Below are 144,179 nucleotides of genomic sequence, written 5' to 3' on the forward strand. Positions count from 1 at the left end.
TTAGGAACAATATTCGGGGGGCAGTGTGGTTACACCCCCTGCGATACTGAGAGCAATATTCTTTCTCCTGTACAGTAGGAACTACATCACAGGGGTCTGTACACCTTCTGCGATATTGGGATTAATGTTATCCTCTCCCCCACTGAATGTCAAAAACAACATCCCAAAAGGGTGTACACCCCCTGCGATATGGCCAGTAATATCATCGTCTCTACCTTTGGATACTAGGAACATCATCACAGAGGGTGTGTACACTGCCCTGCAATATTGGGCATAATGTTATCCTGTCTTCCCCTGGATATTAAGAACGATATCCCTGGTGGTGGGGGGTGGATTACATTAAGAACAATATCACTGGGTGGGGGTACACCCCCTGCGATATTGGGTGTACTATAATCCTCTTTTCCCTAGGATATTAACAATATCACAGGAGGGGTGTAGTGCCACGGCCCCTGCGATATTGGGAGTAATAGCCTCTTCGACCTGTGGCCTTTCTATGGAATCTCCTATGACGGCCTGATAAACAGTGTCTGACCAAAAAATTGGCTGGCCGGGGTAATGCTGCACCACGTGCGGGGTGCGAGGGTGGAAGCACGTGTGGACATCTACAAGGTGCTGAAGGAGAGTGAAGCCAGTGATGACCGGACCCTAATGGCATTCAACGAACAGGAGTCAAGCGTGGGGCCCAAGGAAGTCCAGAAAACGAGCCGGGGCCAGCCTCGGCAAGGCCAGCATAGCACTAGGGAACTCAACAGGGAAAAGCCCAGCAGAGAGATGGCCCTCAGCTCGAGTGGGAGGCACAGGCGGCTTCAGCTGACCTCATGGCCCCTCTGCTCCCTTCCCTGCACTGGAACTCAGTTCTGAAGGAAGAACCCGGAGCAGAACTACTGTTTTCTGAGGTTCTGTGCCACGCTGAACTAAGGAGTCTTCAACAGGGCTGGGAGTTTTCACCGCAAACTCTGGAGCCCTTTTGGATGTGAACATCTAAGGTAAAGGCCAGCGGCTGCTCTCCAGGAGGCGCCAGGCGGCCAAGCCACTGACGTGACCCCAACGTGCCAAGGTGGCCACCATCCCGTCTGCAGCTGAGTGAGGACCCTCTCTGCAGCAAAGGCCTGTGGAACTACCTGACCATAGAGGTGGATCAGCTTATCAGGGACTGGAGGGGCCACCATGCGGGTGTCAGCACCACGCCCATGACCGGCAGAATCCACTCCCCCCACAGCACATGTTGGTGAAGCTGCCTGCCGAGGAGGGCATGATTTCAGCTCTCTAAAGAACCTCTCATCTCACCAGGAAGGCTATGGTTCCAGGCAGCGGCCCCCAGTGGGCACAGCTCTGTCCCAGAGCTCGTAGGTACCAGGCACTCAAACCCCTTCTTGCAGGCTCCCGCAGCTGGCCCTGCAGCCTCGCTTGTCAACGCAGGCAGGAGAGGCCGGCTCCACAGAAATGGTGCTAATGCTCCCCTAGTCTAGGTGGCATAGAAACAGGACCCCAAGGACTGGATATATCATCTCACTTTCAATCAATAAAGACAGGCTCTCCCTAAGGCAGAGAAGCTAAAAATTTACCCTGTTCTGGCCAGTATGACCGACATAAAGCCAAGCTAGCAAAGGGTTGGGGGGAAAGAGTAATAATAAACCTGGCTCATTCTTAGCACAGAAGAAACAAGTTGCTAAAATAAAGGAAAGAAAGCAATGGGAGGAAACGGGGTTCTCTTACCTGGACAACAGCATTCAGGCCAGTGTCTGTGCCCAGGCTTATTTCTGTCCCCGGGACATTGTTGCTAATCGTGGCTGGCACCACACACGGGGGATGCAAAGCTCCTGGTGGTGGCCTCATGCCTTGGCCATGTCGCACGTGCTCTTGTAAGCATGAAGCAGCAGGGCCAAGCGGTTAGCGGGGGTGCTGGGTGCTCACCTGCCAGCCCCAGGGCCTGCGCTGAGGTCCAGGAAGCGACAGGAGAGGCCTGAGTCACCAGGGGAAGCCCGTTCATGCGGGTCAAGGGGCCCAGGGGAGCTCTGGAGGTCATGTGGGAGCAGGACAGGCCTCAGTGACACAGGGGGCTGCCTGGGCACAGCCCAGGTCCTCATGAAAGGGGAGGCCTGCAGGCAGCACAGCAGGGTGGGTGTGAGGCAAGCAGCAGAGCAGGTTGCAGGCAGTGGCGAGTTAGTCACGAGCCGGACAGCTCAGCTCTCGGCATCTCATTGTGGGTAAGGGAGGCCAGGGCGGTCAGGACGTTTAAAGGCAAAGCCAGTCCTGTAGCTTTCTGCAGGCAGGCAAGGATGAGTGGGATGGGGCCCACAGCTGTAAGGACCACACCAAGTGACCGCCATCATCGTGCAGAGGCGGCCTCCACGCGCAGGCAGGGAAGGAGGCAGGCAGCTGGATAACCGGGGGGCCACACTCAGCCCCGGGCCGCATCTCTGCCCTCCGGCGGGAAGCCGCACACAAAGCCACACACGCGAGCAAGAACCTGAGTTGCTGCTCTGGGGTTCCACTGGGAAATGGGCTCTGGTGTCAGAAATGGGAGCAGTTCTCAAGCTTGTGTGCACCGGGGTTTTTCAGACTCCACCTCAGGGTGTTAACCAAGGTAACAGCCGGACAGGTCCACACGCCCACTGTTCCCACCTCCAAGCGGCCCCACACAGCAAGGTGTTTTGTCATCCACTTGGTGGCAAAACCAACTATTTATGGACTTGGATGTGTCCCTCTTCCTGTGAATATCCCCACATCTGCTGCAGAAATGCTACTGTTGGGACACAGGGCGGGGCCCACATCTCCCCAGGAGAGTTGGACAGTGAGCGACCCAGGCTCTGCAGCCCTGGTGCAACCCAAAGCATCCCAAGGCCAGGAGCCCGTGTGTGGGCAGAGGGCTTTGGACAGTGAGTAGAGATCCGTGGCAGGTGAGTTCACAGCGTGGTGGGTAGGAGGGTAAGGTGGGTGGGTCAGTGCTGGGTGACCACGAGGTGAGCTGTGAGCAGGGGCCCCCAGGCCCCCATGGCACAGCCTCCACATCCACCCAGGCCCAGCATATGCCCAGCTCTTGGGCTGCTCTGTACAGGCTCTGGCCATGGCAGACTTCAATTCGAATGCCAGCCTGCTTCCCAGCCAGAAACACTCATCTGGGGATACTCACTGGCCTGGTGCCCAGGATGTGGCCCCCTCAGGACCACCACATGCGGGGCTCCTTATGCTTTTCAGACAGGTGACGTCACTCCTTTACCGTGGAATACCCTAGCTCAGGACTGACCAAGACTGGCTGGACCAAGACTGGCTGCGGGGAGCTGGCTGCTTCTCCAAGAAGCCCTTGCCGGAAGCCAGAGGGTGTGGGTGACCCGGGGCCAGGAGGGGCCTGAGGCACACAAGAGGGCAGGTGGGGGGGTCTCAGCTCCTTAACTCCACATTGAAATCTGTGGGAATGGCCACATTGCTGCAAATCCTCTCTCCCCTCTTCCCTTCCTTCAGTCTCCAAAAAAGGGCAAGGAAGCTTCAAGACAGGGGAGACCCTGCCCAGAAAAGCATAAAACTCTCAAGACCAAACACAGCCGGGCCCCTGGGTCTGTGGTGGGGCCACTATGACAAGGAATTACAAGGCTGTGGTCACCGCCACCTTCACGACACCTGACAGCAGCGTGGCACCCACCTACTGTGTTTCTGATGTGACCTGATCAAGCTTACAGGACAGAGTAATGCACCAGCCAGCGCTAAGGAATGAAAGGAGTCCAACCGAAACTCCCTGCAGCCACATCCTGAGAATGTGCAACACCTGCTCTGAGGTATTTGATTCATTCTGTTCTGCCAGGAAGACCCAACTCGCCAGCACCGCATAGATTCTGAGGGGCTATGGCGTCAGCTAAGCATCAATGCTGGCAAGAAGCAAATCATCAGTGAGGATGAGGATGAGGACGCACGTGTCCAAAGCAGATGACGACTTCACCACATCAGATCCGCCCAGGACTTCTGAAGCGCAACATGGCCACGTCCTGAGCCAGACGCCTACTATGGAGCTCGCCCTGTGCTTGGAGGAACTTTCCACAGCGTCCCTTGTCTCCAGTCCCAGGTGCTGGGAGCATCCCTTCTCCCAGTTCTAACCAGAAACCTCCCTGGACGGTGCAAACATCCCCTGGGGCACAATCACCCCATGAGAATCACCAAATTGACTGAACAACTGGAGCCATCCACAGACCCCAAACATAAATTCTGCCCAGGGCCAGGCCAGGAGTCACGGGTCACAGAGGGTGTGTGGCCAGACAGGGAAGAGACGCCCACTCCCACACGTCCTCAGCCTCTGACGGCTTCAGGACAGTGGCTGGAGTGACCTGGAGTCACCCACGTCAAGTGGCCTCATGCCCTCATTTTTTGAGTTCGCCACCAGCTCCTGTTCTACGGCCAGACGAGCCCAGTTCAGACCCAAATTCAAACCTTCTCAGGATTCAGCCTGTTTGGCCGTCAGTAAACAGGGCTCTGGAGAAAACAGTTGCCATGTCCACATCTCGGTCCCTCTCCCTTCAGGGGTCCACAGAGGGATCCTCAGCGGCTTTCTCGTCCCTGCCCCGACTCCTGAGCAGCTGCAGCATTTGCCAGGGTGACCTCGATCAGCTCAGCCGGCGTCACTCACCCATCACGAGACTAGAACCACAGCACTCCCAAGACCGCCTCATTCCTCGGAGCTCAGGATCAGAAGGGCAATGAGGACACACACACACACACTAAAGTGGCTGTGCCTGGCCAACGGGAGGCTCAACTAACTACACGCTCCAGTTCTTTCTCTCTTGTAATCAGTTAACTTAAGGTCCGACACAGTGGCTCATCCCTGTAACCCCCGTGCTTTGAGAGGCCAAGACAGGGGGATTGCTTGAGCCCAGAAGTTCGAGACCAGCCCAGGCAACACAGGGAGACCTCGTCTCTGTAGAAATACAAAAAATTAGCCACGCACGGTGGCATGCACGTATAGTCCCAGCTACTCAGGAGGCTGAGGTGGGAGGATCACCTAAGCCTGGGAGGTCGAGGCTGCAGTGAATCATGATTTCACCACTGCACTCCAGCCTGGGAAACAGAGTGAGGCCCTGTCTCCAAAAAAAAAAAAAGAAAGAAAGAAAGAAAGAAAACAAAATGATTTAACCTAGCTTTCAGAAACTCGAATGAATGAAAAACTGAATTTAAAACAATCGCATAATAAAATCACACAGTCCCTCAAAGCGGGTGGAACTGACCATTTGTGGGGTGTTTGCCTCACGTGTTTTGGTTTTCAAATTTTGACCCTACACATTTGTTACATATTTACAATCTAAAAAAAAAAAAGTTATTTATAGCAGAGGACGCTGGAATTAAAGAGAGATTTTCTTCCTGAATGAAAGTGTACATCACATACCACAAGCATCTATGCTTTGTGTGGAAACTTGAAAATAAAGTGTCACAGGGAGATCAACACCAGCTTTGTCCCACATCTTCAGATGCTCAGCTAACTGCAGTGACTGCTCTCAAATTCTCCACCCATTCCCTCTGGGCAAGCGCCAATTAGGTAACGATTAGGGAAAAAAGAAGCTTCAATCCCTCCCATTGCATACCCAACTTTCACAGACTCAAAAATCCAGCTAAAGCTGGTGAAAGAGCAGTGAAAGCCATGCTGGAATCCCCCCTCTGTGAAACAGACACTCATGTTCACGTTCCCAGCGTGAAGGTCAGCCCAGAGCCGGGCTGGACCCACAGCAGCAAAGCCGTGACGCCCGTCACCAGGATTACAGAAGCAATGTCTAGGTCAGAGATTAGTGACTGCCAAAAATAAGGTGAAAGTTGCCCCCAAAGCCAGTGAACACGGGAAAACCTGGGCAGGTTTCCTTCACAAAGAAGGTGAAGAAAGTTTAAGACACTCAGAAAAGCAAGAAATGAGTGCTAAGCATTTCTAACCATTTGAGCTGTATGTTAAAATCTTGTTATTTTAATTACCAGTGCTCAAAATAAGTTGCATGCCAAGGGTTTACAAAAAAAAAAAAAAAAAAAAAACTTTGAAAAATATTCGTGAGAACTAAGTCGCACAAGAAAAATCAAAACTTGAGAATTTCTGGAAAATTTTAGACATCAAGTTTTAAAAAAAATGAAATGCTTCCTGCGTTAGGTACGGATCTTCAGATTCCCACGTGAATCACCAAGTGTGACACACAAACATGAGGATAGGCATATATTTCTTTTAGCCCAGAATAGCGGTATGTGCCTGTGGTCCCAGGTACTCGGGAGGCTGAGGTGGGAGGATCACCTGAGCCCAGGAGGTCGAGGCTGCAGTGAGCCAAGATCACACCACTGCACTCAAGCCTGGGTGACAGAGTAAGACCTTGTCTCACAAAGAAAAAAACAAACAGAAGAGTATGTTTCAGTATTGTCTCTTGGCAAAAAAACTAAACTAGTCCCAATATTGCCTTAGATGTAATTTAACATCCCCAGTTTACAAAGGGGAAAATGAGGTCAACAGCCAAGACCAAAGAGATAACAAATGCAGTGGTGCGTTCAGGACAATGACTACAATTATAAAACATTCAGTTCAATTTCTACCCTCAGCATCAAGGTAGGGGTTCCTCATAATGGGAATTGGAGGCTCAAAGAAAATTTAGGCTCAACATTTAAAAAAAAAAAAAAAGCGGATTTTAATGCTGGTGCAATCACAGGAGACTGCGGCCCAGCCATCCTCAGCGCTGCAGGTACTCACGGGCACATCCGGGGTTTGGCCACGCTAAGTCCGGGCCGGTGGCCACACAGAAGAGGCGATAAAACTTTTTTGGGAGTGAGATAAAAAATGTTCAGTCTAAAAACCTACTTTTCCAGGGGGGAGAAAAGAAGGAGAAGCTCTCATTCAGGGTATTTGTAAAAGGCTGTTTCTAGCGCACTGGTAGATAATAATGGCCGGGGCCATCGGGTTAGCGTCAGCGGGCGCCCACCTGGCGGGGCGCACTGGGACTTACCTCAGTGATAGTGTTCAGGGCTGTGTCTGCCCTGATGCTGAAATCGGAACGCGGCACATTGCTGGACACAGTAGCGGGAACCATGATCATAGCCACAACTCCTCGTACTTCTCCTGGACGGCCGACAGTTCCAGGAGTCCCATCTAAATTGACCCAGTATCTGCACGTTGGCTGCTCAGAGGCCATGGTGTGGAACGGCCAGGACATTGCTTAGTCATACGGGGCACAAGCACCTCACTTGCCACTCCTGTGCTTCTATTTCATCAAACCCTATTTTCTCCTGAATATTGACCATAGCAAAGTCATTAGCCTTGGAGATGCATTTGAAACATCAACTTGCTTTGTTCAAGAGGTTTAAGACACACGTAAGTCTTTCTTGCCATGCTCAACACACACAGCCTGCGGTTTCTGAAGTCAGTGTTTCTGGAACAAAAGCCTTGGCCTGCCCCGTGAACATTCACGCTGAGCACACTGTGGCGAGGCTGCTTGGCAGCCAGCAGGGGGCAGGAGAGAGCCACAAGTGCCACGTGGGGTCCCTGCAAACTGCACCTCTCTCCCTCAATCAAGGGGGGTGCCTCCTGCCCATCCAGCGGCTTCCTCCAAGGCCTTCCTCTAAGGCCTCTTTAGCTGCCAGGGCACTGACTTCAGACTGCTCAGCCAATGGGGCAACAGATTCAACAGAGTTCCATGTTATTAAAGGAAAACTTCTGTTACCAGGCAACCTTAGTATCAGATTCAAGGTAAAATAACCAACAAGATTGTTTCCAAACCAACATGCTACTAGTGCCTTATCCTTCAATGCTGCTTAAACATGGGGAAGTATGAGGAAAAAAGAGCATGGCACTTACTTCTTAAAAAATAACACCTCTTCCAGGTTCATGTTACCCATATCATAAAGACTTAGAACTGTGGATTCCCTACAGAAACGTGGAGTGGGGGTGGATCCCCACCGCTGACCCAGCCTCCCCCCAGGTCAGTCACCCCCCTCACCACGGGGTTCACACCTCTCCAGACCCTGTCACCTCAGCAAGGAAAGGTGGCATCTCTGAGCTCTCTTCACAGGTAGCACCCGAACGGGAGCTAGAGAGACACACAGACACACCCATAACTGCTTTAAAATCCTGAAATGCAATACATATTCAAGGACTTCATTATTAGTTTTTTTAAAACTGTAAGAACAGAGTGAGCCTGGTTTCAACCTCTCTGCCACAACAACACCGTGTACATCTGTCTTTTACTGTTTGTTCCTTCTCCAGCAGCTGCTGCCTGGCTGGCCGACTGCAGAAGAAGAGTCTCTGGTACTCCCGGTGGGCCCTCGGGAAAAGCGTGAGCACCACGATCAAGTCTCAGGACGCCGCACACGTTAGGGTCGCCCACAGACCGCCATTCCCAATGCCTAGAAGGCACTGAAGGGGCCTCCTGCTCTTTGTAAATGTCAACTCTCCTAAGCTATGCTGTGTAGAAAATTTTTAACTGCAGTCCACACATTCTTTCTTTCTGTCTTGTTTTTATCCTAGAGGCATATTGTTATGGAAAATTAAGTTTGCAAGGTTGAAGGGTTTTCTGAAAGTCGACTTCTAATCCTGGAAGGAAAAAAACAAAAAAAAAAATGGGCCAGATGTGGTGCTCACGCCTGTAATCCCAGCAGTTTGGGAGGCTGAGGTGGGCAGATCGCTTGAGCCCAGGAGCTCGAGACCAGCCTGGAAAACATGGCAAAACCCTGTCTCTACTAAAATTACAAAAAAAAAAAAAAAAAAAAAAAAAAAATTAGCTGGGCGTGGTGACATGTGTCTATTCCCAGCTACTCAGGAAGCTGAGGTGGGAGGATCACCTGAGCCCAGGAGGTGAAGGCTGCAGTCAGCCTAGATTTGCATCACTGCACTCCAGCTTGGGTGACACAGTGAGACCCCGTCTCAAAAAAACAAAAAGCAAAAACAACTGTATAAAAAATCATTACAGAAGGGAGCTGGCTGGGCACGGTGGCTCACGCCTGTAATCCCAGCACTTTGGGAGGTCGGGGTGGGCAGATCACCTGAAGTCAGGAGTTTAAGACCAGCCTGGCCAATATGGCAAAACTCCATCTCTAATAAAAATAGAAAAATTAGCTGGGCGTGGTGGCGGGTGCCTGTAGTCCCAGCTACTCAGGAGGCTGAGAGAGGAGAATCACTTCAATCCGGGAAGCAGAAATTGCAGTGGGCCGAGATTGTGCCATTGCACTCCAGCCTGGGCAACGAGAGCAAGAGTCCACTTCAAAAAATAAAAAATAAAAATGAAAATAAAAGGGAGCTAATGTTTTCCATTTAAGGGAAGGGAGAATAACATTCAGTATTTATACATCTCACACACACATCTGCAGTGGTAGCCTCAAGTATTCAAGATACACATTCCCACAAATATAGTTCAAAACTACCCACCAAGTTACACGCTAAGAGCACATGCATTGTAAGAATGCTACATTATATTTTTTAAAAGCATCTGTATCCAATATTTTAGCATACTGGCAGTTTTCCCTTCAGGTGCTGTATGCCTAAATTATTACATGTTTAGTCATTCATTTTAGAATTTATGGCCTCCTTTAGACAAAAGAAATATATTTAAACATAAGCTACTAAATTAATGACTTAGGGGAAAAATTACTAAATTAACTTGGAAGTTAAACTTTGCAAACTGAATTTGTTGGACCTCATGTAAGCTAGACGATCAGTTTTTTAAATTGTTGTGTGTTTCCCTCAAGGATGGAAGTCTCCTCTTGTCTCTCATCCACTGTGCACACCACTGCAGCCCGCACCTGTCCTCCACGACGCCACGGTGCGGCCTGCAATTCACCCTGTACCAGGCCTTCCACACCTTACCTGAAAGTCACTAAGTATAACCAAGAAGGCAATGAAAAGCAGATAAATGACCTCCACCCCCACATCCAGCATGCAAATGTTAAACATTCATCAAAGTAAAACCAAAAACCAAAAACCAAAAACCCATGTTAGCTCAAGATTGTAACTGGTAGAGTTATGTGCATGGCAATTTTAAAAGTCCAGTTAAGTAAAAACCTAATTGAAAGTCTCAAGAAATACGAAGTTTATACAAGAAGACATCTGCAAACATTGACAGTGAGGAGAGGACTTCACTCTGCATCCAGCCTGTCCTGGAAGCCACGGCCAAACGCCAGGTTGTATAGATCTGAAAAGCAGAAAAAAACAAGCGTTGAAATGTGTACAGTCTCAGCAATGTACAAATTCGAAGTAGGATGCTCAGAAACCTTGAATTTCCAATCAGAAAACAGGAACATGAGCAAGTTCCCCAGCAGTGCCCACCTTCTGCCTATGGCACATGTAACAGGATCGCTGGCCACCTCGGGGGGACAGAGGCTTCCTGGTCACATTCGCTCTGGCAGCCGCACAGCTGGCCCTGCCACAAACACCTGAGTAATTAGCCGGGAGAGAGTATTTACAGAATACATTATCGACTGAGCCCTCGTTCAATGCGTCAAGCTTGTTGAAGGCAGTGAACTGAGCAGAGCAAATGTCCCCAGTTGGACGGCACTCAGTCACGACAGCAGCAGCCACTGTTCACAGGGCACTGGCTTCGTGCCGGGAACAGTTCCAAGCGTCTTCTTTCTGTCCGAGGAATGTGCACTGCAACCCTGTGGGGCCGTTTGCAACGGCCACCAGAGTTCTGAGGCAGCAGAGTCCAGGCTGTCTGTGGGCCTTGCCGCTTGGCTGTCCATGTCCCCTGCAGATCAGACCTCACTGCAGGGACTGCGGGTTCCAGGGCTGCCTTGAGGCACATGCTTCCCCTTTGCCACCTCTTCCTGGCCCCTGACACCAACCCTCACCACTGCTGCCAACACTTTATTTTCTCATGGCTCCTGAGGGGCCTGTTCTTTCTGCCCTTCCCTGCTCCCTGCGTCCGGCTTGGAGGATGCCCACATCAACGCCAACACTCATGTAATCACCACCCCTTCCATGGGGCTTGACGCCTAGGAGTCTCAATATCAGAAAGTCAGATTCCTGTGCTTCTTGGAGAATTTCTTCTGATCGTGGAAGTGAAGGAGATCAAATTCTAGGTGCCTGCAATCACCTCATTTCCACAGCTAAGCAACTTCAGTAGTAGCACAAAACAAAAAAGCTTTTTTAAACTTCTTTTATACAAGCTAAATACAATTTAATTTTTACATCCACATTCTCATCAGCTCCCATCTGGTGAGCAGGCAAATAGTAATTTTCAAAGAAACAAACTGTTCCATAATTTTAACACTTAGCATTATCACTATTAAGCAAGAATTATCCCAAAAACACACGATGATCTTGTTCTCACATTCAAAACTTGATTGTTACACAGTGAAATAGCACTTAATACAAAGGAATGTTTCTTTTCAGGTTTCTGCTCTGGAAAAAAAAAAAAAAAAAAGATTTCTGGCAAAGAGATAAACAATTATGTAACTATCCAAAATGCCTCCGAGAAAAATAATGTCATCAGTTAGTTCTTTAAAGTGTTACAAATGCAGCTGAGTTTTCATAGTAATTTGTCCACAATTATCAAAAGAATCTTTAAAAATCTTAATACTGAAATAACCATTAATGGATATAAAACGCAAAGCAGAAGAGTTAATATTTGGGATAGATTTTGGCCCATATTTTTAACATATGCATAGTTATTTACCTAGCTGAAGTATATCCCTCTCCTCTTAGGCTCTTCAACAAGGCTGATTTTCAAACATAGACTGGCTTTTGGTACATGAAGGCAGCTTTAAAAGATGTCAGGATCGGGCCGGGCACAGTGGCTCAAGCCTGTAATCCCAGCATTTTAGGAGGCCAAGGTGGGCCAATCTCTTGAGGTAAGGAGTTCGAGACCAGCCTGGCCAATACAGCAAAACCCTTCCTGTATTAGTAATTTTTGTAATTAGCCAAGCGTGGTGGCACACACCTATAATCCCAGCTACTCGGGAGGCTGAGGCAGGGAGAACTGCTTGACACAGGAGGCAAAGGTTGCAGCGCGCGAAGATCGCACCACTGCACTCCAGCCTGGGTGACAAAGTGAGACTGTCTCAAACAAGCACTTAGACCTCAGAAAAAACTTGAGCATCCCCCACCCCAATCAACCCAAGGAATCACATGGCAATGGTTATCATGTGATTTCGACACAAAAAAGTTCTGTTCTCTCTAAACACAATGGTAAACACTTGCCATCAGCCCACAGAAACTCCCAGGACCCAGTAACACCGGACTAGCAAGAATAATGGGCCACGTACGCAGTGTTCAGCTGCAGAAAGTGATGGCACCAAGAATGTGTGTGCGCTCAAACCAGATTCCTCGCTTTGAGGGTGGAGGGTCTCCCCGGGAAGATCATCCAGCGGGATGGTTTCCACTTCCACCATGAGGAGGAAACGGGGGTTTCCTGAGGGCACTGACAGGACTTGGGTCTCTGCCCCTGTCCTCTGTCCTGTTACGGGATGAGGGTGGACTGAAGGCAGGTTCTCCCTACATCTTCCGGGCAGGAGAGATGGAGCTGACAGGTGGACGACGGCTTTTCCAAAATGTTCCCATGTTTATAACCTGTTATCGACCTGCTTTCCCTGGAGATCAGTGAAGCCGCATCATTGCTTCTCTTGCATTAGTGACAACCCGTTGGTACGGCCTCTGGGTCAGCCTCTGCGCGGGTCTGAGTCACTCACTTGTGCCTTGGCCTCAGCATGCTCGTCTGTCAAATGGGCGGCCCCACAGACCAGTGAATTTCAACCGGAGTTCCAAGGAGGTTGCCCAAGGACAGGCAGGGAGAAGAGGAGGAAGAAAGCTGTCCGAGGAAGTGGGGAAAGGGGAGGGCTGTCCAAGGGAAAGGGAGGGGCAGGGGGAGGAAGAGGAGCGTGGAGGGAGGAGCGTGGAGGGAGGAGCAGAAGGGCGGTTCTCTGAGGAGGAGGACCAAGTTGCTGAGGTGTCTTGGAATCAGAGGTGGCAGTGGCTTGGGCTCTAGGCCCTCTGTTACATAGTTTTAGGCTTTAACTATTTGTTATTTGTGGACTCTTTAAAAGATTTAATTTGAAGAAAACCGGAGTTGAGGATACCTTGCTTCTAAAACACAATTTCTCAGGCCTAAGACTAAGTGCTAGGCATTGCTCCTTCTGTTACCGTCATTTCCTCCTATTTAAAATCAGCCGCACACCCCCAATCTCCCTTCAGTGTAAGCATCACCTTTTCAGAGGATCTCAAACAGCAGAGTGAGCAGCCCGTGACCCCGGCCGTGTGCACGAGGAGCGAAGAGCAGACGTGCAGTGAGGGCTGCGGACAAGGGAGGCCGAGGCCCAGCACCTCCCTGCACCGCTGTGCTCTGCCAGGCCTAAAGGACACCCTTGCCTCTGGGGTGAACAAGCAGCACAAGCTATCGACACTTATTCCAAAGGAACAGGAAGAAAATTCAAACGAAGTTAACACAGTTATCCCAACACAACACTGCAACAGCCCAGAAACAGAAGGGCCAGTGAGCCTGAGATGGGTGGTTCCCACAGCGGGACTGCAATGTTGGCATTAGGGCTTTTTGGCAAAAAAAAAAAAAAAAAAAAAAAGAAAGACAAAAAAGGTAACATGGGCCACCCATTATTTCCTGCCAGTGGAAAGACACCCACAGGCCCCCAGATGCCAACAGGCCCCTGGAAATGAGCCCATGCAGTGCCTCGGGTCTTCGCACGAGCAGGCACGTGGTGTCCTCAGCACCCCCACCCGGGACACACACACACCACACTTGGCTCCCACACCTGAGGGTCCAGGGGAATGGTAGGAAGTCCCCGCAGGACAGGGCATCCTGTGAGGGCACTGCAGGGCTATGCACCTCAGAGAAGCCACCGGGCAGGTGCTCTCTCCCCAAAGGATGAGCCAGTCCTGACCACACCCAGATCGCGGTGGCCTCCAAGCCAAGCGCCAACATCTCACATCCAAAGGCATGCGCAGGTACCTGCTGTGTGTGGAGCTCAAGCCCCTCGCAGAGGTCAGGACGAAGCCAGTGTCTAGTCCCGGGGCCGTCACCAGCCAGGAGAGGCGTCCGGGGCCCTTCCCAGCAATGGCCATGGGAAGTAACAACTCAGGCCCATCAGGGGCTTCCCTCACCATGCAGGTTTTAGAAGTGGAGACAGAGGTTCAGGTCTAGTGGCACAAACATCGACAGACCCCATGCAAATGCGGGCGCAACCCCTCCATCCCACCAGCTTTCATGGCTGCTCCTTTCTGCTCCCATCACACATGTCCCCACCCAGCCAAGCCCCTTCTCCTTTTCCACACTGGATTCATCAAATCAAATGTCGCTGTCCTTGGCAAATGTACCATTAATTTATTTACAAAAGCACATTTCCAGTTAACATGACACCCCCGCTATGATAGAACAGCCTTAATTCAGACATGACGTGGAGGAACAGAGGGAGGAGGGGTCGAGGGCCGCCCTGGAATCGGCAGCTGTTTTCTGGGGAAAGCCTCCATCCCACCCGAGCCCGACATCGTGCCACACTGTCCCCATGGTGTCCGAAAGCTCCATGAAGACGGGGTCACTCTGACCCCTTCGCACCCACAACTCCAAAGAGGAGCAGGTGTTCAGGAAAAGTCTCCTGCTAGTGCTGAAGACAAGAATAATTCCTCGTGGTGCCCAGAATGTCAGGAGAAAACAAGGTACCATGTGGATGCCTTCCAGGTGAATTTTGGAATGATTCTACCGAATGCCAGTCATCCTTTTTTAGAACAAAATCCATACCAGAAAACATATGTCGCCAGCAGAGAGATGGTCCCTTTCACGGCTTACAAACACACCTACGTTACACTGAATTTATCTCAAGCCACACTCTCTGTGCTAATGTAAAAAGTGTCCCTTATTAACCAGTAGCCTTTCTCATCTGGTGCTTTTTTAACAAGCAAGAGGATCCTGTAACACTCAGGCGTTGTCTGAAACGTCAAATGGAAGCCTAAAATCCTCTTCCGTGCAGCTTCACTGCAAAGTATTTTGACGTGAGCCAAATCGTGCTCTTCCTACACCTCCACAGGAAACTCAATGCTTCATCAAGGAGAGCAGCATGATTTCTGCTAGGCACAGAAACTGGAGGGGTGGGGATAGGGTTGAGGGAACATTACATAGAAAGCACACCCCGATAATCACCTGCATGAGAGTCACACTGGCCGGCAAGCCCCGGTCGGCTCAGTCTCTGCAGTCACAGGTGTGAGGCCTGGAGGGCAGACACCTGGCACTGCTGACCACCCCAAGGTCATAGCTTCTGCCCCTTCTCTGCTGCCCATCAGTTCTAAGCTTCTGGCAACATTGCCTGCTGCCCTGCCTGACCGACTCTTCATGAAAAGCAAATGTTGCCAGGATAGCTTATGAGTACATTTACCAGGAAAGCAGCTCTGATTGACGCTGAAACCCCCTTCTCACAGCCCTGGCAGCTCCCCTACCCCCGATGTGTACATGCTTGCAGCTCTGACCTCGCTCAGTGTCCACATAGGCTCTGTCCCCTGGACTGCCCAATGCAGACTCAATGTTGAGTCAGAAATACACAAAGAGGCTGACGGTTATGAACCGCCTGCCTGTCCCCCAAAACACAGGTTGAAATCCTCACCCTCAGTGCGATGCTGTCAGGAGGTCTTTGGGAGGTGATGAGTTCCCGAGGCTGGAGCCCCGTGAATGGAGTTTGTGCCTCAGACAAGGAGCCCAGCAAATCTGTCACCCTCCCACTGTGTCAGGGCCAGAGAGAAGGTGTGTGTGAACCAGGAAGGGGCCCACACCAGAACCCACCCGTACGGCACCCTGATCCCGCCTTCCAGCCTCTAAAACTACGAGAAACAAATTTCTGTTGTTCATAAGCCACTCAGTCAATGGTGTTTCGTTGCAGCAGCCTGAGCTGCCTGAGGTGACAATGCTCACCGTCCTATAGAGAAGGCTACTCCCCTCTCCCAGAAAGAGGGGTTTAATTAAAATCCCTGTCTCTCCTCGCTGCCACCACAGATCTCATTCCCCCACACCCCGTAAGCCAGCAGATGCTACGATTAAAGGAAAAGGAGGATCGTTTTAGACCAGCCCCTCCATGTCGGTCTGAAGCATTTGACTTTGTCCACTTCCACGGTGGCCGTGTCACCAGATTCCCCATGCCAGCTCTGCATCTGCACCGGGTCCCAGGCTCTGCACAGACTTCTCCAGTTGCCCATCCAGCACACCTATTTCCCCTTCTCCTTTGCAGATTGTCCTTCAATCCGCAATCTTCTGGTTGCCTCTCTACAACCCAAGGCCTTCCAATCCAGCCATTCAAGGTGAGCTCAGCCGTGCACTGGAGTCCTTGGCTCAGGTAACCCAGACCCAAGCCATTGGCACCAACCACCTACTGGCTGTGGGGTCTGCACAGCCACCAGCTGCCCCAGCCACACCAGGGCCTGGGAGGGGAGGCAGAGGAAGCTGTGAAGCTGCCAACAGCCGTGCGGGGACAGGAGCCTCTGGGATGAGGATACCATGGAAGGAAATTCAGAGAAAGAGCCCCAGGGCTGGACGGGTCATGTCCAAAGTCTGCACTGCTGAGTTTTTGAGGTTTCTGAACTCAATCGCTGACCCCGCGTGGCGTTGGATACCGCAATAAAGCAAGACCCTCACCCCCACCCTCCCCCCACCACATACACGGGGCCTCTGTCCTGGCGGGAGGTCAGGCCTGGGCGCCCAGCTGGCACAGCCAGCCTGGGAAGGGGGCCATTTCAGACGGCACGCCTGAGCTCATTAGGGACAGACACTGTCGCCTGCTTATCTCCAACATTTTCTCTGCACGTCTAGTTACAAACGGACGACACAGTCTCGGAAGCACAGATCCCAGGCCTCCCCCTGCTCCTCTCCTTGGTGCCATTGACAGGGAGGGGGGCCCGTATGGCCGCGAGGCCGCACACCCACAGCCACACTGCCGCTGAGAGGCGGGCCTTTGACGGTTACTTCTGCCAAAGAACCCTACTCCATCTTGGAGCACACCATGGCGGGAGGGAAGCTCCACCCGGAGAAACAGCGATGCTTCTCCCCAGGGCTAATGGAGGGCACCCCCCACCCTGCATTCAGCAGCTTACTTACCTTCTGGAAAACATCTGAATTAATAGGGAACACTAAAACGAAAAGGTCACGCAAGAAAGCTTAGCAGGCCCTGTGAAGTCTCAGCAAGTCCAAAGGTTTCTGAACCAAGACTGCTGGGGTCGACGAGTTTACAGGGAAAGTTTCCACACGGGCCTTCAACAAGCAACGCTCAGCAGAGAGCGCCACGCTCTGGGCAGAACCTCTGACACCACAAAGTCACATCAGAGCCAACAGCAACTGAAATACAGTGCTCTCCTAAGATGTGTGCGTTACCTGCAGGAAGTCACTAGACACTAAGATGGGGGAAGAAAAGGATAAGATTAAAAACAAATTTAAAGTAATTTCTGCATACAAAAAAAAATTCTATATCCACTGGCTTCCTTTCTGGGAGTAGTAACTTTTACATGAGATGCACATCCCAGTTGGAAGGAGTCTGGGTTTTTTGTGGGCAGAGACAAGGGCTCTCCAGGAAATGTGAACCCTTTCTCACTGAGCCGCGTTCCCTGAGGCCATCCTGACCTGTCTGAGCACCTCCCTGCTCTGCCTCCAGCCAGCTCCTTCCAGCACTCACCCCGCTGCTCCAAGAGCCTACACTTGCCCAGGATCTACTCTTCTGCTGCTGTCAATCTTCTCCTGCCAAACTTTCACTTAGGGTAAATAAGTTGGAAACTAAAAAGTTGTAAGACCCCTTGGTTTTTTAAAAATTTGTCTTCTCAGAAAACAAAGAACACTAATTCTACTTCCATGGTTTAATATGTTGCCCCCATCTGCATGCTCATGGATATGTGCTTATATATATATTTTAATCAAAACTTATAATACTGTTGGCTACATTCAGTTTAATTACATTTGAGGTAAGAAGTCTTAAATTCAGTGAATTCAGGCACTCAAAATTTAAGCCCTCTGACATCTATTATCCAAATGGAAATATGAGAGGTAGGTATTACAAAAATCAAGAGAAGTGTTTAATATAAATCCTGGACTTTTAGATATTTCCAGAAATGTAACATATATATTAGTACACAAACTTGAACATTTTCACAAACCTTTGAACTCAAAATTCCGTTCTTAACTTTTACAGGTAAATCAATATCCATGTGTGATTTTAAGCAGCTCAAGCATCAGCTCTTAAAAACCACCAGAAATGCTGGGGGCAAATTCCACCGAGCAGCAAATAATGAACCGCACCCAACAACCCAGGTACCTCCCCCTGAGGCATCTGGAACATGAGAATTAGGAGCAGTCTTTAGTTTCTGAGGTGCCCGAAAGTGGGGACTCCCGACTCCCCAAGTCTAAGAAGGCCCCAGTGATAAGGAAAACTAGCCCAAAAAAAAAAAAAAAAAATCATCCATGCCGGCTCCCTGCCATGGGCTCCTCCCTGCCACGGGCTTACAGATCTCACTTCCTCTCCGCCCCCCAAAGCCTGACTCCTGGTCCCAGCCCTGCTGCTCACTGGGGTGAGGCTGTGGGTGTCACTGCACCTGTAAGGGGAGAAGCTGGTCAGGATACAGGATCCTGGCTATCCTGGCAGTGCTCAAGCTGATACTGTAACTTTGTAGTGAGTTACTTAATGCAAAGGTTTAACTTCTGAGTAATTCAGATATGTGTATTCTAACACGGAAATCCTGAACGTAGAACACAGGCCACACCCGCACACAGATGCTATCTGGCTAGCACTCTTTGGCTAGCATTCTTTCTTGTTTGCCTTTTCAATAGACGTTTTTAAAAGCAGTTTTCAGTTCACAGCAAAATCAGGAGGAAAGTACAGAGTCCTCACATATCTATCTCCTTCCCCAGCACAGGCAGAGTCTCCATCATTCTCCTGCCCCCACCGGAGCAGCACACTTCTGTATGACCGACAGACCCGCATCAATGCGGCACCACCACCCAGAGTCCACAGCTCCCACGAGGGCTCGGCCTGCTGCTGCTCACTCTGTGGGTTTCACAGACATGGAACGGCATGGATCCCCCATGAAAGCCCCATCCGGAGTTGCTTCCCCACCCTACACATCCCCCTATGCTCCTCCTATTCATCCCTCCCTTCCCCAACCCCTGGCAGCCGCTGGCCATTTTACTGTCTCCACAGCTTTGCCTTTTCCAGACTGTCCTGCGGTTGGACTCACACAGCAGGCAGCCTTTCCAGATTGGAGACTCACTTAGCAACATGCGTTTAAGATCCGTGTCTTTTCATGGCTTAGTGGTCCAGTTCTTTTTAGTGCTGAATAATATCCCAGTTTCTGACGTAACAGTTTATCCGTTCACTTACTGAAGCACATCTTGGTTGCTTTCTAGTTTTGGCAATTGTAAATAAAGCTATAAAGCTGCTGTCAACATCTGTGTGCACATTTCCTCGTGGAGGTAAATTTTCAGCTCCTCTGAGTGAACGTCCAGGACTGTGATTGCTCCTGTGGTCGGAGTGCTTAGTTCCATGGAAAACCGCCACACTGCCTCCCACAGCAGCTGCCCCACTTCCCCCAGCGACGAGTGACGGTCTTGACACCCACACATCCACCAGCTCACGGTCGTGTCGGAGTTCCAGTATTGACCAGGCTGGTGGGTGTGCAGTGGCGCCTCGCCCTATGACATAAGACACGGGCCATCTTTCCACGTGTAGATTTGCCATCTGTGTATCTTCTTTGTTGGGGTATCTGTCCAGGTCTTTTCTCCATTTTTAATCAGGTTGTTCATTTTCTTGTTTTGAGAGTTCCTTGCACGGTTTGGATAACAGCCTTTATCAGATGAGTCTTTTACAGATACGTTCTCCTCGTCTGTGGCCTGCCCTCTCATGCTCCTGAGACACTATTTTAAAAAACATTTTAGACAGAAGATGGACCTCCCAGCCCACCGCGGTTCTCATTTTGGCCGTGGTCACCACCCTCCCAGCCCTGGTTCCCACCTTTCCACGATCTGCTCGTCCTAAGGGGGTTTCTCCATACGAAGTTCCTAACATATCTCCAACGATGGCAACATAAAAGCAGGCAGTTTGCAGATAGCAGGGAGCTGATGGAGGCCGGAGCAGAGTGTGAAGGCCAGCGGCTTCATCCTTCGGGGACAGGCAGGCCTCTCAGATGTCCCTCTGGGTCACCTCCCAAATGAAGTACCTGCCTTGGCCATGGGCAGGAAGCAGGACCTGGCCCAGATCTCAGCATATGTGACCTGGCACGGCATTTACAGGTGAGCCTCCGTAACCGGAAACTCTACTCTGGGGAGAACACGTTTTCATTATCAAGGCTTATTAATTAAGAAACCAAAGAGCAATGCCTGGAGCGAGGATACAGGGACTCTGTGTGACCCACACGCTCGTTTCCACCTGGCGCAAAGGACCCTGGAGTGAGGTGCAGTGCCTGCTCTGAGTCACCAGCACCCTCGTCGTTTCTACATGAAGAACCCAGTGAGTCTGTCCCAGGACTTTTTAGCCTAGACTTAAAAATTCACAGCCCAGGAAACCCTAACCATTTTAGGAACCTGAGGGGTGGGCCAAGGGGATCTCACAGTTTGGTGCTGGCTTTGGAGTCAGGAAAGGGTGGTTGGGGCTTCCCGCAAGCACTCCCGGGAGGCCGTGCACTGGCCTGAGGCTGGTTCCACCTCCTGTCCTCGGTTCTCATGCCCAGCAGTGACAGGAGCGCTTCTTCCGGAGCAGTCCCTGGCTCCAGGCCCTAACATCCATGTCCAGGCCCCAACATCCATGTCCAGGCCCCTAGTGGGGCAGCTTCTACCCAGGGAGGCTTGGACTGGAGACAGCCTGGAGCTCTAGGCAATCCTGGCAACCACCTGCTTCCCGAAGTGGCTGCAGACAAACTCCTGCTTCCAAAACCTGGCATGGGCTGTGTGAGGCCTGGAACATGGGAGGCACACTTCGCAGGGTCCCTGATCAGATGCAAAAGCAAGGCTAAGAGCAGGAAAATTATTTAATTATCCTCTTGGTCATCAAATAAAGTCATAGTCACTTAGACCTCTGTGTGACTAGAAGTATACACATTATAGAAGGGTATATAAATGTAAATACATGCATGCTTATTTTCGTTTTATATATCTTACATATATATATCCATACATGCATATATACAAAACATTGATAAACCGTAGTTAAGATTTCAAATCTCAGTCACAAAGATCTCAGAAGCAAATTACTATCCTTAAATTCTAAACAAAGACGTAACATTTTAGATTCTTGTGAACAAAAGGTTCTCTATTAGCATTTTATTTTAAAAACTAAGATTTCTATTTTAAATAATCACTTTCACTGAGAGATTCTATAACTTGCTACACACCTTGATTTCCAACAATAGCTCATTAGTTTAAGAAAAACTGCTCTACGGGACTTTTGTTATTTTAAAGCATAATGATGTCGTTCTCTCTATACCCAAGAATAGAAAGATGCCCGTGCAGATGTTTCCAAAGCAATTCAGATGAGATGGTCTAGACACACAGTTTAAGACCATCACATTTTCAAGAAAAAAAAAAAAAGAATTACATTTTCAAGAAAAAAAAAAGAATCTCATTTTCAAGGGCAGAAGATCAAGACCAAATCCAGGATGTTCTGAAGGGGTCACCTTATATTTAAATTTCATGTATTTGTAACTTGGGTGGAACACGACATCCTTAAAGATAACCAAATAATGTACCACAGCCCTTATACCACAGCAGTATAGTATCTCTTTTGTTTGACATACACTTAATTTTGTCACATCTTCGTTTTATAATTTCAAAATTTCTAAAGCTCCTAAAGCCTCAAATCGAGAGAGAATTTGACTTTGGCAATTCCCAAAGTCACAAGCAGGTTGTATGTCCACAGCTATTTGGCATGTGGTTTCTGATGGAAGCTTCTATGAATGCACATGAAATCCCTCTGGACTGCAAAGACTGACTCAGCGTGTCTCAGAATGAAAATATATACGTTTGTAATGGACAACAGAACAGATCCTAATTACTAAAACAACAGGAAAGTCTACAGCACTTCTCATACAGAACGAATGCAAAGTGTTTGAGGAAAAGTCTTTCCAACTGAAAATATCAGAGCTGATTGGAACAAAGAAGATTCTGAAGATGATCCTCCCTGCTTTATGAGACTTTTAGAATTTTCCTCATCTGCAAGTGAAAATGAACCTCCTGCTTGCCCACTGAGGACAGGGAGAGAACAGGGTAGGATAACAGACCTTCAAACACTTCATAGGGGGAGAAAGGAAGACAGGCCAGTCCCGTACACCCATCGGCACACCCACACCAGCTGTGCAGATAACTGTGATAGCCGGGCATCTCAATGAGACAGCTGGGCACGGGTGATCTGCCAAAAGACAAGATGGCCAAGTTTGGGCGGAATCCCTGGAGGGTGGTCACTCCAGGGCCTCTCAGGTCTGTGCCCAGGAATCTGCATTTCCAAGTAGCCCAGATGAGCTGCTACCCAGAGGCCCTCACCAGTCATGGCTCACACAGGCATCGGAACTCCACACGCCTCCTCCTTCTGCAAGGTCTGGCGTGGATTTTCCTTAATTGCCGACACCGTGCTCCTCTACGCCTACTCTCACCATTGGTCCCGAGTTTACTGAACTTACAAACAGAACAAGAGAAGGGAACTACAAGGGAAAACATCCACCTGAAACAGGACTGACCAGGGCTTGCGTCAGCGGACACAGCAAACACAGCACATATCTGTGCACGGCTCACCACTCACAAAGTCCACAGCAGTGCGGTTTCCACTCAGAACATCCGGGTGTCTGCGGGCATGGAGAAGATGCTGCACAGCTGTTTCTATACTAAATACTTAAAGGTGTGAATTTTATTACATATAGAAAAATGTGTGTTTAGAATACAAATGTGTGCATTTATGTTAAATACATGAAAACACGTAATCCAGGTGTTTCGGTTCATACCACTGTGGAGACTTTTTGGTTTTCATACAACTGCCTAACTGGGGCCCAGAACCAACACTCACCAGCTGTGCCACTGCATCTGTTTTACTGTCAGACCAGCCCTACTCCACCAAAAAAAAAAAAAAAAAAAGCCATGGCACTTATTAAAAAATTAATTTGACAACATTATTAGAGATGACTTGTGGTCCTCTTTGAAGAGATTGCAGCACATGAAGGATTTCAAATACACGTATGTTCTCGGTCTCCTGATCTTAGGACCTGTCCACACTGGTGGCTTTAACGGTGCTTCGTGGAAACCTCCAGAAAGCATGTGTGTCATGTCTAAGAGCAAACTAGAGTTCACACCTCAGCACTGTGTGCCTCTTCTTTCCTCCATCCCACAGGCACTGCCTTCTCCCAGGGAGCTGGTGCTGTGCCTCTGTCCCGCCAGTCTCCGCCAAGTCCCTGGTGCCATTGTGGAGAACCAGCCTCCGTCTGTCCAGGTGTGTTGTGCAGAAAGCAACTCATCCAAATCTGTTTAAGAAACACACATTTGAGATGCCTATAGGCCTCAGAAGGTGGAGGCAGACAGGATAAAGGCAGCTGTCGTAGGGGCTGAAGATCAAGCCTGTCTAGCGACTGATGGACGCTGTCTGCAGTGAGCCACCGCACATTTAGCGAGGCTGTCTGGCTCCTCACCTCCACCAAGCCTCCACCCGTCATGTCTGGCCTCGATTCTCTGACGCCTGCACGGCCTTCACCTGGTTCATAACCCAGCTCACAAAGGCCCCCGTACAAAGGCCCCCGTACCGCAGCAAGGACGGTGGTGGTCGCACCTGCGGCCATTTATCCTCTCTGCATCTAGCTCCTCTCCCTGAGGCAACAGCACCTCTGGAGTCACAGCCTGGCCTCCCAACTCTCCCCCATCCAGGGCTTCTTGGTGTGTTGCTCTGCTTCACACACCTCAGCAAATACTGCTGATTAGCCAGAATCACCCAGAAATCTCTTGATTCTGGCTGCTTTTGTAATTTGTAATATTTGTACTTCTGGTGTGATTTGAGGAACAACAAATTTTAAAATTAGAGATGTGGTTTTTATTCTCTCCTTTCTACTTGCAAACTTGAAAATTCTAGCAGCAGCAAGGGTTTGCTGAAAGTAACTTCCAACGAATAGAACCTATTACAAATGTACTACAGAGTGTCAAATAACCATATAGATGTAAATAGAGATGCAGACACAGATATAAAATCCAACGGTTAAACCAGACTGAGAAATGCTTGCCAGTTTGTAGGACTTCTAAAACTTGACATAAATGTTGGCTAAGGGATATAAGATGTTTTGAGATGAGTGAGATGCTTGGCCTAGAACCACAGGCTCTCTCCTCTTTATAGCAGAAAATCCATAAGAAGGTCAAATCTGAAAGAACCAGGTACCATTGAATGGCATGATCAGCCATCCTTCCCCATCCCTGGGCCAGCTGCGGTGAGTGCAGCCAGTCCTTCACCAACATCCGTCCTCCAGACCATGGCTACACTTTACTCCCAGCTCCCTGTCATTATATAGATTAGGCAAATCATGGCCACTCTCACCCTAAGCCTCACCCCCACAACCCACTCTGCCAGCGTGGCACTCACCCAGTCCCAACCACAGCAAGGACAGCCGTGTCCTTGGGAACGCAAAGCAGGGGTCTGGAAGGAACTTGGATCCCCAAATACCTCATGGAGTAGTCACCAGCCTGGAACTTCCTCCCTGAAGGGCTTGCAAGAGAAAAAACCTCCTTTGTTCCTGAAGCTACAATCCTGCAGAGTCTCCGGTCCCAGCATCCTTACCTACCCTCGTCAGGAGCCGTTCATGCTCATCAAGACATGAGAACAAAACTGCAGTGGCACAGTCACACCCCCCCAGAACGCAGACCACCTGCTGCTCACATTCATCGTATTAACACCAAAAAGCCACCGCGGTGGATATCCTGGATGTGGAAACTCTGCGGCCTTTTGCAGGAGATGCGCTTTGTGCGTTTATCGCACGACCATCTTGGTATCAGGAGGGGCTGCGCAGATGGCAGCTGTGCACGTCACAGGGAGTCTTACGCACTGGACTCTCGGCCAGCTCCCAGCATCAGCGCCCACAGGGTCCTCTCCTCCGGGAGGCACGAGCTTGAACGCCAGAGTGTCCTGTGGATCCACACAACTGCGCTGTGTGCCCCAGGAGCTTAGAAACTACCACTGCGTCCACAGGTGACGCCGGGGGCAGAAGCCAACCTCAAGCAGTCACGGTCCTCTGTGGGGCTGGCGTCCAGGCAGGAAGGCGGCTCAGCAGCTCTCCTCTCACTGTGGAACTTCCTAGGTCTCCACATGAACAGAACCTAAGCAACAAACAACAGGAACGAGAACACGACCAGCAGCTTCTAAGATGGGCAAGCTGGGCTGATCATGAGACACCTGACGGGGACGGTGCCAGAGCCCCTGCCAGTGACCCGTGAGGACAGCGCTGCCGACATCTCCCTAAAACCAGCCCAAGTCGAGTTAGACTCGAGGCTTCCCAGGAGTGGGCAGATCCATTCAATCTCCACAGTCTGAACCTTCTAGGCCATCTCATGGCCCTCATCTCAACAGATGGGAACCAGGACACTGCACCATAGACCCTGCCCCAAGCCCCCGTTCCTTCCTCTATACCACACACCAGTACAGAGAACACTTAGGGACTGGCCATTCATGTAAAATACCACTTAACTCAAACTTCTGATTTAGAAAATCTAATTCCTACTCACAGAGCTGAAAGTGTTCTGTGCTGGGAGGCGGCAGCTGTAATTAAGCATGAGAGAAGAAGGAGGGATCAGAGTGGTGCCAAGTACTAAATATTCATCTAAATCTATTCACCACACCTACATGCTCCTCTCATCTGCTTCATTTTCTTTCCTTAAAAGACACCATAATTAGGTGTCAAAATAGACAACCTGTTTTACTGATACTTAACTATAAAGGAGGGAGCTACGTATCCAAAAGAGATATGGGAAAACAGAAAATATCCACAAGCGATCGGGTGGGAGGGCAGCTGGAGCAGCACCTGGCTCTGTTGCGTTGTGAGCCAGCTACGTGGGCTGGACAGCTCATTTAGTCACTGAAATTACATCATCTAAGATTTTTGTTTCAGTTACTTTGATAAATTCTCCCTCCTGCTATGGAGAGTAAGGGTTTAGCTTGCTTTCCTTTTATGTTTTGAGTCGGAGTCTCGCTCTGTCACCCAGGCCAGAGTGCAGTATTACAGTCATGACTCATCGTGGCCTTGACCTTCTGGCTGAAGCAATCCTCCCGCCTCAGCCTTCCAAGTAGCTGGGACCCACAAGCGAGTTTCATTTCTTTGCTAACCAATTCCTTTTCACCACCGTGCGGCGAGCCCATCAGGACCATCTGCCTGGATGTCCACCTTGCTGACCGGCTGTGTGGTCTCTAAGGAGGATGCACCCTGGTTGCCCAGGCTCTGCATGCAATGCTGAGTCTCCACGTCTGCCGTCGTCTAAGGGATTGACAGACCGGAGCATCCCCACGTGCCACCGTAAGCCAGGCTTTATTCCACAGGGTGACTCTGCTTCCCATGACGAGATGCAGCACGTGAGCACAGATCAAAGGGTGTGAGCAATAACACATTTCCCAGATACTAAGCAGAGGACCAAGGCTTTAGTTCCTTACTTATTTGCCATAGGCTTGATTCAAAACAGCTTTCTGGGATCCTGGGGACAAACGTCTCTAACTAGTGAGAATTCTGGGTTCAGTAACGGAAGACTCAACTAATGCCCACTTTGTAACTGCTGTTTCCATCAGAACTTGAGGCCGAAGAAAGGGAAAAATAAAAGGGGGACCAAGGTCCTGACACCCCAGTTTGTACAAGGCCAACCAGCCTGCTTGAGGGGTGAAAGGAGCAGTGTTTTTAAATTGCCGACTTTTAAAAACATGGCTGTAGGCTGGGCGCAGTGGCTCACGACCGTAAGCCCAGCACTTTGGGAGGCTGAGATGGGAGGATTGCTTGAGACCAGTTCAAGACTAGCCTGGGCAACACAAGACCCTATCACTTTAAAAAGTAAAAAAAGTCTTTTATTAAAATAGTAATAAAAAGGTTAATACAATAAATTACTATGTCAACATGGCACCCCCTGCTGTCAGACGAGGTGGATTCTCTGTGGCTACAATGAGGCCCAGAGAAAAATGTAATCGGCATCACAGAGAGGAAGGTCAGCCTCGAAGCCCCACGACACTAACTCCTTTGCAGTTTGTTAACCAGCCTGAAGTCTCCTCCGCCATCAGACAGAAGCCTGGTTTAGAGGAATGCTGCCCACGGGACCTGGGTGGACTTCCGACGCCAGCCAACCAGACAGCCCCAACTGGAGAGAATGGCCTCGTGAGTGTCCTTTCCCGCCAGAAACCGCAGACTCTGAGCCAGTCCTGGCTGTGATTGAGGCTGCGCATAAACGTCTGTGCCCAACAACTCACCTTTGTACATGACACGCTGAGTCCGCCTCATTTCAATTGTTACACTAGCCCCAAGGCGAACATGGATGTTACAGGTTAACTCACTGCGCATGTGCTAGACTTTCCCTGTAAGTGTTCAGACATTCCACGAACCGGATGAAGAAACCCCACTTTCCCTGTAAACGTTCAGACATTCCATGAGCCCGATGAACACACACAGCAAACAAAAACCGGAAGGTTTAACGCCGCGGCCTCCCCCCTTCCTGAAGGATGTGTGCTTACAGCTCCCCCGAGACCACATTTCCCAAAGCACAGACTTACTCTGAGAACAAAACCTCCTTTTTCCCTTCCTCTGTACATTTCATAGGTCATATTAGCAACTATTGCTCCAAATGCAAAGAAATCGGGTATCATCCGTGCTGGTCACCCAGTTCCTACCACCAAAGCTTCAGGGCCCCCCAGTCTGACGGAAGCTTCTGTCACCCTAAAGCCAACTCTGGAGATGAAGGCCGAGCTGGGGAAAGGCTGCGTCACCCACAAATCCACACCCCGGGGCCCTCTGCAGCTGTGTGTAAGGAATTCTTGGCCTGTCCTGGGGTTTGGGGAAATCAGGATGCAAGCAGATACTGTACGCTCTGCCATTGGACCATGAAGTCCGCAGGACCTCAGAGGAACACAGACAAATGGCTGCACGAGTCCCACAGGCCGCACCTCGATGGGCACCCGTGTCAAGAACACAGACACGCCAGGAGAGGCAGCCGATGAAGGCAACGCTTGCAACCCCAGCACGCGGCAGTGTCCGAGTGTGGGGGTCTCTGGCCAGGCTCCACCACAACTGCCATATTCTGTGACAAAATTTTAAAAATAGGTTTTAGCTATTTACAACTCTAACTTGTTTTACAGATAAACAGAACACAGGGTTCCAACAGGCTCCAAAATACTTTGCCTAGAACCAAGTCTAGAATGCAGATGGCTGCTGCTCCGAGTGTGATGAGTCCCCTGTAGTGCCATAAGTCCTAGATCTAGGTGACTAAGTGCTCTTCCTAAACCAGAAGGCACCCTCTGTCCCCAGACCAGTCCATCAGCCCTGGCAGAAGCTTCTAGAGTAAGAGCCTGTGGATTTGTATTGGATGGATGTAAACCAGGCAAAGTCACCGGGGCTCATCCTGGAAGCCCATCCATTTACCCTCTCATGCCCTGAAGATCCTTGCCCCCAGATCCACACCCTCAGTCACGCTGAACCACAAGAACTGGCTTCTAGGCCTTAAGCCACTCCCACTCTCCCCTGGACAGACCGTTCTCAAACCATGAGGCCCAGAGTAGCCTTAACAGGTGGTCCCAGCAGACCTGGCCGCTGCATTTTCTTACTGGCAAATGAGTCTACAGTTACCCAAGTACAGCAACCAAACGGGATGTTTTTCCACTTAAAAGGTCTCATTTTTGTCCATTTAGAATTGATACTTTGTGTATGTGTGTATGGGGATGTGTGTGGGGGATGTGTGTGGGGGGACGTGTGTGTGGGGGGACGTGTGTGTGGGGGGACGTGTGTGTGGGGGGACGTGTGTGTGGGGGGACGTGTGTGTGGGGGGACGTGTGTGTGGGGGGACGTGTGTGTGGGGGGACGTGTGTGTGGGGGGACGTGTGTGGGGGGACGTGTGTGTGGGGGGACGTGTGTGTGTGTGTGTGTGGTGGCAGGGGTTCTCGTTCTGTCACTCAGGCACAGTGCACCGTAAGTACAGTGGTGCTATCACGATTCACTGCAGCCTCAACCTCCTGAGTGGCTGGGACCACAGGTGCACACCACCACTATTTAATTTTTTGTAGTGTCAGGGTCTTGCTATGTTGCCCAGGCTGGTCTCAAACTCCTGGGCTCAAAACTGAATTTGCTCACCTCAACCTCTCAAGGTGCTGGGATTAAAGGTGTGAGCCACTATGCCCAGCCTAGGATTGATATTTCTTAAACTATTACTGAGTTTAACACATGAATTCCACTGACATAGATACCAGCACACTCTCACAGCTCAAAGGTTTTTCTGAATCTCGATTCTGTCCATTCAAGATCAACACCTAAAGAAAGGGCCAGAACTGACCCTCCCCCCTCAATGAAGCCTAAGGGCAAATGCAGCAGCATCTCAGGGTATGAGGAGACAAAGTAAGAAGGGTGGAAAATACACATTGAAATTCTGGTGTTAGAATCATAATCAACACTTTAAGAGACAATCTGCTTTCCAAAACATGTAACTGCTGGATTAACCTCAAAGTCACCAGATTCCACAGGCAGGTGCTCAGAGAGGCACAGCTTTCTAAGGCCACCCACGCCGGCAGCCTAACAGCCTCGGGGCAAATAGACAAAGGCTTGTTTCTCTCAAGGAAGAAGGTGCTCAAGTCCTTCCAAATAGTTTCTTCTTCTAAATCAGTTAGAACGCCTCCTACAACACTGTTTAGAGTGCCAGTGTGTTCAGAAGTGTGAAGTGAAAATACATCTCAGGACCCCGAAATCACTAAGCTAAAGTGAAGTCAAGGTGGGAAACGGCTTAGGGCAAACCTGCCTCCCATGCTCCTAACAGAGACTAGAGGAAAAAAAAAAAAAAAAAGCCACGTACTTCCCTCACAACCGTTGGTCCACAAGGAAATTCCTCAGGGACAGAGGGTAGAACTCAAAGTCACCATCTGCACACGGAGATAAATGTGGATCTTACTGCTTTCTCTGGAAAGGCTCACCAGAAATGCATCTGTCTCTGATCTACCTGTGACCTGGAAACCCCTCCCCGCTTCGAGTCATCCCTCCTTCCTGGACCAAACCAACGAACATCTCATATATTGATGTCTCACATGTCCCTAAAAAGTATAAGGCCAAGTTGTGCCCCACACACCTTGGGCACATGTCCAGGACCTGAGACTGTCACGGCGCATCCTCAGCCCCTCCTAAGGCTGGTGTCCCGGGTGTGTCCTCAACCCCTCCTGACGCTGTGTCTTTAACCTTGGGAAAATGAACTTTCTGAATGGGCCGAGAACTATCTCAGATGCTTCTGGTTTACAGGAAGCATTCTCTCCTGCGGGTATAATGCAATCATGTGGAATTACAAAATGCCACTTTAGTAAAGGCCGAAGGAATTAGGGTTTGATGTACTTTAAAAAAAAAAAAAAAAAAAAAAAAAAAAAAAAAAAAAGGAACGTTCTATTTATCAATGGACCATGAAGCCCACACCCCCTTCTGCAGTGATGTCAACTGGGACGAGGGGCCCCTCCTGGGGATGCAGCAAAGGCTACCCTCTGACCCCACTCCCCAGAGCCCCGGCTTCCTGCTGCTCAGGGAGCAGCAACCCCAGCTTCATGGGGCTCAGGCCGCCAAACCCAACTCCCATCCATGCTGGAGAATCACCCCAGGGACTAGCGAAATGGCAAGTGCAACTCTCACCTCATCCCCTTAAAGGAGAAAAGGCACCTTCCCACTCCTCTTCCTGCTGGTGGGAACAGGAACAGGGGCAGGAGCTGGAGGGGCAGGAGTCGGGCAGCAGGAGGGAAGCAGCCTGGGTCCCTGCTAGTCCCAGGTGGCAAATGCCAATCAGCCCTGACCTTCGCTTTGCAGAGAAGAAATCCTTCTCTTCTGGCAGGTCCCTGTTAGAAGTTTGCGCCCATTCCTTTAAAAAAAAATCTCAGATACAACATGGGTGTTTTGCTAACAATATTTCAATTGCCTGGGGGCCTTGGGTTGAGTGACGCCAAAACAGGAACCTGAACCCTGTTATTCAGGAAACCACCTTCCAGCCCCATCTACCCTCCCAGGCTGTCACCTTATGGTATTTGTCTGCTGGATGATTATTTTTAACAATAACTGCTCTTAAGAGCGAGGTGTACAGAACAGACAAGAAGTCAGCTCAGGTTGAGGGGAAGCAGGAACAGACCCCTCTCCCTGCAGGACAGTGAAGGGACCTTCAGCACCTGGGTTTGCAAGATGCTGGATCTCTGAGAGCATCGCTCACAGTTCAAGTACAGCCAGACCCTCCTCTGCCACAGCCTGTTCAGGAGAAGGCAGCACCTACCCTAGAGACCCACAGCCCTGTGTGGGGTTCAGCTGGAGCTGAACTTTCCTCCCTTGGTAAGAGCCAGAGCCAGAGCCAGAGCCAGGGCCAGGGGTGAGGAGAGGAGGGAAGCAGCAGGTGTGAGGGGCACTGTGGAACTCCACACCACGCTAACTCTCATCTGACGTGCTCCAGCCAAAGCCACGCTTCTCGGAGGGCATTTCCCTTCACATGTCCAGAAATCATCAACATCTAGTCTCCCCACAGAACAGATTCTTCCCCAGGAGGCAGGGGCTTGGCTGTAACATGTGGTAATGAGGGGCGCGCCTTCGTGCCCATTCCATAGTGTTTCCTGTTACCTATTTTACTTTAAAGCTAAAAATGATCCCCGTTTACACTCTGTAGTGACACAGACAGCAAAACACACGAGATTCAGTGTGATCCCACACCCGTCACTGCTGACCTCAAGATCTTTATTTGTTCATTTTGCTTCTAGAGTTTGTACTCTATCCCCGAGTTCCAGGCCTGTGGATTCAACCAAACATAGACCAAGAATACTTTTTTAAGGTGTCTGTACTAAGCATTCAGACTATTATTCATTAAGCAATATCGTTTAACTACTACTCACATGGCATGTCCATGGTATAGGTGTTACGAGCAACCCTGACATGACTGAAAGTCTGCGGGAGGATGTGTGTATGTCATATGTAAACACGATGCCTTTTATACCAGGGACCTGAGCGCCCACAGACCTTGGTGTCCATAGGCAGTCCTGCAGCCCACCCCCGTGGGCACTGTGGAATGGCTATAATAGAAAACAGAGATTTTAAACAGTTATGTACCAAATCTAATCTTTTGTTAAGAAATTCCTGTGTATCACGTGTATTATTTGCAAGTCCTTCCTGGCCCAGAGACTTGACATGTTCTTATCATCTTTTCTTCCACTGATCTAACGAGTCATTCCAGTAAGTTTATTGAACACGAATCAATTTTACAATTAAATTCTTATGGGAATCACACTCATACTCTAAGCTGCTTTGGTTTTTAAAGTGAAATAACCAATAGTTTTGAAAACCAGCTATATCATAGAATAACAGGATAAAGCAACCCCATGACATGCAGAAACATGGGGTTTCAAAGCTAACCAGTATAAAACACGTTACAATCCCCTAAATTGAAAACGTTTTACACCACAACAAATATTCCAGAAAAAAACAAGATGTTCAAAAAAGACTTATGTAGAAAACCACTTTCCCCCTTCATTTTTCACACGGTTTCCAGAAGCTTGTGTTTGGCAATAACCATGAACCAGAAGTAGCGTCCGCTGCAACTGCTGCTACTGCAACACAGAATATTAAAGAGAAAAAAAAAAAGGACACAGTATATTTCCTATTGATGAGAACAGGTAGAGTGTTATAAGAATGAGTGTGTTCTAAAGTCAACAATGTTCCATTTCTAGGTCTCTCGCAGACACTAGACGGCAACCACCAAAGCTTATGTACTTGGCAACGTTGGAGGAGACCAAGTTCAGAGCTGTCACAATACAGCACCATCCTCACACGATTATCTCAGGAGGGTTTGAGGGCAAGTGCCCCCATCACAGCGGGAAAGCTGCCCAGCCCAGCACTTCCTGAGATCACAGACCTTCGCCTTCCCACGTCTTCAATAGCTCCTTTACACTGGGAACCAGAGAGCAAAACCTAAAACACTTCCTCAAATCTCAAGAGTTTTGAGAGCTCTTCTCCTCGCCCCTTCTCTTACTGAAAAAGCCTCTTTTGCAAGCAATCTGTGGTGCTCACCAGAGCTGCAGCAGGAGGAGAGCTAGTGTTCGGTAGACCGAGTTTCAAGCATGGGGAGACCAGGAAGCTCTGGAGATGGATGGTGGTGATCGCGGCATGACAGTGTGAACACACTTAATGCCCCCAAACCATACACTTAAAAATGGTTCAAGTGCTATATAACTTTACCACAATCAAAAGACTGAGAAAAGTCATCTGTAATTACTGTCTCCACTATCTTGCATCCTGTAAGATGCATTTGCTTTTGGAAATCCTCAGAGCAATCATGAAAGATTAATACCCTGTCGTCTCTGAAACACAGGCAAAGTCAAGGCTTTTGATTATAGGAAAGTAGCTGGAGAGCACAGCGTCCGTTAGACACGGCATCCGTGGTAGGACAAACACATGGTAGGAAGGTGGTGGTCATGCTACACGCAGATGGGAAGGCTGTGGGGAGCCACAACACCCGATGCTTGGGAGGCACCTGGGCAGGAGCTGAGAATGTACCAAACACGTTCGATCACGCAACTTTCATGGACCCTGAGTCCAGCCACGGCCGCTGACATCCACTGTGCCCGGGGTGTCCTCTACCACAGAGATACGCACCCCGTGGAGGATAGTGCACAGATTAAATGCCAAAGCACAGAAATGCTCAGGTCCACCTTCTCAGATAGAAGCAAAAACACATTTCCCAGACCACAGCAGCATGACTCTCCACCTACATGTACCCCCGTCCCATTTATTCTCGAACCCGTCTCTTCCGGACCCCACAGCATGACTCTCCACCTGACTGTACACTGTCCCGTGCATCCCCGCACCTCTGTCTCGGCCCTCACTCACTCCCTCGTTGGATCAGGCACCAACAGTCCACTGTGTGCCTGGTGCACTGAGCCTTGTCAAGAACCTCTGGGCCGTGTAACAGGACACGCACCTGGAAACTCCCAGTGCACACGTTGGCCTCCTGCAGGACACTTGGCTCTTCTATCTGCGGGAGCCGGCACCCACCCCTGACTGAGCTCTCTGCAACCTCCACCTCCCAAGATTCAAGCAATTCTCCTGCCTCAGCCTCCTGAATAGCTGGGATTACAGGTGCACGCCACCACACCCAGCTAGCTTTTATATTTTTAGTAGAGATGAGGTTTCACCATGTTGGTCAGGCTGCTCTCCAGCTCCTGGGTCTTGTAATCTACCCGCCTCGGCCTCCCAAAGACAGGCACCTGTTTTAACAGCCACTCCTGCTCCCAGCCACAACACGACTGAAAGTTGGCAGAGGATTAACTGAGTTGTTGATTCTCTTAATCAGAAAAGACTTCCTAAATCTGAATATTTCTGCCAAACAAACATTCTCTCCTCTGCTTACAAGCTGTGAGCATGATATAGAGAAGTTTCATTTTGTTTTTCTGTGACAGAATCTTGCTGTCATCCAGGCTGGAATGCAGTGGTGTGATCTCTGCTCACTACAGCCTCCACCTCCCAGGTTCAAGGGATCCTCCCCTGCCTCAGCCTCCAGAGTAGCTGGGACTATAGGTGGGTACCACCTCACCCGGCTAATTTTTAGTTGAGACAGGGTCTTACCATGTTGGCCAAGATGGTCTCCAACTCCTGACCTCAGGTGATCCGCCTGCCCCGGCCTCCTAAAGCGCTGGGATTACAGGCATGAGCCACCACACCTGGCTGAGAAGTGTTTGACAGAGGCTGAGGGGAGGCTCCTGTCCCACCCTGGGACATCCACGTCCCACCCAGCTTCCCACCCCGACTACAACACTCAAAGCGTCACAGCAAGGGCAGCTGCATCCCCGCGGTTCTCTGCACTAACGTCACAGCTGTGTGAGCTGCCACAGCCCTGGAGCTGCCACTCAGCCTTATCATGCTGGCACAAGCACAGCAGAAACTACTGAGCTCCAAGAGGGAGGAGTGGGGGCCCAGGGGAGTGAACCAGGAGGCAGGGGTGGCGGCGCAGGGGTGGCGGCACAGGGGAGTGAACCAGGAGGGAGGAGTACAGTCCAAGGGAGTGAACCAGGAGGGAGGAGTACAGTCCAGGGGAGTGAACCAGGAGGGGGGAGTGCAGTCCAGGGGAGGAGGGAGGAGTACAGTCCAGGGGCATGAACCAGGAGGGAGGAGTGTGGTCCAGGGGAGTGAACCTGGAGGCTCTAAGGGTAGCAAGTTCACACACCTCAAATAACTCCCACATCCATCCGCGTGCAGGGAAGAGACGGAAGCCATGCAGGACCTGCAGCACTTTCTCATCGCAAATGAGAAGTGAGGATACCTACTCATGCATGAAATCAGAGCTAAAGTTCTACCGTGGTGGGGAGACGCTGTTCAACAAGTTTCATAGACCCAAATGGGAACAAAAAGAAACCAATCATACAAGATCAGTGGATGGAAAGGGATCAGAAATTTAAGCCTGTAACAAACTTTCAGAAAAAACCTCACTTGATCTGCAAGATGGCTGCGGCTCTGCCTGATCATTTCTGAAAATGTCTAACCCTCGATAAGCCATCTCAGAACCGATAAAGAGGAGTAACAAAATCAAAACGCCAAGGCACCCTCCGTATTTTAGATGACCTGCAACAGTACGGAAATGAGCAGCGGTGCCAGAACTTTCAAGTTTGTTTGAAGCAAATTCCAGCATGAGGGCAGCATCTTTCTAGCTGAACCAATGAGGTGGGCTCCTACTCACTTCATTGAGCAGGGAGATCAGCTTTCAGGTAAGGTGCTGTCAAGGGTCTGCAAACCATGATCCCCGAACCAGCCTTGGCCAGGGAACCACAAGTGGTTTTTACACTTTGAAGTTTTAACAAAAGAAAAATATGCAGAGAATTCTGTGACCCACAAAGCATAACACGTTGCCTACCTTGCCCTTTACAACAGCTTCTAAAGCTTTGTTGTCAGTTACAAAGTGTTTCTATAAAATAATGTCACTGATTCTCAAGCATGCCAAGAAAAGTCACACTTCAGAACAACCCTCAATGGAGATGCACCATCCTGTGTTTCAGTTTTCTAAAAGCCCAAATAAGGAATGTAATTCTGTGAGAAAATAAACTAGCTCAAAGTCAAACACAAAATAACAAACCAAAGCATGTTTTGGCCTCTCAAAGTGATCAGTGAAATTGGGAAGAACATTCACATAAATCATACTTCAAAAAAAAAAAAAAGGCAAAAACAAAACAAATTCCACTTCACCATTATTCCTTAAATTTATTTAACTACTGCTGCAAAATAAAGTGGAGAGACTTCTTACTGCAGGGTAATAATCGGCCATCATCACCATGAAACAGACCACTGTACAGACTCAGGCCCTCCTGCCCACAAAGGCAAGGGGAGGGAGGAGAAACGATGGTCAGAAAGAAAGGGACAGGGCAACCATGACCTAGTCAACAATTGTACCCTCCCACCTTTCTTCTGGACTTAAAATTTTGGAGGCATCTGGGTTTACCTTCCTGTGTCCATAAGTCAACAAGTTCTCGAAGCCAGAAATCTACAATACTTCTGGCGGCCAACTCCTCTCGACCTTCCCCCAAGTTTTAGGGTCCCATCAGCTCACCCCTGGATAGTATCAATGGCCTCGGAGCTCCAGTCAACCTTGCACTCTACAGACTGAAATATGCCAAGAGCCACTCGAGGCTGCCACTGCCATGACCAAAGGCTTTCAGAGACAGTCACAAGCACTGCACAAATCCATGTGGCTTCACCAGACACAAAGTGGCTCCAGCATTCCATCCAGCCTGTCACTGCCACCATAGCTGTGAGCCTATGATGTCAGAAAGGGAAGGAAGGCACCATGTAGATCATCTCATTTAAGCTTCAGTGTCACAAGGTGGATTTTGTAGTGCCCATTTTATGGATCAGGAAACAGTTTTAAAGAGGCCAAGCACAGGACCCTACTGACACAGCAGCAAGCCCTGCAGCAGCCTGGGCATGACCCCCACCCCATGCTCCCTGGGTCCTAAAGTCCACTCCTCCCCCATGGGAGCCTGATCCTGGGTCTGCCTGAATTGCTACCATTCCTAAGACACGACCCACGTGTGCCCACCTCCTCCTTTATCTGTTTCCTGCAGCCTAGAGGCATGTGCTCTTCCATCCAGCCAGACATCACACTTCAGCACCTGCACCTGACACCACTTCAGCCAAAAGCTTTTCTCAAACCTCCCCCCACACCTGCTGGTCACACAGATCTGCACCTATCACCTTTCTCACATGAATTCTCACGTATTCCTGTGTAGCACCATCCAACTGATTATAGTCTGTTGAGAGAAAGAAGTTCTGTAGGTAAGTCCACATGCTAGTTTGCTCCCAAGCACACTGTCTTGCATGAGGCAACCGATTAACAGCAAATTCATTTCAGCACATTTCCATTGAAGAAACGCAGAGCATAGAGCTCTGGTCATAATTAAAAGGGCATTTCATTTGTCATTGAAATTCCATGTACTGCAGCAACAGCAGCGCCCCCTCCTCGCCAGGCTCTGCTCAAGGGACATCATTCTTTCAGTGCACGACTCCCATCAGAGCCCCGAGAGCAAGAGCCCCACAGGCTTCCCAGCGCCTCAGGCTGCAGCTCCCACGCTGGGCCGGCAATGGCCTAATGACAGGTCGGGAGTGGTGCCCCCAACAACGACAGGATCGGAAGCTGGCCGACTGCTCTGTAGAATGGAGACATGTTAGTAATCCCTGACATTTCCACTGACAGGCTGCTCAGCTAAACTGGGAAAAATCCACAAAAGAAAGAACTCATGGGGACGAGCACTTCTCTCTCCAACCTGACGGCAAATGGTGGCTGTGCAGACGACCTTACCCTCTTCGGGATAACTGTCAACTGCATCTCAGGTCAGCAACAGCCCCACTGAGCGCCAAAAAATCAGCTCCCCCCGGCACTCACTTCCTAAGGGGCAGCCTTCCCGGGCCGCCTCTCCTGGAAGATCAGCTCTGACGCACCCACGAGGGTCAGGAACCGGTTCTGGGGCTCATTTCCCAGGCTCCTGCCCACCGCCCTCTCTTCCTTCTCCTCCATCTCCCTCTTCACTCCCATCCTCCCTCCCGCTTTCACTTCTCTTCTCTCCTTTCCTCTCCCTCCCTCATTTCCTTTCAGCCCTCACCTTCCTCACTGCACTTCCCCATCCAACTCAGCTGACGCATTCTCAGGTCAGTAGAGGGTTTTCTTTCACTCCATGTTTTTATTGCAATGATCATTCTTAATGAACAGAAACCTGTTTCAGACCATGTGGATGCCACCTCATGACCAACTGCTGCCCCATGGCTCCATGTCCACTCAGTGTCCTCACGGCGCAGGTGCCCAGCAGTATGGCCGTGACCAGGGGCAGCAACATGGGAGAGGTATCCCAGCCAAGAGGCCCTGCAAAGCCTCCCCAGCAAACCGGAGCAAGGCCCAGGGCGGTAGGGAGAGCGCCGTGTTCATGATGTAGGCAGTTCGGCTTCCGCAAACTGTCCATCGACTGCAAATTACTTTCTTTCCATAGTTACAAAAGAACCATAAGCATTCTGAAATATGTTCTTGGTTTCATGTTTGTGAAATCTAAGCAACGTAATAATAAAAATCACCGAATTCTGCCAGAGGCTCTAGGGGTGTTTTCCTCTCTGAAAGGAGCCCCTTCTGGGACTGGGGATTGAGCGACAGCCTTCAATCACGGTTATCCTGGTGGTAACAGGGAACTCCTCAGCCTGCCGGGAGCTGGGGCCCTCGATAGCCTCACAGCTCCACACGCCAGTGTTCTAAGGATCACACGCGTGCACTTGGCAAAGCTTGCTGCACACACGTCAGGTGCTAACAAGCCCCAAATGTCTCACTCATACTTGCTAACCACATCTCTTCTCTCAGCCTCCACGGCGTTTCACGCTCTGCCTTTATATAGAGATGAACCGCGCATCCTGAGCGCCACCAAAATTCACCTCCTTCTGGGCAGAGGGTTGCATCTTTCCATCACGGGGGCCTCACTCCAGCTGGTACAGAATTTGCAGAGTGGGCGAGTCTAACGTTGATACTTTCTCAATATTCCCTTCACACCCCTCCAAAAACAAGAGTACTGCCAGCTTCTTACCGAGGTTGTAATGAGAAAAATATTTTTCTCTTGTGAAGAACGTGACTCTGTATGTACACTGTTAGCACCCACACCGTGAACATTCTGCTCTCCCGTGACTGTATTCACAGGTCACAGGGACAAAACTTCTCCATAGTAGCCAAAAAAAAAAAAATTTTTTTTTTTTACCATGACTCCCACTCATCTGAAAGACACAGATGTGGTTTTTCCCCTTCATAACAAGATCCAAATGATCCACAAGCCAGGTTTAATAAACACGTTGGTCCAGGTGGGAAAATGACCCCTCAGTCTCACTCCCCTCAAAGACCAGGGCAGCCAGGAAACTGCGCTCTCCAGTCAATGACAGCTGGCAGGATTCCCTAAATAAGCAGCTGGAAAATTCCCATCTCGCAGAGGGCGCCTTTCAAGACTCAAGATGTCCCCACACTCCCTGAATGTCCTACCAAGAACAGGGCTACCCAACTGAGGACTGAGGCAGTAAACAAACATGTTTTCGGCTAGGTGCGGCGGCTCACACTTGTAATCCTAGCACTTTGGGAGGATGAGGCAGGTGGATCACAAGGTCAGGCAATCGAGACCATCCTGGCTAACACGGTGAAACACTCGTGTCTACTAAAAATACAAAAAATTAGCCAGGCATGGTGGCGGGCACCTGTAGTCCCAGCTACTCGGGAGCCTGAGGCAGGAGAATGGCGTGAAGCTGGGAGGCGGAGTTTGCAGTGAGCTGAGATCATGCCACTGCACTCCAGCCTGGGCAACAGGGCAAGACTCCGTCTCAAAACAAAGTAAAATTTAACAAGTTTTCAGCAAATAGCATCATCGACCCACAAATGAGAGGTACCGTTTTCATTTTAGGAGGGAAACACTACAAAGCATATACATTTTAGCCCATAAGTGAATTCTTTGGGTGTTCCTGGGTCTGCTGTCAAATGCAGCACATCACCTCAAAAGGCAAAGTTCTGTAAGTCACATTCAAGGTGGGGAAAAATCATTCTAAGTTTTAGCAATTCAGTAAGAACCTGATCAAGAGAAACCTACTTGTTCCAGACTCTAAGCAGCAATATATTGCTACAATGTAATGAAAACAAAGAGATGATTTAGAAAATTTCAATGCTAATAAAAGACAAAAATGTAATTGGATTTATTCTACTCTAGACAGAGAGCAGCCGAGCAGTTCACCCATAAGTTATTATTGTTGCTGTTTTTCAGACAGGATCCCAACTCTGTCAACAAGGCTTGACAGCAGGGGGGTGATCTCCACTCACTGCAAGGTCCACGTCCCAGGCTCAAGTGATTCTCTTCAGCCTCTGGAGTAGCTGGAACTACAGGTGTGCAGCCATCACATTGAGCTAATTTGTGTGTTTTCAGTAGAGATGGGATTTCACCAGGTTGCCCAGGCTGGTTTCCTGGGTCTCAAGCTCCCGGGCTCAAACAATCAGCCTGCCTTGGCCTCCCAAAGCACTGGGATTACAGGCGTGAGCCATCACGCCCCGCCTTTTTTTTTTTTTTTTTTTCTTTTCTTTTTAAGTGATTAATGTGCTTCAGAGTCTTGTAGACATTTAGAAAAAAAAAAAAGAACAAGCAAATTCTGTAAGGGAAAGAAACCATTAACACGTTTTACACATCTCAAAACTGAAATGCTAAGAATAAAATGTATTTTTATTCGCAGAAGCAGCATTCTTAAAGTTCTGTAAAAGTGATACCATGAACACCACCACATCACAGACGAGCATGGCAGGACTGCTCAGGTTCCGAACACATTCTCCTGCCAACTTTCCTCAATGGGAACACTTTATTCTGTCTTTTATTCAAATTAAGTATCTTGCAAGGGAGTTGAAGAAAACTGCATAGCAGATTTTAGAACTTCAATGTTTTCTCAATTTTCGCCACATTCTGATGCATTTTACTGACTACACGGCCAATAAGTTTAAAGCTTTTTGCATCGATAAAGACAACGCTCCTTTTAGCAATAGGCTTTTTCTTTTCATACAAAGATCTATACCTTAAGCTAGTAAACTGGGCATTTCACAAAGATCTGGCACAATTCCTAGCACAGATTTTAGCAAAATAACACCGTTATCTTTCCACAATTAAATAACCAAGCATAGGAAACTGCACAGTTAAAGTAACGGTTCCATTATTTTATATAAACCCAAGTGATAAAGTAGAGTATGCTTTGGAAAACAGTATTTCCATATGCTAACGATGAAGCAGAAGACAGTTCGTCAGCCTCATATGACATTTGACAACCGAAGTACTCTGGCCCAAGCCCAGCCCGGTTAAATGGAAATGAGGTAAACGTGTGAGTGACTGTGCTGGGGCACTCGGATAGCCACAGTCCGGGAAAGAACAGCTAACATCTTTCTTCTTCATGGGAAAACTGAAACATACTCAAGAGACCTTGATTCTTTAATACAGTCTGCCCCAGTACTAACCTTAAGCTCCCATTGATAAAGACTGCGATACCCACAAAGGTGTTATCCAGGCCCTCGAAAATCACGGACATGGTACATACACAATGTTTTCAAACACTCAATGCTGTCAGTATGTTAAATGCGCTGTGATACTGGAGGTCTTGGGCAGGACCAGAAGCGTCACAGCCTGGTTACCTGTCCTGGTGTTCAATGCTTTGTATGTGCAAAGCCTGCTGTTACAATTTACTGGGCCTAATATGATTCAGTTCATCACAGAAGAGAGCTATGACATTTACTTAATTCCACACAGGGATTCTCAGGTTCACCTTCCATGAGTGACTGCTCTGTCCACGAGACAGCGGAGGGAAGACCCAGGAAAGGCCCGGGAGATGCCTGGTGCTCACAAACTGGTATCAGTCTGCTGCTTTTGGCTTAAAGGAAAACAGACATAGAAGGAACTAAAAGGGCTCACTACACCTAATATCACAACGTTCTCAACTTTACCTTAGCCAAAAATAAAAGCGGAAAAGCGAAACTACTCACTCCAGGGCATGATTCCAGTGCTAATCTGAAACATGGAATATTTAGAAGACAAAGCTTATTGTGAGTGCAATTATAATACGCACATAAAACACTGGTTTCACAAAACCCAGTCTTTGTGATTGCTTTTATAAAAAGTAAAATTCTCATGAGGATCGCATACATTAACTGATTTTCAAATGAAGGGACTGGTAAACTTCAGGGCATATGATTTCTGCCACACACGAGGGGAGCAGTGAGAGAGGAGAGCTAGGATCAAGTGTGCTGAAGCTGTCCTAGGACTGACATTCAGTTTCTGCCAAAACAAAAACCCAGGAGTCTGTCAACTTCGATAGCAAGCTCTGCTTGAGAGCGTCAAGATGTTAAAGTTGCAAAGGGGCTTCTCCCGGCTATGGGTACGTGTGATCCTTGCAAAAACATAGCACAGCATCATCAAAAACCAGGAAAGAAGAAAAGCCTTCCAGACATGAAATCCAAGAGCAGAAGGGAGCAGAGTCCAAGCTTGCTCAGCAGAACTGTTCCTGGAGGAGAACGCACAGAGGACGTCACAGGGAGCGCAGGGCAAGCAACAGCGGCTTCCGTCTCACTGCAAGCAGAGCCTGAGCCAGAGGCGCAGTCTCCTCCAACCTGACAAGGAGGCACGAGGAGCCACAGAGAAGTCAATTCAGGGTCCTTTTCAGAAAGGGGCAACAATGAGAAAATCTGGTCTTACCCACACCCCCCCCACCCCACGGTAAGAGCTGAGCTCGTCTGTCACGTTCCCCACCCCTCATGCAGATGCTTTTCCTGCACCAGAGTGCCCGTCTCCATGCTGCTCCTGAGGCCACACCTGTTGTCATCCAGTAGTGACCAGGAATTCACCTTTGTCCGGGACAAGCAAACGCAGAGTTCACACACTCCTGTACGGGTTTGCTGGCTGAGAATCTAACCGCGCTGTCCGATTCCAGATGTGCTGGTACCAAGCAGAAGGTTCGATGTCCGGCATTTATAAACGGTATCAGTGGGTTCTCCTGGGACTCCCAGGCAGCCGCAAGAGGGAGGGAGATGTTGCCCTGTTACCCCGAGCCAAAGTCACGCTGTGAGGCAAACACCACGGGCCACATCACACTCAAGCACTGACTCTTGACAACTGCTTGGTTCGTGTGTTAAGAAGAGTTCGGGGTACAGGCGTCAGACAGGCCTGATCTCAGCCATGGGACAGCAGTGACTGCCCACAAGTCCCGTATCGAAGCCCCGACTTACCCATCTGGCCTTCCTTCAGGAACAATGCCCAACTCACAGTGCTGCCATGAACGCTAAGTCAGCACGTACATACACAACCAAATTCATTTCAATTGTGCATTCTACCCCAATTTAATACAACCAGGCGCTATCATCGAGACTGAATAACCAATATTAGAACAGAAGGTCAGGCCAGGGATGGTGGCTCAGACCTGTAATCCCAGCACTTTGGAAAGCTGAGGTGGGTGGATCGCTTGAGGTCAGGAGTTGGAGACCAGCCTGGCCAACATGGCAAAACTCCACCTCTACTAAAAATAAATTATCCGGGCATGGTGGCACACACCCTGTAACCCCAGCTACTAGGGAGGCTGAGACATAAGAATCGCTTGAACCTGGGAGGTAGAGGTTGCAGTGAACGGAGATCGTACTACTGTGCTCCACCCTTCCAGCCTGGATGACAGAGCAAGATTCTAGCAAAAACGTGAAAGGTCAAGATGAAAACTGATTGCCAAGGTCCACGTTCCATGTACTTAAAATATAAAATTCGTTAGCTGATACTTGATCAAGTTGTTGTTTACTTCATTACAATCTTGTGTATCCTAACAGAGCTCAGAATGTTTATATTTGAGTACACCTCACGTATAACAAAAAAAAAGTGCCGATATTTCGTAAGAGAGCAAGTTCCAGAAAGGCTGCATCCTGCCGTAGTTAATCCTTTGACAACGTAAAACTGAGCCATCCTGACATAGCACTGACAGATGGTATAAGAAGAATGACCTGCAATTAAGTCGCTAGATTTAGAGGACACATAAATATAGTTTATCACTAATTCACTAGCGATTAGCAAGATGGTAAAGGAAGAAAAAGTATCAGGACCGTAACTAGGAATAAAGGCAAATATAAACATGAGAAATTAGTCACGTTTAAATCAATACCCTTTCAGTGGGGCCGTAAGAGTGTGCACACCTGTTGTGTATACTTTATCATGCTAAGCTGTCACCAAGCTCTCTATGAAGGAGGTAAGAGCGTACCAAGTCGCAGAGCCTCGTATTCCTATTTAAACCCTAAACAGCCAACACCACACTCAGCACGCAGTGAGAACTCTGAAAGCTCAGGGGAACGCATGATGGGATGAAGGGCCCTAGCCCTGCCATCACCCTGCTGCTCATTAAAAATATAAAACAAAGCCTTGTCTTCAAGGTGCTCAGATCTAACTAGTACAAGCTTTTGCTTTCAACAAGTTAACTACAAATGAAAACTCTCAACAGCTGTGAGAAATGTAAGGCAACCTGATAAGAGGAACTTGGCTGAGACTAAACCCAGAGATGGTTTTTTTTTTTTTTTTTTTTTTTTTTTTTTTGAGATGGAGTCACGCTCTGTCGCCCAGGCTGGAGTGCAGTGGCGTGATCTCAGCTCACTGCAAGCTCCGCCTCCCGGGTTCACGCCATTCTCCTGCCTCAGCCTCCCGAGTAGCTGGAACTACAGGCGCCCGCCACCACACCCGGCTAGTTTTTTGTATTTTTAGTAGAGACTGGGTTTCACCGTGTTAGCCAGGATGGTCTTGATCTCCTGACCTCGTGATCCACCCACCTCAGTCTCCCAAAGTGCTGGGATTACAGGCGTGAGCCACCGCACCCAGCCCCAGAGATGGTTTTTTAACCACAGAAGAGGAAAGAACTGAAGAACCTTACAGAAAATTGGCAGCAATTTCTATTTGTCTATGGTAGAACCTGGAATTTACCTTTAGAGACAGACTGTCCCTTCTGTTCTGAAAAATCAGATTATTCTTGCAGTCCTCCATCAGGAGGAAAATTCCCAAAGGCATGGAAAACCAAGTACTAATGTTAAAAACCCAAAAAACTACCTACCATCTTAGATGTGAGATTTATTATTCCCAAATTCCAAATTTGGAAATATTTTGCACTAAGCCCTTATTTTCCCTGTTTACTTGAAAGCTCTCTATTCTTTTGTCCTAAATATCTTCTTTCTCATCCTTCCAAACAGTACCTGAAGATGAACTTACATATCATTTTCAATGTTAACAAAGAATATACTACATTTCTCATGAACTGTTTATATTCACAACTCTAGAAGGGATTTTGCTACATCGTGAGGAATAACACAAGGCAGTAAATATGCCACGAATAAAGAACAGTAGAAAATGGACACATTTCCTGATGAGTGGCGATTTCTCAGTGAGCTGCTGACAAAGTTATAATATGGAAAGCTAGACAGCTGCTATGTTCATTCTACCTCACTTCAGTGACCGAGTCATTGTTGTTTCGGTTCCCTCTCTCATCTGGGAATGAGACACACCTCACAGAGCTGTTTGTGATTTCAGGAACACACACATCAATGAAGTGATTGTTCCTTAATCGTTACCAAGGGTATAGGAACCTGCCAAATTTCAACTCGGTTGCAACAAACAACTGTTTTCATCCTACACTCTGGTGCCAGCGAGATGGTGCGTTCTTGGATCCCTGCGGGAGCCCTATTCCTGGTGCCATAGAACGCACACACATTTACACTTACATAGTATACGTATATGGTACACTGTACCACGTGTACATGCAGAGAGCGTACACACATCCCAATACGTATGGTGTACATAAGTGCACTACATGCGTACAGAGTGCACACACATCCAGATCCATGTAGTGTACCTGCATAGTGTACACATCCACATATGTATAGTGTACAAGAGTTCACTACGTGTGCAAGCATAGAGCATACACACATCCCTATCCATATAGCATGTGTACGTAGGTATGCTAACATGTATGCACATGCATAGCATGTACACACATCTATATGTAAAAAGTATACACAGATATACTATAACCTGTATGTACATGCATATGGCACACACATGCACATCCGTGTGTACACAGGTATGCTATTTGCTATATGTATACACGTCCATATAGCGTACATTCTTATCCAATGTATGTAGGTGCACTACAGCACGCATACACATGCACAGTGTACACATATGCACATGTATACACTGTACATCAGTACACTAACGTATAAAGTCTAAGGTATACACATATGCAACAGTGTACATACATATGCAGCATGTATATGTATTAGTGTGTACATATCCAGAACTTTAGTGTGCGTAGTGTACATGCATGCTTGTGTGCACATATGTATATATACATGTGTACAAATAATGTGCACATAACCACATGGTGTACGTACACAGGTATGTATATGGCATTAAACACATGCATGTATGTACACATGCAGAACAGATAAGTGTCCAAGTAGTGTGCATATAACCATAGTGCCCAGTTACACACATACACGTGTACATGCATGCCTACAGCATGTACGTGTGTAGGACATATGTAGTGTACATACCTATACACTGTCAATACATGCAGTGAAATACACTTAGTATGCATACACCACATACACACATGTACATTTATACAGTACACATATACCGAGACCCAGAACGGGTCATGAGTATTAACACTGCGGAAACGCTTCCAGTTCTACCTATGTGAATTTTTTTCCAAACTATAATAGAACTCATACAAAAAGGGTTTTAAGGAAATTAATGAATAAAACTAGTGACAGAAACAGTGGGAAGGGCACAACCACTTTCCCTCAGAGCTCTGGGCCTGACCGTGGAAGTTCAGAGGTTTCCTAATGCAGTACACGTCAGGACTGACTCACGATGAAGCGCTCCTTAAAAATTAGAAGTGTGTCCTCATGTTTTGGCCTTTGAGACAAAGCCTCTTTTATTTAATCGAGTTTTGACTGAATTTGACTCACGGTACTCTGGCAGATTCTTCATTTTCTGGTGAGACAGACGAATGTCCCAGAGTGAGGGCAATGCCAGCCCTTTCAGGGTCAGCTTTTTGAGGAGCAATGTCTGGCAGAACACAATGCAACACCATAGTAGGATCCCCCACCCAGCCACTTAGACGCTTTCTGGTACTTACTCTAGTCTACTTGTTTCCCTTTCTTGAATTCAGCTCGGGGGTGGGGGGAACAAAAAAAAATCAAAACCAAAAACAAACAGCCCATGTGTTTGTATGTCTGAGAAGTTAATACATCCACATCCAACTTTCTAAATGAGACGACAGGTATGATGGTCACAAAACAGTGGCCACTGTTGACAAAATACAAAGTCTTCTGCAAATATGAACGAGTTTCTAGGAATACAGAAGTCAAGGGAATTTACTTCACATATTAAAGCTGTCAAGGACGCTCATCAAAAATGTACTTAGAGGTTTTCTTTTCAAGTTATTTTTGAAGATTTTTAAGTTGCAATATTTAAAAGCCTCTGGGGAAAAAAAAAAAAGGATACGGGTGTCTGGAAGATTTATACTCAGTGATTTTAATTTTTTTTGATAAAGTTAAATCAGGTCAGCCTTGAAGTAATGGGTTCCACTACTCTGAGGCTGTGGATGGAATCCACCACACGACGAGACAATTGAATAAACAGCAAGGCTGCATACACAGGATGCAGGCAGTGAGCTAGCCTGACTAATCATCAGGTTCTGGGTCAGTTCTACCCAGTTCTGCCCAGGCCCCACTGGAGATGAAAACCTGCCCTTTAGAAGCCTTCAATCCCCCACCTTTCAAAATCTAATCCTCTCCAACTGCGGCCCGAGTCCAAAAATCTACTGACATCATCCACGCGTTAGGCCAGCTGTCCCCCAGCCTTTTTGGCACCAGGGATGGGTTTCGTGGAAGACAATTTTTCTGGGGGGTGGTTTTGAAATGCAACTGTCCCACCTCAGGTCAGGCATTGGATCCTCATAAGGAGAACCTCCGAGATCCCTCACATCCAGTTTACAATAGGGCCCCAACGCCTATGAAAACACACAGCTTATGATTGGACCCCAGCACCTAGGAGAACACGCAGCTTACGAGAGGGTCCCAGCATCTAGGAGGATCTAATGCTGCCGCTGATCCAAGAGGAGGCAGAGCTCAAGCGGACATGCTCACTTTGCCCACCACTCACCTCCTGCTATAACCCCGGTTCCTAACAGACCATGGACCAGTACCAGTCTGCAGTCCAGGACTAAGCCCTACTGGCCAGCACACACACCAGCCCAGGTGGAGACATCACTCGTGACCCTGCTGGGCAGGAAGGAAGCCTGAGGGCAGCTTCCTGACCAGGATGCCACACACCCAACCCAAATACAGAGGTTCTCCATAAAAACCCACTGTACACTCAACAGAAAACAGAGCCACACCTGGGCAACATAACAAGACCCCATCCCTACAACAAAGAAAAGAAAATTAGCCAGGCACGCTGGTGCGAGCCTGAGGTCCCAGCTGCTCGGGCGACTGAGGTGGGAGGATCGCCTGAGCCAGGGAGGTCCAGGCTGCAGTGAGCCGGGATTACGCCACTGCATGCCGGTCTGGGTGACAGAGCAAGAGCCTGTCTCAGAAAATACAAATAAACTAAAAACCAACAGAAACTGGGTGCATTTAGGGTGGAAGAAACCCCGCAGGAGACTAAAGAATGGCATGATAGGGTTTCTATCAGGAAGAACAGCGTGTCTCCAAACCAAGTGTTCATGCCCTTATGAGACCCTGTGCTTGGGTAGCACCAGTGAGGCCACATGGCTGGTCTCTTCCTGCTTTAAATAAAGTGGAACCAGACACTGTAATGACACAAAGGGACTATGACAAAACCTGGAAGTTCTAACTGGAGAAAACAATTACATGTGTGAGTTCCTATGACATAGTCTCATAACAATGGAAAGAAGGTATCATTTTCAAATAAGACAATTTTTGGTGTCTATTCAAGTGTTACCTCTTGGGAAAATAAGGAAGACTAATTTTCTCCACAGACAGAACACACAGACCACTTTGCCACACATCATACAAGGGGATTTATGGCAGTTGCCGCATATTTTCACATGTATCAACTTTTGGGCATCTTCTAGGTTTGCAAAAGCCAGTGACTACTTTTATTCCCCACAAAACACACAAATGCATGAGAATATCTCCTCCAATGGAGCATCTACACTAATAGGAAGAGGAATGTTGTACTCCAAGTGTATCTGCAAACACGGTTTCTTCTGAAAATCCAAGCACATGCAAAGCAAACACAGGATATCACTAAAGCGCACAGGAGAGGAGCACCTCTTAGTAGAAAGAATGTATAGGACAGCTGGTTGGGAACATTACTTTAAAAAGTTTGTATGGAATGAGTTATCCCAGGGAGCCTGTTTGGTACCTGCATTAAAAGGCAATTCATTATTCTACAGCAAACCTTTACAGAAGGTCCACAGTAAGATCCCTGGAAATGGCATTCCTCTAGCGAATTTTCAATGCGCAGATTTCATTATCGATACAGCTTTGTAAGCAGTCAGGAGAGGGGTGGCTCAGAGGCCGAAAGCACACAGGTCAGGGCCCTCCTGTGTCCGACACAGCCTCGCCTGCGCCTTGCTTTCTGCACCGCCCAGGACTGCTCTTGAGATTGTGCCGAAATGGATCTGTGCACGCCAAACAGCTCTTAGCAGGCGCTCAACAGCTGGAAGCAGTTCCACCACCTTCATCCCCCTTCTAACCAAATAGAGAACACCTGATACAGAAACAGGAGAAACAGATATTAAATGAGTTGGCAAAGCCAAAATCCACCCGATCTACCACTCCAAAACAAACGAACACCACTGCCCAGTATTGATGTGAGCCAAAAACATGGAAGTCCTGAGGGCCCACACTGACCACAGCCAGACACCACTTCTGCAAGAACCAAGCACACGCCAAGAGATCACCCGTGATGACCTAGGAGAGCAGCTTTGAGCAGAGGCAAACGTGAAGGAGAGGCACAGGGGCGAGGGTGCTGGGTGTGCCCGTCTTTGTGACCTCACTGAGATTGCTGACCTCTGGCCCTTGGTGTCCATCCTATGAAGGAGGTAGACCCCCAATCCCTGCCTCCCTTCATCACTGACTGAGGCTGCCCTGAAGTCTCCCCAGGGCTGAGACTGCTTCTAAATCCAGTTAACTGCACACCCACATATAAAACAAAAAACGAAATATCAAGTATGCAGACAGGAAAAGAAAAATATGTGAATCTTCCCCTATTCAACAGGCATTTAAAAAGTAACAGGAAAATTGTGATAGTCTTTGAACCACCACCAGCTATCACATCCTGTTGAAATGTTTTAGCTAATCAGGAACATCTTTACCAGGCACCTGTGTTTTTAGGAAATCAGCTGACAGATTCCAAATCACCTCGCAGCCTGTGACCTGACCCCCACTCATGAGCATCACCTCTCCAGCGGAACAGGCCCTGGACACCATTCAAATGGTGAGGAACAGGAACAAGGGTAGCTTTCCCTCAACACCACAAAACAAGCTCGACCCCGAGGAGCCAGGAGAACAGCAACGTTTGTTTAGACACTTTCCCACTGACCTTGTCAGAGCGAACATTCCCATCCCACGGCGCCCAGTGTTTTACTCTCACTGGCATACCAGCAGCCGTCAACCCTCACAAACTCAAAACAGAGGCCAAGCTGACAGGAGGCCTCTCTCCATTCCCTACTGAATTCGCTCAGGACACGGATGTTCCCAAACACACACGGCCCTGAGTATTCCACACCTGGAGAACATTCAAACAGACGCTGCAAAGACGTTCCCCTAAAGAGAAACTCAGTTTCTAACTTCCCTTAGGGAAAAATATGAGGCCCAGAACTTTCCAGAAAATCAAGTCTGGAAGGAAACCACTCACCTCTGGCACTTCCTAAACCTGCCTCCCCCACAGGTGCTCAGGGATGTCCCCGCGCCAGCCCCGTCCACCCAGGACGGCAGCAGGGCTCAGGCAGCCAGCACCTGGGCAGCTGGCGAAGCAACCCCAGGGTGAAAACGTCATCCCAGGCACTGCTTCTCGGAGCCCCTCAGCAAGAAAAACAGAGGCGGGACAGAATTGAGGGCTGACTCGAGGCTGGGGAGCCACAGACCCGCACAGCTCAATCATCAGACACGCTCTGCTGTGCACAGAGCCCAGGGAGAGGCCAGCACAGAGACCCTCATGCCAGCTCCACGGGCCGGCGTCCTCCAGGGCTGCAAGTTTGTGATCACAGCTTCAGAATCTGGTTCCAGAATCTTCCAGAATCAAAGACACACCAAACTGTAAAGCTGCCAGGACAGCAGGGCCCAGGAGCAGGCTCAGGGGAGGACCAGGTAGAAACCCCACACACAGCACACACGTGTGCATGCTTACTCCACACACGCCACCCCTTCACCCAATACTATACAAACACATGTATGCACTCCATACACACCCTCAAATACACTCACCAAATGTGATGCGTGTACACGCTCCACACACACCCTCAAATACGACACACATGAACATGCTCACTCCACCCACACCTGCTAAATACACTCACCACACACGCACAATCGTGACACACGTGCACACTCATTCCAGACATCACACCCCTCACCAAGTACACAGGTGCACACACCCCCCAGTCCAGAACCTGCAGACTCCACAAGCTTTGGTTTCTCCCACTGTTTCATCACATGAGATCGACACACAGGTGTCATTTACTCACATCTAACACCCAGGGAGGCCCTTAGAACTGCAGTCACAAGTCGGCTTCATTCAGGCATTCATCACCAGTCTCCTGAAGCCACCTCCTGTCCCCAAGGGGAGCGGGGGCTGAGACCGGAGACGTCACTGGGCTTACAGATCCCCAGGCTGGAAACCCAGCGAAATCAGGAGGGCTCGGCCACGGCCCTGGAGGGAGACGGGTACTGGCCCAGGTATGCGGAACATGAGTCCTCATTTCCATACAGTGCCACCTACGACAGCATCAAGTGAAAGCCAGTGGTTTGGCATTCCTGGGACAGACAGTCCTGGAATTACAAGGGAAGCTTTTTACTCCCCTTCCCTCTGAACACATGAGGTCCATGGTTCCCTCACATCTAACCCTGGGAATCGGAATCAGTGACTCCTTGTCCACCTGACCACCCAAGAGGATCCGCACACCTGCTGCAACAGCAGCACTGCACCTGGTCCGCACGGGAGCAAAGCAAATCCCACCTTTTAACTAAAACTGGATTATCCCGACACTGGCAGCCTGCAGTGTATATATCGTCAAGCCCTCACAACTGCGCCACCTGCAAGAGGAACACAAGCCCTTAGTCCCAGGTTCTCAGGACGGCCTGTGAGGTGGATGCTGGCACCTTCTCATCTCCCAGTGGAGAGGAGAGGAGAGAAGGCCAGGGTCAGGGCTGGCGTATCAGGAGGGTCAGGGTTCAAAACCCCATCTGCCTCACGAAGAAGCCCTTACTGTTCAAGTGACTTCTATCATCAGCCTTAAAAATGTACCACAGTTACCAGCAATTCTGAGTGCTGTTCCCTGGGACATCATAAGCAAACATTTTGTTAGAAAGGTTTTGCCAAATCTGCTTTCAAAATCCTATGTTATGAAATGACTAATGAAAATTTGAGCTATGAAATAAACCACATATTTAAATGAATCCCAAAATGACTATCACGAAGGAAGTTTTAACTTGATGTGAAAAATATCCTCTAAATGACATCAGCCAGAATTATCTTCTATCATTACTGATCCCATATGCTTAATGAATTATACAACATCATCTCAGATATGAACTTAAAACCATTAGCTGAATGCACGTTTTAGCACAACCGAAGTTCTGCTCTAATAAGCAGCACAGGCGCTCTACAGAGGATTTTAATTGGGACTACAATGTGCGCGATCATGGTAAGAGGTTTCATGATGGCTGTTCTCCAAGGTGCAACACAGAGAAACACCACTAACCTCGAAGACACCTGCTGATTTGTAACGAGATGACGAGAGACCATGTGGACAGAATACTCTAAATACTTGAAAAGGAGAAACAATGCAAGGAAAGAATCTTATCAGTTACTCTTGACATTCTTAGAAAAAACCGATTTCTCTTTTGGGATGATTAAAAAAGAAAATGATATTTCTGGATTTTTTTTTTTTCTTTCTGAGACAGGGTCTTGGCTGTGTCGCCAAGACTGGAGTACAGTGGAGCAATCGCAGCTCACTGTAGCCTTAAGTGATCTTCCCACCTCAGCCTCCAGAGTAGCAGGGACCACAGGCATGCACCACCACACTCAGCTAATTTTTCTGTTATACAGATTGTTATAGAGATGGGGTCTTGCTATGTTGTCCAGGCTGGTCTTGAACTCCTTGGCCTCAAGTGATCCTCCTGCCTTGGCATCCCAAAGAGCTGCCATTACAAGCATAAGTCAGCATGCCCAATCTTTTTCTTAATTCTATAACAATTGTGCCACATTCAGAGAAAGTATAACTATTATAATAAGAAACTTGGTGAAGCAATATGTTGATACAAAAACAAAATGGTAACAATTCTTCATTTTTAAATTTGAGTTTGAATATTTGTTCCATTCATTCTACGCCACGTTAAATAAAAAAATGAAATTGTTTATACAAAGCAAAAGTGATCGCTCAAATCAGGTTTTACAAAGAAGTCCAATAGATTATGATTCCAAGTGTATGTTTATTTCTAGATTTTAGAAAGTAAGTCATAGCCAGCTTCTACAGTTTTGTTGCCATAGGCTCAAGATTAAATCAAAATGTGCGAACGTGCCGCCTCAGGGTGCGGCAGGGAACCCCATGCCCACCAAGCACGCATACGCAGAAATATTTTGCCCAAATCTATTTTCCAACATATAATTACAGAGGTCCCAGATATACTTTTCTCTCTCTCCCCACAAAGTATGTGAGGTCAAGTTTATCCTAGTATTCGGTAAAAAGGCTCAAGTGAAAAAGGTAACAGCAATGCTCAGGCGACTCACGCAGGCCCCAGCAGACGCTCTAGCAGAAGGGATGCGGCACAGGCGGGGCTGTGAGTGCACCCTCGCTAACCTGGCTAACCTCATGGTGCAAAAGCACCCGAGGCTCTACAGATTCCATTCCCAGAGTTAGTGGAAAACTCCATCCTAGCATCGGGATGCTCTGTGTTCCTAGATCTACCTGCTTTAAGATATGCGTGAACTGTTCTTACTCTACACACGAGACTCACTAGGAGACACTTTCAGATTTAGCCTAAGCGTACGATGTTTTATCGGAAAATAGACATTCCAGCAAATGCATTTCTATAAGATTTTCTACCTCTTTTCACTGTGGGGGAATAAAAGGTAACTTGCCTCCAAGGGTTGGAGACAAAGCTGTTACTGCACACAAGAGCGCTGTGCACCCCGGGAACTGCTGCGCCACGAGGAATCCGTGCACCCTGGATGCAGGAGTAGCACAGGAGGCTAGCACAGGCTGATGCCGGCCCTCTCCAGAAGCAGGCCTATCATCCTTCCTCCTCCCTCAGCCCCCAGCTCCCCTCCAGGCCTCAGTGGCTGCTGACAGGGCAGAGGCCACAACTAAAGGAGGCTCTCAGCTCCAACAGGGACAGGAGGCTCCAGACGCTGGGGACTCCACTGCTGCCCTCCGTGCCCACCCCCTCTGGTCCGCCCTTCTCAGGAGTCAGGCAGGGCCACTTTGAGCCTCTTTCCTTCTGTGGCTCCTACAAAACCAGTCCAGGGAGCCCAGGCTGCCATGCACACCAGGGATGCCCGGCACAGGCCACATGTCCTCATCCAAGCTCCTGGGACAAGAAGGGTCTTGCAATATTTCACTTTCTGGTTGAGCATCCCTAGCCTGAAATCCAAAGTGCTCCGAAGAGCATTTCCTTCGAGTGTCATGAGGGAGCTCGGAATGTTTGTTTCAGAGCATTTTGGAGTAGGGACGCTCAGCCTTAATTTGAACCTCTTCAAAGAAGCCACACACTGAAGCTCCCGATGTCCACCCCACACAATCCCAGCGCACCATCTGAAGTCCTCAGCAACAACAGATTTTCTTTCTTCAAAAATAACCACAAGTCACATAAACTCACACGCAACCACAGAAGGGATTATGGACACCTGCACAGACTGGATGAAATTGAACTGTCACATTTTTACCTGGGTAATTTAAAGTCATTCCTCAAAACATACCTGTTTTACTGAGTTGCATTTTAAGGTGAACACACACAAATCATTTCAGGGAAACAAATGTCACTTTGGGCTGTGTGTGGTCTCTTGACTCCTGTGAATAACTTGGCATTCACCCTCACTTCTGGATAAGGGAGAAGATGCCAAGAAATCTGTTAAAACAAAGACATGAAAACAAGATTAAGAAGGGTTTGAAAGGTTCCTCCTGACTCCCTGGAGGGGAGAGGAGGCCACCTGGAAGGCTCACAGGGGACAGGAGCACAGCCTCCTCAGTGCTTTCTACACTCAGCAGCGTCAGAAATTCCCGTAGAAGCAGAACACGTGAGAACCGAGACTGGAACACCCCAAAGAAAGGGGATGAGGGATCAAAAAAAAAGCATTCGTTCCTTAACAAGTAACACGGGCAAGAAGCCGCTTCAAAGAACGTGTGAAAAGTCACTCACAGGCATTTCAAAAAATAAGGGTAGCATGAGATTGCTTGATCAGCTCAAACTGGCTGCCGTCCCTCAGGCCATGAAGTCCCTGAGATGAGCCTCTCAGTGAACAGAAGTCACTCGCATCTCTCTGCCAGAGAAAGTCCTACAAGCCGACATGTGACCTCACGAAACCTGGGCTTCAGCCCATCGACAACAGTGAGTCTGACATGGTACATCCCTCCAGATGGTTAAAGACCCCAGGGGCTCAGACAACCTCGAAGGACTGTGTCTGACCAGCCCCTTTCCAAGTTCTGGACGATTTTTTTTAATGTACTATAAGCAGCATGTTTCAGTAGAGACATCATTAACTGGCTCTGGGTCCTCTTAATTTTGAAATTAGAAACATGCTTGGCCAAGCACGGTGGCTCATGCCTGTGATCTCAGTATTTTGGGAGGCTGAGGAAGCTGGACTGCTTAAGTCCAGGAGTTCGAGTCCAGCCTGGGCAACATTGCAAAGCTCCATTTCTACAAAAAAAAAAAAAAAAAAGCCAGGCATGGGGACATGTGCCTGTGGGTCCCGGCTACTCAGGAGGCTGAGGAAGGAGGATTGCTTGAGCCTTGGAGGTCTAGGCTGCAGTAAGCTGTGCTCACACCACTGCTTGGGCAACAAAAGTGAGACCTTGTCTCGAAAAAACCAAAGAGAAAAAGAATTATATACATGGCTAGGCCAAAATAAGAGGCCTGGTGGGACCACATGAAGCACAGCTGCAAATTCTGGCAGGGCCTCCCCTGGCTTGATTTGTGGTGGGCGTGGGACCGCTCTGAAGGATAGGACCCCAGGCACCTTCCGAGACTAGACCTTATAGTACAACTTGCCCTTACTGGAAGGAACACTGGTCTTGGAGCCTGGGACACCCTGGGGCAGTGCCACCATCTCGAGGCCACCATGGCACAAGGAGGCCCTAGTATCATGGAGCCTGAGATGTCCATCGGAGCAGGGCCCCCGACATGAGGCCGCCATGCCAGGGGAGCCTGGACATCATGAAGCCTGGGACATCCTGGGGCAGTGCTACCAACCCGAGGCCGCTGTGACACACGGGGGCCCTGGTGCCCCTGAGAGGCTGCACAGCAGGTCCAAGCCCAGGCCAGGAGTGAAGAGGCTCCACATCCTTTCCATCCCTCCAGCTGAGGCCACAGACGTCTCAGAGCAGAAGTGCATCACCCTCAATGTCCATGGGTAAGTTTTTGGCAACAGAATCTGGAAGCATAAAAGATGGCTCTGGGTTGGTTGGTTGCTGGCTCGGACCAGGGCTCAGGCTTCTGCTTATGACCTGTACTCTTTCCACACAAAACCTGGCTCACACCAAGCAACGTCTAAGTCCTGGAAGACCTGCTACACACAAATGCAGTTACAAAGCGGAGAAACAGGGATGCCTGGAGGGGGCCGGGCCGGGCCGGGCTGTGCTCCAGTGGCACCGGGGTTTCTCAGGAAGACCCTGGGCACTACAGGGTCCAGGGCACAGGCTTCCTGGGATCCAGGACATGGAACAAGCACCCATTCCCCGGTCCTGTTGAATATGAATCGGCTAAGGGCCGATTCCCTCGGAGGACTGAGCACCACTCCACAACCCATACCAAGGTAATAACAAGCCCAGTACGAGCAGAAGGCTGGTGATGAAGACACGAGGACAAGATGAGCACGAGGCATCCTGACAGATCAGCCCTGGCACTGAACAAGGGGCGGACAGCCCCGCCTGTTCCTGACGCATCAGTCCTGACACTGAGCGAGGGATGGCAGCACGACCTGTGCCCCTGCAGATGTGAGGGGGGCGCAGACCCAGCTTGGAGGCTAATCAACCACCTCCACTTGCACTTCTGTTCCTCATGGCGGGGAGGCGAGGCACAGGCAGCATTAGCGCTCACCTTGCCCCCGGGCTGCATTTTTTTTCTGCTTATGAGTCGTGTTCGCTTTACGTGGACAGACATAGCCATAATAACGGTTCCCTGAGTATTTTGCTGCCTAAAGGGCTTTCACTTCCATCCTTAGGAAAGGCGGCCAACACCAGGTTGTCTCCCTTAAGATGCCATGTCTCATATGGGGAAAAAAAAATCAAGAGAAATCAAATAAAGGTCATAAAATATATCAGTTTCAACACTAATATTTAATAGTATGCTTTAAATTGAAGATGAGTTAAGTCACATTTCCAAACCTCTGAAAGAAAAGTTACTGGGAGGGAGTGGTTTGCAACACACAGTTACAGGGAGAGAGTGGTAGAGGGGCCCAGGCTGGACCAGGTCTCAAACGTCAGTGCAAGGAGAAAGTCTGAACAAACGCTCTCCTGCCCTGCAGCTGTCCTCTTCCAAAACACACCAGTTATCTGTCAGTTTAGAACAAGGCCTGGGGAGGCAGGAGGCGGGCCTGGGAGGATCACCTAACAAAACCAAGCTCCTCACCCGCACCACGCTCAGCTGAGCAGCACACACAAACACCACTACTTCTCCCCAGAGAGAAGACGGAAGGCAGCACACTGCCACACCAGGCGAGAAGACCGAGGGGAGCCAGAGGCACGTTTAATCTTGCTTGCATGGCGGAGGGAGGGGAATAACGCCGCTCTCACTCAAGTGTTGCACAATTCTTTCTAGCACTGAGCAGCAGAAAACAAAAATTATAGATGCTTCCTCAGAGAAATGTTTCCCAAGAACTACACATAAATTACGTTCAAGAAATAGCATTTGAATGCCTCAAAGAGCTTTTACTTTTAATAATCCCCAAGTAATTCTATAAAACCAGGAATCACAGTCTCACCCAGCTCCAGGATCACGGCCCAGGTGACGTGGGCGCACACATCCTGAAGATCCAATGTTCAACTAAAGTGGGGGGAGTGAAAATGATCCTGGGTATAATTTACACTGACACAGGAAGGTGGCTGAGCCCGAAACCCCTAAACCAGGAAGACTGGCATCCTGCAGAGGCTTCACCTCTGTCCTTTCCCAGCCTCTGGGAACCACCACTCTCCTCTCTACTGCCACAAACGCCGCTCCAAGGTACAACCAGGAAGATCATTCAAAACTGAGGAACGTGGCAGAACAGAGCTGTCAGGAGACTTGAATCACCAACAACGCTGGTTACATGACCCAAAGATGATTAAAACCCCAGGCCCTTCAAGACTGAATGTTATCTATACTTAAATGCATTTAATCACTGAAACTAGGCCGCATAAAACTTAGAAACTAGGCCTCATAAAAAAAGAACTTAAAAAAATTAACACCAGGTGGCTCTGGATAGGGTCCCACCCTGCCTCGATAGGGTCCCACCCTGATAGGGTCCCACCCTGCCAATTCCTGAAACAACCTCATGGGGTCCCACCCTGCCAATTCCGGGGGTCCCACCCTGCCTCGAAGTTCCCGGAATCAACAACTCCAGGAAAAAAAAACCTCATAAGGTCCTGCTCTAACCAATTAGAACAAGACACCTTGCTCAGGCCATAGACAGACCCAATTACCACGCGCCTAAAGCTTTGTTTGAATTTCGCGCCCTAAGTTGTGTTTGAACTTGTGTTTGCCTATATAAACAGCCTGTAACAAGCAGTCGGGGTCCCAGGGCCAACTTAGAGCTTGGGACCCTAGCGCGCTAGTAATAAATAACTCTCTGCTGTGAATCTCGTGTCGGTGATCCTTCGCGGCGACCCCTGCCCAGGAGGGAATCGACAGTTCGGTTCCAACAATCACCACATTGGGGGGTTATTCCTTTGTTTTGCTGCAAATATATCCAACGGCTGTAAAAGGAAAAGGCAATTTGTTAAAGAAGCTTCTTGGAGTGTCTCAACGGGCCTCAGAGGCAGGATAAAAGGCAGGAATTCCTGGCAGAAACGCTCAGCCCAGGGCAGGCGGAGTTCTTGAGCACCAACCAAGGCAAAACAAGGTCGAAGACCACACCACACTCTCTTCAATCACGTCCTTCATTCCACGTGTCCTTCTATTTCTCGAGACTTCTCTGGGAGAGAGAATTAAATTGTGCTGAGCCTCTGAAAGAAAATGGAAACACACACCCGCAAAGTCCCTGCAGATGCTGAGAATGGGTGCAGCCGTCACAGCCCGAATGTCCTTTCAGGACCATCTGACCTGGCTGCGATCCAAGTATCCAAAGTGCAGGAATGTATGTCGGACCCGTGAAGCCAGGATTACAGCCACTGAAGGGCAGTTTTCCATCCCACCGCAACCGGCCTTGTTAGGGGCTTCCTCGGGGACCACTGACCTCACGCCACCACCCCTCAACTACTTCAACTAACTTACATCATGCCAGAGGCCTCTCCAGGCCGACCAGCCCTGCCCAAGTCCTGCTTCACGGCAAACCCTCCAGGCAAACGTCCTTGGCCTCCTCCAGGAGGCTGTGCTCGGAAGGTGCCCTCACATTTACTTCTGTGGCTCTGAGACATTTAACTAGAGCCCAACACACCTCTTCCTGTTCACAGTATTGAGTTAACAGATTTTTATGGTGAACTTCCACTGGGAAGAACACTATTTCAGGAGCCCCAATGACCACAGTGAAAATGCTTTTTACCTCCCCTTACGTGACATCCGCAAGGCCAGGTCCAAGGAATGTTCTGGATCTCAGAGAATGGCATATCCACTCGTAGTAAGTCTTGGTTTTGTTTCACAAGCTATCAAACGCTATCAAACGCTGCCCCGAAGCAGGAAAAACCCCACAACGTGGCAGGGAGGGGCAACCAGCGTGAGTTCGAAGGCCAGACCTCGCGGGTCTGCTGACAGCGCGGCGAGGGGTAAACAATGCAGGGTCTAAGGTCAGACCACCCGGGTCCCGCTGACAGTGTGGCTTCAGGAGTTTCTTAAACCCTTTGCTCTCCAAGTTTCATGTCAGAAAAATGCGGTGATAACTGTGGCCACCTCGTGGGATGACGGGAACACACACAGTAACAGTGTCAGCAGGTGACTTGCTGGGCACGTGGTGAGGCCACACTGCTGTAGGTTGCCCCACATGAAATCCAATTCGCTTTAAAAAAAAAAAAAATACCCCAAACCTACAATCCTATAAAGGTCATTAATCCTAGCTATCCCTCAAGGCATTGAACGAACAATAATGAGCCATCCATCTCCCTGCTGCTGACCTGCCTCAGCCCCACCCTCCGGAAACTGAAATCCCACAGCAGCCACTGCCTCAGCCCCACCCTCCAGAAACCCCGCATCCACACAGGATGAGGGCAGGAAAGGAGCAGGACTGTGTCTTGGGAACTTAAACTCCGGAAGCTGAGTTAAATCAGTGTCGCTCAAATCTTGTCACCAACGATCTTGTTAAATTGGAAGATTCTGTCTGGGGATCTCGAGGGAACCTGAGGCTCTGCACTGAGTGAGGTGAGCACTCGTGCTGGAATGAGACGTCAGGGAAAGCAACCGAATCTGGGGTCGCAGTTGCCCAAGGCTTGGGTCCCACTGGAAAAGTGGCACCAGGGCCCTCGGGACAGTGGCGGAGGTCCCAGGAGGAAGTCCAGGCGCAGAGACTCGTGGACCCAAAGCTTGCTCCAGGGCCAGGAGGGGCTGCTCCGCTGACAGCCACGAGGCAGGCAGCCTTCAAGCTCCTCCAGCTGCCATCCCTGCAGGCAGGGAGGACAGTGCCCAGACCACCCCAGGGCTCCCCCAGCCTGCCAGGCTGGTACTCTTACTCCAGCCACTGACAAGAGTCCCCATGTTCCAAGCTAGGTTGAAACAGTGCCCCAGGCCTCAGGGCACATGCACCCCTGCAGGGCCACTCCTACCCAACACCTGGGGATGGTTATTCCCACACATCCCCAACTCACAGCAAAACTTAAAAATGAAAGTCGGAACATATAGCCAGGAAACCAATGCTCAAGAAGCAACTCCAGGGTGACTCTTCCTAGAGCTATTGCTACTGAACATCTTTAAAAACATTTCCAGGGTGACTTCCTAGAGCTATTGCTGCTGAAAATCTTTCAAATTCTTCATTTCAAAATTAGCTTTTATTACACTGTCTCCCTATTCTACCCAGACTCTAGAAAAGAAAACCATTACAAATTCCAATTCTATCTTATAGCAAGTTAGAAACACACACGTTTCCTCAAAGGATTCTACGTGTTTCCACGTCTTTAGTGGCTGTCTCTTTGTGAAAAAAGTAATGCTGTCTGGAAGCAAAAACCACATTAGAAATGCTTTAAATAAGATTCTTCCTCTTGTCAGGAGAGCAAAGCCACCGCCCTAAGCAGAGGTGAGGGCTCAACAGCTCCCAGGCAAAACCTTAACACACAATGGGGAAGGCAATTCATTTCAAGATAGTTACCAAGGGCCACAACGTGAGACCAGCATAGCCATGAAAACTGCAATCATTTCACAACAGAATGAAATTCATAAAGAACTGCTGAGAAGCATGTGATAAGTTACATAAATCACCGTTCCTTAAATTCTGATGGTTGACTAGAACAGAAGTAGCTTCACGGTACAGTTCAAACAGGAGAAAGGCAGGGAGGGGTGGTTTCCACACCACACAGGGCCTGCAGGAAAGGGACACTCTTCCTGTAAACGGGAGATCCTGGGAGTGATGTGATAAACCACAGGCACGGAACTGTGCAAGCCGGAGTCGTGGCCTGGGCCCCACCACGGAGCTTGTGTCCGTGAACGACGAGGCTCGAATGTCAGGCCGGGGGCAACCGAGGCAGTTATCAGGGAACAAGAAAACGAGCGCACGGTGCGAGGCAAAGGTCTGAAACTGCGCAGCAACTTCGAGTCAAGTGGGACAAACTGACTCAAAATACAGGTTCTAAAAACACCACAGCGAGCTGTTCCTGGGCTCTGGAAAGGCTAAGTGACTATTGCCCACACTGAGCATCTGCTCCCAGAGACGACCCTGGTGACAAGTAAGGCCCAGCTCCTCCGAACCCACGCCGAACCTCAGCAAGGAACTTTGCTGGTATCTTATGGCGTATCGACACGTTCCTTTAAAATCTGGTATTTCATCAACAATGCAGGCGCCAGCTTTGACTCATTTACATTTCAATTAAACAAGATAATTTACACCCTGACCATGCCAGCTAAGAGTTTCCTACAATCTTGAAACAGAGCCAGAGGCTACAGTCTGCTCCTACACAACACTACGTCTCTACAAGTTCGATGGGTTTTTACTTTCCATGTCTTCGCTTGCCTAGTGCTAGAAAGCAGATTAAAAACAGAAGAAACTCAGAAACACTATTGAATGAGACTCAAATATCTTGCAGTCATCATCCTGATGCGATGTTTATTCAAGAGAAATGTTCTCACCTGCAGAAAGCAGCACACATCAACACGCACCGGTAACTGTCACCAGCATTCCTGATCATCTTCCCTTCCACGGCCACCTGCAGACCCACGGAAAGCGGGGTGACACGGGCCGATTCTTGTAGCGAGCAGGCCAGGGTGCACTCAAAGTGCATCTCTTTCCAGAGGGCCGCCACAGAAAGTTACACATTTATTCCATGAATGGCGCTGCACCAAACATTTCTGTAAGATTCTCTAAGCAAGCTTTTCCTTCTGCCTAAAATGGCCCGACACAAACTGAAAAAGCTCTTGGAGCTGGCAAAGACTTCAGTATCTCCTTAACTATTGTCATGCGAGCCCGTGTGAAGAGACCACCAAACAGGCTTTGGGTGAGCAACACGGCTGTTTACTTCACCTGGGTGCAGGCGGGCTGAGTCCCCAAAGAGTCAGCGAAGGGAGGTAAGGGTGGGGCCGTTTTATAGGATTTGGATAAGTAAAGGAAAACTAGTCAAAGGGGGGTTTTTCTCTGGCGGGCAGCAGTGGGGGTCACAAGATGCTCAGTGGGGGAGCTTTTTGAGGCAGGGGGAGCCACGAAAAGGAATTTCACAAAATAATATCATTGCTTAAGGCAAGGACCAGCCATTTTCACTTCTTTTGTGGTGGAATGTCATCAGTTAAGTCCAGGCAGGGCATTTGCACTTCTTTTGTAATTCTTCAGTTACTTCAAGCCATCTGGGCATATACATGCAAGTCACAGGGGATGCGATGGCTTGGCTTGGGCTCAGAGGCCTGACAACGATAATCTTCACTTCTAAGGTGTGGGGTAAGATCATGTAATCCCCAACTCGGCTCCTGATGCTGCGTCTGGCATCCAGCAACAGCACGTTCCATTCCTGGATTACATTTGAGTCAAGAGTCCACAGTGAGAACGATTTCTGGTGAATGAGACACCAGGCAGGAGGGCGATTCCGATGGGCAGCTCTTCACACACAGCCCAGGAGCTGGGGGGAGGGGGAGAGGAAGAGGCCGACGCGCGTCCACCATGCTCACGCCCCCTTCGATGCCCCCCACTCCTAGAGGCCCGGACCCAAGGGAAATCTGACCTGAAAATGGGCAAACCCTCACTTTGGCAGAGGGACAGGGACTCGGGGCCACACCTTGACCTCAGAGCAACACAAGTGCAGACACAGTACCCCAGGACACCCTCCCCACCCAAATTCAAGGAAGAAAACCATCGCCCCGCCCCTTTGCAGAAACCCCGGCTGCTGGAGCAGATGCCTGCCGCCCGGTGTGTGCAGCCTCTCCCGTCCCACGTTCCGGGCTCAGCACCTATGCCTCAGCCCTGGCACTGCTCACCACACTCACAGGTGTGCCAGGAGGGGCAGGTCCTAAGGTCTCCACTGCACCAAAACCTGCAAGGCGAAGGGGCCGCTCACTCCAGCAGGAGTCCAGAAGCAGTGACTGCAACAGCGTCAGGGCGTGAGAATTCTCCCCTCGGTCTCCGAGTCTCCAGTCTGTTGCCCGCCAGAGTCTTCTGCCAACCGCGAGGCCCAAGCTGAGGGGCACTTTTGGTTCTGACCATTTCACTTGTCAAGATCAATACTGCAAACATATCCAATTCATCCTGTCACTAAAAGTGAAATAATCCGCCATCTCCATCACAGATGACGCAGTCAGGTTTCCTTTACCGGGGTGTTTTTCTTTTTTTTTTTTTTGAGAGAGTTTGTTCTGTCGCCCCAGGGTGGAGTGCAGTGGCGCGATCTCGGCTCACTGCAACCTCTGCCTCCCGGGTACAAGTAATTCTCCTGCCTCAGCCTCCCAAGTAGCTGGGATTACAGGTCCCCGTCACCGTGCCCGGCTAATTTTCGTATTTTCAGTACTGACGGGGTTTCACCATGTTGGCCAGGCTGGTCTCCAACTCCTGATCTCAGGTGAGCCACCTGCCTCATCCTCTCAAAGTGCTGGAATTACAGGCGTAAGTAACCACGCCCTGCCATTACTGGTGTAATTTCTAAGCCACTCTCTCACACCCACTCCCATTTTTTTTTTTAAACCAGCTTTATGGCTATCTCTTTTCCAAGAGAACCAGTTACCCATTTGAAGTACAAATAAGACACCATATTTAAAAACCAAAAATGCCAATTTGCACAGACGTCTCCAAATACCCAGTCGATTTGAGCCTTGAGAGTATGATCAAGCTGTTGGCTGAACACAACTTTCCTATCCATCTGTCTGCCTGTGAGTTAGACAGAAGGACCAAGCCACAAGCTAGGGACATAAAGGCAGCAACCACTAAGGCAGCCGAGACTCCAAATAAAAGCTCGAAGGACCAACATAAAGGGGATATTATTTTGAAGCTTGTCAAAGGAACAGTTGGGAAGATGTTCACATTTTTAGAATTTTCATAGTAATAGTTATAATTTACAAAGAATTTAAAATTGTGTAGTCATTATTTTGCTTTTTTCTAGATGTGCCCCTCAACAGGGTTGCTAGCTATAATTCTACATCACAGGATTCAGAACAGTACCCTTTTGGAGCAGATGCCTGTAATCGAGGAATTCCGCCTAGTCAGTTCACTTTAAGCGTGAGACGCCCTCCTCTCCTCCTTCCTTTTCAGAACTTCCAGAGGATGAAACAGGGACCTCCTCAGACGTCCCACGGTGCAGGCGGCCAAAGGGGAAGGCAGCGACAGCCTGAATGAGGCGACCGGGAAATCACATTCCACAAACAGAAATTCTCCATGTGCTTTACATGCGCTGTCTCTGAAGAACTATGTCAGTCTAACAGTCACTGGAAAACTGTATTCAAGTGTCATTTCACATTTCAAGCAAAGAAAACAGTGGTGGGGCATGAGGGAAAAACATAGCCATGTGTTCCGGGGTATTAAATAAGCTTTTCTCTGTTATAAATGTATAATTATACATTCTCAGATTTCTGTATAATTGATATGCTTCCTAATTAGCAGACATAGTAATAAAAAGTGAATTCCAAGTGTAAGATCGGAGGACACGTTCACATGACTTCAGGTTCTGCTACTGGGTTTCAACTTAAGAAACTGGTTCTGTGTACTGGTAACAAGGCATGAGAGTCTGTGTGAGAGTCTGTGTGGCTGTAATCAGGGTTCGTGTTGGCTCCGTAGCAGAGGATATTACACTGTTACACTATCTTCTACAAAAAATCCTGAAAAAATGAAGGCTGAATAGACATACACACACTCCCAAAATAATCCAGATGTCCACCGATATCAAAAAGAGATGAATTACTGTTTCCATCATGGAATATTCCACAGCAGTGAAAACCAACTATAGCCACAGGTGCCAACTAGGATAAAGAAAATCTTTTAAACACGCTTAAAGAGAACTGACTAGGCGGAATTCCTCGATTACAGGCATCTGCTCCAAAAGGGTACTGTTCTGAATCCTGTGATGTAGAATTATAGCTAGCAACCCTGTTGAGGGGTACATCTAGCAAAAAGCAGAATGATGACTACACAATTTTAAATACTTTGTAAATTATAACTATTACTATGAAAATTCTAAAAATGTGAACATCTTCCCAACTGTTCCTTTGACAAGCTTCAAAATAAATACCTGGCATTGCTCCCCACACCCACAGGTGTGCCAAAATAAATGAAAATATAGCCCAAGATAGTAGAATCGAAACCTGAAGATGTACCAGCTGTCCCTGCCTCGCTATCTATACATCGTGTAGAAATTTAAGAGCAGGTAGTGACACTGCAATGCAAGGCTCAAACCAGCTGGGTATTTGGAAACTTCTGTGCAAATTGACATTTTTGGTTTTTAAACAGGTGTTATTTGTACTTCAAACAGGTAACTGTTTAGTTTTCTTGGAAAAAATACAGCCATAAACCTGGTTTAAAAACAAAAAAATACAGGAGTGGGTATGAGAGAGAGCTGCTTAGAAATTTTACCAGTAGCATCAGGGAGCAGTGGCTCATGCCTGTAAAATCCACAGGGCCTTTGAGGGCACTGGTGTCCTCTGCTGCCTTCCTGCTGGACTGACCCCAAGACATTCACTGGGTTTCCACCCCTGTCTCATTCAACATCCCCCCAAGGGTGGTCTTCATCCTCGTCTGGGGCTCAGCTCTGCCCCAATTTCCTAAATCTCTGCCTTTAGAGCCTGATATCACCCATGCCCAGGGTAACCTTAAGTCCAAGTTTACCCCAGAGAGTCCCGATTTTATCTGTTAACCCAGCATCGCCTTAGTGATAATTTATCCCGTAAATTCCAACTGCCTTCACACCTCACCCCTGCTGTCTCACAGCAGACCCCACTCAGATGCACCTGCCCCAGACCCCACAGCCAGGTCTGTGCATGCTGCCCTGCTCCGCCCATGTGGGGACCACCTCTCTTTCTTGAGGAATCAGCTGGCGATCATCTCCTTGTGGAGGGCTGCCCTGACTTCCAACCCTCTCCGGCAAAGGCAGAAGCCGTCCTCGGTACTTCCCCCAAAACTCAGGCCAAGTATGAAGATGGCGCAGATGCTAACTGTGCCTGGGATGCCATGGGCAGGGTCCCCAGATGCTCTGCACATGGCCCGGGACACCGCCTGAACACAGTAAGTGCTGAAGAAATAAAACGGATGTGCGCTGACCTCTGATAGGGCCTCCTTCACCATCCACATCTGTCTCCCCCTCTGGACAGTAAAATCCACAAGACGGGGAGGGCTTGTCTCACTCATCTTCAAACTCCCAGGGTCACCCTGGCACGTAAAGGGGACTCAAATGTCTTCTGAAGGAAGCAGCTGGTTAGCTGCCGAGTTAAAGGGTCTCTGGAATTCAGAGCTCTGCGTAGGAGTCCAGCACACTTTAATATGAATGACTCCAACCACGGCAGAAGTGGCCGTGGAACCAGTGCTAACCAATTCAGGGTTTGTTCACTGTTTCAGTTCATTATCACAACTCACTCTAACAGCAACCACGCACGGATCCTCAGACATCTACAGAGTGGGACAATAGCGCCGAGTCACGGGAACATCCCGTTGCAGACTGGGAGACACTGGTCAGACAAGGACCCAGGGAGAGCGCAGACCTCGCGTTAAATCGGTTCCGTGTAAACAGCACTCCCTGCCAGGCTCTTTCCTATCTGTACAGCTTCTACAAATTCAACTCTCGCACCTGACACCAAGAATAGTGTATACCTCCATGTGAACGCCCCACTTACCTCCGAAAATGACCCGGCATGGCCCAGTACAAACCATTTCAACATAAGGGAACTGGAGGGCATGTGGGGCTTTCTCGAGTCCCTGCTGCCTCCTGATGGGAAGGTCCAATGCTTCACACCCCTAGTGAAGAGCGGGTCTCTTCGGCCCCCTCAGAATCAAGAAAACCCATGTTCACTTTCTCAAGACCACACACAACCGAGTCACAAAGCAGGGCGGAACCTCGACTCTCTGGGTTCAGGTCATGTCGAGTTTACGACCTGCTGCTGTGAACACTGCAGGAAATGATGAGCCTGATTCCGGCTTTGACCTCGAGCTCATCAGCATTAACTAATTTCACTTTCCAGGGGACCAACTTCAAAGGTCTGCAAAGTCAGAGAAGAGAGAGGAGATGGAACACACCCTCACCCCAGACCTGTTGCAAGCACACACTTCTCAGATGCGTCCCAAGGTGCACAGCGTGTCCAATGCCTGCTCATGTTCACCGACCTATAGGTCTTCTATGTGGCGTCAGCCTCCTGGGCACTGCGGACACGAAGTATAATGGCAAGTCCCCTCTGCAGCAAAGCTGAGGCGCAGGGACCCAACGGAATAGAACTGATCTTTTTCTGACAGTCTCAAAACAGAAGAAAATACTGTACAGCCAACTTCCCCTCACACAGGTTTATTTACCTGTGACTCACAGGCCATGACAGACAACTTCAGGTTCTTACCGATTCCTATTCTCCCCATCCAGGAAGCCTTTGTTTTTAATATTGTACGAACTTGCCATTTTGTAGGCCAAAAACAGCAAATATTGGCAGTTTGCTACGGTTCAACCGAATAAAATATGATCATGACCTTTTGTGAAACCATGAAGAAAAGGTGGATATCTCAGTATGTGTTTCCAGACTGGCTTTGTTCCTGAAGCACCAACTCTTTTCACTCAGGATTTTAGACACTGAAGAATAAACATCAATATCCCACCAAGGAAACCAAAAGAATGAAATAATTTTGCATCCACCTTGGAGCCTTTTTAGGACAAGACAGGACACAAACTTTTAAAAAGCTGCAGTTGTCCCTCTGTATACACAGGGACATGGATTCCAGAACACTCCCCGAGTTTACCCAAATCTACGTGTCCACAGGACCCGCGGCCACCCCATGGAACCGCATGTAGGAAACGTCGGCCCTCCACAAAGCCACGTTTTCTCAATAAGGGTTAGGTTGGAAAAAAAATTAACATAAGTGATCCTTCGAAGCTCAAAACCCATGTCGTTCAGGGTCAGCTGCATTTACTACTTGTGTCATATCTGAGGCCTGAAAGCCATCATTCTCGATACCTTAACATGACGGTTAACAAACTAACTGTTCATTCTGATTAGAAAGAGGAAGAAGCTTATTTTTACAAGCTGACAATGACAGTGGACGCTGCTACGGTGAATGGAGAACAGACCTAAGCAAGCACCAAGGCTGGGGTGACTGCCTGTGCTCAGACCCACTAAGGCCTGTTCCTCCATATCCCTCTGCTGAAAGGAATAACTCCTTCTCCCCCACGATGAAAGGGCTTTTTAAAAAATATTCACACGAGAAGTGCTATGAAAAGCTGAAAGGTCACAGATAACATTTTTAGAAATAAACATTGATGTAAGCATTTAACAAGCCCATTATGATTAAAAAAAACAAAAACAAAAACGGTATTAAGTTGCTGGGTGCAGCGGCTCATGGCCATAATCCCAGCACTTTGGGTGGCCGAGGTGGGTGCATCATCTGAGGTCAAGAGTTTAAGACCAGCCTGGTCATCATGGTGAAACCCCGTCTCTAATGAAAATACTAAAATTAGCCAGGCATGGTGGCAGACGCCTGTAACCCCAGCTTCTTGGGAGGCTGAGGGAGGAGAATCACTTGAACCCAGGAGGGAGAGGTTGCAATGAGCCGAGATCATACCATTGCACTTCAGCCTGGGCGTTGAGTGTGTAACTCCATCTCAAAAAGAAAAAAAAGTGTAAAGTTTTCCTTCCAATGAACCTGTCATTCAGCCACCGAGGTATCCTATAGCTACTTATTCAGCCATGAGATACACCACAGGAGACATAGTCCAACAGGACACAGTTCCTCCCTGAAGGAAGGCTGCACCCCAACAGAAGGCAGGCACACACTGCGAATGGAATTGGCGTAGGGAACACAGATGCTGCTGCAGGTGGAACTGGCTGCACAGAGCACCCGCTCAAGTGTCTGAGAAATAAGGACCCGTTGGTGGCATCACCTTCCACACCTGAGCTGGGGCGGTGGGGAGCCTGTCACCACCACCACCCGGGGCAAAGACCCCCAGAACCGCACGAGCTTACAAACTCACTGAGGCGATGAGCGAGCAATGCGCGTGGAGTGATGCGAACACGCAGACGTCAGGGCCACGCGCGGCGTTGGTTTTGTGCCTCGACCTGAGCGTGCCTTGGGTTCCCAGATGGCTGGTTCTGCATTATTTCTGTATGAGATGCATGTTTGCCTCTGGACTGAGTGGAGACCCATCCTCGCCGGTGTTGGGGGCACCACCCTATCCACCCAGGGCTCGAGTAAAACAGCAAGGCAGGGAAGACTGGGCTCACTCTACCTGTCTGGCTGATGGGCCAGTGACATCCGTCTTCTGCCACCCGTGCTCCTGGGTCTCAGCTCCTCAGACCCGGGTGGGATCTGCACCCTCTGCTCCTCAAGTCTTCAAGCCACACCCTCCCAGGACTCTAGCTTGCAGGCTGTGGGTCCTGGGACTTCTTGGACTCCATAGCCCCTGCAGCAAGCCTTCCCCTGGAGACACACGCACACGTGGCTGGCTGGCTGTCTCTCTGGAGTTCCCTGACTAAAAGCTGCCCCTAAAACAAGTGGTCTTCAGAGTTTCTTTCTAGCCCTAAGATCCCAGCGCCCCTCCTACAATTCTAAACGGAAAGATGAACGGAGACCAGTGGACAGAGGTGTGTGCCGAGGACAGCGGCGCTGGGCAGGAGGGCACTAACGCTCTCACTAAGCAAAGAATCAATGTTGCTTTCCACAAAAATGAGATCAGTAAAGATTTCTTCAAACAGAAATGAGTTTGTTTCATGATTTGCTCTTAATACATAAGAAATCATAAAAGTAGGCCTATTAACAATTACGTAAGTCTTTAGAGGCCCTTGAACTACTTCTGTCCCTTTGTGTTTTTATACAAAATAAGCCTGAGGTTAAAGAGAATAACGTCACTGGCCACAGCTGGGGCCACGCGAGGACACAGCTTATACCCATGAGGTCCCTGGGTGCCCCGAGTCCTTCCCTTGCTATTTATGGAATTATGGGAGAAACCAGGAGGGTCTGAGCATGGACCTGGCCATGCCCCCAGGGGCCAAGGAAAGCATCCATCTATCCAGTCTTCCCTCCAACCCCGCAGTTCCCTCCTACCCGGACTCTTGGGCTGACGCGGCTCATGCACTCAGCAGCGCATTCATTCAGTGTTTAGCTTTGCATCACGAGGGCCTCCTCTGGCCTCCTCTGACCACCCCTGGACCTGCAGTCTGCACTAGTCTGCAGGACACGCATGGACAAGGTTGATGGATCACGGCCTCCAACGAGGAAGGTGCCAGGCAAGGAGTCGGAGACGCCAGGGATGGGGCAGCACTCACCCGGGGAGGCGAAGGCCGGCAGCGGCCACCACTGAGGACCTCCCTTCCCACCCTGAGGGCAGCTCACCCAGGGAGGCTAAGGCCTGCTGGCACCAGCCACCACAGAGGACCTCCCTTCCCACCCTGAAGGCAGCTCACCCAGGGAGGTGAAGGCCAGCACCGGCCACCACTGAGGACCCTTCCCACCCCGAAGGCGGCTGTGATCACGTTTCCCATCGCACTAAGAGACCCCTGTATTGAGCACAAACCTTTTCAACCTTCGAATCAATAAAGAATCACAACACGGACATTCCCTCAATCCAAATGGCCAACCCACAAAACAGACACGCAATCATACACATTTCCTGTGGGAAAGTCAGTCCCTCCCTGGGGCCTCGCGCCAGGGGTGGGGGAGCATCATGGGGAGACCCCCCAGCCCCAGCCTGGCTCCTCCCCCTACAACTCCTTTTCCCTCTGCCCCCGCCCCTCCCCACCCCCTCCTAGCTTCAGAGGCTCCTTCCTCAAATTCTTTCCCCTTGATGAAGTCATTCATTCCCAAACTGCAAAGCAAAGGCACGGGGGCTCAAAAGAAAACCCACACCATGGCCCGTATTTTAGATTCTCATAAGTTTGAGAATAACCAAGCAAGAATCTTTGGCATCTGAATGTGGTCTGAAGGCATCTCAGCACAATGCCTGGCACTGGCCCGGAGTGGATCATGGGTGTCTCGGACGTCTTCGTAACTCTACACCAATTATTTTGAAACATCACTAGCAGAATAGAACCATGTCAATAGTTACTTCTCTATTAAAAGTAGCAAAAGACTCCAAGCTGCCCTCAGGGAACATCCTTCCCACGAGGAGTTTCTGCATCGAGCCTTTCAGGCACAGGCCTCGCCCCCGGGCCCAACTCCCTCATCCCTTCTCATAAAGTAGCAAAGATAGCGGGGAATAAAGCAAGTGAAGGAGTCGGTCCCACACAAAACGAGCTCCAGAAGCCACAGCCACTCTCCCAGTGTGGGAGCCAAGTCCAGACACCTGGAAACCCCAGCGTTCCCAGCGAGGAAGGCAGAACAATGCCATTTCCCCCGAGTTTAGGGAGACAGCACCCCACGTCCTCTGGCCTTAATACAAGAGACTTCACATAAATGATTAGAATGAATCCACCACACACAGAAAGTGGGCTAAAGGCTAAGACACCCATGTACATGCCCAGCAAAAACGCATTAAAGGAACACACAGATAAGCAAAGTTCTCCTGTTATCCACGAAATATTCAGAAACAAATCCAACAAGCAATCTCTTTGCAATCAAAAGAGCAATTCAGAGGTGCAGATTAAAAATCAAGATACAACTGAACCCCTAATACACCAAGAACCAAGCTCCACAGAAGTGAAATCACATCACCACCTCCCAGCTGAAGGAAGCAGCCCTGGCCACTGGCCAGCTGTTCACTCGTGGGTCAGTGAACGAAAGGCAAGGCTGTCCAGGACAACGAGGAGATGTTAACCTGAAAAGGGCAAAATTGCAGAGGCTGGAGGGACCTTCCAGGTAACCCAGACCCCTCAGTGGACAGAGGACCCCCGTGGGGCCACAGAGCCCAGAGCTCCAGTGTGTACGGGGCAAGCACTCAACTGCAACCCTGATGATGTCCGAACGCCTTCTACGTCTCTGCCCCATTAACAGGGAATCCGTGAATGCTAAGGAAATCTAATCCATTTCACAATACATTTAGATTTTTAGCAAATTAAAGATAAACAGTGAGAAACTTTGGGAATTAACCAAAATATAGTTCACTGAATGCCCAAACTCAAAGTTAGTGTCCAAGAGGTGATAAGCTGTGTGTGGTGGTTAACGCCTGTAAATTCCAGCAGTTGGAGAGGTTGAGGCAGGAGAATCACTTGAGCCTGGGGTTGAAGGTTGGGGTTGCAGTGAGCTGTCATTGCACTACTGCACCCAGCCTAGGAAACAGAGTGAGACTGTCCAAAAAAAAAAAAAAAAAAAAAAAAAAAAAAAAAAAAAAATTTAAAGGAGTTCAAACGAATTTGCCCATACCCTTTAAATTTTCACTTGGGTACATGGGGTGATCTAGTTCCTTTTTCCCTTGCAATACATGAATAATCTAACAAATAATTAAATATAATCTAACAATTAAATGGAAAAATTTTCCCATTTCATTCTTCCCTATTTCAGGGAAAAACTTAAAATTATTCCCTCTTTCAGGGAAAAAGCTAAAAATCATTTTAAACCTTCTTTCCACAAAACAGTATACTCAGTTAGCTCTATCTGTTTTATAATGTGGAATTCTGCTTCACATGTCTACAATACAGTTTTTGTTAAACAGCGTTTATGTAGACAGGCAAGAGAGAAATACTTGGTCTATGTAGAAGCAGCAGAAGACACGTTTTAACAGAAAAGGGAGAAGATACCACCGTGTGGATCATCCGGAAATTCTGTCCTCATCTTGTCCACACACACAGAAAACACCCAAGCACGTGCCTAGTGTCCAACAGGAGCACAGAAAGGACAGGGATCGCTCCAGTTGTTTCATGACCAGCCCCACTTGTCACCACCACATAACAAAATCCGCGCAGCAACTTCAGCACGTTTCCTTCACGATTCCACGGAAATCAGGCTGAAGAACTGAGATGTTTTGCCCACCTTTGAAATCCAAGTGTGGGACTCATAGAAATAAATCCATTATGGGTTCACTTAACTTTTTCAAATTTTTACTTGAGGAAACCTATAAAGTTCTTGTCAGGTACATTAAGTTTTTCAATAATTTTTAAATGCAAAGGTCGGGCAAGATTTGTAAAGAAGTACACACATATGGCCCGGGGCAGTGGCTCACACCTGTAATCCCAGCACTTTGGGAGGCCGAGGCGGGCGGATCACGAGGTCAGGAGATCGAGACCATCCTGGCTAACACAGTGAAATCCGGTCTCTACTAAAAGTACAAAAAATTAGCCAGGCATAGTGGCGGGTGCCTGTAGTCCCAGCTACCCGGGAGGGAGGCTGAGGCAGGAGAATGGTGTGAACCCGGGAGGCAGAGCTTGCAGTGAGCTGAGATCACACCACCGCACTCCAGCCTGGGTGACAGAGGGAGACTGTCTTTAAAAAAAAAAAAAAAAAAAAAAAAAAAAAAAAAAAAAGGAGGTACACACACACATGCCACGTTCTTCTCTCAAAGAGACGGGCCCTTTTATAAGATTCCAGATGTAAATGTGGTTGTCACCCTGCTTTTGAGAGGATGGGCTGTTTTAAGCATGAACAGACTTTTCCTCCATGCTCCCAGGATGCACCATGGGGGACAGCGCTGCCGCCACCTCCTCAGTCTCTGCTCAGGGTGGAGCAAGGGGAGCTCATCTATCTCCCGTGTACACCGTCAACAGGCCAGGTGCTCAGGAGGGAGCTTCCAGGACTCGCTGTAGGCATTCGTCAGCAGGGCGGGCAGTGCCTCGTGCTGGTGGGCATCCAGCAGTAAGGGGGTCTTGCACTTCACTACCTAGGCCCAGCCCCAGAGGGGAAAGAGACACCTGTATCGTAATTAATGTGTATTTATAGACACAGAGACTCCGCAGTGCATGGTGCAGAACTAGAAGGAATCGTGGAAATAAGAGGAAAGACATTTGGTTACGACTGGCAGAGCCACCTCAAGCCTCGGCACTTCCTGCCGGAGCCCTCACTAACCAGACTCCTCCAGGGTCACTGCCGCTGCCTTGCCCAGCTCATGACAGGGCAGACGGTGACAGAGCCTCAGAACAACCTCCCACTACATCCTCACCAGCCCAGGGGGATGAGCTGCTCATGAGTGTCCCAAAGCCTGAATGCAGGAACGCAGAGGTGACTGAGCAGAAAGGGGGACAGCCACAATGGCCACGGGTGTGCAGATATTGCTGGGCACCCCAGCAGCCCTTTCCACCTTAAAGAGGACAGCCACGGGTGTGCGGATGCTCCCGCATGACCCAGCAATCCTTTCCACCTTAAAGGGGAATGGTCACGGGTGTGCGGATATTTCTGGATGCCCCAGAGCCCTTTTCACCTTAAGGAGATGTTCACAGTCTCATTTCAGTCTCCAAACTATTCAGTGAGGTGGGAGGAGTATCACTGTGGACCAACACTGATGGGCATCAAGTAAGGGCAATTTTACAACCACGTCTCGACCATGAGACAATCAGGTCTTTGGTCATCTTGGTCAAAGCTTTTTCTGTAACAAAGTCGGATAATTAAGTTGAACTTTGGATTTCCAAAGCTTCTTACAAAAACCATATCTTCCTAGGTGTGGCTCCATGGTGTCACGTGCACACATCAGTAGGCAGGCTTGTCAAGACTCACTACACGGGCCGGGCGCGGTGGCTCAAGCCTGTAATCCCAGCACTTTGGGAGGCCGAGAAGGGTGGATCACGAGGTCAGGAGATCGAGACCATCCTGGCTAACACGGGTAAACCCCATGTCTACAAAAAAATACAAAAAACTAGCCGGGCAAGGTGGCAGGCGCCTGTAGTCCCAGCTACTCGGGAGGGTGAGGCAGGAGAATGGCGTGAACCCGGGAGGCGGAGCTTGCAGTGAGCTGAGATCTGGCCACTGCACTCCAGCCTGGGCGACAGAGGGAGACTCCATCTCAAAAAAAAAAAAAAAAAAAAAAGCGTCACGGCACGTTACACGTTCACCTGAGAAGGCTGCTCAATTGTTGATGGCTCTGGCGTGCTCTGAAATGAATTTGCCACTTCAGCCTACACTCTACTCCCTTGTTTGGTTCAAGAAAACCAAAAGGCAGAATTTGTTTTGGCCAATCGCCTGCTGCACCCAACTGCAGAGGTTTTAATTATAGTACTTTCATTGCATCATAGAAAGCAGAGTCATATAGATCAACTTATTACCACTCCAAAGGTTTAGTAAATCTCCAGATAATCAGGCAAACATTTTAAGAAGCTACATTAAGGTTTCCAATATTTAAAACTATATCCATGCTTCAAAAAACCACCATTCCCATTGTAGAAGGCCAAATGCATGGGAGAAAGAAAGAAATGTGCTGAGTGCATTTTTTTTTTTTTTTTTTTTTTGTAATCTTACAGAGAAACTGCCACTTTAAAAACGGCTCTAGTTCCTGGCTCCAGATATGTGCTGGGTTGCCTCACTCAATTTCAACTCCACCTGAAGCTGGGAAACGAAATCCATTCCCAGACTGCAGGGTATGAGAATTCCCACTTCTGGAAACAGCCTGAAATGCAGACTTGTAGCAGAGAATTCTTTCCTGCCCACCCTAACCGTCCTCTGCGGAAGGCAACAGTCAAAGACAAGTCCACCCCCCTAGGCGCAACCGCACCACGAAGAACCATTTCAAGGTGGGAGGTGCCCACTGCTCCAACGGCAGGCCTGCCGGCATCTCAGAGCAGCCAGAACTGCTCCCTCCTTCACAGGGAAGGGGAAACAAGGCCAGGAGGAAGCCGTGGGGGAAGCGAAGGGGTGGCTGATTGGGGATCAGAGGTTTCCTCAGAGGGGCCTCAGACTCGGGTAAGGAGAGAAGAGGAGGAACCAAGATTTGGCTAACAAGCGTTTTGTTCTGATTCATCAGTGGGAACAGGCAGTTTAGCTAATCATTTATAAGGCAGAGAAGGGGGATTTGAAGGCCTGTGTCTCGCCCTGTCCTCGGTAAATGGTCATCCGAAAGTCAGCCTAAGCCACATGGGAAGGGGCTTCTTGCAGTAAAAGTGGGGACGCAGTTGTGGGGAGGGGGAATGTCTTAACCATCAGTTTTACAGGATCACAAGGCTCAGGCAATGTTCAGTATTGTCACACACCAAGGTTTTAACAGTCTGAAGAAAACTACAGTCCTAAGGTGTCAGTTCTCAAAGCCCTTAGGTTCCTCCTGGCTAAGACTCCCAGAGAGTCTCCACTTCTTGCACTGAACCCCAACTTGCACAGGCACCTGCATCTTCCTCCTGCAGCAAATGCAGATGAGAGGCTGTGGCTCTGCTGCAGTAGTGATGCCATGGCAGCCCTGACACCACAGCAGAGCAACGGCTCTGGCCTGAATGTCCCCAAAACCTCATGCTGAAACCATCTCCAATGGGAAACTAAGAGGTGGGGAGGGTCTTTGGGAGGCCCCGCTCTCAGAACTGGGGTTGGTGTCCTTGTTGGGAGGCCTGAAGGAGCCCTCCTGCTCCTCCACAACGTGAGGCCTGATGAGACGCCTGCTGCCACGCGAGACCCGGTGAGATGCTGCCAACTGTGAGCCACAGGCCCTGGGGCACCAGATCTGCAGGTGCCTTGACCTTGGACCTCCCAGCCTCCAGAACTGTGAGCAATAAATGTGCTTACAAATCACCCAATCGACAGCAGCCGGACAGAGACACAGTCATGTTACAATATGAATCACATTCTCAGTGGGCCAGAGGCCTCCCCGTGAGCCACCACCATAAAGCAAGAACTCCCTGGAGGATGGAAAGGGGTTCCCAAGGAATTCTACCCAGCATCAGGGCATCTATCCTTTCTTGCAGGAAGATAACTGAGCCATGGCAGGAAACTACGGGGTGGGTGGGTTTGGACAGTAACATGTCACCTGTTCATCTAAGCCTCAGTCTCCCACCTGTCAACACGACAGCGGGGGTAGCACCCCTCACCTGAGCTGTTGGGGGAGGTAAGAGTGCTGGGTGATTAACAATTGTTAGCTCCGCAGAAATTAGGCAAAGAATCCACCGCTAAGTCTTATAAAACCAAACCAGCCCAGAATTCCACATCACTACTAATTTGCATGGGAAAATGCTGGATTCTCATAAGTTCTGGCATGTCATTTGTATTAATAAAGTTTGCAGAGTTTTCATATACTAAGTATATAAAACAGGAAAATAAATCATGCAATTTGGAGGCTGAGGCAGGAGAATCACTTGAGCACAGGCGGCGGAGGTTGCAGTGAGCTGAGACCGCACCACTGTACTCCAGGCTGGGTGACAGAATGAGACTCCATCTCAAAAAAAAAAAAAAAAAAAAAAAAGATTTTGCTGCTTCATACTAGTAAAGTGGGCAGATTCTACATGCCAACTCTTATTCGAAGGTCACCTAACACTGACTCAGGAACTCTCTGATGTGCTTGAAGCTTTAATCCTAACAGTGTTAAAGACCACTCCCCCAGGAGCTCTGAACAAGTACTCCAGGTATACGCTGAACAAGACCACACACTCTGACCGAAATCTAACTTCACAGACCCAAACTACAGAACCACAGAAGACACTGCTTCTCTCCACCTTTCTGTTCTGCCATCGTTTGTGTCCATTACTTTCTACAAACCATCTCATTAGAATTTAGGGCACACAAAAGGCCGATACAACACGGTTACTTTTCAAAGGTTTGGAGGTGAAGAGCAGATACAATGCATTAACTTCCTATTGCTGCTGCAACAAATTACCACAAATGCAAACCTCCTCTCAGCCCAGGAAGTCATGAGTCCCAGGGCTGAAGTCAAGGGGTCAGTAGGTTGTGTTCCTGCCTGGAGTCTCCCAGTTTATAGAGGTCACGCCATGCAGCTTGGCTCACAGTCCCACACCCCTCCGACTACTGCCCCGGCCTCAGCCCTGCACCCCCCTCTGGCCCCTGCCCCACCCTTGTCCCCATGACCCTCCGGCCCCTGCCCCAGCCCTGCCCTCAGCCCCACAGCCCTCTGGACCCTATCTCATCCTCAGGTCTCCTCCTGAGGCAGACTCTCATACTCCCTCTCATCAAGGCACATGTGAGGACACTGGACCACTCCTGGACAACCCAGGGTCCTCCCCCATCTCACTGTCCCTTACAGTCACATCTGCAAAGCCTCTTTTGCCATGTAAACTTCATTATACTAACATAATCATTTAACAAGTCCATTATGATGTAAAAATTGGCATTGTTTTCCTAATGAACAGATCAGTCACCCATATAACCTATAAAATATTTGACTATTAAATACACAGTACTGTAGGAGACAAAGAAGAGGAAGATGACTGGACCCTAGATAGAAGGATGATCATTCTGAACAGAATCAATGTAACTCGACATTTGAGTCAGAGAGGCCAAGCAGTAAGACTTTCAAAAAAGCAACCAGAAAGTATGTACCGTGCCTGTAGTTCACAGCTGAGCCTGGCCTCATGAGCACGAGCGTGCTGACACACACACCGGGCCCAAGTTTAAGATCTAATACAAGGAGCTTTCAACTGTAGTATTTAACTAGATCTTATTACAAAATAGCCTCTTGATTGCAGTTTTTAATCCAAAAAGTTCTCTGTGATTAAAGAAATTAATTTTCCCCTAAAAAGACATTTCTCTATCTATCATTCACATATAAACTAAACTGGTATAATAAAGAAAAAAGACAAATGTTTGACTTAGGGGGTTTGCCTATGACTTGGATAAGCATGATTTTCTTCCGGCCAAGCAGGGAGCAGCTGGACCAGACTGGAGGGAAGGAAAAACAAATTTCCACTCTGACCTCAGTTGGGCACCAGAGTCTTCCCTGTCAGAATGTGGATGTGGTGCTTCCCACACACCAGCCTCTGACAAAACTCAGCACAAGGGTGTGGGAAAAGGCCGTCTACTTCGGAAAAATCTGTAAGGTGCAGACACCTCAAAAGCTTCAGAAGACTGTAAAGCGCCAAGGAGACCACTGCACCCTTGGAGTTTACAGAAAATGGTCAGCAGCACACGTGCCTGAGGTCCAGGGTCACCTCCCAGCTGCTGCGACGTCGTGAGCGCAGCCCTGGCTTCCCCTCTGATGCAGAGGGCTGGTCACTCCGCCAGCAGCACTCAGAGCTCAGAACATTCTAGATGAAAGCAACGTGTTCCTTTTAAAATGGGGAACTGGGGCAGCACAACTGAAGCTCTACGACTGTCTCAACTACTGGGTTTTGGGGTAGCATTAGGAAATCATGAGAATCCAAATCTCAATTTCGAACAGACTCCAGATTCACTGCAGGTTCCAGAATTTCCTGAAACATTCTTCCAATTTATCACTCAGGATTCCCTTGCCAAAGCTAATAAAGTCTAAATTCCTTACGGAAAAGCCACCAATAAGCACCACCACAAATAAGATCAAATGACGCCCGCCCTTCGCACCAAACATACAAACTGTTACTCACACAGGACTGTGCTGGAGGCAGCTCTCAACTGACGCCGAATCCGTGAGACTTCATTATCCCCATTTTGGATGGAGTGTGAAGACTGTCAGGGAACCAGGGCCCCAGTGTAAAGCAGAGAACAGATCCTCTGACGCCTGCCTGAACATTTCCTTCCCACCTCTGTCTTGGATAGTGAACACCCTCAGAGCTATTGAGTCACCCGTATTTGCAGGTCATTTACCCAGCCACCAGGATAACATAATTATGCCATAAAAATGCCCTCTCAGGGCTTTGTCATACTTAACAAGGAAGCTCAGAAGGCTAGGAAAGCCCAAGAAAAGGGGAAGCATCCTCCAAACAGACAAAAACCAAGGAAAACTGTGCAGAGACTCTCAAGAGAGCAGAAACACAGCCCGCTGTAGCCTTTCAGGTCCTGCTGGCCACAGCCCAGCATTAGGTGGCACCATTTCCACAGATGCATCCTGCTGGGCCCATTTGAAAGGTCCTGTGAGAGACACTCACCCCCACCTTCCGGCTCCTGCAAGACCCGCTGCAGCCCCACTCCACCCCGGGGCCGACTGTGCAAGTCTCCCTGGTGAGACCCCTCAGAGCCTGCGCAGCATCTGAGACTGGGAAGCACCAAGGATCCAGAAACGCACAAACCTGTTCTCCTCAGTGCTGCTTTCTGGGTTCCAAATTGTCTTCAGAAGGAGTCCTGCACAAACCCCGGGCTGGGGAGCCAGCCACGGCCCAGCAGCACCCAGCTCATGCGCTCCACCCACCCCACAGAGGACCACGGAGGCCCCAGCACGCTCTGTCCGCAGGGGCAAGACACCAGAAACAGCCACAGTTCAGGGTTCTGCCACCCGCCCCACTGCCCTAATTACCTGCTGTGATCTGAATTCTCATTGGTTGGGAAGGTGATCTCGCAGCTCCGCTGCCGTAATTACCTACTCTGATCTGAAATCGCATTGGTTGGGAAGGGGATCTCACTGCTCAAGCTCTCCCTGCTGCCTCCTCGCAAACAAAAAATCCAAAAACCCCTCTTAAAGAACGTTTACTATAACCTCAAAACAAGACCCATTCCGAGACCAGGGAAGATACACACGCACATCTGACATCTGGTGGGCACCGAGTGACTGACGCCACGGCTTCCTTGTGGCCTGTGAAACGGGAGGCCTGTCACGGTAACTCAGGCTGGGGTCTGAATAGGGGTCTTCCAAGTAACTAGGCAACCAGGACACACACCCCAAAACCAAAGTCCCCGCATTCATGTACCTGCCAGAAATGCTGCGTGGCCATCACACCAGTTGTGAGCCAAGACCGATCTGTGTCCTGTGGCCCTCAAAACGTCCGTACATTCCTGGGCCCTGCACAGGCCTGCAGGGCACCCTGCTCGCCTCCAGTGGAGCTCTCTCCTGCCAAGGGGATGGCCCTGAAGTCCGTTGAGCTTTCCAAAGCTCTCCAAAGTCGTGCTTCCTCCCGCTTGTTCCGAAGGCCTAAAGCCCTGAAGACACCAGTGAGAACTGACCTAGCCTCTTAAGGCAGCTCAAACACCTAAACACAGGAACACTGGACCTCTCTGCCCTGGGGAGCAGTCGATAACCCACTGGACTAAGCAGAAGGCAAAGACCTCACATCCACAAGCTAGTGGCGCCCACGTTTGCATTCCAGGAGCCACCCATGTGAGTCAGTCCCTCCAAGGCTTCCAAGTCCCACTTGATTGTTTTCATCGTATCTCGATAACATCAGAGACATTATATCTCATGGTATCTATGAGATCAACTCTACTTTTATGAGCACATATACTCCCTGACTTACCATGGGATGAAACTGTTCCAATAAACCCAGTGTAAGCTGAAAATATCCTAAATAGAAAGTGCATTTGACATAATAGTTTCAACTTACAACGGGTTCATCCAGAGGCAGCCCATCTCGGGTCGAACAATTCACTGAGTGTGACTGGTTCACACCATCACAAGGTTGAAAAAAAAAAAAAAACTCACAAATGTAACCATTGTGAGCCAGGGACCATCTGTATTGTGGCTCCTGTCTTCAGAGACAATAGAAACATCTTCTTAGACAAGAATCACAATTTATAATCCTCAAAATGTTAAACTAAAATTAGTTTAACAATCTACAGGTTCAAGCAAACCCAAAGTAGGCCCACAAGGCCATTTGTGCCATTCACTAAGACACACCACTCTGTAATAACCCTCACCACAGCCCCTCAGTGTGGTTCCCAGAGGCGGCTGAGGCTTGTGGCTATGGACACTAATGAAACCAAAATCAGAGTACACAAGTGCAGTCAAGTCATATGACTTCTCCACTAGAATATGCACAAATGTTCTTCAGCAAATCTGATCTTTGCTTTACCTCCCTCCCATGACCTCAAAAGGAGTCCACCCCCCGCCCCCACACACACCCCACTTCAAAAGCATAATTGTTACTTGCATTCAATTCTGGGCATTTGGAATAGACCTAATGGGGGATTAAACCTCTCCTCCAACCCATTGCTTAGTCTTAGAGGATGAAGGATTTTGTATAACACAAGTCAGTATATAAAAGATCTTGTATAGAAACATACTTTCAAGTGGTCCTCATTATACTGATTCAAAATGCAAAGGACCCAACATACAGCGCAATGTCTATTAGAATGATTAATTTGTTCCCCTAAAAATCCTAATATCTACACAGAAAAAATAACCTATACACATTTTATCATTCTTTACCATATAGTTATACAAACAAAGGAGTATCACAAAAGCAAAAGAACACATTTGGTTTGACTCGCAGTTCTAAATTTAATATAAAATTGCTAAAACCACCAAGACAAACATGACTATGAAATATTTAACGGTCTTCACCTAAATTCAAGTCACCATTCAACCACCAATACCTCTGCTCTCCTTACAGGAACTTTCCAAAAGTAAATTCTGGAATTAACAGGACACATTTTTCTGGTGATAGAAATTAGGAAGAAATTGGTTGAAGGCTGTTCCTTGGCTGTCAAACTTTTTCTCAATATTTTGTAAAATAAAAGCATCAAACAGCTCTTTACAATAACTTACAATCTATCAAGCAATACTGGAGCAAGCTTTAAATAGCCGCTTTCTATCAGGGCTGACTAATATTAAATCAGCATCAGTCTCATGTCTTGCAGCATCCACAGTTTGTCTTCTCAAAACCACTTAAGATTTCATCATTAACTCAAACTATGTAAGTAATCTCCTTCATCTTTGACATGAAGGGGTGATTTTCCCCCAAAATAGTACCTCTTTCCTTGACATGATTTAATCTGTGGTTAGAGTATTTAACAGGATTTTTTTACTTCTTAGAAAATAAAATATACATCTTTCCAATATGAAAAACACTGATAATGCTATAGCTTAACCAGGTCAAAAGCTTTTTATTTTTTTTTTAAAGTTAAAAAAAGAACCTAACTGCATCTTTGGACCTTATGTGAGGCAGTGTCCAGGGTCACTGGGACCCCTACTTGGTCAGTGCCATCAGGTACCAGTTAAAGACAGAAACCCAAGCGTTCACTCAAAGTCCCTTCCCAGCGGTTCATCCTAGTGGAAGCCATGGGCACAAAGGAATGCGGCATTCCATGGAGGATTTTGGGGATAGGCTGCTTGAGAACATCAAAGTGGCTCACATCCCCCGAGTATAAAGCCAGTGACTGCTCCCGGCTTCAATGCAGCACCATCCACAGCAGCCAAGGTCCGAAATCACCTGAGTGCCCATCAACAGGGGATGAAGGGAATGTGGCCTGAACATACACAGGAGCAATACTCCACCACAGTGGAGAGCCCTGTCATCCGCGACAGCATGGAGCGAGCTGGAGAACATGACGTTAAGCAAACGAGCCAAAGAAACGGCGCATGTTCTCACTCATAAGCAGGAGCTGAGAGCAGATCTCATGGAGGCCAAGAGTAGGTGACCAACAGGGCCCAGCAGAGCCCACTCATAAGCAGGATGGGCAGAGGCTGGTAACAGGCACAAACACACAGCCTAACGGGAGCACAAGACCTACTATTGATAAATCAGCAGGGGGATGGCAGTGGGTCATCTACTGTGTATTTCAAAACAGCTAGGAGAGAATAACTTGAACATTACCAGCACAAGGAAAAGAAAGTATTTCAAGTGAAAGACATCCCAAGTACCCAGATTTGATCAATATAGGGATGAATCAAGATATCACATGCACTCTGAAAATATGTACATATATTATGTATCAACAAAAACCAAAACAAGTGACAGAAGCATTTGCCAAGCACATGCAGAAGAATGGGAAGCCTGACATGGTGTGGCTGTGTGTCCCCACCCAAATCTCATGCTGAACTGTAACCCTGTGTTGCAAGTGGGCCCTGATGGGAGGTGATTGACTCATGGGGGTGGTTTCTACTGGTTTAGCACAATCCTCCACGTGCTGTCCTCATGATAGTTCTCCTGAGATCTGGTTGTTTGGAGGTGCATGGCACCTTCCCCTTCACTCTCTCCCCTTCCAGCCATGTGAAGACATACCTGCCTCCCCTTCACCTTCCACCCTGATTGTCAGTTTCCCCAGATGTAGAAGCCTGTCCAGCCCACAGAACTGTATGCCGATTAAACCTTATTTTCCTTATTACCCAGCCTCAAGTAGCTCTTTATAGCAGTTGAACAGTACAGTCCTCAGGACCAGCAATGTTTTCCTTCTACCCAGCGGCCAACAAGGTCCCACACCCTAGCTGGTTTTCCGAAGCCTTTTCCAGAATGCTGGGGCTGTTTTGGGGATACTAACTTACCCCATCTCTGGTAAACCAGATGGGGCATCCTATTGCCTCTTACCACCTTTCTCAGAGAGATCCCACCTCTGAAACAGCCTCCGCCAGGGGCCTCTTTTTGCAGCAGCAAAGCTGAGTATTCCTTGCACTTCCCTTCTTCTAAATAAGTAAACATCTTAAGCTTGTTTTTCCATCTTCCCAGTTAATTGAAAAAAAAATCTCTTATGCTTTCTATTTTCCTAAGACACACACACACACAGAAGAGAAGAACCATGAGGACAGGGGCTCATTTTCCCAGATCTGAGCCTGGCCCTCAAACACTAGTCGAATTCATACTAGCACGATATCCAGAGGCAGAAATGCAAATATCCCCACGACTTCAAATACCCTAAAGATCTAACAGGCCGAATGGCCCATGTAACTATGGTTTGTTTTGGGCCACTCCACTGGTGTCCAAATCCGTGTCCAAGTGAGCTCTTTAATTTTGGGACTTTTCAGACAGCTGGGTTTTTTGTTGTTGTTGTTCTGTTTTGTTTTTATTAAAGGGATCTGTTACAGTTACAATTAAGAATATCCCAGGCCGAGTGTGGTGGCTCTTGACTGTAATCCCGGCACTTTGGGAGGCCAAGGTGAGTGAATCACCTGAGGTCAGGAGTTCAAGACCAGCCTGACCAACATGTTGAAACCCCATCTTTACTAATACAGAAATGAACCAGCCATGGTGGCAGGCACTTACAATCCCAGCTACTCAGGAGGCTGAGGCAGGAGAATGGCGTGAACCAGGAGGTGAGGCTGCAGTGAGCCAAGATCATGCCACTGCATTCCAGCCTGGGCACCACAGCAAGACTCTCACAAAAAAGTAAAAATAAACCAACACGCCCACTTAGTTCTTCACCAATGTCAGATACATCGGTTAAAAGAAAAATAGTATGAAACCATGTTTTTAAATTTCAATGTTGAATTTAACCATATCTTTTAAGAAGATATGAAGATAGAAGGTCCCCAAGGACCAGGGGAGAAAAAAGCACAGTTAAGAAAATTTTAAAACCTCAGGAGAAAAACAAGTATGGGGCAAGAACTCAAGGCAAACTTTTTCTTTGCACTTTGATTTCAAAACAACAGAGATGCCCAAAATATAAACTCTCGCGTCTGCATTTTATATTCCTCTACGTCCTTTGAAAGGCTGGAGATGGGATCCCAGGTTCCAAAGTGCCTGGCCATGGTTCACATCAGGCGGCATCTTTCACAACCGTTTACTCCCCTGACTGTGCCTAGAGATCTCTGTGGCCCAATTTACACAAAAATGTCCTAATTTACACACGTTCATCACTTTGAACAAAGTCTCAAGAAATGAGACAAATATTGACACTCCACAGACACAAGTATTCTCTTCCAAAAAGTGTCAGGTTCCCATGAGCCAGGCAGCTTGGTTACAGAAAGCACTGGCTGACTTGCTGGTTTAATGTTAAATGCATTTAAAATGTTAAGTGGTCCGGCCCCCCTCCCAGTGGGTGTGCATTGAGCTGGCTGCAGTAGTGATGCACACTGACCACGTTCTTTCCTTTGATTTTGCTTCAAGCAGAGCACCCCACACCCAGGAAGAGGCCATAGGACAGCACTGAGGTCTAGGACAGTTCTAAGGAGAGCTGCAGGCTGACTGCCTTGTCCGCAAATAGTCTCTCATTTCAGAGGAAATCACTGAAGAGAGTTCATAACACGTGAATTTTAAAAATTCATATTTCTAATTTCATCCCATTAGAACTGTTGAATAACAGATGTGCACCTGCTCCAATGAGAGGACACTCGGACAGTCCCTCACAGGTCCTCGGCCTCCACCTCCCACCTAGAAAATGTCAGCTCAAGCCAATCACAGCGCAGTGCGATTTTCCATAAATAATGTGCTCCTGCATCTGACTGAGATGTGAATGTCTGGAATGTGCCTGCCACGCCCAGGGGGAACTGCAGCAGCTGTGGGGACACAAGCCGCTAAGGAATCTGATTTGGAGGGAACTCAAGGCAACTAAAACCAGTTCCACTGTTTTTCTTGGCAAGGCTTGACCAGGCAAGCTGTTATCACTGTTGCTAATTCACGGTAATTGGGATGGGGACTTAACAGTAAGTAGTTAGAGCAAATACAGAATTTGCTACTCATTTACAATGGCACCGATTCCTGAGAATGGAAGAACTGTTGCCCAGGAATAGAGTTCAACAGGTCCTCCCCACGCCCCAGGAAACATGGCATTTCCACGCACCCCTGCTTTGGTCCCCTGGCCACCACCCTCCTGATCTCGGCCATCTGATGGCATCACTCCCCACAGCTGGAAACACCTCACCGCTTATCACCCTCCCATCTGCCCTGCCTTCCTCCAGCCCGGGATATTCAGGGATGCCCACATACAGGACCAGGAAACCAGGGTTATCCTAAACCAGTGCCTGCATTCAAAGTCCTCCACGGAGGACAATCACCAACGGTCAATACTCCCAGAATCTTCCACCTCAAAACGGGAGCACGTCTGGATTCAAGCTGACAACGCTGCATTCTCTTTGCCATGTACACACGGAGGCATGTCAGGTTCCACCTAAAGGTATCATCAGGTTCCACGCTGGTCAGGAGCCCAAGCCTAGTCACTCTGTATGATCTCACTTCACCATCCACAGAGAAGCCTGCAGTTTTCCTCTGGTGCATGTTGTGGATAGTGGATGCATTTCCCATGAAGACTCGGAGACAGGAGCCTGGCCAAAGAGGCCAGTCACCCCAGCCCCTGCAAGGCCTGGACCTGCCCCTCTGGTGTCTGCACACAGTACCACAAGTCTAGCAGTGCTGGCTCTGTGGTGGGATCCATCTGGGCCTGCAGAGGACCCGGGGCACAGGAACCGTGCAGCCTGGCTGCAGTCAGATGCCTAAGGGATCCCCACAAGGGTCTCCAGCTGAGGTGCCCTCACCACAGGCAGAGCCATGCAAGAGAACTGCCTGCTGAACTGGAAACGTCCCAAACTGCTCAGCCAACTCAAAGGCAACAGTCACCTACAGCTGCTGAGCCCCGAAACGTGGCCACTAGACCCAAAGGGCTGAATCTGGAATTTAACCTGTGAAGTTCTTTTCCAGTGTGATTAGCTATGTAATCAAATCTTTATTCTAATTAAAGGAGTCTCAGGCTATGGGCTCCCTTGTCGGGCATCACAGCTCCAGGGAGTAAGAATGGGAAGGAGAGGCCCAGAGCCTCTCTGTATTCTCCACGCTAATTCAACACGTCATCATAAGGACAGGCACTCCAGCAGGAGAGGGGTGCATGGGAAGAACTGGGTTGGCCCTGACACAAGCATGACCCCCATGGCATCACAGCTGCCTCAGCCAACAGGCAAAAGACAATGATGCCCACCTGGACAGGCCATCGGATGTGATGAGGCACCCCGAGCCCTAGTCCCACAGCAGCCAGAGACCACCCGCTGCTCATCCTGGGTGAAACAGGCAGAGCTGCCTGAGCCCTCAAAAGCAAGAATTAAGGAGGCAATTCCCGCGATTCCCACGACACACGTGACACTCCTCAGAGACAGACACAAGCTTCGCTGTGAAAGTGCAGAGGACGGTGCAGTCACTAGGCAGGCTGCTTCTTCCAACGATTGGGGAAGAAACCAGATCTGTTTCCTTGTAGGAGAATCATTTAGTACCGTGATTAGACAGAAGATAGAAGGTAGCTGATGTTATCAAGTCACCAAGCACCGCATGGCTGCTTCTCCGAGGGGAGCCTGGAAACTCGCAGCCACCTGCGTAGGGGCCGCAGTGTTTACAATGGAGATACGTGTGACTGAGGTCTGGCTTCCTCAGGGAAGCTAAATTTGAACCTTCACCACTGAGGAATCGGTCATTTACAGTCACTCACCCTCAATGCAGAAGAGGGCTCAAGACACTGCACCAGACTTCAACACTCAGGGTTAGGGTCAGGGTCAAATTCACAAGTTTTACAAAATGTATTTACTTGGGATGCCAGAAAAGATGTAACTTCACACACCACCCCCCCCACCCCCCAGGGTTTGCTTAGCCCCTTCACCAGTGGATCTCACCAACAGATGACACATCCAGGCCTCATCCACGGCAGCACAGAAAAGCACTTGGAAGACAGCCACTCCCACCAAGCTTCCTGGCTTTGGTGTTTAAATTCTGCATCTCATATGTGAGATTACACTCCTCTGAACAGATATTGTGACTGTCATTTCACCCAAAAGGGCTTTAGGAAATGACACGCGGTCCAAACGCCAGAGGCCGCCGGCTGCCTTACTCCAGCCTAATTCCTTTGTGCCTCTGTGGAGGCTTCACAGATACAGCCCGGTCACATTAATGACCGTATGAGAAGCTCAGGGCATAGACGAACTCAGTGCTGAATTTTTCCATTTATCGCCCCTTTGTTTTATCGAGAAGACAGCTGAGAAAGGCTGGGGCAGATCATCTCCTCCAGTGTAATGACTCCACCCACTTCTCTTCACCCCAGGTCACCCCCTCAGTCACACACTTTTGAGAAATCAAAGCAATTCTGTTCTCTTCACTCTGGGTTCCAAGTACTAAATTCCTCCATTTTCTCAATTAGATTATCAAGCAGCCGTTTGTAATCTGGACTGCAATCTGATACAAAATGTAAAGCTAATTTAGGTTGTGGTAATAGCTCCTATTTACATTATAGACAAGGCATGAATGATAACTTTAATCTGTTTGTTCATAGGATCAATTTTGTAAATAAACTATTTAAGCAACGATTGTCTTCAGTCAGATGCAAATTTGCTCATAAAAGATTTTCCAGTAGGAATTTTTAAATCCATGGTCTGTATTCCCTGAGCCTGTCTCTGCACCTTCCGCAGAGTGCACAGCAGGACTTCCCAGGGCATCCCATCAGCAGGCCCACTGAAGAGAACAAGCCCGCAGCCCCCAGTCCACGAATCAAGTCCGAGCCCCAGCAGCCCTTCGTCCAGCTGAGGCTTCCTCACCAGCACAGCACCCACAGGTCCTTCCAGGCTTAATGCCACGTGTGCGTGCAGACTGCTGGAAGGACCACAGTGGACATTCTACAAATGCAAATTCCCTCCTGCAACAGCCCAACAACCCTCTGTACTTTCCTCAAAGTACCCATGCCAGGCAGGCGTAGAGTGTCTAATGGGGTGCCTAGGAATCAGCATTTAACACAACTCTGATGAATAAACAAGTTTGAGGGGCCGGTCAGTGAGAGGCTGCCGTGGCCTCCACTCATTTGCAGGCTCTGAAGAGACAGATTCTGGTAAAAGGCCAGATAGGACAAGGATGGGGAGGTGGAAGGCAAATTACAGGGACCACCAACCACCCTGCCACCCCCACTGAGACTGTGATTTAAGGAGAGGCAAAGCCAGGGAGAAAAGATGCCCACACCACGCAAGGGACTGAGATTTCACCTGAAGTGTGCAGCATGTGGCTGAGGGCCAAGGTTGGGCAAGCCAGGAGCACAGAATGGGGTTCACAGGCCCAGAGGTGCCCCCCCACACCCAGACCCCACGCAGACCTCCCAAGCACTGCCTGTGTCTCCTGCCTGGTTTATTTCCTGCCCCCCCTTCTACTGTTTTGGTTTCTCGGCCGCCCATCACCACCACCACACACCCCTCTCAAGACTGGTGGACTGAAAAGAGCAGGTGGGGTAAGAGCTGGGCTCTGGGACCAACGTCCTGCCTGAGACATGAGTTCTAACCCACCCAGCTGTGATGTGAGCCTGTGAGATTTCTCAAATGAGAAATGGAAAGGTAACTGAACCCACGTCCCAGGGTGACTGTGGAGACTGAGATCACATATAGCCACACCTCGGCGTCCAGTACACGTGGGACACCAGCCGTGTTGCTCCTGATGGGAATCCCTCTATGCCCCCTTTGCTACCAGAGTCAACTCCCAGAAGTAGCTGTGGAGGGTGCATCCTCCATTCCCACTCCACTCACCTCCCATGGCTCCACGCAGTAACCTGCCATGCAGTGGCCACCAGCAAACGCGGTCCCACTGGATAACTGACCATCACCCCCCCCACACTTTGGGGCGTCTTCCACTTGCAGTTCTGAAGCAGTCCGAGAAACTGCCTTCAAGGGCACTCACCTGTTCCTTATTGCACGTAATGACCTGCCACGCAGGACCACCAGCAAACCTGGGGCCACAATCCAGGCTCCAGGGAATAACTGACCCCCCACCCCCCACCTTGGGTCTTTTTCCACTTGCGGTTCCGAAGAGGGCTGAGAAACCGCCCTCAAGGGCGCTCACTTGTTCCTTATTGCACGTAATGACCTGCCACGTAGGGCCACCTGCAAACCCGGCTCCACCGTCCAGGTTCTGGTGGGTAACTGCACCCCTCCCCTACTTCCCCCTGGGGTGTCTGGGAGGCTCAGAAACTGCCCTCCAAGGACACTCATCTGTTCCTTATTGCACTAATACCTCGTTTACAGAAATCCACTTTGACTTCCAGCACGGCAGGTGTGACAATTTAGGAATCCTGCTTGCTTGCAAGCTCCAAGAGCTTGAGGTCACGTCCACCTCACCAGCATCCCAGAGACCCAGTACTGTCTCACTCTATTTAAAATTCCAAAACACTCTTTCAAAATGCTATTGGCATTTGGATTGTGCATAAAATGCTAAAAACCTTCAAGTGAAACAAGTATCTTCAACAGTTTGATTCAATCATAACATGTGAGTTACATATCTGCCAAGTTGTAAAGCCTCATGCATTTATAACATTTTATGTATGGTCAAATGGTTCATTAATATAAATTATGAGAATCTCTCAGAAACAGTTTTTTTTCTGGCATTAGATGACCAAAGGAAAACTGGGTTCTGGCTGGCTTGCTGGACCGTAGAGGCAGACATATCTGCTGACACAACCAAGCTCCTTGCCACTGACGTGGCCTCATCCCAGGCCCGTCACCCGGATGCCTGCACGCACCTGGAGGAGCAAGCTGACCTGCCCACATCTCTCAACTGCACAGCTGTTGCTCACACCGCAGATGGAGCTCAAGGCACGAGCAAGCCACCACACTAAAAATACCACGCAGCGTCCACGCCAGGTGACGGTGCTTTTCACTCCATCCCAAAGCCCCATGTGTGAGTTTACAGCCATGACTACTAAATGGATTTTTGGACCCTCAAGACATACTTTGTTTCCTTTATATGCAACAAAGTTACAAGACTATCCCTCACATATAGGCTCTGAAACTGTGGAATTATTATTTGGGAACAGAACCTCTGCCAGATCAGGATAAGCACTTGGGACAACACCCCGTGCCCTCGGTCCACACAAACCCATCCAGACCAGAGGCCTCCCGCACTGCTCTGGAATTTCTGTGGATTTCTATAAATGAGGTATTAGTGCAATAAGGAACAGATGAGTGCCCTTGGAGGGCAGTTTCTGAGCGTCCCAGCCACATGGCCACGTTCTGGCTGAAGCCACACCACCTCCAGAAACACTGTCCCTCGCCGAGGTGTGTGGCTTCTCCCTTTTTCCAGAACTTAAAACCTGAAAGGACAGGTCTGTGTAGAAAAACACAAACTACTTGCCATTCCTCTTCCCAGTTCAGGCTGTAGGAAGCTCATTTCAGCCCTCACTGTGTTCTGACTGTGGCTTGGTTCCCGTAAGAAATAAAGTCAGAATTCTAGTCCCTGTCTCCTGGGTGGTGTGGCAGGCATACATACCTTCAGTTACATGAGGAAAGGCGTGGCGAGCTCCCTTCCTTCAGTAAAACTGCACGGTTCCCAGAACCCTGATGCCATCCCCCTCACGCCACTGTGAACACCTGGACAGAGCACATTTCAATGCGTGCACCTTCGTGGACTAGTTTTCTATTTCTCCACTAAATCACCCCAAATTTAGCGCCCTAAACACTGACTTATTTTCTCACATTTCTGGAAGCTGGAGTCCAAAACAGGTCCCACCACCTAACATCGAGGTGTCGGCAGGGCTGGCTCTGGGAAAGCGACCGTCTCCTTGCCTCCCGCAACCTCTAGAGGCTTCCGCACCCCCTGGTCCATATGGCACCCACTGTCTTCAGGACCCACAGCGGCCCTGACGGCCCCTCAACAGGAAGACACAGAATGTCAGGAGCCCGGGCTCTAACGCTAAGGCCATGCCTCCCCACCCTCCTAGCTCCTCACGTACTCCCGTACGAGCTAATATAGATTCCACTTCAACTAGTGTCACCTGTGTAAGGGGTAAGTGCCCAGCTGTGAACTGGTTACTCTCGCCCACACAGACCCCGGGAATAAACTCACAGGCCATGGACCACTTCATAAGCAACAAATGACCACCTGCTCGGGGACCTCCATGGCCCAGCGGAGTCCTGTGGTGCCTCCCCGTGGGCTCAAGGGACCGGTGGCTGGGGTCTGCAGCGCCAGAGGGCCCTGGATAAAAAAGAAAGCTCCCATGTCGGCAGGCACCCACCTGCGGTTGGGTTCCCGGTACTTTAAGGAGCCCAGGTGGACAAGCTGTGAAGCGTGCAACTCCATCACCAGAATAGTGGCTGCACGTGGCGAGTGCACGGGTGGCCACCCCTCAGCCCAGCTGGCCGCGCTAAGCACATCACCTCCGTGACGCCCAATCAGACTCAGCTGCTGGCACAGTCCAGGCATCCGCCCCCAAGAACATTCTGGATCACGATTCACAGTAGTGATTGTGATCAGGGCCACACGTAGCTGAATGTATTTACAGGAGGACGCCACAGCCGATCTGGGTGGACTGAGAGCATTTCCCACCGTACCTTCTTACAACACCATTTTATTTGCCCTTTATTAAACTTTTATGGCTTTTTTCTGTTTATCTACTTTATGGGAGTGTTTCTTATTCTTATGACTGCAGCGATACTTCAAGCTACAACTATCAATGTGTAAAATTGGTTTGGAAGGCGCCTTATCATTACACATTTCACAAGAAAGCAGTCAGAGGCACCCAACCCGGAGGCCTGTTTTCTTCTCTGAGCCAAACCTACATTGGACTCAAAGAAAACGGCACACGGAGAGGGGCTGGATCTCCAGCTCCCATTCCTGGGGGGCCTCCTGGGGAGCAGATATGGAAGGAGAAGCCCTGGGCTACGGCACCGTCTTACTAAAGAAAAGTCCATTTGGGTAAATGTAAGCACCAAACTGAAGAGATTAAGCAAACCATGAAAAGAGACCACTAACCACAGCTTCTCTAAAACAGAACTAAACTCCCTTTAGTTTGAATTGGAAAAGCAGAAGTGATGATCAGGATGCAAAGAAAAAATGACAAAGTATCTGAACACAGGAGAATAAACAAGGGCCCCTGTCTCTTCCTGTGTCAGTGGGAGCCTCACATCTAAGCTGGATTTAGAAGGTTGCTACTTTGGACTGAAAGTTATCCCCAACCCTAGTTTGTAAGCAAGCGGAGCAGAACGCTTCAATTATTTCAAGGTTTAGCGGTAAAGCTCTGCAACTCTCACAACCATTTTAATTGGTGTGAATTTTAAAGTGACTCAATCTCTTGGCTGGAGCTTCTAACAGCTTAACCACGGGGTCGTGTTGGAAAATTATTCCAATTGCTTTTGTTTTTCCTACTGAAGATGCATTTGAACGTTCTTGTAGTTTGCAGTTGGCTGGTTCTGATGCTTGGTCCTGAGGAGGCCCAAGTACCCGGAGAGGAAGAATCTGAAACCTCAAGACACTCGAGTGCTGTCTGGGGAGATGGAGGCCCCAACCCGAGGGCCACTGCTGGACTCAGCACGGGCGCAGGGCCGCCTTAGGCAATGGGCCACGTATTTGCCGCTTACAAAACAACATAAGCACACACCCCCAGGTGTGCACACACGCTCTGTACACGCTCACGTCTGTCCGTGCCAGCACCAGCAAACACTCCCAGGTGTGCACACATTCTCTGTACACGCTCACGTCCGTCCGTGCCAACACCAACACACAACCCGGAGGTGTGCACACACGCTCTGTACACAACTGTCCCTGCCAATGCCACCACATATCCCCAAGGTGTGCACACACATTGTGTACGTGCTCAAGTCTGTCCATGCCAACGACAGCACACACCCCCGAGGTGTGCACACACGCTCTGTACACATCTGTCCCTGCCAATGCCACCACATATTCCCAAGGTGTGCACACACATTCTGTACATGCTCACATCTGTCCCTGCCAACGCCAGCACATACCCCCAAGGTGTGCATACATGCTCTGTACACGCTCACATCCCTCCCAGCCAATATGAGCACACACTCCAGGAGTGCACACACACTCTGCACATACTCACGTCTGTCCTTGCAGCCTGAGTCAAACAGTCACAGAGAAGCATAGGAGGAGGAGGAAGGACGCGATGGGCACTGAGGTCCTGGGCCGGTTCCCCTCTCTACCTTGGGAGAGACCCCTCATGTGATCCTGCCGTCACTCACCCTCCCACCTCCATCCTCTACCCTCCCACATGGATCAGGAGGACGCCCACTGCACAGAGCTGTGATGAGCATGAACAGAAGACGGCAGGAGCTCACGCCAAGGTGCTGAGCACGAGGCCTACGGAGTGCTTCTTTCTGCTGTGGCTGACATCATCAAACAAGAGGCTGACACGGCTTCTGCAGAGAATGTCACTCGCTGAGAAACTGAAACGTGTGACCTAGGAGCCTGTGAAGACCTAAGAACAAACCAACAAACCAAATGGCTTTGTTTGTTTTTCAAACACCATAGCCTGTTTTTTCTTTTTTTTTTTAATGCTCTACCTTGGGTATCATTTAGTTTAATTTCAAAGTAAGTCCAATAAATACACAAAATCATAGGACTGAGCATGGAACATTGTTTCACTTCATGTCCTCCAGGCTTTAGGACACATTAAGGAAAGACACGATTCCAGGATTCCCATTAGAAAGGCTGCCCTGAGGCACCTGCTGCGACAGCCAAATTGCAGCTGTTCATGCTGCCCCCAAGGTGCTTGGATGAAGCAGAAGATTCCGGAGGTCTCTTCTCTTCTGCCCCTCGCCCAGGAGAGAAGGTTGGGGGAGAAAAGTGAGAGAAGACAGGAAGAAGGAGGGGGGAGGGAGGGAGAGCGGAGGGGGGAGGGAGGGAGGAGGGGCATGTTCCATCCACCAAGGCAGCCGCAGTGCAGAGAGAATGGAGGGTGTGTTGCCTCTCAGGACAGCAAGTTCAAGCTGTTTATAATTGGTAGCGTAAACAGGGACCAGCAGAGGACAGGGCTGTAATTGGAGGTGACAATGTTTTATTTTCATAGTTGATATTGGGGACTTGGACCTAAAGCACTGTGCCTTGCCCTTTCACCAGATGGGCCATGCCTCTCTATACTTGAGTCTATTTGACTAAATACCCGATATTGACTAGGAATTATGACATGTAGGACACCCCTTACCACAGTAACATCGAATTCACGTTCGAAATGCAATTTGCTCAGGGACTGGCTTCTAACTCTGGGTGGGAATGTTAAGCTTAGTCCCGTTCAATTCAATAAGCATTTATCAAGAAACTCCTAGACCAAGAGCTGTGTTAGACACTGGCTATGGGGTGATGGAGATACGAAGATGTGGAATTAGAGCTCGAGAAGCTCAAATGCTTTCATTTAATTCCCTAATGCAATTACCTAGCTTCAACCTGATGGCTGTAATGTCTAAATTCACTTTTTCTTTATTCCAGTTCTACATAACAAAGCATAAATAATCACAGAGGAATGATTCTGTGTTGGACTATTCAGTGGACAGAGAAGAGCATTCTGACCTGCGTAAGACACTGTCTCCGTTCCTGGGGAGCCCGTGAGGTGGCTGCACGGAGCACACGCGTGAAGATTCGGGAGCAGGAGCGTCAGGTGATGGGAGGGGCACGGAGGCAGCACCAGGCAGATGCTTGCTGAGGGGCCACTGCAGCCGGGCTGGCCGGGAAGGTCACGGGAGCGGGCACAGGCATCTCCCTCCAGCTGCACTTGGTTTTCATGAGGACGCGTGCAGGGAAGGGGATGACACTGAAATGCTGTGGCGCTGAGGGGAGGAGGGGAGGGACGCAGGGCTGAGGGCTGGCCACCACCCCTTTCGTCCATGCCCCTATGAACACTGCCAAAATCAGCCCCAATGGGGAGAAGTGAGGTGGGTGAAAGAGGTGGACAGACTTAGCTTCCATGGAATTCACAGATTCCAGTCATTAAAAATCCCGTCTGAGTTTTCATCTGGAAAACTTTGCAAATGCATTTAGGGACAAGAGGCAGAAGATGAAGCCAACACAGTTGGGCTCAAAACGCCGCCCTTCTCCTTCTCTCTGCATTCAGGACCCGCCCCGAGCCCCTGAGTGTGAGGACCTGGAGCTGCCCAGCTCAAGGGCACGGCCCCTGACCAGAGGAAGGAGGCGCACAGCAGGGCCCCCAGCAGTGGATGGCAGGATCTGTGCTATCTCAGTCCCAGGGCCCCAAGCAGAGAAGGCCTGGGGCTCCCAGCTGAAGTTTTGCTGTCTCCTCTGTCACCAAAGTCGAGAAGGACTGAGTGGGACCAACGCCGGACCTGCCGGCTCCTCGGTGGCTGCTGATGTGGCCCTCAGGCTGCGGGTGAGACCGTCTAGGGGAGCCCACACAGCGGCGGGAATCACAGCCACGAGTGCTCCAGGAGCCCCAAAACACAAGCGCAGCCTGAGGAAGGCAGCGCCCGCTCAGATCCCCGTCCAGGCTTGTGTGCCACACTGGAGAGGCACACGGCACCAGAACATGGCGCTTTAAGTGTCTTTGTGGGGTGTAGGAACACAAAGTGGGGCCTCGAGTGGCTCAGAAGTCACTCCCACCAGCCCGCGGGGACCTGGGCGGCCCCTCTGGACGTGGCTGGTGTCTCTCCAGGGCGGGCTCCAAAGTCCCCTGGAGGAGGTGAGCTTGGGTCTTGCTGTGACCTGAGGGAGCCCCTGACAAGTATCCTGAACATGCAGGCACACAGCTGGCTGACTCATCTGAAGGGACCTGCTGAACCACGAGCCAGGGAAGGCTGGAGAGAACTGGACTAACACACGAACCCTGCCCAGGCACCCACCTATGGCGCCCACGAGAAAACTAGGGAAGCTGTGAAGACGGAGGTGTGCATGGGGCTGGGAGAACCCAGGGAGGAGCTGCACTGGGGACCGGGAGGGATGGAGGGCTGGGCCCCACAAGCAAATGAGGGAGGCACTCAGTGCCCTGAAGATACCACTGCACCCACAGTAGCAGGCCTGGCTGGCAGCAAGACCTTGACTGCAGGGGCCCAGGAGCACGTGTGTTTGGCAGGAGCTGCCCTCCTGATGCCGCACTACGGGTACCGTCACTTTAGAGGCAGGTACCTGATACCAACGATGACAATCAAACATGCCACCCTGAATTACAGCCGTGTCCTCAGCGGGTCACTGTTTACACTGACAATTACAAAGAGCTTGAACTCGCTGTCCCAAGAGGCAACAAGCCCTTCATTATCATGGTGGCAAGCCTCTGTGCAGACCTCCTCCCCCGCGGCTTCCTGTCGGGGCAACGTGAAGTCCCATGACAGTGACTCAGAGCCAGCCCAGTAGCTTCAGTGCAGGAAAAATCACAAAAACTCAGACACATCCTAAACATGGGCAGTTGGTAGGAGCCGATTCCTCAATTAAACCTGTTCGGAGGCTTTCTGGGCTAGCACAGCTCTGATCACAGGCTTGTGCTTTCTGCTCCCTGTGAAGGGCGGCAAGGAGGCTGGGCTCTGCCATTCTGCAGGCTCCGCTACGTGGAGTCTGCCCTGTGGTCTCGGTGGCCTGTGCCAGACAGTGTGACCGTCGCCCGCAGTGAACACTTGGCACAGCAGAGCAGGCTTGGGGAAGAACAGAAAGTGACCTCTAAGCCTGCAGAAGACGCTAAGCCACGCACGGCCTCACGCGCACTGCGTGTCAATCGCGGCGGAAGCAGGAACGAGCTCTTAATAGTTCCAGGAAATGCAAAGGTCGCCCTGGAAAACTGCGTGAACCTTTCTGGCTACTCACAGGTGGGGAGCCACTGCCTGAGACACAAAGGTAGAGAATTAACCTGAAACTGCATATTATAAAACTTATTTTTAAATGATGGCGCTTAATTTAAAAGACTCCCAAAGAATACTGCATTAGAAAGTGACAGAGTGAAACCGTGAGGCTGACCACAGGAGTCTCTGGAAATTTTCCAAATGTTGTGTCAAAACTGGGAAACAGAAGAACCGCACCTGATGAAACATTCGATTAATCACTCGAGTCTTCCCCACATACAAAGCTCTGTTAAAAAGTGTTCCAAAGGTGGAGAGGATGATATTTCTTCCGATTTCACAGGGGGTGTACACCACCCCTGTGATATGATTCCTAATATGCATGGGGAGAGAGGGTGATATTAGTCTCATTATTGTGGGAGGTGTACACTCCCTAGTGATATGGTTCCTAATATCCAGGCAAGGAGAGGACGATATCACTCCCAATAGAGCAGGGGGTGTACACCCTTTCTGTGACATTGTTCCTAATAGCCAGCGGGGTAGAGGAAGATATTACTCCCAATATTGCAGGGGGTGTACAGCCTCTTGTGATATTCTTCCCTATATCCTGGGAGGGAGACGATGATACTAGTGGTAATATCGCAGGGGGTGTACACACCCACTGTGATATTGTTCCAAATATCCAGAGGGAGAGAAAATGATATGACTGCCAGTATCACAGGGGGTGTACATCCTCCTGTGATATTGTTTCTTATATTCAGGGGGAGAGGATGATATTACTCCCAATATCGCAGTGGTTGTACACACCTCCTGCGATATTGTTCCTGATATCCCGAAGGGGAGAACATAATATTTCTCTCAATATGGCAGGGGGTGTACACCTCCTTTGTAATATTGTTCTTAATATCCATGATGGGAGAGGATGATATGACTCCCAATATCACAAGAAGTGTACAGCCGCCTGTGATGCAGCTCCTAACATCTAAGTGGGGAGAGGATGATATTACTGCCCATATCACACGAGTTGTAAAACCCTTTCGATATTTTGCCTACAATCCTGAGGGGAGAGGATGATATTGCTCCCAATATCGAAGAAGGCATACACCCCCCCTGTGACACTATGCCCAATATCCACGTTGGGAGACGATGACATTACGCCCAATATCGCAGGGGATGTACACCCACCCTGGGATATTGTTCCTTATATAGAGAGGGGGAGAAGATGCTATTGCTCCCAATCACGCAGGGGCCGTGGCTCTACACCTGTCCTGTGATATTGTTCTTAATATCCTACGGAAGAGAGGATGATGCTACACCCAATATCACAGGGGGTGTACACCCACCCAGTGATATTGTTCTTAATGTAATCCACCCCCCACCACCAGGGATATCATTCCTAATATCCAGGGAAAGAGAGGATAACATTATACCCAATATTGCAGGGCAGTGTACACACCCTCTGTGATGTTGTTCCTCCTATCCAAAGGTAGAGACGATGATATTACTGGCCATATCGCAGGGAGTGTACACCCTTCTGTGATATTGTTTTTGATATTCAGTGGGGGAGAAGATAACATTAATCCCAATATCACAGAAGGTGTACAGACCCCTGTGATGTAGTCCCTAATGTACAGGGGAAAGAGAAGAATATTACTTTCAATATTGCAGGGGCTGTAACCACCCTGCCCCCCGAATATTGGTCTTAATATGCAGCGGGGTGGAGGCTGATAGTACTCCCAATATCCCAGAAGGTGCACACACACCATTGATATAGTTCTTAATATCCAGCGGGAAAGAGGCTGATTTTACTTTCGATACCACAGTGGGTGTACACCGCCTCCAACCCTGGGGTATCATTCCTAATATCCAGGCGGGAAGAAGATGACACGACTGACAATATCGAAGGGGGTGGACACCTCTTCAGTGATATGGTTCCTCTTATCCAGGGGGTGAGTGGATGACATTACTCCCAATAAAGTAGCAACCTTACAGCCACCCTGGGATTTTGTCCTTAATAACCACAGGGGAGAGGGATATTATTACCAGTATTGCAAGGGGTGTACACCCCTCCTGTGATATTGTTTCTTATATCCAGGAAACGAGAAGATGATATTAGTACCAATATTGAAGGGATGGACAGTCCCCATGGGATATTGTTCTAAAGATACAGGTTGAAAGAGGATGAGATTCCATCCAATACAACAAGGGGTATATACCCAGCCTGTGATATTAATCGTAAAACCTAGAAGAAGAGAGAATGACATTGCTTCCAAAAACACACAGGGTGTACACCCACCCTGTGATATTGTTCCTGTCATCTAAAGGAAGAGATGGTGATGCTACTCCCACTACTGGAGAAGGTGCACACCCCCTGTGATATTGTTCCTCATAACTTGTGGGGGAGAGCATGATTTAACTTCCCATACGACAGTGGCTTGAAAGCCAGTCTGTGATATTGCTCCTAATTTCCAGTAGGTAAAGTATGATGTTCCTGCCAAGAGAGTAGTGGGTGTACAGCCGCCCTGTGATATGTCTCCGAATATTCAGGGAAACACAGGATGACATTATCCCAAATCTCCCCAAAAGTGTATACCCATTGTGTGATATGGTTCCTAATATCCAGAGGTGCAAATTGTGGTATTCATTCTCCAATCGCAGGCTGTGTACACACAACCTGTGAAATTGTTCCTAATATCCTGAAAAAAAGAGACTACTAATAATGGACACACATTGCGGTGGGGATTAATTGGCTATTAAGATCCCCATCGCAGGGGAGTGAGGCACCCTCCGCGATGTGAGGAGTAATAGCCCCCTCTCCCCCGCTGGCTATTATGATCTACATCGCACGGCGGTTCAGGACACCAGGCCTGCCCCAACCTTGACCCAGACAGTGGGTGTCATGGGACCACCTCAGGGTGGGTGGCAGCTCAGCTCTAAGGTATCCCTGCTGCCAAAGACCAACAGTTCCTGCTTGTTTGAATCTGGCCACAGGGTCTCTGTTGGTGAGACAGATGACCATGAGGCAGACACCCTGAAATCTAGCACGAAAGAGCTCAATGCCCCCATGAGAGGCACCATAGCACTCAAACTTTGCAGACATACTAGCGAAGGCCACCGCATGCCCTGAGTGAGGAACAATCTGACCAAGATCCTGGGGTCCTGCCACACAGCCCTTAAACCAGGGACTGGAAACTGTTTCCCTAAAGAGCCAGGAGTCAGTATTTTCAGCTTTGCCAAGTGATCTTTGCCTCAAGAATGCAACTCTGCCATGGCTGCATGACAGCAGCTTCTGCAGGTGGCCAGTGAAGAGATGGGCATGACTGCACCCCCATAAAACTTTACTTATGGACATGGAAACGTCTCAGTGTCATGAAGTGTTATTTTTTTATTTGTTCAACCATTTGGAAATGTAAAATCCATTCTTGATTTACGGGCCACAAGAGCAGGCAGGGAGGGACAGGCTGCCCCTTGCCGACCTCTGGAATGAGCTTAGAGAAGGAAAGGACAGGGGGGGCCAGTGCAGCCTCCTCACAGCGGATTCGCTGCAGGAGGGATCCTTCTTAGCAACCACTTCTCATCCTTCATCTTGGCTTCAAGTGCAGTTCAGGTAGAGAAAGAGAGAACAGAATTGGCCTCAGGAACAAGAAGGAAGGAGATGCAGGGTCAAGCAGCCGTGTGGATCGGTCACACTCAACATTCACACCAAGCGGAGCACAGGCAGGACCAGCCCGGGGGTGCGGAATGGAGGCTCTCTGGGGTGGCGGACCTCTGGGTGGGCAAGATTCTCTACCTAAAACTCATATAGAGGTTCTACACAGCAGTAGTTACAGAAAACACACACTAAGAAAAAGGCCAAAATAAAAATAGGACACCAAGTTTGGCCAACTGGGTCTCACAAGCCAGTAGGTAAGAAAGCCCAGGAGGGCCCACCAGAGGAGCTGGGGGTGGGTTCCTGCCTGCAGGCTCCCTGGGACACCCCATTCCCACAGATGAGGACCCAAACTTTGGGGAGGAAGCTGTCAGAGTCACCAAGTGAGCTAATCAGAACTGGAGCCACAGAGCAGGTGAGGAGCCCTGGCCACATCCCCCTATGGGCTGAGAAGTTGGGGCGGGGGCAAACCCCCAGGGGCAGATGCAAACAGTGGACCGCAAGCCTTCCTCCTGCCCAGAGGATGCTCAGCTCCCAAGGGACCACCAAGGCCTGGAACCCAGAGACACACCACCTGACCATCATGCCCAGGCCTCCCGGACCAGGCAATGTCCAGTACAGGCAGGCAGTCTGGGCTTGGGACCGGGATAGGGGTGGATGGTCGTGCTAGGCAGGTCTCCTTCTCCCTACCAGCTGGACTGGTTGCACTGTAGTTTTGGTTCTGGCAACATATTGCTGCCCAATTTGGTCACACCAGTCCCTGGTTCCCTGGCTAGACCCAGTGCTGTCCAACCCACCTACACAGACCCCACACACCCTGTGCCCACCAGGCTCCCGTCAGCCAGAAGGACCCATGCTCATCCCCTGAAGTATCCGTGGGAGCCCGCATCCCACAGGGACCCACAACTCGGGGCCAACCTCCATGGGGGCCTCTTGGTTATGGTGGTAGGGGCAGGGTGGGGGAGTTGACCTCCAGCCCTCCCATCCTGGCCACTGGGTTTTGTGGGGATCATTCAGTCCTGGGAGCTTCCTGGGGACCCCAGAAGGAAGAGAACAGGGTGGTCATGGCAGCCTCAGCCCCAGGCTCTGGGCCCAAGTGCAACAGAAGGAAGAGAACAGAGTGGTCATGGCAGCCTCAGCCCCAGGCTCTGGGCCCAAGTGCAACAGTCTTTAGTTTCTGGTTTGATTTGGGCAGTAACAACAGGTCTTGTCATTTACACAAGGATTAGCTTCAATGTAATGCATCAAGTGACTGTGGAGGACACAGATCAGCCTCCAGCCCAGTTATACCTGGTGACTAAGGCAGTGCAGGCTGGGGAGTGGAAAAGCTGACCCTTGACCTCCCCACCTACCCTGCCCACCAGATGCCAGTAGCGGCCAGGCATCCCCGACTTCAGGCAGAGGCAGGCAGCACAGTTGCTGCCTCCTTTGATCCCATCCCAGGGCCCACAGCCCCTGGAGAAACCTGGCAGGGGCTGAATTGGGAGAATCAGGCAGGGGGATGCCAAGTGAAGAATGTGAGGGACTGGGTATGAGGGGCACTAAGGGCACAGGGTCTCCTTCCCCTGGGGAGGTGGCAGTGAGACATATAGTAGCCAAGCCTCCGCAGGCACCACCCTGCTGCCAGGCACACGTGGTGTCCATACCCACCCCAACGGCTGCGGGAAGGTTCTTCATCAACAAAAGGGGAGGACGCACCCACACCCACATAGGCATTGGTGCCCACACACATCAGAGAAGAAAATTGCTGCTGTGCCCAAGGTGTGGGGAAAGGGGCAATGTCCCCTTCCTGCGCATGGTGGCTCCAAAATTACCTGCTCCTGCCAGCACACCCATCCCCAACTCCACAAGCTGTTGACCTCCACCACAGTGCCATGCCACGTGCCAAGAACAGCTCAGCAATACATCTCAAAGGGTACTATCCTGGAGCGGTTGTGCTGGGCAAGGGACATGTTTCCTAGTCACAGAGGTTTTCCTTCTTTACCGCTCACCGGACCTGTGCCTCGGTTTCCCCCACTGTGGTACAGTGTAAAAATCCCATCTTGAAGGCTAGGAACCAAGAAAGGTCACCACACCTGGTGAAACGGGCGGTGAAACTCCCTGCCTTGGACCTCTTGCTCCAGGACTGATGTCCACTGGGACATGGCCATGCCAGCATCCTGGGGAGGGCTGCGTTCCTTGCCTAGGGAACATTGCTCCCGGTTAGAGATCACTAAGTTGAGGCCCCTAATGGATTGGGGGAGGCACAGGGGTAGAATAGAGGTAGCCCCATCATATGGGCCTATGTAGACCCCAGAAAGCAAGCATAGAGTTCAGACTCTTGTCTGAAGCTGGCCACCTGAAAGTATTTGCGCTTTGGGGTGTGATGAGGGCCTGGGGTCAGGGAACAAAGTGTGCTGCTTTGGACATGCAGGAGGTTCTCTGCAGCTCTCTCAGGTACAGGGTATGTTGCCAAGTATATGCTTTTAAAAACCCTAGGAGGAGGGGGCACCCAGATGGGGCCCTGAAGTCAAGGGCAAGGTCCAGCCTTTCTACCTCCCCAGCTGAAGACAGGCTGGAGGACAATTCTCCAGAGTTTCATAACAAAGAAGAGAAAAAAGAAATCAAAAAGACCTGGAGGACAGGCAAGCTAATGAGGGCCTACAGGGATCACCCTGCCTTATCCTCAAAACAAGCCTTCCCTATCTGTCCTCTGGGCCAGGTGAGGAAACAGGTCACAGTAGGACATTCAGACCCTGGGCAGGCAGCTGGCAGCCTGGAGCCCAGGAGGTGCAAACACATTTTCACTAAGGCACATCCTGCACAGCCCTAAATCCATTCAACCTTGAGTCAACACAGCACATGCTTCTGTGAGCACAGGGTTGGGGCTGGGGTTACAGATGAACAGCATCTCAAGGCAGAAGAATTTTTCCCAGTACAGATCAAAATGGACTTTCTTATGTCTTCGTCTTTCTACATAGACACAATAACAGTCTGATCTCTCTTTCTTTCCCCCACACAGAGAGTGTCACCCTGTATGTCAGCCACTGGGGGACAGGCTTCAACTTACGCCCACCTTCCAGATTCCACCCTCTCATCTTGGCAGAAGCTGGCCAGGAATTGGGGCTAATGGATGGGTGGGGTCTGCAGACCACACCATGTTCAGGTCCCCATGATGGCCTCACACATGAGTGGTGGCCCTGCAGTTCCAGGTGCCACACACACGCCAGCCTCTGCTCAGACACTGATCTTTGAGGAGGAGGAGCAGCAGAACCCGGGAACTGACCCCACAGTGCCACTCACACCCACAGACGACTCTCCACATAGGCATCAGGTCTCGGTCCTGGCCACCTCCCCCTGCAGGGCCTCAGCTCTTTCCCGGGACTCACGTGGTCCTTCCTCACATGCAGCTCTGGTAGGATGCATTGCTCTGTACTCAGGGGCTCTGAGGTGACAATGGCCACGCTCAAGTAGAGTGCAAGGGCACAGGCTGGGTGTCCATTGTGGGGACCCTGACTGCAGCACTCCCAGGCTATCATCGGGCATGCTGGCCCCCAGGCTTAGCTAGGGCACCAGCAGTAGGAGTGCACTGCTCTGGACTCTGCAGAAGGAGGACAACTATCACTGCATCTTCATGTTCTCCTGCTGGTGTCACTCTGTGCTTCTCATCTCCTGGTTGTAGGATTCAGGGCAAACTTTCTGAAGACCTTGTGGGAAACAGCAGAGTCCAGCAGAGAAGAGGAGAAAAAGCCCAGCTGCAAAGATGAAAAAATGGCAGGTGTGACATGGGCCCCCAATCAGATTCTGTATTTAAATGAGGTCTTCCGGAACACCTGCTCTCATTGGATAATACTTCAAATATATATATATATATATATATACATATACATATATATATATATTTTTTTTGAGACAAAGTCTCGTTCTGTAGCCCATGCTGGGGTGCAGTGGCATGATCTCGGCTCACTGCAACCCCCACCTGCCGGGTCCCGGTTCAAGCAATTCTCCTGCCTCAGCCTCCCAAATAGCTGAGATTACAGGCATGCATCATAATGCCGGGTAATTTTTTGCACTTTTAATAGAGACAGAGTTTCACCATGTTGGCAAGGTTGGTCTTGAACCCCTGGCCTCGTGTGATTCACCCACCTTGGCTTCCTAAAGTGCTAAGATTACAGGCAAGAGCCACCATGCCAAGCCCATTGTGGCATCTTAATCACAGAGGAAAAGAAGTCCTGGACCCAGCATGAAGATGATGGAAAGGGGGAGTAAAACCTACCAGAATGCATCTTTGTAAGTGCATTACTGAGCTGGCATTGAAGGATGGAATCCACAGCAGTCAATAAGCAATTGGCAGGAACCAAAGTGGAATTTTTTTTTCTGTTTAGACAGTTGCACAGAGGATGGGGCATCAGAAACAAAACCGGATGTCTCTCCAAAATGAGGTCAGAAATCTGACATCTTAGACTTAAAATAAAAGCCCACCTCAGAGCAGGAGCAGCAAGGAGAGCAGCTGTCCCTGCATTGGTGCTGGGTGTGGGGGAAAACCACTGACCCTGAGAACTGATGAGAAGCAGTCCTCCAAGAGTTTGTGCTGGAAGACCTCGAGAGCATGTGTCAAATCGACGCGGCACCAGGCGGCTGCTCACTTCACCCCTACCCCATGTGAGTGAACATCTTTGCTGAAACAATGCAACCCTGTCCTCAAAATATCTCCCCACGTAAAATTCTAAGGAAGATAAGTCCGCGTGCAAAACGTTACAAAACTTAAGTAAACAAAGTACTGTGGATACATCCAGTAATTCAAGAAACAAATTCAGCAGAGCCACAAAAATCCAAAAGGTGGAAAAGATCAACTGCTGGCAAAGTATCCACTGCTGTTGCTCCTGTTAAGAGACTGTATTTCATAAAAAGCTAGACACGCCCCTCTGTGGCCTCACACTTGCCTTCTCCGGCATGTCTGCCCTAGAAATGCCCTTGCACGGTCTTCTCCAAGAGACATATACGGGGCAAGAGTATTTAGGCAGTGATTGTAGACATAGAAAACACCTGAAAGCCATCCAAACACACCTCTTTCAAGGGAAAAAGCTGCCCTAGTCACATTGTGGAATATGATACCGAAGTGAAAATGAACGGCACTTAGAAGCATCAACAATGAAAAATTACAGTGAACAAAGGAAATTTCTGAAAAATACACTGCTATTCCCTATACAGTTCACAAACCATAGTATGTGCTATTGCTTAATAATATACATAGAAATGATAAACCTTATGAAAAGCAAGACAAACATTAACACATTAGTCCTACGTCTGGGTGAAGAAGGGAGACCCAGGTTATCAAAGAAGGGCATATTGTAGCCTTTCAAGACACTCGATGCTAATGGATGATGACATCAGCGCAATTATTAATCTATCGGATTATACATTCAGTTTTTGTTTGTTTGTTTTTGAGGTGGAGTTTTGCTCATGTAGCCCAGGCTAGAGTGTAATGGCACGATCTCGGCTCACTGCAACTTCTGTCTCCTGGGTTCAAACAACTCTCCCACCTCAGCCTCCCGAGTAGCTGCGATCACAGGTGCCTGCCGTGATGCTCAGCTAACTTTTTGTATTTTTTTAGTAGAGACGGGTTTCACCAGGTTGGCCAGGCTGATCTCGAACACCTGACTTCAAATGATCCGCCTGCTTCAGCCTCCGAAAGTGCTGGGATTACAGGCATGAGCCACCGTGCCCACCCAAATTTTATAGACTCCTTTGTGTCATATATTTCATAATTAAACATAAAAAATAAAATATTTACTGTAGTGTGTAAATGAAAGAGCAATAAAAAATGCTGCAAACTTTTAAACATCAAACTTGTTGTATAGCTCATAGTGACCCCCGTATTAAGCTGTGGTAAGTTCCAAGTTGTATTTTACTGTAATTTTCTAAAAACTAGGTGAACAGATGAAAAACAGAATTCAGTTTTAAAACAAGATATTAAGATAATGTTACTGGTCGACGGTGTCCAGGTTCTTGGTGTCTTGAACCAAGACTTGGACACAATGCAAAAATGGAGCAAGGAAAGAATGAAGCAGCAAATTAGAGATTTACAGAAAATGAAAGCACACTCCACAGGGTGGGAGCACCTGAGCACAGGGAGCCTGTTACTGAAGTTTCTGGGGTTCAAATCCCCTTTAGAGGTTTCCATTGGTTACTTGATGTGTACCCTATGTAAATGAAGAGGATGAAGTAAAATTACAAAGTCATGTACTCAGTGTATGCCCTGTGTAAATGGAGAGGATATTTCCTGTCATAGCCCAAAAGTTTCCATTTGATTAATTCTCCGAAGTCAGGGTGAATCGGACTTTTGTTCCTGCCTCCAGACCCTTTTCTCCTGCCTCCGTGGAATGGAGGGCAGACATGGAAAAGTGTTTTGTCCAAATGACATGTCCCAGGGCACACTGGCAGCTGAGGACAAGAGGGAACCAGGTGGTGCCACTGAGGAACGCTCACCCGCATCTCCACACCGCACAGAACAAAGTGAGTGTCCTTGTCCAGAACCTTCTAAAGTGAATATCTCGTCTCAGGGCTTTCATGAAACCCTTTTTTGGAGAGGCTCCTTCTCTCTCCTTCTGCAGCCACAAAGCAGCAGGGATAGCCCCTCTCACGCTGAAATTCTTCTTAAAAAAACAAAGAGAATAAAATAATAGAATTAATGTAATGAATAATAAAATAATGAAAATGAAACTTTTTTTTACAGAAGCAGATCTGGAATTTCATGGATTGGTGGCATTAAAAGCAGAAAATGGACCTATAAGCCTGGTGGGGTGGCTCAAGCCTGTAATCCCAGCACTTTGGAAGGTCAAATCGGGCGGATCACGGGGTCAGGAGATCAAGACCATCCTGGCTAACATGGTGAAACCCCGTCTCTACTAAAAGTACAAAAAATTAGCCAGGCATGGTGGCGGGCACCTGTAGTCCCAGCTACTCAGGAGGCTGAGGCAGGAGAATGGCGTGAAGCCGGGAGGCGGAGCTTGTAGTGAGCAGAGATCGCATCACTGCACTCCAGTCTGGGCAACAGAGCAAGACTCTGTCTAAAAAGGAAAGAAAAGAAAAGAAAAGAGAATGGACCGATAGAGCTCAACTTAATGGCAAAAAATTAAGGAAAGAATAAAAAGACTCTGCTAATAATGGTGACATGAGTTGCTCATATTGTCATTTTCTCTGGGACCTAATATTGGGAGGAGGTGGGACCACCTGCCACCAGGCTCCAGGTGATTTTCAGGCTGTACCCCCAAATCACTGCAGCCTCTTCCCTGCTGGTCCCTTGATGCTGCTGCCGTGCCGGGCGTCCTGTGTGCCAGGAGGCACCTCGGCAGCTTCCAGTGGGATAGGCCTGCGGCATTCTGAGCCTGAATGCCGTGATCTCTAGGAAGTAAGGAGACACAAGCAGGAAGTGTTCAGGGATGGAGCGGCCACTTCTCAGAGATCAGTCTCAGGCCCGAGCTGGGAAGAATCCCCTTTCAGGGCAATGGCTCCAGGCTGAGGTCAGCGCTGTTTCTGTGCATTATGATGACTGACCTGCATCCACAGGGAAGCGTATCCGGGCGATGCTGGGAACACCTTGAAATGGGCACTGGTGGATTTCAATTCCAGCCTTCCAGAAGCCACTCCAAATGGAAATTGAGCTAAGGGATGTAGCTGGAGGAAGTTAACAACTCTGGGTCCCGAACAACAATTTTCACACACAACATAGTGTGCAGGGAAAATAAAGCCTCAGCACCCCAATTCACAGCCAAAAAGGAAGAAAACATTAAGCTGGAAGCTGAATCATACGAGAAACTGCCTTTCCTTTTGTTCCTAAGCAGATAGCTACAGATAAAGGGTTACGTATCTCCACAGGAAGCTGTTCTATGTTCACCTTATCTTATGTAAAGGACTGATTTATTGCATGTGAGATGAAGACGTAACTGACCATTCCCCACCTGCTCTCTTTCTCTTGCAACCTGAGGACGACCACAGACTCCCTCTTTCCCCTCCAGCCCACCCTTTTCCTCCAGCCCACCCTTCCCCTCCAGCCCACCCTTCCCCTCCAGCCCACCCTTCCCTCCAGCCCACCCTTCCTCTTCAGCCCACCCTTCCCCTCCAGCCCACCCTTCCCTCCAGCCCACCCTTCTCTCCAGCCCACCCTTCCCCTTTAACTACTGAAACCCTCAAAATCGTCTTGGGAGGAAGACACAGACCACAGACTGTTTTTGTGATTCCATGTTTTTTTCTCCCAAGCACGTCCTTAACCTTGGCAGAATTAACTTTTAAATGGATTGAGATCGGTCTCAGGTACCTTTTGGTTTACAATCGCATGCCTCAGGCATCGCTCAGCTCTCTGCTCTTTGTCCTCTTTTACCAAAGGAGGAGGGTGGATTCCATGACCCTAAAACCCCTTCAGCTCTCCATAGGTTTCTGGGGGGACACAATTACCTAAGAGATTAGAGAGAGCGTCATAAAATATGAGTAGACGGTGTGTGGCAGTTAGGGGTTAAGTTTGGCTGCATAAAACAGAAGACTCAAGCTGACAGAGGCTCACACCTATAAAGGTCTGTCTTTTCACATGAACGGAATCTGAAAGCAGGCAGTCCTCCCCTGTGCACTGGATCTGTGATCTTATCAGAGAGCCCAGCTTCTCCTATCATTCCCTCAGGCACTTTGACTGAAGGTGGTTGTATCTTCTAGATCACCTCATGCCCCAAGATAGCAGCTTTGTTCCTGCAATCACAGCTGCATTCAAAGCAGCAGGAAAAAGAAAAAATAAGAAAGAGCCATACCCAGTAGCTTGGCTCCTTTTAAGGAGTCCTTTTGGACGTCCTGCTCAACAATTCTACTTATATCACATGGGCCAGAATGGACCCACATGGCCGCATGGGTGCACAAAGACAGCTGGGGAATGAAGCATTTAGTGCAGAGCCTTGGTCACAAGAGGAGGAGGAAATGGATACTGAAGCAACTGTTTCTGTCACATAGCGTGTTAGTTGAGCTTGGAAGGATGAGTGGGTTATTCACAGAGAGGTTTGGAGAGAGACACAAGCAAGGATCGTGTGTGGAAGAAGTACGCCAGGAATTCGCAGGATAAAAAGAGTCTTCCCCTCACTGCAGATTCTTCTCATTAAAAACTCAAGGGCTTCTGAATGATTTCCATATTCTTTCTTTCTGAATTTAGAAGATTTACAACTCAATTATATGTAATGCTAAGATGTCGTCTTCTTGGGGATTGTTTAAAAACAAGTCTGTTTGGATTTGGAAAGAGAAACCTAAGACCCATGTAGAGGGAGAGGGAGTTTCAAGGTTCCTGGAACACAATGCTGGAAGGAATTCAGGCAAAATGTTCCATGGTCTTCTGAATGCTCTCTGGTGCCTGTTGTGAAGTTTAAAAGCTGTGATGCTCCCCGGGAATGGCTATGTTCTGAGAGCTTTTCCAGGAAAGTGTCTTGAGCTGGGCTACATTGTTAGCTCTCTGGTTCACAGAAAGAGCCTTCTCGAAGTCCAGAGAGCACTTAGATAAGACAGACTACATGGCATTCAAGGTTTCCTCCGTGGTTTTCTTCCAGACATCTCTGAGGCATCAGTAGCAAGGGTTAACAGCTCAGTGTAATAGAAATTTTAAAATGAATCAAATATTTGGATGGAAGGAGAAACCTTCAAAATTATGCCTATTATTTAGCATTGTATCTTCCACAAAGCAAAACAAAGCTATAAACTTCTTACTGCAACTGTGAGGGAAGAGGATCCTAAAACATTTTGTCTTAGCCTGTTTTCTGCTTCTCTTAGCAGAGTGTCTGAGACTGGGTAATTTACAAAAACAAAGATTCATTTTTCACAGTCCTGGAAGTGGGAAGCCCAAGGTTAAGGGGTGGCGGGCATCTGGCAAGGATCTTTGTGCTGTGTCAGCCCACAGGAAGGTGGAAGGGCAAGAGAGCATGAAGGAGTAAGAGGGGTCAAACTCACTTTTGTAACAGACCAACTCTTGTGATAAGGAACCCACTCCCCCAATAACAACATTAGTCCACTCACGAGGGTGAAACCCTCATGACCTGATCACCCCTTAAAGATCCCTCCCCTCGGCACTACTACATGGGAGATGCAGTTTCCAACACTTGAAATTTGGGGGACACTTTCAAACCATAGTAAGAAACAAATGGCAAAAATAAATTACTTATACAGTGTATATCACTAAAAATAAGGTACGCACAAAACATCCTTTATAGTCTATATTCACTATGATATGTTGTGCTCTATCTCGATGTTAATTCATGCAAAGAAATAAAAAACAGAGAGAAAGATTTTCGAGAGAGGTATTAAGAAACAGCACCATAACCTTTAGCAAAACTGAGAAAGAGGTGGAAGTAATTGTTTTAAAAACCTTTTTTATTTGCCAGTGGTTTGGAAGTCAGCGGTAACATTTCAAGGAGGAGTTGTCATTGGGAAGGCAGATTTCAGGAGGCTTTAGTAAGAGGGCATGAGGAAGATGGGGAAGGAAGGAGGACAGGTGACATAGAAAGATTCTTGGTGGTGACTGAAAGTGCAGAAATAGAATGTTGACTTCAGGGAGAAGCAATTCAACGAATGTTGTGCTTTTGCTTCTCTCTTTCTGTCCCTCTCCCCATCTCTCTTTCCATCTCTCTCTGCCTCTCACTTTGTCTGTCTCTGTTTCTCCCTGTGTGTGTCTCTCTCCTGGTTGCACTGTCTCTCTCTGTATCCTTTTAAGACTCTGTGTATATCTCTGTTTCTCTCTTCCCCTCATCTCTTTCTCCATGTTTCTATGTCTCTCTGTGTCTCTGCTTCTCTGACTTTTTCTATCTCTCTCGGTTTCTCTCACTCTCCCTGTTTCTTTCTTTCTTTCTCTCTCTCTCTCTCTCTCTCTCTGTGTGTGTGTGTGTGTGTGTGTGTGACTCACTCTCTTTGTTTCGCACTCTCACTCTGCACCTCGCAGCTTTCTTTGGTGAGGCGCGCCCGTGATCTGGCTCCCAACAGCCACTCCGCCTCGCCCCTTGGCTATTGGGAGGCACAGAGGACTCACAGCCTGTTTCCGCTATTGTGAGTAAAATCATCTCTCCATCTGGGAATTACGCCCTCTTTCACAGATGGGTGTATACCCGCAATGTGTCCACCCTCAGAGGGTGTATCGGGAGTCATATCATCCTCTTCCTCCCTGAATATTAAGAACACGATCCCAGGAGAGTTACTACTCCCTGCGATAATGGGTATCATATCATCCCCTCCCACACGGAAATTCATAGTACTATCACTGGGGGCATGTCCACCTTCTGTGACATTGAAAGTAATATCATCTTCTCCCCGGAAGATGGAACAAGTCTATTACTTATTAATATTAATAAATGTAATAAAAATTATTAGTAATTATCGATATTAATGATCACAGTAAACTTAGTGAAAATTAATACTGGTTTAAAACATTAATGATTTGTCATAATAATTAATAGTAATATCACTATTAATAAAATAATGATAACGGCAATTAATCTTCCTTGAATCAATACAAAGTGATGCTGGTAATAAAATAAACATTAGTGTTAGGGACTAATAATATTGTTCAATGACATTAATATAAATAATTAATTTCAAGCATGCATAATCATGTATTTAAAAGAATTATACATAATTAATAATGGTATCCAATTAATTATTAGTATCATTGATAATTATTGAAATCGATCATTGATGTTTAATAACCATATTATTACTCCTAATACCAGTGGGAATGTACACCTACCTGTGATATGGTTCCTGATATCCAGGGACGGAGAGCAAGATTTTAGTTTTAATATCACAGTAGGTGTACACTCACCCCGTGACACTGATCCTAATATCCAGGGGTGTACAGTATGACATGACTCCCAACATAGCAATGAATGGACAGCCACACAGTAATATTGCACCTAATATTCCCAGAAGAAGTCTAGGCTATTTCAACCAATATCGCAGGGAGTGTACAGCTCTTCTGTGATATTGTTCCTAGTACCCGGAGGGAAGGAGGATGATAATAATTCACAGGCTGTGTTCACACGCCCAGGGATATTGTTATTAATATCGGGGAAGGGAGAGGGTGATATTACACTCTGTACAGCAGGAGGGGTACACCCAGCCTGGGATATTGTTCCTAATATCCATAGAGGGGGATGTTGATATTACTCCCAACATGGCAGAGGGTCTACATCCACCCTGGAACATTCTACTTAATATTCCAAGGCCGACAGCTCCATGTTACTCCCTGTATGGCAGACACAGTAGTACAACCTGTGATAGTCTTCTAGATATCAGGAAGGGGAGAGGATGCTACCAATCCCCTTATGGTAACAGGTGAACATAAATTCTGTGATATCTGCGAGGCAACCCTAGTGATCTCAAAACCAACAGCTGCCACCCATTGCCCCTGGCTGTAGGGGGTCCCATCGCCGGTGGGGGGGGGTGGGCCACGCTCCCCGAACGGCCTCCCAGCAGCCGCCCCCACCCGATCCCCCGGCTGCTGGGGGCCATAGTGCCCTCACATCCTGTTTCTGATATTGTGAGTTATGAGTTATAGCATCCCCTCTGCAAATTATGATCTCTTTCACAGACAGGTGTAGACCCTCAATGTGTCCACCCTCACCAGGTGTATCGGGTGTCATATCAACCTCTTCCTCCCTGAATATTCAGAACACTATCCCGGGAGAGTTCCTGCTCCCTGCGATATTGGGTATCATATCATCCCCTCCCACACGGAAATTGGTAGTACTATCACAGGGGGCGTGTACACCTTCTGTGATATTGAAAGTAATATCATCTTCTCCCCAGTGGATATCAGGAACAAGTCTATTAATTATTAATATTAATAAATATTATAAAAATTATTAGTAGTTATCAATATTAATGATCACAGGAAACTTAGTAAAAATTAATACTGGTTTAATATGTTAAGGATTTGTCATAATAATTAATAATAATATAACTACTAATAACTAAATAATGATATCAGCAACTAATGTTCCTTAAATCAATACACATTGATGCAGGTAATGAAATAATAATTAGTATTAGAGACTAATAATATTGTTCAATGACATTAATATTAATAATTAATTTCAGGCGTGCATAATCATGTGTTTAAAAGAATTATCCATAATTAATAATTGTATCCAATTAATAATTAGAATCATTGATAATTATTAAAATCGATCATTGATGATTAATAACCATATTATTACTCCTAATACCACGGGGAGCGTACACCTACCTGTGATATGGTTCCTGATATCCAGGGACGGAGAGCAAGACTTTGTTTTAATATCACAGTAGGTGTACACTCACCCCGTGACACTGATCCTAATATCCAGGGTTGTAGAGTATGACATGACTCCCAACATAGCAATGAATGGACAGCCTCCCGGTAATATTACTCCTAGTATTCCCGGAAGACGTCTAGGCTATTCCTCCAGGTATCGCAGGAAGTGTACAGATCTTCTGTGATATTGTTTCCAGCACCTGAGGAGGTGGAGGATGATAATAATGCACAGGCTGTGTTCACCCCCCTGGCGATATTATTATTAATATCATGGAAGGGAGAGGGTGTTATTACACTCTGTATAGCAGGAGGGGAACACCCAGCCTGGGATATTGTTCCTAATATCCATGGAGGGGAGAGGTTGATGTAACTCCCAACATGGCAGAGGGTGTACATCCACCTTGGAACATTCTAATTAATATTCCAAGGCCGACAGCTCCATCTTACTGCCAGTATGGCAGACACAGTAGTACAACCTGTGATATTCTTCCAGATATCAGGAAGGGGAGAGGATGCTACCAATCCCCTTACGGTAACAGGTGAACATAAATTCTGTGATATCTGCAAGGCACCCTAGTGATCTCAAAACCAACAGTTGCCACCCATTGCCCCCAGCTGCTGGGGGACCCATCACCGGGGGGTGGGCCACGCCCCCCGATGGGCCTCCCAGCAGCCGCCCCCACATGACCCCCCGGCTGCTGGGGGACCCATCGACGGAGGGTGGTACACGCCCCCCGATCAGCCTCCCAGCAGCTGCCCCCAACCGATTCCCCGGCTGCTGGGGGCACCATCGCCGGGGCGTCGGACACCCCCCGCAATCGGCCTCCCAGCAGCTGCCCCCACCAGCCCCCCCAACTGCTGCAGGCCATAGTGCCCTCACATCCTGTTTCTGATATTGTGAGTTATGAGTTATAGCATCCCCTCTGCAAATTATGATGTCTTTCACAGACAGGTGTAGACCCTCAATGTGTCCACACTCACCAGGTGTATCAGATGTCATATCAACCTCTTCCTCCCTGATTATTCAGAACACTATCCCGGGAGAGTACCTGCTCCCTGTTATATTGGGTATCATATCATCCCCTCCCACACGGAAATTGGTAGTACTATCACAGGGGGCGTGTACACCTTCTGTGATATTGAAAGTAATATCATCTGCTCCCCAGTGGATATCAGGAACAAGTCTATTAATTATTAATATTAATAAATATTATAAAAATTATTCGTAGTTATCAATATTAATGATCACAGAAAACATAGTAAAAATTAATACTGGTTTCATATATTAAGGATTTGTCATAATAATTAATAATAATATGACTATTAATAATTAAATAATGATATCAACAACTAATGTTCCTTAAATCAATACACATTGATGCAGGTAATGAAATAATAATTAGTATTAGAGACTAATAATATTGTTCAATGACATTAATATTAATAATTAATTTCAGGCATGCCGAATCATGTGTTTAAAACAATTATCCACAATTAATAATTGTATCCAATTAATAATTAGAATCATTGATAATTATTAAAATCGATCATTGATGATTAATAACCATATTATTACTCCTAATACCACGAGGAGTGTACACCTACCTGTGATATGGTTCCTGATATCCAGGGACGGAGAGCAAGACTTTAGTTTTAATATTGCAGTAGGTGTACACTCACCCCGTGACACTGATCCTAATATCCAGGGATGTAGAGTATGACATGACTCCCAACATAGCAATGAATAGACAGCCACACGGTAATATTACTCATAATATTCCCGGAAGACGTCTAGGCTATTCCTCCACGTATCGCAGGAAGTGGACAGATCTTCTGTGATATTGATTCCAGTACCTGGAGAGGTGGAGGATGATAATAATGCACAGGCTGTGTTCACCACCCCGGCGATATCATTATTAATATCGTGGAAGGGAGAGGGTGTTATTACATACCGTATAGCAGGAGGGGAACACCCAGCCTGGGATATTGTTCCTAATATCCATGGAGGGGAGAGGTTATTATAACTCCCAACATGGCAGAGGGTGAACAGCCACCCTGGAACATTCTACTTAATATTCCAAGGCAGACAGATCCATCTTACTCCCAGAATGGAAGACACAGTGGTACAACCTGTGATATTCTTCCAGATATCAGGAAAGGGAGAGGACGCCACCAATTCCCTTACGGTAACAGGTGAACATAAATTCTGTGATATCTGCAAGGCACCCCTAGTAATCTCAAAACCAACAGCTGCCACCCATTGCCCCCGGCAGCCGCCCCCACCCGCACCCACGGCGGCCGGGGGACCCATCGACGGGGGGTGGGACACGCCCCCCGATCGGCCCCCCGGCCGCCGCCCCCACCCGCACCCACGGCGGCCGGGGGACCCATCGACGGGGGGTGGGACACGGCCCGCGATCGGCCCCCCGGCCGCCGCCCCCACCCGCACCCACGGCGGCCGGGGGGACCCATCGACGGGGGGTGGGACACGCCCCCCGATCGGCCCCCCGGCCGCCGCCCCCACCCGCACCCACGGCGGCCGGGGGACCCATCGACGGGGGGAGGGACACGCCCCCCGATCGGCCCCCCGGCCGCCGCCCCCACCCGCACCCACGGCGGCCGGGGGACCCATCGACGGGGGGAGGGACACGCCCCCCGATCGGCCCCCCGGCCGCCGCCCCCACCCGCACCCACGGCGGCCGGGGGACCCATCGACGGGGGGAGGGACACGCCCCCCGATCGGCCCCCCGGCCGCCGCCCCCACCCGCACCCACGGCGGCCGGGGGACCCATCGACGGGGGGAGGGACACCCCCCCCGATCGGCCCCCCGGCCGCCGCCCCCACCCGCACCCACGGCGGCCGGGGGACCCATCGACGGGGGGTGGGACACCCCCCGCGATCGGCCCCCCGGCCGCCGCCCCCACCCGCACCCACGGCGGCCGGGGGACCCATCGACGGGGGGTGGGACACCCCCCGCGATCGGCCCCCCGGCCGCCGCCCCCACCCGCACCCACGGCGGCCGGGGGACCCATCGACGGGGGGTGGGACACCCCCCGCGATCGGCCCCCCGGCCGCCGCCCCCACCCGCACCCACGGCGGCCGGGGGACCCATCGACGGGGGGTGGGACACCCCCCGCGATCGGCCCCCCGGCCGCCGCCCCCACCCGCACCCACGGCGGCCGGGGGACCCATCGACGGGGGGTGGGACACCCCCCCGCGATCGGCCCCCCGGCCGCCGCCCCCACCCGCACCCACGGCGGCCGGGGGACCCATCGACGGGGGGTGGGACACCCCCCGCGATCGGCCCCCCGGCCGCCGCCCCCACCCGCACCCACGGCGGCCGGGGGACCCATCGACGGGGGGTGGGACACCCCCCGCGATCGGCCCCCCGGCCGCCGCCCCCACCCGCACCCACGGCGGCCGGGGGACCCATCGACGGGGGGTGGGACACCCCCCGCGATCGGCCCCCCGGCCGCCGCCCCCACCCGCACCCACGGCGGCCGGGGGACCCATCGACGGGGGGTGGGACACCCCCCGCGATCGGCCCCCCGGCCGCCGCCCCCACCCGCACCCACGGCGGCCGGGGGACCCATCGACGGGGGGTGGGACACCCCCCGCGATCGGCCCCCCGGCCGCCGCCCCCACCCGCACCCACGGCGGCCGGGGGACCCATCGACGGGGGGTGGGACACCCCCCGCGATCGGCCCCCCGGCCGCCGCCCCCACCCGCACCCACGGCGGCCGGGGGACCCATCGACGGGGGGTGGGACACCCCCCGCGATCGGCCCCCCCGGCCGCCGCCCCCACCCGCACCCACGGCGGCCGGGGGACCCATCGACGGGGGGTGGGACACCCCCCGCGATCGGCCCCCCGGCCGCCGCCCCCACCCGCACCCACGGCGGCCGGGGGACCCATCGACGGGGGGTGGGACACCCCCCGCGATCGGCCCCCCGGCCGCCGCCCCCACCCGCACCCACGGCGGCCGGGGGACCCATCGACGGGGGGTGGGACAGAGGAGATGTACTGGGGATGCCGAGGGACAGAGGGCTGTGCCCCACAAGCAAAGCGACAAGTGCTCAGTACCATGAAGACCCCGCTGCACCCACAGCTGTAGTCCTGGCTGGCAGCAAGACCTTGGATGCAGGGGCCCAGGGGCATGCGTGTTTGGCAGGAGCTGCCCTCCTGGAGCAGGAGTATGGGTACCATCACTTTAGAGGCAGGTACCTGATACCAAGGTTGACAATCAATCATGCCACCCTGAATTACAGCCGTGTCCTCAATGGGTCACTGTTTACACTGACAATTACAAAGAGCTTGAACTCGCTGTCCCAAGAGGCAACAAGCCCTTCATTGTCACTGTCGCAAGACTCTATGCGGCCCACCTCCCCCGCCACTTCCTGTCGGAGCAACGTGAAGTCCCATGACGGTGACTCAGAGCCAGCCCAGTAGCTTCAGTGCAGGAAAAATCACAAAAACTCAGACACATCCTAAACATGGGCAGTTGGTTGGAGTCAATTCCTCGATTAAACCTGTTCGGAGGCTTTCTGGGCTAGCACGGCTCTGATCACAGGCTTGCGCTTTCTACTCCCTGTGAAGGGTGGCGAGGGGGCCGGGCTCTGCCATTCTGCAGACTCCTCTACGTGGAGTCTGCCCTGTGGCCTCGGTGGCCTGTGCCAGACAGTGTGACCGTCGCCCGCAGTGAACACTTGGCAGAGCAGGCTTGGGGAAGAACAGAAAGTGACCTCTAAGCCTGCAGAAGATGCTAAGCCACCCAAGGCCTCACGTACACTGCGTGCCAATCACCGCGGAAGCAGGAACGCGCTCTTAATAGTTCCAGGAAATGCAAAGGCCGCCCTGGAAATCTGCGTGAACCTTTCTGACTACTCACAGGTGGGGAGCCACCGCCTGAGACACAAGCGTAAAGAATTAACCTGAAACTGCATATTATAAAACTTATTTTTAAATGACGGCGCTTAATTTAAAAGACTCCCAAAGAATACTGCATTAGAAAGTGACAGAGTGAAACCGTGAGGCTGACCACAGGAGTCTCTGGAAATTTCACCAAATGTTGTGTCAAAACTGGAAAACAGAAGAACCGCACCTGATGAAACATTCGATTAATCACTCGAGTCTTCCCCACATACAAAGCTCTGTTCAAAAGTGTTCCAAAGGTGGAAAGGATGATATTTCTTCCGATTTCGCAGGGGGTGTACACCACCCCCGTGATATGGTTCCTAATATCCAGGGGGCGAGAAGATGATATTAGTCTCAATATTGTGGGAGGTGTACTCTCCCTAGTGATGTGGTTCCTAATATCCAGGCACGGAGAGGACGATATCACTCGCAATAGAGCAGGGGGTGTACACCCCTTCTGTGACATTGCTCCTAATAGCCAGCGGGGGAGAGGAAGATATTACTCCCAATATTGCAGGGGGTTTACAGCCCCTTGTGATATTGTTCCCTATATCCTGGGAGGGAGACGATGATACTAGCGGTAATATCGTAGGGGGTGTACACACCCACTGTGATATTGTTCCGAATATCCAGAGGGAGAGAAAATGATATGACTCCCAATATCACAAGGGGTGTACATCCTCCTGTGATATTGTTTCTTATATTCAGGGGGAGAGGATGATATTACTCCCAATATCGCAGTGGTTGTACACACCTCCTGTGATATTGTTCTTAATATCCCGAAGGGGAGAGCATAATATTTCTCTCAATATGCAGGGGGTGTACACCACCTTTGTAATATTGTTCTTAATATCCATGATGGGAGAGGATGATATGACTCCCAATATCGCAAGACATGTACAGCCACCTGTGATATAGTTCCTGACATCTAGGTGGGGAGAGGATGATATTACTGCCCATATCGCATGAGTTGTAAAGCCCCTTCGGTATGTTGCCTACAATCCTGAGGGGAGACGATGATATTGCTCCCAATATCGAAGCCCCTTCGGTATGTTGCCTACAATCCTGAGGGGAGACGATGATATTGCTCCCAATATCGAAGAAGGCATACACCCCCCTGTGACACTATGCCCAATTTCCATATTGGGAGACGATGACATTATGCCCCGTGTCGCAGGGGATGTACACCCACCCTGGGATATTGTTCCTTATATCGAGAGTGGAGAAGATGCTATTGCTCTCAATAATGCAGGGGCTGTGGCTGTACACCCCTCCTGTGATATTGTTCTTAATATCCTAGGGAACAGAGGATGATACTGCACCCAATATCACAGGGGGTGTACACCCACCCAGTGATATTGTTCTTAATGTACTCCACCTCCCACCACTAGGGATATCGTTCCTAATATCCAGGGGAAGAGAGGATAACATTATACCCAATATTGCAGGGCAGTGTACATACCCTCTGTGATGTTGTTCCTAGTATCCAAAGGTAGAGACGATGACATTACTGGCCATATCCCGAGGAGTGTACACCCTCTTGTGATACTGTTTTTGACATTCAGTGGGGGACAGGATAACATTAATCCCAATATCGCAGAAGGTGTACAGACCCCTGTGATGTAGTTCCTACTATACAGGGGAAAGAGAAGAATATTGCCCTCAATATCGCAGGGGCTGTAACCTCCTTGCCCCCCGTATATTGTTTCTAATATGCAGCGGGGTGGAGGCTGATAGTACTCCCAATATCCCAGAAGGTGCACACACACCTGTGATATACTTCCTAATATCCAGCGGGAAAGAGGCTGATTTTACTTTCGATATGGCAGTGGGTGTACACCGCCCCCAACCCTGGGGTATCATTCCTAATATCCAGGTGGGAAGAAGATGACATGGCTGACAATATCAAAGAGGGTGGACACTTCTTCAGTGATATGGCTCCTCTTATCCATGGGGTGAGTGGATGATATTACTCCCAATAAAGTAGCAACCTTACAGCCACCCTGGGATTTTGTCCTTAATAACCACAGGGGAGAGGTGATGTTATTACCAGTATTGCAAGGGGTGTACACCCCTCCTGTGATATTGTTTCTTATATCCAGGAAAGGAGAAGATGGTAGTAGTACAAATATTGAAGGGATGGACAGCCCCTATGGGATATTGTTCTAAAGATACAGGTTGAAAGAGAATGAGACTCCATCCAATATAACAAGGGGTATACACCCCACCTGTGATATGAATCGTAAAACCTAGAAGAAGAGATAATGGCATTGCTTCCAAAAACACACGGGGTGTACACTCACCCTGTGATATTGTTCCTGTCATCTAAAGGAAGAAATGATGATACTACTCCCACTACCAGAGAAGGTACATACCCCCCTGTGATATTGTTCCTCATAACGTGTGGGGAAGAGCATGATATTACTTCCAATATGACAGTGGCTTGACACCCAGTCTGTGATATTGCTCCTAATTTCCAGTAGGTAAAGTATGATGTTCCTGCCAAGAGAGTAGTGGGTATACAGCCGCCCTGTGATGTGTCTCCGAATATTCAGGGAAACACAGGACGACATTACCCCAAATCTCCCAAAAAGTGTACACCCATTGTGTGATATGTTTCCTAATATCCGGAGGTGCAGATTATGGTATTTGTTCTCCAATCGCAGGCTGTGTACACACAACCTGTGAAATTGTTCCTAATATCCTGAACAAAAGAGACTGCTAATAATGGACACACATTGCAAGGGGGAGTGATTGGCTATTACGATCCACATCGCAGGGGGGTGAGGCACCCCCCGTGATATGGGGAGTAATAGCAGCCCCCTCTCCCCCCCTGGCTATTACGATCCACATCGCACAGCAGCTCAGGACACTAGCCCTGCCCCAACCTTGACCCAGACAGTGGGTGTCATGGGACCACCTCAGGGTGGGTGGCAGCTCAGCTCTAAGCTATCCCTGCTGCCAAAGACCAACTGTTCCTGCTAGTTTGAATCTAGCCACAGGGTCTCTGTTGGTGAGACATGACCATGAGGCAGACATCCTTAAATCTAGCACGACAGAGCTCAACGCCCCCATGAGAGGCACCATAGCACTCAAACTTTGCAGACATACTAGCGAAGGCCACAGCAGGCTCTGAATGAGGAAAAATCTGACCAAGATCCTGGTGTCCTGCCACACAGCCTTTAAACCAGGGACTGGAAACTGTTTCCCTAAAGAGCCAGGAGTCAGTATTTTCAGCTATGCCAGCTGATCTTTGTCTCAGGAATGCATCTCTGCCCTGGCTGAACGACAGCAGCTTCTGCAGGTGGCCTGTGAAGAGATGGGCATGACTGCACCCCCATAAAACTTTACTTATGGACATAGAAACGTCTCAGTGTCATGAAGTGTTATTTTTTTATTTGTTCAACCATTTGGAAATATAAAATCCATTCTTGATTTACGGGCCAGAAGAGCAGGCAGGGACAGGCTGCCCCTTGCCGACCTCTGGAATGAGCTTAGAGAAGGAAAGGACAGGCTGGGCCAGTGCAGCCTCCTCACGGTGGATTCGCTGCAGGAGGATCCTTCTTAGCAACCACTTCTCATCCTTCATCTTACCTTCAAGTGCAGTTCAGGTGGAGAAAGACAGAACAGAACTGGCCTCAGCAACAAGAAAGAAGGAGATGCAGGGTCAAACAGCCGTGTGGATCAGTCACACTCAACATTCACACCAAGCGGAGCACAGGCAGGACCAGCCCAGGGGTGCTGAATGGAGGCTCTCTGGTGTGGGAGACCTCTGGATGGGCAAGATTCTCTACCAAAAACTCATATAGAGGTTCTACACAGCAGTAGTTATAGAAAACACACACTGAGAAAAAGGCCAAAATAAAAATAGGACACCAAGCTTGGCCAGCTGGGTCTCAGAAGCCAGTAGGTAAGAAAGCCCAGGAGGGCCCACCAGAGGAGCTGGGGGTGGGTTCCTGCCTGCAGGGGGCCTGGGACACCCCATTCCCACAGATGAGGACCCAAGCTTTGGGGAGGAAGCTTTCAGAGTCACCAAGTGAGCTAATCAGACCTGGAGCCACAGAGCAGGTGAGGAGCCCTGGCCACGTCCCCATGTGGGCTGAGAAGCTGAGGTGGCGGCAAACCCCCAGGGGCAGATGCAAACAGTGGACCACAGACCCTCCTTCTGCCCAGAGGATGCTCAGCTCCCAAGGGAACACCCAGGCCTGGAACCCAGGGACACACCACCTGACCATCATACCCAGGCCTCCTGGACCAGGCAATGTCCAGTACAGGCAGGCAGTCTGGGCTTGGGACCGGGACAGGAGTGGATGGTCCTGCTAGGCAGGCCTCCTTCTCCCTACCAGCTGGGCTGGTTGCACTGTAGTTTTGGTTCTGGCAACATATTGCTGCCCACTTTGGCCTCACTAGTCCCTGGCTCCCTGGCTAGGCCCAGTGCTGTCCAACCCACCTACACAGACCCCACACGCCCAGTGCCCACCAGGCTCCTGTCAGTCAGGAGGACCCATGCTCATCCCCTGAAGTATCCGTGGGAGCCTGCATCCCACAGGGACCCACAGCTCAGGGCCAACCTCCATGGGGGCCTCTTGGTTGCGGTGGTAGGGGCGGGGGGGCAGTTGATCTCCAGCCCTCCCATCCTGGCCACTGTGTTTTGTGGGGATCATTCAGTCCTGGGAGCTTCCTGGGGACCCCAGAAGGAAGAGAACAGGGTGGTCATGGCAGCCTCAGCCCCAGGCTCTGGGCCCAAGTGCAACAGTCTTTCGGTTCTGGTTTCATCCGGGTGGTAACAACAGGTCTTGTCATTCACACAAGGGCTGGCTTCAATATAATGCATCAGGGGACTGTGGAGGACACAGATCAGCCTCCAGGCCAGTTACACCTAGTGACTTAGGCAGTGCCGGCTGGGGAGTGGAAAAACTGACCCCTGACCTCCCCATCTACCCTACCCACCAGATGCCAGTAGCGGCCAGGAATCCCCGACTTCAGGTAGAGGCAGGCAGCACAGTTGCTGCCTCCTTTGATCCCATCCCAGGGCCCACAGCCCCTGGAGAAACCTGGCAGGGGCTGAGTTGGGAGAATCAGGCAGGGGGATGCCAAGTGAAGAATGTGAGGGACTGGGCATGAGGGGCACTAAGGGCACAGGGTCTGCTTCCCCTGGGGAGGTGGCAGTGAGACATATAGCAGCCAAGCCTCCACAGGCACCACCCTGCTGCCAGGCACACATGGTGCCCATACCCACCCCAAAGGCTGCAGGAAGGTTCTTCATCAACAAAAGGGGAGGACGCACCCACACCCACATAGGCATTGGTGCCCACACACATCAGAGAAGAAAATTGCTGCTGTGCCCAAGGTGTGGGGAAAGGGGCAATGTCCCATTCCTCCCCATGGTGGGTCCAAAATTACCTGCTCCTGCCACACCCCCACCCCCAACTCCACAAGCTGCCATGCCACGTGCCAAGAACAGCTCAGCGGTGCATCCCAAAGGGTGCTATCCTGGAGTGGCTGTGCTGGGCAAGGGACATGTTTCCTAGTCACAGAGGTTTTCTTTCTTTACTGCTCACCAGCCCTGTGCCTCAGTTTCCCCCACTGTGGTACAGTGTAAAAATCCCATCTTGAAGGCTAGGAACCCAGAAAGGTCACCACACCTGGAGAAATGGGGGGTGAAACTCCCTGCCTTGGACCTCTTGCTCCAGGACTGATGTCCACTGGGACATGGCCAGGCCAGCATCCTGGGGAGGGCTGCATTCCTTGCCTGGGGAACCTTGCTCCCAGTTAGGGATCACTGGAATTGAGGCTCCTAATGGATTGGGGGAGGCACAGGGGTAGAATGGAGATAGCCCCATCATACGGGCCTGTGTAGACCCCAGAAAACAAGCATTGAGTTCAGACTCTTGTCTGAAGCTGGCCACCTGAAAGGATTTGGGCTTTGGGGTGTGATGAGGGTCAGGGAACAAAGTGTTCTGGTTTGGACACGCAGGAGGTTCTCTGCAGCTCTCTCAGGTACAGGGTATGTTGCCAAGTATATGCTTTTAAAAACCCTAGGAGGAGGGGGCACCCAGAAGGGGCCCTGAAGCCAAGGGCAAGGTCCAGCCTTTCCACCTCCCCAGCTGAAGACAGGCTGGAGGACAATTCTCCAGAGTTTCAAAGAAGAGAAAAAAGAAATCAAAAAGACCTGGAGGATAGGCAAGCTAATGAGGGCCTACAGGGATTACCCTGCCTTATCCTCAAAAGAAGCCTTCCCTATCTGTCCTCTGGGCCAGGTGAGGAAACAGGTCACAGTAGGACATTCAGACCCTGGGTAGGCACCTGGCAGCCTGGAGCCCAGGAGGTCCAAACATACTGCCCCAACCCAAGCCCTCAGCCAGGAGCAGCTCCGCCCACAGCTCATTCACTGGTAAATCAGGCCGACTGGGCTGCCCGCTCTTCCCCAATCCCCCTCGCTCACCAGACCACAGCCTCCCTGCTCCTGACTGCCAGACTGCGGATGGCAGTGAACGTCCCCTTCATTCTGGCTTCTCAGCAGCCCACCAGGCCATCCCTCTCTGCCAGGCCACCTGGAGCCTGGACGTGTGCATGCGGGGTGGACAGCACCTGGAATACTTGGGCCGGCTTGGCTGGGGACTGTGGTTCCTGTGCAGGGTGGAGTTAGTGCCCCATCCCTGGCCCCATGGCCCCTCTGAGAAGATCCTCCACACACTGCCAGGCCTTGACCACCAGTAACCCCACATCCAGGAGGCATCGACGTGCTCACCTCTGATTGGCAGTGGGCATGCAACCCTGGGGCAGACCCCTTAGAATCCCAGCTATGAGAGAGCTAGGTGAGGGCAAGGGTGGCATGAGTGAAGGGGGCCTGCCCCTCCACACCTGTGGGTATTTCTCAAAAGGTGGAGACGAGAGACTGAGAAAAGAAATAAGATGCAGAGACAAAGTATAGAGGATGAAAAGTGGGCCCAGGGGACCTGCGCTTAGCATATGGAGGACCCGCACCGGCACCGGTCTCTGGAGTTCCCTCAGTATTTATTGATCACTATCTCTACTATCTCAGCAAGGGGGATGTGGCAGGATTACAGGGTAGTGGTGGGGAGAGGGTCAGCAGGAAAACATGTGAGCAAAGGACTCTGTGTCATAAATAAGTTTAAGGAAAGGTGCTGTGCCTCAATGTGCACGTCGGCCAGATTGATGTTTGACTTTACACAAACATCTCCATACAGTAAAGAGCAGTATTGCCGCCAGTATGTCTCACCTCCAGCCATAAGACGGTTTTCTCCTATCTCAGTAAATAGAATGTATGGTCAGGTTTTACCCCGAGACATTCCATTCCCAGGGATGAGCAGGAGACAGATGCCTTCTCTTGAAGGGCAAAAAGGCCTTCCTCTTTCACCAATCCTCCTCAGCACAGACCCTTTATGGGGGTCGGACTGGGGGATGGTCAGGTCTTTCTCTTTCCAGGAGGCCATATCTCAGGCTGCCTCAGTGGGGAGAAACCTTGGACAATACCGAGGCTTTCTTGGGCAGAGGTCCCTGACGCTTTCCGCAGTGCACTGTGTCCCTGGGTACTCAAGACTGGAGAATGGTGATGACTTTTATCAAGCATGCTGCCTGCAAACACATTTTCACTAAGGCACATCCTGCACAGCCCTAAATCCATTCAACCTTGAGTCAACACAGCACATGCTTCTGTGAGCACAGGATTGGGGCTGGGGTTACAGATGAACAGCATCTCAAGGCAGAAGAATTTTTCTTAGTACAGATCAAAATGGACTTTCTTATGTCTTCGTCTTTCTCCATAGACACAATAACCGTCTGATCTCTCTTTCCCCCACACAGAGAGTGTCACCCTGTACGTCAGCCACTGGGGGAGAGGCTTCAGCTTACACCCACCTTCCAAATTCCACCCTCTCACCTTGGCAGAAGCTGGCCAGGAATTGGGGCCAATGGACGGGTGGGGTCTGCAGACGACACCGTGTTCAGGTCCCCATGATGGCCTCACACATGGGTGGTGGCCCTACAGTTCCAGGTGCCACACACACGCCAGCCCCAGCTCAGGACCTAATCTTTGAGGAGGGGGAGCAGCAGAACCCGGGAGTTGACGCCACAGTGCCACTCACACCCACAGACGATTCTCCACATAGGTATCAGGTCTTGGTCCTAGCCACCTCCCCCTGCAGGGCCTCAGTTCTTTCCCGGGACTCACGTGGTCCTTCCTCACATGCAGCTCTGGTAGGATGCATTGATCTGTACCCAGGGACTTTGAGGTGACAATGGTCACGGTCATGCAGAGTGCAAGGGCACAGGCTGGGTGCCCATTGTGGGGACCCTGACTGCAGCATTCCCAGACTACCATCGGGCATGCTGGCCCCCAGGCTTAGCTAGGGCACCAGCTGCACTGGACTCTGCAGGAGGAGGACAACTATCACCGCATGTTTATGTTCTCCTGCTGGTGTCACTCTGTGTTTCTCATCTCCTAGTTGTAGGATTCAGGGCAGACTATCTGAAGACCTTGTGGGAAACAGCAGAGTCCAGCAGAGAAGAGGAGAAACGCCCAGCCGCAAAGATGAAAAAATGGCGGGTGTGACATGGGCCCCCATTCAGATTCTGTGTGTAAATGAGGTTTTCTGGAACACCTACTCTCATAGGATATACTTCATATATATATATATGTAAAAATGTGTGTGTGTCTGTGTGTGTGTGTGTATATATATATGTTATTATTATTATTTTTTTTCTGAGAGAGAGTCTCGCTCTGTAGCCCACACTGGCCTGCAGTGGCATGATCTCGGCTCACTGCAACCTCTGCCTCCCGGCTCTCAGTTCAAGAAATTCTCCTGCCTCAGCCTCCCGAATAGCTGAGATTACAGGCATGCACCGCCATGCCCAGCTAATACATTTTCTTTTTTTTCTTTTCTTGAGACGGAATCTTGCTCTGTCACCCATGCTGGAGTGCAGTGGCACGATCTCGGCTCACTGCAATTTCCAACTCCTGGGTTCATGCTATTCTCCTGCCTCAGCCTCCTGAGTAGCTGGGACTACAGGCGCCTGACACCACGCCCGGCTAATTTTTTGTATTTTTAGTAGAGACGGGGTTTCACCTTGTTAGCCAGGATGGTCTTGATCTCCTGACCTCATGCGACAGAGCAAGGTCGCCTGGACGACAGAGAGAAACTAAGCCTCAAAAAAAAAAAAAAAAAAAAGAAGAAAGAAAAAGAAAAAGAACAATATAAGCCAAATTCACTCAAAAGAAATAAGAACAAGATGAGAAGTCAATGGCACTGAAAACAGAAAATCAACAGAAGAACGCAATAGAACAAAACTGTTTCTTCATGAAGATCAACAAAATTGGTCACTATCAAGCCAGGCTAACAAAGAAAAGAAGAAATCACACAAATTACTATAAGGTGAGTACAAAAGTAATGGCAGTTTTTGCATTCTTGGAATTTGCTGTTTGATACTGGAATACACTCTTAAATAAATGTGGTTATGTTATTCATCATTTTAATTGGCATTTCTTGTCTTTTTTTTTTTTCTAATGACTTATTTATTTTAGACTATAGAAATGATGTCAGGCAAAAAGCAAATTCAAGCAACCTTCTTATTTGAGTTCAAAATGGGTCCTAAAGCAGGGGAGACAACTCACAATATGCACGCATTTGGCCCAGGAACTGCTAAGTAATGTACAGCGCAGTGGTTCAAGAAATTTTGCAAAGGAGGCGAGAGCCTTGAAGATGAGGAGCGTAGAGGGCAGCCGCCGGAAGTTGATAACGACCAATTGAGAGCAACCAGTGAATTTGATCTTCTTACAGACACACGAGAAGTTGGCAAACAACTGAATGTCGACCATTCTATGGTCATCTGGCATTTGAAGCCAGTTGGAAAGTTGGAAAAGCTTGATAAGTGGGTGCCTCATGAGCTGACCAAATATTTTAAAAAGCATCCTTTTCAAGTGCCATCTTCTCTTATTCAGTGAAACAACAATGAACCATTTCTTGATCAGATTATGACATGCCACGAAAAGTGGATTTCATACAACAGCCAGCTCAGTGGTTGAACTGAGAAGAAGCTCCAAACCACTTCCCAAAGTCCAGCTTGCACCAAAATGGTCATGGTCACTGTTTGGTGGTCAGCTGCTGGTCTTCTGATCCACTACAGTTTTTGAATCCTGGTGAAATCATTACATCTGAGAAGTATGCCAAGCCATTCGATGAGATGCACAGAAAACTACAGCATCTGGAGCCAGTACTGGTCAACAGGAAGGGCCCAGTTCTGCACAACGCCTGACCACATGTCATACAACCAGGGCTTCAAAAGTTGAATAAACTGGGCTATGAAGTTTTGCCTCATCTGCCATATTCATCTGACCTCTCGCCAACCAACTACCACTTCTTTAAGCATCTTGACAACTTTTTGCGGGGAAAACACTTACACAACCAGCAGGATGCAGAAAATGCTTTCCAAGAGTTCATTGAACCCTGAAAACATGGAATAAACAAGTTTATTTCTCATTGGCAAAAATGTGTTCATTGTAATGGTTTCTTTTTTTTTTTTTTAGACAATCTCATTCTGTCACCCAGGCCAGAGTGTAAAGGTACAATCTCAGCTCACTTCAACCTCTGCCTCCTGGGTTCAAGAGATTCTCCTGCCTCAGCCTCTTGAGTAGCTGGGAGGACAGGCACATGCCACCACGCCCGACTAATTTTTGTAGTTTTAGTAGAGATGGGATTTCACCATGTTGGTCAGGCTGGTCTCAAACTCCTGACCTCCTGATCCGCCCGCCTCAGCCCCTCAAAGTGCTGGGATTACAGGCGTGAGCCACCGCACCCGGCCGAGCATGCTCCTTTGTTCCTACAGGAGGATGTGATTGGCTTGTCTGTTGGTTGGTAGGGAACTGAATCACGTGACACTGACTGGTAAGACTGTAATACTATAAAATACAGTATATAAATTATAATACCATAATGGTGTAATACTATCTACTACAATACCAAAGGCATCCATGAAAAGCCCAACACTATCATATGTGACTGAGAGACTGAATGTTTCTTCCCTCTGATTGGTTGCAACATATTGTCCTATTTCAATTCTCTCTCCTTCATTCAAAGTGAACGATCCAAATAACGACAGAAATAATAAAGAATAAAGGGCAACAGATGCAAAGAACTCACGAGATGATACTCTATGGTAAAGTTTATGTACTTAGGAATTAATACCAACTCATTATTAGCAAAAAATAAACATCTTTACATCAAGAGTAGTTTTTCCTTTAATAAAAAATGGTGGAATATGTGTAATGGACAAGGGATAACCAAAATTTGCCAAATGAGGCTAGTAAGACAATCCTAACAATTCACAATCATTGTTCACTGGTCCATTAATCAGAGGACAATACATACAAATGAAACTTATCTGGTCGGGTGCGGTGGCTCATGCCTGCAATCCCAGGACTTTGGGAGGCCAAGGCGGGCAAATCATGAGGTCAGGAGTTCAAGACCAGCATAGCCAACATGGCGAAACCCTGTCTCTACTAAAAATACAAAGAATTAGCTGGACGTAGTGGTGGGCACCTGTAGTCCCAGCTACTCAGGAGGCTGAGGCAGGAGAATCACTTAAACCCAGGAGGCGGAGGTTGTAGTGAGCCAAGATCACACCACCACACTTCAGCCTGGGCAACAGAGTGAGACTCCATCTCAAAAAAAAAAAAATTAAACTTATTTACATATTAGAAAAACATCAAAATTCAACCATGAATCCAGCACATTATCAAATGAAGAGACAAACATTCTACCAACAAACTTAAGAAAATATCATTATCTCTGAAATTCAAGTACTACTGCTTAAAGAGCATTGACAGAACTCTCACCTCAAGGTTTCCCTGCAAAACAAGATGAAATGCATACTCAAGACTCTTTAAGAATGAGCCACTGATAAAAACAATACACTTGTAACTTATGTTAAATTTCATACATTTTTTTCAAGCACTGCACGATAATTAATTTGCATCAGGCTTTCCAAATTAGAAAAGCTTCACTTATAGAACTTCTTTCCAGTGGGAGTTTTCACATGACTTTTCAAGTAAATCTGAAAACTGAAAATATTCTTGCAGTTTCTAAACTATTAGAGTTTTAATCCTGTATACGTTCTTGTATTTACAAGGTCCAGCCAGCTACAATGTGCATTTTCATATGTCCTTCAGTGGGTATGAGGGAAATGAAACATTCCCACATTCGGGACATTCATAGGGTTTTTCTCAGGAATGAGCTGATGTCTTCAAATGGAACTAACACAACTGAAGGCCTTACCACAAATTTAAATTTTTAAAATTTTTAAAATTTTTAAAATTAAAAAGGCTTTTCTCCACTCTGAGTCCTCCCAAATCTTCAAAAACAGGAAAATCTGAAGGCTTGACCACATTTCCTACATTCTTAAGGTTTCTCTGCAGTGTGAGCTCTTTCATGTTTTTGAGGCAATGGGAAAGAGTAAATGTTTTACCACATTTCTTACATTCCAGGGGCTTTATTTATTTATTTATTTATTTATTTATTTATTTATTTTTGAGATGGTGTCTCACTCTGTCGCCAGGCTGGAGTGCCATGGCACAATCTCGGCTCACTGCAACCTCCGCCTCCTGGGTTCAAGCGATTCTCCTGCCTCAGTCTCCTGAGTAGCTGGGATTGTAAGCATACGCTACCACACCTAGCTAATTTTTGTATTTTTAGCAGAGACGAGGTTTCACCATGTTGGCCAGGATGGTCTCGATCTCCTGACCCCGTGATCGGCATGCACAGGATTTCCCCCCAACCCCCCGTGGCTTTTTATGTCCTTGAAAAAGAACTAAGACAACTGAAATGTGCCACCATGCCCAGCTAATTATTTTCTTTCTTTCTTTCTTTCTTTCTTTCTTTCTTTCTTTCTTTCTTTCTTTCTTTCTTTCTTTCTTTCTTTCTTTTTCTTTCTTTCTTTCTTTCTTTCTTTCTTTCTTTCTTTCCTTTCTTTCTTTCTTTCTTTCTTTCTTTCTTTCTTTCTTTCTTTCTTTCTTTCTCTCTTTCTTTCTCTCTTTCTTTCTCTCTTTCTTTCTCTCTTTCTTTCTTTCTCTCTTTCTTTCTTTTCTTTTCTTTCTTTCTTTCTTTCTTTCTTTCTTTCTTTCTTTCTTTCTTTCTTTCTTTCTTTCTTTCTTTCTTTCTTTCTTTCTTTCTTTCTTTCTTTCTTTCTTTCTTTCGAGATGGAATCTCACTCTGTTCCCAAGCTGGAGTGCAGTGGTGCAATCTCGGCTCACTGCAAGCTCCGCCTCCTGGATTCACGCCATTCTTCTGCCTCAGCCTCCTGAGTACCTGGAGTGAGCCGCCGTGCCTGGCATTATTTTATTTTTTGTAGAGACAGGGTTTCACCATGTTGCCCAGGTTGTTTCACATTGTTTTAATCCAGGCTAGTTATGAACTCCTGGGCTCCAGCAATACACACACCTTAGCTTCCCAAATTGCTGGGATTATAGGCTGAGTCACTACACGCAGCCTCTATATCATGACTCCTTTCATGGCGAGTATGGTGACTGGAACGAGTGTAGGCTTTACCGCACCTCTTACATTCATAGGGTTTTTCTCCAGTATGAATTCTTTCCTGGAGGTGAAGGGAACTGAGGCGATTGAAGGCTTGGTCACACTGTTTACATTCATAGGCTTTCTCTCCAGTATGAGTACTTCTATGGTTACAAAGGGAACTCAATCGACTAAAGGCTTTGCCACATTGTTTACATTCCTAGGGTCTCTCTCCAATATGAATGCTTCCATGGTAACGAAGGGAAGTGGAACAGCTGAAGGCTTTATCACATTTGGTACATTTATGGGGTGTTTCTCCAGTGTGAGTCCTTTCATGCATCTTAAAAGAACAAGAAAATCTGAATGTTTTCCCACATTCCTTACATTCGTAGGGTTTCTCTCCAGTGTGAGTTCATTCATGTATTAGACAAGAACCGGAAACAGTGAACGCTTTACCACATTGTTTACATTTATAGGGTTTTTCTCCTGTGTGAGTTCTCTGATGTCTTTCAACTGAATTGAGAAAATGAAAAGCTTTCCCACATATCGTACATTTATAAGCTGGATTTCCACTGTACATTATCATGTGTCTTCTAACACCTGGAACAGAAACGAAGAATTTCCCACACTGTTCACATTTATATTGCTTCTCCCCATATGGTTTGTATCCTGAGTGAGCTAGGATGTGCCTATTAAGGAGGGAATGACCTACAAAGACTTTTCCACAAATACTACATTCACATTGCTTTCATCCAGTAGAAATGTTCTCATTCAGATCAAGATTTGGAATTTGGCTGACAACTTGTCCATCATACTGACTACCTTCTTTGCTTTCACACAGTCTCTGTGCCATATGATTTCTGTAAAAAAATGACAAGCACATTTTTATTGCTTGGTTTAGTAACTTTCTACTTATTAATAGGTCTTGGACTTACACTGCTGCCAATACCAGGGAAAATGCATTTTTTTTTTTTTTTTTTTTGCCATGACCGAATTATGTGAAAGTAAATGGGTTACTACTGAAAACACAGCTACCACCTGCATGGCTATGACCAACATAGTAAGATTCATATACACAATTTTGTAGTACTATTTTCAAGTAAACTGTTTTCCAAACACTGACTGCTACACTGAAGTACGTTACATTTTGGGTGAAATTTTTCTAAAAAGAAAGAAATTTACAGTGACTCTTATTTGTTTTTATTGCTTGTTTTTAAGTCCATGACATGCTAATATTCCTTGAGAGGACTTTATTTCCTCTTCTCAGTGCAAATTATCTTGTATTTTTCCCAGGTTTTTCAAAGTGATCTTCAATATACTGGTCTTTCCATTTGTTTCCTAAAATGCAGACCCACAAAATTATCATGAATTATTACAAACTGTAGAAACATTACTAGATTTCATGTTCATTGTACACAGTGCCCATGTCTGATTTCTTCACCAAATCATTCCCTTGCCACATTCCAAATCACAAATAGCACTGATGATAGGGAAATACTTCTGTAATTAAGTGAAAGGTGTTGTCATTCTCACCTACAGAAGCCAGATTCCTGCAGATTTCCTGCATCATTTCTCTGTAGAGATTCTTCTAAGAAGAATCTAGCAAAGCCCATTCCTCCTGGGTAAAGTTCACAGCCACATCCTCAAAAGCCACGGAGTCCTAGAACATTCCACACATATGTATAGAAGGATAGGTGAGACTGACAGCACTGGGAACCTATACTCAATTCATAAGCTATGTACATGATTCTAAAATTTCCAAGCATATATTCTATGACTTGATTGTCACAACTCTTACTCTGTTCACACATACTCCCTCCCACACAGCAGTACTAATGCTAGAATTGAACTCTTCAAAAAGGCAACAGCAAAGTAGAAACACCCATCTCATTAGAGAATACAGGGAGTAAGATGTGCTGCCAGGAGTTACCTTGTAACTTCACTTTGTACATTTCTAGTATCTGCCATAATAAAGTCCTACCTGATGTGCATAAGTGAGTTAATATTATCAGTCCTGAGACTACTTATTCTTAAAAATGCCTGCTCACAAAGTTCAATCTTCGTTTGTATTAGTAACTTACATTTTGAAAGGGATTCCACCAACCCAAGTAACAAGAATAAGAATTACTTATGCAATATATTTGCCAGAACTTTTTCTGCTGAAGATCTATTATTTTGTGTCACTGCAGTGGTGCTTAGGGAACCAGACGCCAAAACACAGTCTGAACAGTAAGTGTTCAATGACTTTCCTTGGTAGACAATATTTTACATGTGCTGTCGCTTGTTAACTGGGCAGTTGAGCCCATTCCATGTGATTACACCAAGAGAGAATGGGCTTATTAAATTCAATTGAGAAGAAAATAAAACCAATAGTTGATATTTAATAATACTAATACAATAATTTTTAAAATTTCTATTGCACAATGTCAAGGCAGAAAGGAATAAGAGGAAATATGACACATGTTTTTTAAAATGACATTAATGTCACCACTTCCAGATGTTAATCCTATGAAATCACATAAATTCCCAAATCAGGTTGTTTTAGGCAAGAAAAACTACTTTTTCATACAGAGTAAAAATGACAAATGTCTAATGATTTTTAGTCATCTAAAAAAAGAGTGATTGCTTGTCTAACATATTTCTAAGATTTTCAAACGAAAATATTCAGGACAGCACAGTATTAGCAGAGAGATGAGCAAGCAGACCAAGGGAAGAAAAAGTCTTAATGACCCAGCATTTATATGGAAAGTTGATGAATGAGAGAATAGGCACTGTAGAATAGAAAAAGAAATCACATGCACATTAAAATATGAGGCAAACCAGGCTAGCATCTACTTGGGAAAATGCATTGCATTCTTCTCTATTCCATAAACAATAGTCAACTTATTATATATTCAAATATGAAAGATAAAAAAAACCAAAACACTTCCAGAAGTCACAGCAACATTTTTTTTTTTTTTTATGAAGGATTAGGCAGAATTTTTTTTATGTAAGAAAAAAGTGATAAAGGAACAGACAAACTCAAACATATTAAAATTTAGGGAATAAAAAGAAAATGGAATGGGCCGGGAGTGGTGGCTCACGCTTGTAATCCCAGCATCTTGGGAGGCTGAGGCGGACGATCACCTGAGGTCAGGAGGTTGAGACCAGCCTGGCCAACATGGCAAAACCCCGTCTTTTTGTTGTTCGTTTGTTTGTCTGTTTTTTGAGACAGAGTCTCGCATTGTCGCATTGTCGTTTGGGCTGGGGTGCAGTGGCAAGATCTTGGCTCATTGCAACCTCCACCTCCCGGGTTCAAGCAATTCTCTTGCCTCAGCCTCCTGAGTAGCTGGGATTACAGGTGCCTGTCACCATGCTCAGCTAATTTTTTTGTATTTTTAGTAGAGACAGGTTTTCACCATGTTGGCCAGGCTGGTCTGGAACTCCTGACCTCGTGATCCACCCACCTTGGCCTCCCAAAGTGCTGGGATTATAAGCATGAGCCACTGTGCCGGGCCTAAAACCCCATGTTTACTAAAAATACAAAAATTAGCTAGGTGTGGTAGTGGGTGCCTATAATCCCAGTTCCTTGGGAGGCTGACACAGGAGAATCACTTGAACCTGGGAGGCGGAGGTTGCAGTAAACAGAGATGGCGCCACTGCACTCTAGCTGGGCTACAGAGAAAGACAGCATCTCCAAAAAAACAAACAACGACAACAACAACAACAACAACAAAAACCCTCAGAGGCCGGGCACAGTGGCTCACACCTGTAATCCCAGCACTAAGGGAGGCCAAGGCGGTTGGATTACCTGAGGTCAGGAGTTCAAGACCAGCCTGGCCAACATGGTGAAACCCCGTCTCCACTAAAAATATGAAAAATTATCCATGTGTGATGGTGGGCGCCTGTAATCCCACCTTCTTGGGAGGCTGAGGCAGGAGAATTGCTTGAACCCGGGAGACAGAGGATGCAGTGAGCTGAGATCATGCCACTGCACTCCAGGCTGGGTGACTGAATGAGGCTCTGTCTCAAAAAAACAAAACAAAACAAAACAAAAACCCTCATATATCCAGATAAGAGCATACAGATGTGTCCACTCTTATAAATTCTTCACCACGCTACAAGAGGGGAAGTGACATTTTGGTGAATCTTTGTAAATCATCAATTTATCTATCACACTTTTATTTCACCAGTAGCATTTACAAAGCTAAGTAATACAATTCCATTTGAAATTATCCATAAATAGAACAGACCTTTAAAACTTACTACACTCACTCTGGGGAAGAAATAAATATGAATTTTTAGCAAATAAAATATATCATTTTACCTTGCTTCTTTGGAAATAGTATTTTTATCTTTCAAGCTGTACTGACAAAATGTATCTTACAGTCAATGAAAAACTGAAACTCAAATAAGCGGACAAGCCTTTTCAAGGTAACAAACTCAGGGAGAGGCAGTGCTGACTCCAACACAGAGCTTTCTAAGTGTCACGGCAGGCCATTCTATCCCTCGGGACACCCATCCTGTTCAGTAAAGTACTCAGTGACCACCTAGGAGGCACTGGCACTGCTCTTTGTCCTCCTGTGCGCCTTCAGTGCATTTTCATGTTCAGGTTGTTGCACATCCTCTCTGGGGTGGGTTTTCCTTGTCCTTTGGGACAGTTTTTCTCTCTTCACAAGTCTGAGACAATCTAGAGAGCAGAAATCATTTCTGCCTTTTCCTCTCAATGTCAGCATCCGATTGGCAGACCATCAACATGTCTCGGAGGAATAAAAACAAGGGCTGGAGGAACAATTTTAAAGACCTAACTTTGATGACATTACATTGTATTGTCCATAATTTTAATGTCCTCAAATTTTAATGACCCTAAGGGGTCACCACTGTAGATGAAACTATACCAGGAGATTCCTCTAAGGCCAAGAGCATCCAGCTGCTCCCCTGAGAGACTCTACCCCCTACCTCAGGCTGTCCTTGGCGATGAGATGACCCCGGGGCTGATACTCATACTCACTAGACCCTCCAATAGACATGGCCACAGTGGGTATCCTGGGTCATCCCCAGACAGTTCTAAAATGCCAGGACTAGGAAAAGACAGGAGGGTGGCTGAGGACACAACACCCTGTAAAGTTTTCACAGGGGGACCTCAACCTAAAGACATTTTGGTAATATGTACACTTAGGAAAGATGAAAAGAAGAGAGGCGCAAAGATTTTTTTACAGTAGAGTGTCAGATGATTTATTCTCCGCTTTCCTGTCATGTAAAATGTTTGGAAACAGAAAAATATTTTGGTCAAAGTGGCTCACGCCTGAAATCCCAGCGTTTTAGGAGGCCGAGGCGGGTGATCAATTAAGGTCAGGAGTTCGAAACCAACCTAGCCAACATGCCAAAACCCTGTCTCTACTAAAAATACAAAAATTAGCTGGACGTGGTGGTGGGCACCTATAAGCCCGGCTACTTGGGAGGCTGAGGCAGGAGAATCACTTAAACCCGGGAGTCAGAGATTGCAGTGAGCGGAGACTGCACCATTGCACTCCAGCCTGGCGACAGGGCGAGACTCCGTCTCAAAAAAAAAAAAAAAATATATATATATATATATATATGTATATATGTAAAATATACATTTAAAATTACTACGTGTGGATAGTATTTGAAGTCATGGGACTGACTGTAGGTAGAAACAAGAGAAGGCAGGGAAAGTTTTTATATTTATATTTATATATAATTATATAAAATTAATATACATAATTATAATATATAAATATATAATATAGGCTGCGCACGGTCACTCACACCTGTAATCCCAGCAATTTGGGAGGCCGAGGTGGGCAGATCACCTGAGGTCAGGAGTTCGAGACTAGCCTGACCAACATGGAGAAACCCCATCTCTACTAAAAATACAAAATTAGCCAGGCGTGGTGGTGCGTGCCTATAATCCCAGCTACTCAGGAGACTGAGGCAGGAAAATCACTTGAACCCGGGAGATGGAGGTTGCGGTGAGCCCAGATTGCATCATTGCACTCCAGTCTGGGCAAAGAGGGTTAAACTCCATCTCGAAATGAATAAATAAATAAAACAAACAATATATATTTATGTCTAAATATATAATTATAATACACAAATGTATATATAAAATACATTTATTATAAATTTATTAATATATAAAATATGTTTATTTCTGAGACAAGGTCTGGCTCTGTCACCCAGGCTGGAGTGCAGTGACACTATCATAGCTCATTGGAGCCTTGAACAGAGGGCTCAAGCGATGCCCCCACCTCAGCCTCCTGAGTGGCTAGGATTGCACGCACACCCCACCATGCCTAGCTAATTTTAAAATTCTTTGTAGAGACAGGGTCTTCCTTTTTTGCCTAAGGTGGTCTTAAACTTCTGGGCTCAACTGATCTTCCTGCCTCAGCCTTCCAATGTGTTAGACGTGGGCCACTGCATCTGGTCTAATGCATTTTTTAGTTTGTGAGTTTATATTATTTAATATTTTTAAGTACTGAATGTGTTGAACAGCCAACTTGCAGAATTCCCGAACAATGGACGGTCAGCTCTCATGTCCTGGTTCAAATCGCCCCAGCACACCACAGCTAGAAACCTTTCAGCCAACTTCCACTTATGTCTCCCGGGGCAGGACAATGTCACTTGGCCAATCCCCACTAAGAGGGACTCTGGAAAGGCAAGAAACTATTCTGTTCTCTATAATGGAATGTGACCAGGAAGAAGGCAGCTGGGAGGGCCAGCTGGGCCCTCCAACCAGCAGCGTCCACCATCGACCAACTGCCCTAGAGCTACACCGTGTTGGGCATTTGGGGCACTGTTATGAGCAAGAGTTTCCATTTTTCTTCTCATGGGACCTTCATGCTAGTGGCAAGAGACAATTTTTTTTTTTTTTTTTTTTTTGAGACAGGGTTTTGTTCTTGTCACTCAGGCTGGAGTGCAATGGTGTAATCTCGGCTTACTACAACCTCTGCCTCCTGGATTCAAGCAATTCTCCTGCCTCAGCCTTCTGAGTAGCTGGGATTACAGGTATGCACCACCACGCCTAGCTAATTTGTGTATTTTTAGTAGAGATGGATTTTCACCATGTTGGCCAGGCTGGTCTGGAACTCCTGAGCCACTGTGCCCAGCCAAGAGGGAGATTTTAAATCAATAAGTATAACTGTGATGAATGCCAGAAAGAAGAGTGTGTGTGATGGGGAGGGGACCTAAGTTATTGTCTCATGCTTTAACACTTTCATAGGCAATAACTAAACACTTAGAAGCTTAAAACAACACACACCTTTAAGCCAATTTTGGCAAGATAGGAGTTGAGCACATTTTAGCAGGTCCTCTGCTTGGGATCTCACGCTAAGCAGCTGGGCTGCATCCTCATCTGAGGCTCAACCAGGGCAGAATCCATTTCCAGGTCCGCTGAGGTTATTGGCAGAATTCATTTCCTCGGACCCGCTTGGCAAGTGCCCAGCTTTTTGCTTCCTTGCCTACGGGGCCCCCTCAAACGTCCTTTCTCAGCACAGCATCTCCCTCCTGCAGCGCCTGCAGGCGGAACCTCTCTCTCTAGTGTGCGAAGGTGATGCACTGTGACAGTGACATCCCATTGCTTTTGCCAGGCTCTGTGGGTTAGAAGCCAGTCACCGGTTTTGCTCGTACCCAAGGTCAGGAAGACTATGTAAGGGCATAGGTCATTGGGGGGTCAGTCACTTCAGGGTGTGGCTGCCACCATTGAATTTGGTGAGACTTTAAGGATTGGTAGGAGCTGGCCAGGTACAGGGGTGAGGGTGTGTCAGGCAGGGGTGAGGGCATGGAGGGGGATGCAGAGGCCTGCACCCTGGAATGTCCTTTCACTCCCTGAGGTTTTGTTCTCCTGATCCCTGAGTACATCCCAGAACACGGTGGCGCCCTAGCAGGGGAGATGTAGGGAAGCATGTGTTGTTCATCCGGGGACTTTGTTAGGCAAATCAGATTAGAGGCCAGGCTTTCAGTGGTGGGTGTGAGTGTGGCAGTGATGAGTGTGCAGGTGTGTGTGGGAAGAGCGATGGGGATGGGGTCAGCCCCAGCCACCATGAAGACCTTAACTGTGCATCCACCCATCCCAGCAGCCTCCCTGAGAGAGTGCCTTCAGAGTGCAGGTCCTGTTTTGCACATGGAAGTGAATCAGAGTGGGACACTGCCTTGCCTTAGAGAGCTTACACTTCTCCTTCTTCTTCTTCTTTTTTTTTTTTTTTAAATTTGCGACAGTCTCACTCTGTTGCCCAGGCTGGAGTGTAGTGGTGTGACCTTGGCTCACTGCAACCTCTGCCTCCCAGGTTCAAGTAATTTTCCTGCCTCAGCCTCCTGGGTAGGGTAGCTGGGATGATAGGCATGCATTACCATGCCTGGCTAATTGTTGTATTTTAGTTTCACCATATTGGCCAGGCTGGTCCCAGTCTCCTGGCCTCAAGCGATCTGCCCGCCTCAGCCTCCCAAAGTGCTGTGATTACAGGTGTAAGCCACCACACTGGGCAAGAGGTCACACTTCATGCCACGTGGGAGGCAGCCACTCAGACAGCACCCCAGCTGGCGCTGGGAGTGAGGGGTGCTCAGCGTCCTAGGAAGGCAGAGGGCTGCTGAGAGGTTCGGGGAGGAAGGACTGAAGGAGGATGTGAGATTTTTCACCTGAGCAGGTGGGTGGATGGAGGGGCTGTTTACAGAGAATCACAAGAATGTGGATGAGCAGGTTAGGGCACTAATAAAGCACTCTGTTTTGGCCCGCAGAAAATTTGAGATGCTTCCCTGTGTCCAGCTGGGGCTTTGGGAAAGGTCAGGGCTGGGCATCTGACTGGGATGGATGTCTCTGGCAGGCAGCAGAGCATGTGGATGGTTTGTGAAACCCGGAAGGGCAAGAGATTTCCTGTAGCAGTGCCCACTGCAAATGGAAGGGCATTTGACCTGAGCCCAGACATATACAAGTTGGGCAGAGAAAGGGGTGGGTCCCCGGCACCCACAGAGGAGCCGCTATAGAGGTACAGGAAAACCAAGGGTGTGGGGTCACATGATGCAGGAAGCTCAAATAAGATGAGGAAAGAGGTTTTAAAGACGATCAGGGCTGGGGACAGTGGATCATGCCTGTAATCCCAACACTTTGGGAGGCTCAGACAAGAGGATAGCTTGAGGCCAGGAGTTTGAGACCAGCCTGGGCAACATAGGGAGACCCCATTTCTATAAACAAATAAATATCATTGGTACTTGGCATTTCAGG

At 48.9% G+C, this 144,179-nt stretch overlaps 2 long non-coding RNA genes and 1 pseudogene across 3 annotated transcripts; 1 reads left to right on the forward strand and 2 right to left on the reverse strand.

The window, feature by feature from the left end:
* The first annotated feature begins 8,300 nt into the window (after positions 1-8,300).
* LOC139361123 (uncharacterized) lies at positions 8,301-19,016 on the forward strand. The gene is made up of 3 exons (XR_011618661.1): positions 8,301-8,381; positions 18,100-18,218; positions 18,816-19,016. It is a non-coding gene; the product is annotated as an uncharacterized lncRNA (long non-coding RNA).
* LOC139361122 (uncharacterized) lies at positions 9,915-81,588 on the reverse strand. 2 transcript variants are annotated; one of them, XR_011618660.1, is made up of 3 exons: positions 24,502-26,336; positions 19,175-23,401; positions 9,915-10,130 (listed from the first exon to the last, which is right to left on the reverse strand). It is a non-coding gene; the product is annotated as an uncharacterized lncRNA (long non-coding RNA). The 2 variants fall into 2 exon arrangements; XR_011618659.1 differs by lacking the exon at positions 9,915-10,130 and adding an exon at positions 81,558-81,588 and having other exon boundaries at positions 19,165-23,401; positions 24,502-25,232.
* A 49,951-nt stretch (positions 81,589-131,539) lies between these two features.
* Positions 131,540-135,824, reverse strand: LOC139361120 (zinc finger protein 669-like; annotated as a pseudogene).
* Between the last annotated feature and the right edge of the window lie 8,355 nt (positions 135,825-144,179).

The sequence above is a fragment of the Macaca nemestrina genome (genome assembly GCF_043159975.1).
Source record: "Macaca nemestrina isolate mMacNem1 chromosome 10 unlocalized genomic scaffold, mMacNem.hap1 SUPER_10_unloc_1, whole genome shotgun sequence".
Lineage (NCBI taxonomy): Eukaryota > Metazoa > Chordata > Mammalia > Primates > Cercopithecidae > Macaca > Macaca nemestrina.